Source organism: Epinephelus fuscoguttatus, linkage group LG23, assembly GCF_011397635.1.
Source record: "Epinephelus fuscoguttatus linkage group LG23, E.fuscoguttatus.final_Chr_v1".
NCBI lineage: Eukaryota > Metazoa > Chordata > Actinopteri > Perciformes > Serranidae > Epinephelus > Epinephelus fuscoguttatus.
The window spans coordinates 24485695-24629873 of NC_064774.1; the positions used below are offsets into that span (position 1 = coordinate 24485695).

Consider the following 144179-nt stretch of genomic DNA (forward strand, 5'->3'; position numbering starts at 1 on the left):
ACTTTTCTCCAAAAAAGACAGAACGGAGTTTTTTCGACGTCGCGTTTCCGAGACAGTGAACTGTTAGCTTGTAAAGAAAAGTTTAGCTAGCGGCAACGGGACAAGCTCGCGAATATTGCCAAAAAAGAGGCAAGAGGAAAGGGAGGACTGATAATGGACCTGGAGCCTGATAAATCCTTCCCAGGCTTATGCGAAACTCTTCCCCAGACCCCTCTCAACAGCCCCAACCCAAAGAAGATCCGCACCGAAGCTCATGAGGTGAGAGAGGAAGCTGGGTCTAATGCCGACATCTTAAAAGCTATTAATGGGCTGAATGATAGATTCATGAATTCATTCAATGAAGATGTCTTGTAAGGCCCCTCACAGAAAACAGCTCACGCCCCATCATCATGCAATTCACCATGCGCACCTTCCGACACAAAGTATGGAGGGCTTCCCTCAACTCTGATGTGATGAAGAAAAAGAATCTTAGGTTGGCAGAAGATCTCACCTACAGAGACAGTGCAGAAACAAACTCTGACCAATTGTCAAACAAGCCCGCGACGAAGGGAAAAAGACCAAATGGATTGGCCCAGTGGCCATTATCGACGGTGTAAGACACACTGCATAAGAGGACACTAATGGATCAATAAGGTGATCTAAATACCCTAAGTTCACTATGAAAGCTACCTAATATTAACAAGGTCTTTCAACTACCTCAGGCTTACGGTGTAACTGTTCACAATTGGTAATAACTAATTTAAGCTCACTGTGACACTTGTTTAAATTGAATAAGATGTTTGAAATACCTCAGGTTCATTGGGTAACATGTTTATAATCAATAATAATTTCTTTAAGTTTTCTATGAAACTTATCTTACTTAAAAAGGTATTCCTACTAAATCACCTATTGTCCACTGTATAACATAATTGCGATAATATAATGACTCATTTATGTTAAATTTAATGCAATTTACGAATTTACGTTGTGAGTAGTTAAACTGCCTACTTTTTATACAGTGGTACAACCACTTGCTTGCTGGAGCAATTGGCTCACTTCATTTAAAAAACCAAAGAAAAAAGAGTCTGAAGAATTTTACTTAAGGTACTCAATACTTAGTTTTCCCTTTTGAGAGTATCTTCCTTAAGCGTTTATATCTTAGCACTTTACAAGTTCCTAGTTATCTTAACAGACATCCAGTTCACTTTATTCTTTTTTTTCTTTCATGGCAGACTTACATTTTAGTTCCTTAAAAATAATATCCCTTAATGTCAGAGGTATCTGTGACAGCACCAAAAAAAAATCTGTTTTTATTTTCTGTAGACGGAAAAATGTTGACTTGATTCTTTTACAAGAGACTCATTCAAGTGATAAGGATGTGAAATTTTGGAAAGCACAGTGGGGTGATCAATGTTATTTTTGTCATGCCTCTCAACAGTCAGCAGGTGTAGCCATTCTCCTTAACAAATTTAAAGGCGACATTATTGAGTCATTATCTTCAGATGAGGGTAGATGGATTATTCTAGTTTTCAAATTGGATAACACCTTCTTTATAGTTTGTAATCTGTATAATCATAACAACACAACTCAGGCAAAAACTATGTGTACGCAATTATGTAAGAAACTTGAAGCTCTTAAATTGAAACACAAGGGAGCACACATGATTCTTGGAGGAGATTATAATGATGCTCCGATCTTATAGATAGAGTACCGGTAAGAACAATCCAACATTCAAGATTTAAAAGCACTGCATTTATCTGTGAACAACTTTCAGTTATAGATGTGTGGCGATACTTAAATTCTGATATAAAAGAGTTTACCTGGAGTAATGCAAATAGATCTTTGCAATCTAGAATTGACTTGTGGTTTATATCATCTTCATGTCTACAATTTGTTTCAGAATCCTCTCATGATCTTGCTCCATTATCTGATCACAAATTGATTACAATTCATTTAGTAGGCAATAAACAAAAACAAAGAAATTTACGTGGTTTCTGGAAGCTAAATAATGATTTATTAAATGATGGTACCTTTTGTAATACAGTGAAAAAAACAGCGGAACAGATATTTGGGGATACCAAAATGAATCACACACAGAAATGGGAATTTTTTAAATTCAAGGTAAAAGATGTAGCAATGAGACGGAGTAAAGAAATAAAAAAAAAAATAATGATACTAAAGAAATCAGTATCTTGAATGAATTAAACACATTAATGAAGAAAGTTAATCTATCAGAGGACGAAGAGGAGGAAATAGACAATGCATATATTAACAAGGCTAAAGGAGCTTTCATAAGGTCAAGAGCAAAATGGCTGGAACTAGGTGAAAGAAATTCTAGCTACTTTTTTGCTCTTGAGAAACGAAACCAAAAGAGAAATATCTCTGCACTTAAGATTGATGATAACATAATCACTAATCATTTGGACATCTCAAAATATGTTGGTTCATTCTACAGTAATACATACAAGTCAAATTCTAATATCAATGATTGTGATAGATTTATTGAGTCAGTAAAAAAATTTACACCCACTATCTCAGAACACTTTAAAACAAATTATGAACGACCCATCACAAAACCTGAAATTTCAGAGGCAATCCATTCAATGAAAAAAGGCAAATCCCCAGGCAACGATGGGCTCTTGGTAGAATTTTATTTACATTTTTGGGATATCATTGTAGATCCTTTATTGGAATTACTTAAGGAATTCCATGATAGAAAAGAAATGTCCACAAGCATGAAACAGGGTGTTATAACCCTAATTCCTAAACCTGACAAAGATCATCTACTAATAGAAAACTGGAGACCTATTACACTCTTAAATATAGATTATAAGATTATCTCATTGGTCTATGCTAAAAGGTTAAAAAAAGATCTTGAAGAGATCATAGGTGAAACACAAACTGGATTTATGGCCAACCGTCACATCAGTTCAAACATAAGACTTGTTCTTGATTTACTACTACTCTGACAATGTTGATAATGACTCCCTTATTGTTTTTCTTGATTTCTATAAAGCTTTCGATACGGTAGAACATTATTTTTTATTTAAAGCACTCCAAACTTTTGGTTTTGGTCCAAACTTTGTGTCAACTATCGAAATGTTTTATAAAGATATTGACAGTTGTGTATATCCAAACACTACCAAAAGATTTCCAGTCATGAGATCCGTCCATCAGGGTTGTCTGATTTCGCCTTTTTTATTTTTGATTGTGGTTGAACTACTTTCATTACATATCTTATATAACCCAGTAATTAAAGGTTTATCTTTTTGGCAGGGAAGTCAGACTGACCAAACTAGCGGATGATACAGCATTATTCTTAAAAGACAAAAACCAGATTGAAAATGCTATTTCATTAATAGATGAATTCTCAGCTGCCTCTGGGTTAAAACTAAATAAATCTAAATGTGAAATTTTATGTTTGTACCAAACGAATGTTAAAACTTTATATGATATTCCTGTCAAAAAGTGTGTTAGATATCTTGGTATTCATGTCTGTAGGAATGTTATGGAGGGTCAATAACTTAATTTCTCCTACAAAATGAAAAAAACAAAAACTATATTGAACTTATGACTTCAAAGAGACTTGTCAATTTTAGGAAGAGTCCATTTGACTAAAGCTGAAGGTGTTTCCAGATTTGTGTATCCAGCCCTTTCCCTCAATGTTTGTGATTCCACATGTAAGGATATTAATAACATGTTTGTTAACTTTGTATGGAAGAATAAGCACCATCATCTGAAGAAAACCCTGCTTTCTGGACCTAAAGATAAAGGTGGTTTTGATCTACTGGACTTCATGGACTTGAATTATACATTATACACTGCACCTTATAAAAATATGGGAATAAATATATGTTTTGTTTTATTTAGTTCTCTCTATTTAAGAGTAGTAGGAGTACAGTACTAGTTCTTTGGATTGCAGAGATTTTAGGAACACAAAAGCAATCATTTTAAATGTGTTGTTTACTATTAAAGCTATTCTGGATTTTTATCTTTTTAAAAGCTAACACAACTACAGATCTTACTAGTTAAATGCAGAGAGGGTAAAAGTAAGTAAGTAAGTAAACTTTTATTTATATAGCACCCTTCATAGTACGCCTACACAGAGTGCTTAACAGTACAAACAATAAGACCACAGTTCAATCAGTCACAATAAACATGCAACCGAAACATTCTAGAAAACATACACACAGGCATATGGCAATGTAAGGTCAGTGCATGTAGAAGCATGTAATAAAATACATAAATAAATAAAAATAATAATAGAACATGATCACATGGCACTGCAAAGCCAGAGGAATAAGGTAGACAAGCTGAGAGAACAACAGAAAGCGGCAAAAAGGGTGTAGAATGTTCACCATACATCTCTTTTACGTCTAGAAAATTACAGAATAAGGACCATCCACAAAATACATCCAGTCTTCACTGAAATAATGCTGATGATTCTAGGTTTACTAGCAGATGTAATATTTTTTGTTTATGGTTGATTAATTCTCTATGTTTTGTACTTATCATTGTTTAATAATATAAAAATGTGTGAATAATATATTGTAAGAATCTGAGTGTCACTTAACATGTAACAAACCTTCACATCTGGTAAATACCCAGTTACTAAAAGTAATACTAAATACTAAAAGTGTCAAAAGCCAAAATAGCAAAATAATCTTCACATATGAACACCACTTTTATGATTTTTAAAGCCTAAATGCAATCACCAGAGGTAAAAAGCTAACATTAGGCTCAACGTCACCCCCACAATGAGGCTGTAAAGCTGTGTTCAGTGTGATGACGTTCTGTAGTCTCATTTAGCCGCTTGTTAGCAACCGCCTATTTTAAGACACATAAAAGTTTCAGAATTCATGAGTGAGGTATTAAATGACGTATTTTATGTTGTAGAACAAAAGGAGAAAGTCTCTCAACCTTGTGTAAATCATAGACCCTATTTCAGGCATGGAACCAAAAACCCATTCAAAAGAGATAACAGAACCGGGAGCACAAAATGCTAACTAATTTCCGGGTTTTAGGACTCATTCCTTGGGCAATCATTTGCCTTTTTAAAATCCAAAGTCAACTTGGAATTATCTGCGCTCAGATCACACTCATGTTCTCGTTAGGATTTTAACAATTCCGATTCCTTACCGATTCCTTCTTAACGGTCCGATTCCTTACCGATTCCTCTTACCGATTCCTACATTATATTCATTATACTTGCTATACTTAAACAAGTATATAATAAACACAAATGCAATCATACAAATACAAAAACTTTACTCTAACTGTTGCACAGTACAATTAGATGAAAATACACATTTGTGTGTGGTGTGTATTTCAGATTTACAGCTTGTATCATCTCCCTGAGAATATATAACAACAAAAAGTGATTCTCTGGTTTCTACAGTAACACTATTACCTCAAATTAACCACAGCAATGTAATAAAAAATACTTATATGCATTAATGCTTGGCCACTGTTATTTACGTGACAACACCTGAACAGAACACATACACATTGGCTGTTTGTTTCTACCGCTCCCCTCGCTGGAAGTCTCGGACCTCCCGCTGTCCGCCTCCGCCTTGATTAAATGCTGAAAATAAAATAAAAGAGGGAGACAGGTTTTCCTATTTTATCTTATTTTGTTAAATTTCTACCTCTCCCCTCGCTGGAAGCGGACCTCCCGCTGCCCGCTCCCATCTCAAACACGGAGGTCTCCCTCTCCGCTGAGCACCCACGGCGCATGCCCGGCCTGTTAAAGCCTGTATCCATAACAACTGTGTCACACAAACTCAGTGCTTTGGTCATTAAATAATGTTGTGCTCAGTTGGGTTCAGACAGAAATATGCGGCCCGTGCCGCACTCTAATGGAAATGCACATGACATTGTTTTTTTTGTTTTTTTTACAATCTAGGAACCGTTTGCAGGAACCATTCCTCCAAATGTGATGGAACCAGTTACGGAACCGGAACTTTGGATCCGGTTCCAAAAAAGAACCGGATCCGGATCCCAACCCTACTCATCACACATTCATTTACTGTTTTATTCACAAAAACTGTATATGAAAACAACTATATGGGGGTGATGAGACAGGGCTGAAGTAATATTGCAAGGAATATGATGTGAGATTTGAGTTGGCTTATAATTTTTACAATTGAAAGGTGCTGATGGAAAAGTCATGGTTCACTTGCACAAGCACAAATAAAACAGCAGGACTTAATGTTTATGATAAAGTGGATGTGCAAGTAATGTGTGATATGAAGTGAAATTAAACTTGTGAAACATTTAATTTCTACAATCTAGCCCCAATTCATCAATTCAATACCCTTCACCATCTCACTCGCCAATTTTCCCTGTCTCCAAAATGGTGGTATGCAAATTGGAGTGTGAATACAATATGATTCCAATATGTTTCTATTGCTTAAACCTATGAAATAGAAGCCACATTTGTCAAAGGAGTTTTAAAAAAACTTACTTTAGGTAGTGCTCATCTTGAAAATATAGCCCACTTTACTCTGTGCATGCTGCAGCAACAGCACTCTCAATGTGATAGAGGAGCTGGTGGGGATTGGCTCTTACGCACCAAGCATCTAGCTCTACCCACTGGAATGCAAGCTGCTTGCCTCAGTTCCTCCTACTTAAAAGCATGTGCTGCATTGGCCGGGAATCGAACCCGGGCCTCCCGCGTGGCAGGCGAGAATTCTACCACTGAACCACCAATGCTGCATATAGTTATTGCTGTGCCATAATTTTTTTTTTTTTTCGAGTTTTGTGAGAAAAAAAAAGCAACACCCTAGGAACAACACTTGGTGTTTGTCCAATATACCTTCTTGTCTTCCTCATTCTGTGCTGTTGTCAACAAGCCATTCAACATGTGGCTTTTCTCCTCTTTTGTGTATACTGGAGGCAGGAAGCTTTGGAGCATCAAGCTCAGCAGCTCATAGTCTAACCCTGGACCACTGGAAGCTTTGGGCTCCTCAGCCACATGGGAAAGAGTGGACTCTGATTGCTCTGTTGAAATCACCACCTCACACACAAATGGACAGATATGGGAAAAAGGGTTTAACCACTGAAGCAAGGGGATACACACAAGTTTGGAATCAGCCTAAATCAAAAAGAGGCAGCAACACTGAACAGTCCTCACATTACATGACATCTGACTATCTGCTTTCAGAATATAAAGAGTACACATTTATGCTCAAAACTCAACACAATCTTAGCAATGGACTTAGGATTTCAAACAGGATACGTCTTTAGCTGGTTAATAATCAGTACTTAGATACATAGTTTTATAAATACACAACAACAAGGTAGTCCATCTGGAAAGCTGCCCCTTAAAGGGAAGTTTCGGTTTATTTCAACCTGTCTCCTATCGTCCTCAATTTGTTTCAAGTGACTAGTGACATAAAAATAATAGTTAGCATGTTAGCCGTTAGCCTAGATACAGCCGGGGCGCATAGTAGCGTCAGACCTGTTAAAACGTAAGTGAATGGGCAACCTTCAAGTGCAAAGTTAGTCCACTAAACAAGCTTTTTCTCCACAAAGACCGCCTCATATTGTTAGGATAAATGTCAGAGAACATATAGAAAACAACATGTAAACATGTTGTCTTACCTTACTGGTGTGCTTCCATGTTTGTTTACCATTTAGCTCTGCTTTCCAAAGCACGGCCGAAATATATCTCGCGAGCTCTAGATAAAGCCCAGCTGGATACTACTCCAGGTGGAGGTGTCTCGTCCTCGGTCACATCCAGACCTTGAAAATAAGGCTGCACCCGGTCCCATTTCTTGCAAAGGAGACATTCCTCTTGTGTGGGCACTGGGGCACAGCATTCACAGGTACACCACCAATCTCCAGAGCTACGCAGCCTCGCAGCAGCCATTCCCCCCTCTCGTCCTATACCTGTTGCGCCTCCCTCTCTCTCTCTCTCCTCCTCCGTTCTTCAATTTCACCTCAAATAAATAAGGGCGGCCATCAAACTCTGCAAAATCAAATTCCTCCTCCACAAAGTCGAAGTCTGGCAAAAAGTCAGCCATTATTCTATAAATCTTTCATAAAATAAATGAATGAACTTTTCAGGCTGCTGTCCGGTTTTGCCTTCCAGCTGTTGCTGCTTGTTCTTGCGAGATTTCAGGCACGGTATGAGATCACTGCTTGTTCTCGCGATATTTACGAGCCAGAATACACTGACGTAGAGCTTCGTGAAATTGAAGAGCGGAGGAGGAGGAGGAGAGAGAGAGAGAGAGAGAGAGAGAGAGAGAGAGGCGCAACAGGTAGAGGACGAGAGAGGAGGAATGGCTGCTGTGAGGCTGCGTAGCTCTGGAGATTGGTGGTGTACCTGTGAATGCTGTGCCCCAGTGCCCACAGAAGAGGAATGCCTCTGCTGCAAGGAATGGGACCGGTTGCAGCCTTATTTTCAAGGTCTGGATGTGACCGAGGACGAGACACCTCCACCTGGAGTAACGTTAGTATCCAGCTGGGCTTTATCTAGAGCTGGCGAGATATATTTCGGCCGCGCTTTGGAAAGCAGAGCTAAATGTTAAACAAACATGGCAGCACACCGGTAAGGTAAGACAACACGTTTACATGTCGTTTTCTATATGTTCTCTGACATTGATCAGCCGTTACAGTGACTGCCTCCAGCCTTTTTAGGTTAGAGTTCGTTTTTCACATCATTCTTCAGGCTGGTTTTGTTATTTTTGAAATGTGCAGATAAATTCTGAGACTGTAAACCATCTTGTGAGCCATTTCTAATTCACTATAGAGCAGGGGTGTCAACCTCATTTTCACCAAGGGCCACATCAGCATAATGGCTGCCCTCAAAGGGCCAGATGTAACTTATAAATGTAACTAAATGTAACCAAATCTAATGTAAAATAAATGTAACTACTCCTTAATGTTAAATAACTTTGAATTTATTACTTATTCAACTTACAAATATTACAGTTGCATAGAAAAAAATATGTTTGCTTGTTGCTCTGTTATAACATAAATCCTTTTAATTTGTCAGGTTATGAAACCCACATAACTCAGTCAATCAAGGATCAAACTATCCAAGTGAATAAAGAAAAATAACATCAAACACAAGTTATGACATTAACTTTGTTCAAAACGGGTTAGGATGTGGAAACACTGCCGTCTAGTGGCGGGAAGCCGTCACTTCGCAGGTAACATAATCGACATGCATTGTGGGAAATGTAGTTTTTGGTCAAATCACGCTTTTTACCTATTTATTTTTAGACAATCAGACCTTTTAAGCTCTCGTGGGCCACATAAAATGACGTGGCGGGCCACATTTGGCCCGCGGGCCTTGAGTTTGACACATATGCTATAGAGTGACAGTTATGTAAATTTACTCTATAGAGTTTCTCAAATATTCAAGATTAGCTGATGCTTACAATTTTGTCTACATACATATATCTTTATATATATATAAATAAAGAACTGTATCTGCAGTTGGACATGGGCATTAAATGGGGGGGGGTTAAAAAAAAAAATTATGGCAAAAACGTAGTTTCTTCCAACACTAGAATTCACAAACAAAAAAACACTATGTATGTGATAAGTAGTGTTTAACTTTTGATTGAACACTTAATTAAAACCCTCGGCGCATACTGCAGCACAATCAAACAGATGCGCAACTCAGAGCATCAGAAGTGTCTCTGACACCAGACTCAGAGCGGACCGGTGGAACTGGAAAATGCATATTTTACATCAATAACATCTATTTTATTATTATTTTGAGTCACATTGTTGAAAGAATTTAGTCGTCTGTGTTCAAGCAGGATAACAGCAGGTATCCATTGTACGTCGGGCTTTCTATTTCCTTGTCGGAGATTTTTTCTTTTTTAATTACTACTTACGTTTTTCAAGTGATTTCCCAAATTTGTTGTTGAGTTGTGATATGCCAGTTGCTTTTGGCAAATCTGGCACTCTGCTTTCTGGGGGTTGTTGGGGCATATTTTAAAGTGCAACCACACATCTGATGACCTCTTGGACACATCTGCCAGCTCTAAGTGCGCTCGTTGTCAGTATCGGACTGGTGGGGGTAAGTGTTGTTTTTAAGGCCTCCCTTGCCATCGAACGAAGCTTCGAAGCTTCGAATTTTTTGGGTCAGCCTTAATTGTCATTATCATGCATCATGCAAATCTGTAACTCCTTAGTCGCTTGTCCCCTGTAGAAATTATATATATATTTTTTAAATTATTAATTTTACTCATTTTCCCCTATACTTCTGTCTATCCAAAGACCAGAGACACACATGCACACACACACTCACACACACCCATCATAAAAAAGTGGCTGGATATTAAGTGTATTCTTAAAATGTCTATGTTTACTGTGCCAGGTTGTGCAGACCCCTCTCCCTCTGACTCCACACTCCAAAAAGAAATCAGTGCGGGACGAAAGTCAGCCACACCAAAGTAAGACCTTTCTCTTTAATCATGTAATTTTGGCATAATGCTTGTATATGTGTGTGTGTGGACATGCATTACTATAGCACCCTACTCGACCTGGTTCCCCCTGAAGCCTGCTCTGTGTCTCTAATCATGCACTGTTTGCTGGAACAGGTCTGTGTGCACATTGGTAGTGTGTGGTCAGAGCATGACATCAGCAGTTTATGTGAAACATAGAGTAGTGTTTTTGTGATTGACATAATGTCTAATAACCTTGAATTAAAACACACACTCCAAATGTGTACTCTTTATATTCTGAAAGTAGATAGTCAGATGTCATGTAATGTGAAGATTGTTCAGTGTTGCTGCCTGTTTTTGATTTAGGCTGACTTTAAAACTCATGTGTGTATTCCCTTGCTTCAGTGGTTAAACTCTTTTTCCCATATCTGTGCATTTGTGTGTGAGGTGGTGATTTCAACAGAGCAATCAGAGTCCACTCTGTCCCATGTGGCTGAGGAGTCCAAAGCTCCCAGTGGTCCAGGGTTAGACTATGAGCTGCTGAACTTGATGCTCCAAAGCTTCCTGCCTCTGGTATACACAAAAGAAGAGAAAAGCCACATGCTGAATGGCTTGCTGACTACAGCACAGAATGAGGAAGACAAGAAGGTATATTGGCCATACACCAACACACACATACATCTGAGTAATTTATCATCCAGCATGTGCTGTGTGTATCTTTGCTAACAGTCTTGATTCAAGTGTTGTTCGTAGAAAAAAAAAATTATGGCACAAGCACATTTATATGCAGCATTGGTGGTTCAGTGGTAGAATTCTCGCCTGCCACGCGGGAGGCCCGGGTTCGATTCCCGGCCAATGCAGCCCATGCTTTTAAGCAGAAGGGGCTGAAGCAAGCAGCTTGCATTTCAGTGGGTAGGGCTACATGCTTGGAGCACAAGAGCCAATCCCCACCAGCTCCTCCATCTCACTGAGAGTGCTGTTGCTGCAGCATGCACAGAGTAGGGTGGACTGAGACTGTGACGTGGCTGGGGCAGGGTGTGGCATTTACTCCCTGACTGCAGGGAACCCTTGTGGTATGGATTCAGACTCCATAGAAGTGCAGTATCCATGCCAGGACACTTTTTTTCTCTCCTTGATCTGATTGGTCAGTGGTCGGGGTGTTGACAGCTTGTGATCTCACAGTCTGAACACAACCTGCTGCGGAGCAGGTTAGCTGTTCAACATCAGTTGCCATGGTGATTTATCCCAGTAAATGAGAACCAGCTTTGTAGAACTGAAAACCCAGAGTTAATCCTTAAGTTACTTTGCTAACTCAAAATCCTGCTTCGTAGTACAGGCCTCAGGTAAGTCGAGCTTCATATGACATCAGTAAGCCATTAAAGTTGTGATTCACACAGCTCCTTTTAACTAAACATTCATTTGAACCTACCAAATTTCATTCAGAGACCTGATAACTATGTGATATTCATAGTCAGCTAAAATGGTGTATTAAAGGATAACTTAGGTATTTTTCAACCTGGGCCCTATTTCCCCATGTGTACGTGTGCGCCGCGAGGTAGATATGGGGGCAAATGTGTCCCGTATAAGTTTGCGCATTAAAAGTGCTTTTTTTCGCCACTGAGCAGTTCAGATCGCTAGTGCTATCTCTGTAAATAGCATACTAAGCGTTTCCCTGACCTGGCTGTGACGTCATCTCACGAGAGCTTTGCTTGTTGCCGCAAGAAAACAGGGTACGATATATACGAGGGCAAAGTATGCAACAGTAAATGTGCGTCTCGGAGACAATTCTAGGTATCAGTATTACATACATAAAGACATATTAGTTATACTTACTTGATGGACAGTTGACCATTTGGTACCTGTGGTTTTGGCCGCCTCCTCCAGTTTATTTTGGGCACATGAAAAAAGGTATCCAGCACTGCCCTGTTGATCAGAGGGGGGAAATCCTCTAATGTAGTTACACAGCATTTGGAAGTTTCTGTATCTTTTTTTTTTTTTTCCCTCTTTCTACCTGTCGGCATTGGTCTTCGTAGCTTAGTGCCACAAAAGGGTGTAAGCTTCTTATGAAGATTGATGCACTGTTAATCTTGCAGTCAAGTATTTTATACCCATACTGTGCGTGGTTGTGACCGTCACCCACCCTCCCTGGAGACTAGCCTATCAGCCTTTATTGGGAAAACTTCCTAATATGAGCCAGAGAGGGCTGTGATACACCAAAGTGTGTGAAGGGGAAAGTAAGGAACAAGCAGGGGGGATTGAGGGGCAGGTGCTTAAGTCCTGAGTTATATAGCGACAGTGCATGCAGAGAAGAAGGGGGAAACAAACAAACAAACAAACAAAAAAACAGAGGAGAAACAGGCAGTGTAGCTGATGTATTGTGGCCTTGAGGTGGTTGTGCTCCACACAGATTATCAAAAATAAACATATACATGTCTACTATACTGTACTGAAAAACAAAAACAAAAGAGAAGTCTATACTGAACACCAAAAATGTGAGAGTCCTGGTGGAGGAGGAAAGCCCGATTGTGGAGAAGAGTTGCCAGCACAGTGTGGTAGGTTCGAGAAGCAAGTGGGCCCCTTTTAAGTGATCCCATCGGTTCTTTGCGATGCGTCACGGAGCTGAAGTATCGAACATGCATGCGTGTATTTGAACCCTCCCAATGTGTTTATGAAAACCATCACCAGGGTCCAGGGCCAGCCCTGCGGGGGAAGGCGGGCGGTATGGCACCCCAAGACCGCAGGAGTGCCCAGACCCCACGCCTAGGGAGCCGCAGAGGCTGCAAGACACCACGCAGGCCCAAGGACCCGGGCGGCAATGGCCAGCACCCCCAGAGAGCCAGAGACACACCCCAGACCCACCGCCCGTCTGCTCGATGGCCCTCTCTCTCTCTATCCTCGTCTGCTCTCCAATTTGTAGGAGCTCCTCGTCCGTATACTCGGGTTCAAATAAGTACGGGCGGCTATCGTAATTAAAGGGCTCATCCTCATTTTCGAAATCGGGTAAATATGCAGCCATAATACCGATGCAGTAAAACTCTCAACTGTACTCCGGACAACCAGCGCCACATTGAGCGGCGCTCAGCATGGCTCCTCTGTTTTATTCCGGCGACAAACAAAGCTCTCGCGAGATGGCGTCACAGCTGGGAGGAGGTGAAGGGTCAGGGAAACGCTTAGTATGCTATTTACAGGGATAGCACTGGCGATCTGAACTGCTCAGTGGCGAAAAAAAGCACTTTTAATGTGCAAACTTATATGGGACGCATTTGCCTCCATATATACCTCATGGCTGCCGGCTGCATCCGCCTCCCTCAATACTGAACCAATTTTAAAACGAGTTGTACCTATGAATCATACACACCCATACACATGGGGAAATAGAGCCCAGGTTGAAAAATACAAAAGTTATCCTTTAATATGCAAATGAAAGACAATAGATCCGACTCTGAAACAGCTGATTATTATTGAGTCAACAAAGATACAGAGCCAATAGAAAATCTTTAGTTTCACAGAGAGAACACAAGCACACAGAGGAAAGAGTCATTAATGCCAACTGAGCTACCTTCCAGGCCATGGCAAAAAGTAGGTATAGATCTGTGTGAGTACAAGAAGCAGCCATATTTGGTAGAGTCAGATTACTACTCCAGGTACTTAAAGATCCTACAGATACAGCAAACTTAAACCAACTGTGCGTGGGTTATGGAGTTCAGAAAGCTTCATAAGTTCGAAAACACTAAATGCACAAGACATCTTTGACTGGGGACCACATACTGTTACAGTATATGCATGGAATTGTACTGTGTTTGTGTTCGTGTATAAAAGAGAGATGAGTTAGACATATGTTTGATTAATTCACTCTGTGTGTTACTTGTGTCTGCGCATAGATGATGAACCGCAGGATGGTCCTCAACACTACATCCTGCTGCTGGGCTTCTACCAGCCCCACCTGATTGTGGCACTCGATGCCATCGGTGTACATGTTCAGAGCACACACTAACTTCTGAGGAACAGCAAGTACAACAGCCCTGTGAGGACAATGAGGAGAGTCTGACAGCTTCTCCGGCATTGGATGCAGGTAAAGAGCTGTCAGTATACAGTATGTACTGAATAAGACACATCAAAACTATATAACAGCTTTTACATGGAATCAAACTCATCAGCATGCCCTTATTTTTTCTATTTATTGCATGTTGTTATTAACATTACATCATCCTTTTCTTTGTGTGTGCCAGAGGTTCATGGTAGTGTGGAGCTGGCTGCGCAGGTCAGGAAGTTGGATCTATTCTGGTCAGGTCTGAGGCCAGCTTTGGACAGCGGGCCACTGGATTCCAAGCTCAATGATGTAGTTCAGCTCAGCTACACTGTCCCAGATCTTTTGGCTCCCTTGCACGCACAGGTCCCCAAGGCTGAGGTAAGATGGCCCTGGCCCTCTTTGTTTCTTAGATCTGTTCTCATTGGAGCCTGCTCTGTGCCTCTAATCTTGCACTGTATGCTATAACATCCTTAAACTGTGTGTCCAGCTAGAGATGGGGATGGGAATCTTTGAGGGTGTGGCCAATCTCATCTGTGACTGTCTGGACTGGCGCAGGCAACATCAGCACTACCTTGACAGCCTCAAAGTCATCAGCGTAGCTACTGTCCCTGTGTTGGATCCACAGCCTGCAGAGGTACACATAAACATACACACACATTCATGTCAGTCAGTGTAACTACATGACAGGGCTGCAGCTCACATTTACTTTCATTACTGATGAATCTGTTTGTTGTTTTCTCAATGAATCGGCCTCATTTTTGTTGATAAAATAGTAGAGAAAGGATGAAAATTATGAACAATTCTCAGTTTTGCCTGGTAAGAGAACACATTGTAGCAGAGGATGGTTTCAATCCCTTGACCTCTGGGTTATGGGCCCAGCACGCTCCCGCTGCACCACTCTGCTGTGTCACAGGAAAAGAGAGCGTGAGGAGATGAGTGCCTCATCCATCAGGCCACTGATGCTGCTGCAGCTGCTGAGGAGCCACTGTACACAGTGCAGTCAGTGTTCAGTGGCAGTAACATTGACATTGTAACTGCATTTAGTTAGTTAATTTTTGGACCGTGATGGCAGCCTCTGTGTGAAGTTAATAAGGGAATCATGAAGATGGTCAGATCCTGCCTGATGTTCTTAACTGCAGCCTTCACCGCAGACTCATTGTTTGGTTCATAAAACGTCAGGAAAAGTAAGTCCCTTTACATTTGCCCAAAGTCCAAGGTGACGACTGACATCTTCAAATGTCTTGCTTTGTCCGACCAACAGTCCAAAACCCATAGACAATCAGATTACTGTCACAGAGAAGTTTAGTTAGAATTTACCCAGTGTTGGAAAGCCAGCAGTGACTCCTAGTGGACCAAAACAGAAGTGACACATTCTCAGTGCCTGTTATATCACTACTTGCTCAGAGACAGCAGCAGCACCAGAGGGTAGAGTGGACAATTAAGGGGGCAGTTTTCCATGTGACCTACCTTGTTGTTGTGCATTGATATAACTATGTATCTAAGTACTGATTATTAACCAGCTAAAGACATATCCTGTTTGAAATCCTAAGTCCATTGCTAAGATTGTGTTGAGTTTTGAGCATAAATGTGTACTCTTTATATTCTGAAAGCAGATAGTCAGATGTCATGTAATGTGAGGACTGTTCAGTGTTACTGCCTCTTTTTGATTTAGACTGACTTAAAAACTTGTGTGTATCCCCTTGCTTCGGTGGTTAAACTCTTTTTCCCATATCTGTGCATTTGTGTGTGAGGTGGTGATTTCAACAGAGCAATCAGAGTCCACTCTGTCCCATGTGGCTGAGGAGCCCAAAGCTCTCAGTGGTCCAGGGTTAGACTATGAGCTGCTGAGCTTGATGCTCCAAAGCTTCCTGCCTCTGGTATACACAAAAGAGGAGAAAAGCCACATGTTGAATGGCTTGCTGACAACAGCACAGAATGAGGAAGACAAGAAGGTATATTGGCCACACAACAACACACACATGTATCTGAGTCATTTATCATCCAGCATGTGCTGTGTGTATCTTTGCTAACAGGACTGAAAGATACAATTTTGATTCAAATATTATTCCCAGTGTTTTTCTCATAAAACATGAAAAAACTTTTTGATGGCTCAGCAGTTTTCATGAGTAGCATTGGTGGTTCAGTGGTAGAATTCTCGCCTGCCACGCGGGAGGCCCGGGTTCGATTCCCGGCCAATGCAGCACATTCTTTTAAGCAGGAGGAGCTGAGGCATGCAGCTTGCATTTCAGTGGGGAATGCTAGATGTATGGAGCACAAGAGCCAATCCCCACCAGCTCCTCTATCACATTGAGAGTGCTGTAGCTGCATCATGCACAGAGTAGGGTGGCCTTAGACTGTGATGTGGCTGGGGGAGGGTGTACCACTTACTCTCTGAGTGAAGGGAACCCTTGTGGTATGGATTCAGACTCTACAGCAGCGAAGTATCCATGTCAGGACACTTTTTTTCTCTCCTTGATCTGATTGGTCCGTGGTTTGGGTGTTGACAGCTTGTGATCCCACAGTCTGAACCCAACTTGCTGCGGAGCAGGTTAGCTGATCAACATTAGTTGTGATTTATCCCAGTAAATGAGAACCAGCTTTGTAGCACTGAAAACCCAGAGTTAACCCTTAAGTTACTTTGCTAACTCAAAATCCTGCTTCGTAGTACAGGCCTCAGGTAAGGTGAGCAAAATTCATACAACATCAGCAAGCCATAAAAGTTGTGATTTGAACAGCTCCTTTTAACTAAACATTCATTTGAACCTACCAAATTTCATTCAGAGACCTGATAACTATGTGCTATTAATAGTCAGCTAAAATGGTGTATTAATATGCAAATGAAAGACAACTGATCCAACTCTGAAACAGCTGATTATTATTGAGTCAACAAAGATATAGAAACAATGCAAAATCTACAGTTTCACAGAGAGAACACAAGCACACAGAGGTAGAGTCATTAATGCCAACTGAGCTACCTTCCAGGCCATGGCAAAAAGTAGGTATAGAGCCGTGTGAGTACAAGAAGCAGCCATATTTGGTAGAGTCTACTACTACTACTCCAGGTACTTAAAGATCCTACAGATACAGCAAACTTAAACCAACTGTGCGTGGGTTATGGAGTTCAGAAAGCTTCAAAAGTTCGAAAACACTGTAAATGCACAAGACATCTTTGACTGGGTACCACATACTGTTACAGTATATGCATGGAATTGTACTGTGTTTGTGTTCGTGTATAAAAGAGAGATGAGTTAGACATGTATTTAATGGATTCACTCTGTGTGTTATTTGTGTCTGCGCATAGATGATGAACCGCAGGATGGTCCTCAGCACTACATCCTGCTGCTGGGCTTCTACCAGCCCCACCTGATTGTGGCACTCGATGCCATCGGTGTACATGTAGCAAATGTCATTAAACTGTGTTCAGAGCACACACTAACTTCTGAGGGACGGCAAGAACAACAGCCCTGTGAGGACAATGAGGAGAGTCTGACAGCTTCTCCGGCATTGGATGCAGGTAAAGAGCTGTCAGTATACAGTATGTACTGAATAAGACACATCAAAACTATATAACAGCTTTTACATGGAATCAAACTCATCAGCATGCCCTTATTTTTTCTATTTATTGCATGTTGTTATTAACATTACATCATCCTTTTCTTTGTGTGTGCCAGAGGTTCATGGTAGTGTGGAGCTGGCTGCGCAGGTCAGGAAGTTGGATCTATTCTGGTCAGGTCTGAGACCAGCTTTGGACAGCGGGCCACTGGATTCCAAGCTCAATGATGTAGTTCAGCTCAGCTACACTGTCCCAGATCTTTTGGCTCCCTTGCACGCACAGGTCCCCGAGGCTGAGGTAAGATGGCCCTGGCCCTCTTTGTTTCTTAGATCTGTTCTCATTGGAGCCTGCTCTGTGCTTCTAATCTTGCACTGGAACAGGTCTGTGTGCGTATTGTGAGTGTGGATATGTGCAGTTTGGTCAGACCAATATTTTTAAGGCTTGAAATTTGGCCCTCACTATCTCATTGTTGATTTTCTTGTATAGAAAATGGAAGATTTGAACAAACCCTTGCTTTTCCCTCTTTGATTATTCCCAAGGTCCCTCTCTTTATTTCATATTCAGTTTTGCCTGTTAAAGTAGCTTCAGTATAGTAGAGGATGGTTTCGATCCATTGACTTCTGGGTTATGGGCCCAGCACACTTCAGCTGCGCCACTCCGCTGTGCCACAGGAAGATGAATTCACAAACAGAGCCTGATGAAATCAGAGCCTCATCCATCAGGTCACCAATGCTGCTGCAGCTGCTGAGGAGCCACTGTACACAGTGCAGTCAGTGTTCAGTGGCAATAACATTGACACTGTCATTGCTTTTAGTTATTTTTTTTTGGACCGTGATGGCAGCCTCTGTGTGAAGTAAAATAAGCTGCTTTCCATTTGGACTATCTTGTTGTTGTGCGTTTATAAAACAATGCAAGTACATGAAATGCAAGAAATCGGTGCGGGATGAAAGTCAGCCAGACCAATGACAAACTAACCTCCTTTGGTTTCTGTCCTCTCTTCTTTGTGGACGGCGACTGAGCAGCCTCCTCTCTCTACAGATGTGGACATGCGTTACTATAGCACCCTACTCGACCTGGTTCCCCCTGAAGCCTGCTCTGTGTCTCTAATCATGCACTGTTTGCTGGAACAGGTCTGTGTGCACATTGGTAGTGTGTGGTCAGAGCATGACATCAGCAGTTTATGTGAAACATAGAGTAGTGTTTTTGTGATTGACATAATGTCTGTCTAATAACCTTGAATTAAAACACACACTCCAAATGTGTGCTCTTTATATTCTGAAAGCAGATAGTCAGATGTCATGTAATGTGAAGATTGTTCAGTGTTGCTGCCTGTTTTTGATTTAGGCTGACTTTAAAACTCATGTGTGTATTCCCTTGCTTCAGTGGTTAAACTCTTTTTTCCCATATCTGTGCATTTGTGTGTGAGGTGGTGATTTCACCAGAGCAATCAAGAGTCCACTCCCAGTGGTCCAGGGTTAGACTATGAGCTGCTGAGCTTGATGCTCCAAAACTTCCTGCCTCTGGTGTACACAAAAGAGGAGAAAAGCACATAATAAGGAAGACAAGAAGGTATCTTGGCCATACACCAACACACACATCTGGTTAAAAGCATGTGCTGTGTGTATCTTTTTTAACAGACTGAAAGATACAATTTTGATTCAAGTGTTGTTCCCAGTGTTTTTCTCACAAAACTTGAAAAAAAAATTTTATGGCACAAAAAATTCCATGAGCAGCATTGGTGGTTCAGTGGTAGAATTCTCGCCTGCCACGCGGGAGGCCCGGGTTCGATTCCCGGCCAATGCAGCACACTCTTTTAAACAAGAGAGGCTGAACCAAGCAGCTTGCATTTCAGTGGGCAGGGCTACATGCTTGGAGCACAAGAGCCAATCCCCACCAGCTCCTCTGTCTCACTGAGGGTCCTGTTGCAGCAGCACGCACAGAGTAGGGTGGGCTAACACTGTGACGCAGCTGGGGGACCGTCTACCAGCTTGTGAGAGCTCATTGTTGTCCACTTGCTTTTGCTGTTTTTCTGTTTCATCATACACAGGACGGAATGCACTCCACCATAAAGAGCATGATCTTATATCATGAGACATGCTTGCGGGACACAAACAGAGGGTCAGAGAGATGCAATGCAAATGATCAGTGTTGTCAAAAGGTCTACTAGTAGCAGCACAGAAGTGGAGTCTGAATCCATACCATTTTACGCTCTTTTGTTGGATGTTGACGATACTACTTTGAATTGTCCCATCAAACACTTTAAAGTGATGCCAGACAGTTTCTGCTACCAAAGGAAAGCCCAGTTAATGAGTGATGAGGTCTATCTGAATCTAAATTATTTTTCTCATAAAATATAATCTTTTTTTCTAGTTCTCGTCACACAGATGTCTCATGTTATTTTTATCTGCAGTGATGAAATCAAAGTGTGAATATAGCAACACTGTCAGCTATCACTGCTGACTAAAACAAACTTGTTTGTAAGTTCAAATATTGCTAAAATCATGTGTTTAGTTTTGAAAACAATCTCTTGTTTCTTAGAGGCTCTGTTTTTAAACCAGTGGAAATAGAGCTCTGGAGCAATGAAATGATTCCACAGATCTTTAACAACATAAAGGCAGAGGTCTACTCTGTCTTACCTGTCACTTCAGACTTTTGACTTTTGTCAGACTTTATTTTCCAGTGATCTGATTGGTCAGTGGTCGGGTGTTGACAGGTTGTGATCCCACAGTCTGAACACAACTTGCTCCAGAGCAGGGTTAGCTGTTCAACATCAGTTGCCATGAAAAAAGCAGAGATGTGTTACCTGTTGAGTGTTAAAGTTGGGTGAGGAAAATTACTGTGTGACATACAGTAATGTTTCTGGACAGAATGGTAAAGGGGAACACCACCTAAATTAAGATTTCCAAAATGTTATTTCCATGGCCAAAGAAAGTTTGATCAGTATTTGTGAACCAGAAACCAAAGATGTAAGTGTCAAACTTGTGATGTCATAGGGTATCACGTCTGAAGCTGCTCCATAGACAATGAATACGAGACTAATTTTGAGAAGCGGTTTGGAGTCTCTCGAAAAAAGAGACCCCACTGCCATCATGTGGACAAAAGGAATACTGACATGAATGCACACATGAGTAAGGTCACTATTGGCACACGCTCTATGGTTAAGGGAAGTCCTTCATTTTGTCAAACTGGAAAGAATCAGGTGCATAATGAGGGGCTCCTTGAGGAAATTTTGCATGATGTGGGATCCCTTTTTTTGAGTGTGTACGAGAGCTGGACTTTCCAGATATTCCTGAATGAATGATCATCTGTTTTATAGACATTACATTGTGATGTGACAAGCAGATGTCCAACCAACAACCATTATATTATGTTTTGGTATTTAGTGTAATTGTTATCATTGTGCACATATTTTTATATTTTAATTTTACTACTATGTTGTTTTTGTTCTTTGTCTTGTTCTGGGTACTGATTTGGTTTGTAGTATTTGTCTGGCTTAGTCCTGTCTTGGTTTTATATTATTTTTATTTCATTTACTACTAACTTTTTTGTTGTGTCACTGTTGGATTGACCAAATATTATTGTGCTTTCTGTCTGCTCTATTTGGTAAATCTCAATAAACAGAAAATGCTTTTAATAATCATTTAAATTGTTGATAAGAAATATTCTGCACCAAAAAAAATGGGAAATATCTTTGCTACAGATGATTTTAAATGCGTGTTACTTGTTAACTTTGTTTTTTTCGATTGCTTTTTCAATTTGAAAACGGAAATGCTTTTGTTTTGAAAGGTTATGGGAAGTGTAATTTGGGCAACTTGACGCTGGTGTCGTTGCGGTTGCCGTGGGCAACCTCATTTATACAGTGTATGGGGGCAACAGACGCACCAGACGACACACACCGACGATTAACTTGCTGAACTTTTTAACTAGCTTAATTAGTAGTATGTTGCCCTGATAACTTGAAGACTCTTTTAACCGTTGTATGTTGTTCTTAATCCTAGATAATTGTCAGTGAGAGGAAATGGCACCAAAAGCAGGTAAAAAAGGCTCAGCCAAAAAGCCCAATGCTCGGGAAGCAGCAGTTGTGAACAAGAACTGGGAGGCTGGTATCACCAGCGCACAGTTTGAAGAGGTTTGTTATCTCACTGACTTCTTTCTTCGGTTTAACTTCACTCGTGTGTTGAAAACATGTCACTGCCATGTCACAAAGTCAAACGTGTAGCGGTCTTATTAGCTGGTTATACATGCTAACGTTGATAATTGCCAGTTAACAGCTGCTAGCTAACGTTACAGTGTTACGTGCGCGCGCGGGAGACGTTGACTTTTCATTTCAGGTAGAAGACAGGATTTAAAATGGGTTGTTATCCTGCTCATTGAGACAGTTTCAGTCATGTTAACAAGGTCACCAGTTTGTTCGGTGAAAAATGTGTTGCCTAACATACATCCTCTGGCACTTGCCTAATTGTTAGTCATTAAATGTGTCAAAAATGCAGTTAACAGTAACCGACGAGCTTTTATTTTGAAGGTAATACGTCCAAACCGGAAATTGTCATTATTTCTAGTGCTCGTTGAACACATGCCTGTTTTGGAGATTTCTCGAGAACCTCACATCCAAGCAACTTAACACTCAACATTGCACTTCTTTGGGTCCCAAGTATAGACTGTATTTACCTGGGCCCCAAACAGGTATAGATTTATGATAATGTTTACATATTATGTTGATATTCTAACTCATTGTACCCTAAAATAACTTCAGGGCCCAAAAGCAATTTTAAAAATACAGTGCAATGATATTCTACTTACTTACTGTGTACTTCTACATAGGAGGAAAACATTGTATCACTACATTTCCCTGACAGAGACATATTATTACTGGTTACTTTGCAGATTTAGATTTTACTGACATAATATAACAATCAAAATACGATGTATTATTATTCATTAAACTATCCAGCATTATATTAGAATTGAAAACTCCACCTTAAACAGACACTAAGTAAATTTAAGTATGTTGTGTCTTCATCACTTCATATAGTTTTCCTCCCACCCTGTGCTTCATGCATCCTTGAACACATGCATTTAATTTTTTTGAATGCCTGTATGACAGGCCTTGTTTTAAATCAGAAGATTATTACAACAATTACAATTATTGGACACTGCACATCCTTGGGTCCCAAAAAAACACCTGCCAAATGTGAACTTATTCAGATGAATGGTACTCAAGATATCTGGAGGGTTAACACACACATAGACACACGCACTCACTCACACACACAGATTCCTGCTTTACAGTTAGATTTTTTTTCTCTAGTAAAACTTTGTAGATTATGCTGTGGTGCTTTTTTTAACAGCACTTCTGTTAGCGATGTCTATCTTTCTTCTATGAGTATAAATCATGGTGCCCTGAAGCGTTTGTTTAGCCAGTGTAAATCCCACTTCAATGAACTGCAGTGGAACTAAAGAGAGACGTGATGTGAAATCAGTGTAACCTGTGGTTCTTGACCTGGATGTAGTGTATTAGTATATACATTATTCTGGTATTTCTGATGCACTTTCCAGGAGTCATGGCAAGCCTGTGTGTCTTTGGTGGTTGGGAGGAGTCCAGAAGAGGATGAACTTACCCGGGCTTTGTCTTTAGCCGTACAGAAACCACTACGCAGACTTTTCAGCTTGTTATCCTGGGACAGCACCCTTGCTAAGGTATTCTGGGTCATATTCTTTATATTAATATTGTGTCCTGTGTTTTTGAGAAGCTCTTATTGCTGTTGTACAGTACTTAAACTAAACAACGTGAAACAAGTGGTTACTATTTCACATTTTTAAAATCTTGTATAAATGGAAAGGTTACAGTTACTAGTTCTAAATTTGTAAACTAATTTTAAATCGTGTCTGTGCATATGAATATCTTGTATTTTGTCAAATGATTGTGTTCTCCTGACTGACCTCATTGCAGATCCATGAGCTGGGGAATCCCAAAACCAAAAGACCTGATGACGTCCCCACCTTCTATGAGGTACAGTAGGCTTGGGAATGAGGGTTTCTAATGCAGTATGTTGTATGTCAGTCTATCAGTGTCTTCTGGTTGTTGTGAAGGAACCTTGTGTATTTGTGTGCTTTATTCTTCATGTGCATGTGTGTACAGGTGTGTTGACTTTGTTGTGTCTCATGTAGGTTACAGAGCCTGCTAAGGTACTGCTGGATGCAGGAGAAGAGATTCCTTGTGACCTGATGGCAAAAATACTGAAGTTCCAGCTGCTACAGATCAAAGCCACTGATCAGCAGAGGAGGGAAGTTGAGCAAGTGAGTGTTTCTTATACAGTGGTGGAAAAAAGTTTTCGGACACCCTTAAAATTTTACACAATCTCAAACATTATCATGAAATATTTGTGGAAAAATCTTTTTTGTGTTTCAAAAGGTGTGGCTGCATTAGACAGATACAAACAAATACAAATTATATTTTTTTGTTTATTGTTTACAAGAAAAACTAACAAAACTAAATTCTTGACAGTTTCAATATGTCACTTCTCAACATTGCCGGTATCAAAGTCAACAAATAACAGAGAATGTGTTCAAAACTGAACAAAAAATAAATAAACCATCACATCATCAAATTAATATTTAGTAGTCCTGCCATTGGCACGTAGTAGAACTGGCATGTTCCCCACGAGCCTTTCACACTGTTGAAATCTTGTCCCATTCTTCTTGAATTACTGCTTTTAATTCTTCTAAATTCTTTGGTTTATGCTTTGAAACAGACCTTTTGATAATCCACCACAGATTTTCAATGGGGCTCATGTCCGGGGATGAGCTGGCCACTCTAAGACCTGGATACTGTGCTCCTGCAGCCAAGTTCTACTGGCCTTGGATGTGTGGCAAGGGGCATTATCTTGTTGAAACATCCAGTTTTACCTCGACGGAACAGTGCAGCGCAGAAGGGAGCATGTGGGTTTGAGAATGGTACAATACTTGGTAGAGTTCAATGTGCCATCACAGACAGTGAGATGACCAACACCAGCAGCACTCATGCATCCCCAAATCATGATACTGCCTCCACCATGCTTGACAGTAGGTACTGTACATGCTGGAGATAATGCTTCGCCTGGCCTTCTGCGTACCCTCACATTAGTAGGAGGAAGATGAAGCTGGAAACTGGACTCATCTGACCACAAAATCTTCTTCCAGTTCCTGGCTGTCCAGTTCTTGTGTGCCTGGGCTAACCTCTGTCTCTCATTGATCAGGGGCTTCTTGATAGCCTTGTAGGACCTTAAGCCATGATCTAAAAGTCGGCCACGTACAGTGCGGGTGGAACACTGGACACCAGTTTGGTTTGACCACTGCTGCTGAAGCTCCTGTGATGTCATTCGGCGGTTTTGCCTGCACATACAGATCAGGATGCGGTCATTTCTTGCTGAAGAAACCCTTGGACGCCCAGATCTTGGTTTGTCTTCCAAGCTGTTGGTTCGTCTGTATTTCTGCAGAGTGTATCCAACTGCTGAAGGACTGCATCTGCACTTCCTGGCTATCTGGTGGCAGCTGTACCCTTCCTGGCTGGGAATCTTTATCGTCAGGCGTGTTTCCTGCGTTAGGTTCCTTGTTTTAGCCATTTTTGTGTCTGAAGAACTTTCAAATGTGCTGGCTTTATGTAGACACGAAGCTTGGCAACAAAAATTGTGTCTTTTAATAAAAAGAACGACCTTCATCACTGGTACCAAAATGACCCAATACTCAAAATTTCTTATGTATTTTTATGGAACCAATCAATTTTAAGTTTTTAATGGCTTTTTTAGGATTTATTTGGTATTTTGGCTGTGACTGTACTAAAAGAAATTGCACTTGAAGACCTAAGAGTGATTCTTAATGCAATATTTCACAAATGCATGGGGTGTCCGAAAACTTTTTTCCACCGCTGTATGTGTGATTGCTTGTGTTAATTATTATAATTTAGTGACAGTGTTGAACTAGCGTGGATTTTCACGCAGGTTTTAGTATTGTTAGAAACATGATGTTTTTTGCATTGCAGTGAACTTTTGAATCAACAGAATATAAGCTATGCTGTAACTCAGAGTTGAATTGGGGACAAAATAATGTGATTTTTCTCTGGGTTTCTCTTTTTTGTCCTTTTTGTCCACATCTGTTAAAGGCTGGAGAGGAGAAGGCAAAAGTCGGTCCTCCCTCTGCCAGCAAGGACAAAGGAGGGGCCAAGGTCTCAGATAAAAAGGGAAAGAGTCCACATTCACCTGTGGGACCTTCCAAGGAGAAGACCAAGCTCAAACGGAGGGGTGATGTTGAGCCACCAAAGTTCATAGGTAAAAAGACAAATTTAAACCAACTGTGCTTGGGTTATGGAGTTCAGAAAGCTTCAACAGTGATAAACACTAAATGCACGAGACATCTTACAGTATATGCATGGAACTGTACAGTGTATGTGTTTGTGTATAAAAGTAAGAGGAGTTAGACATGTATTTCATAGTGTTGTCACGGTACCAAAATTGGGACCCACGTTACGATACCAGTGAAAGTATCATGATTCTGAGTAGTGTCACGATACCACAGCAAAAATGAGGCAGATGTGCCTTTTGTCATTTATAAAAAGATAAATCACTTTTCTATAACACATCAATGATATTTCAATGGAATATATTACTTATTGACTTATTCATACTTCAAAAACAGCATCAATAAGTGATGAACATAGGGGGGGATCAAAATAAAATAAATAAATAAAATAAAAATCAACCAGCCACCCTCCTCCTCTGATAAGTTAAGAACAGTTCCTTAAGTGCAGTGAGGTTTGTGGACCGTTACCTGCCACAAAGAGAGAAATGTGAACGTCTCGTTTCTCCTCTGACAACGTCACATACCTGTGTGCCGCTACTGCTCAACTGTTAAGGTATTTCTAGGCAATCATGACACTGACAAAGACTTACTGGACCTGGAACCTGGCTGTGTCTGTGACCCCCGTTCAACCCACAATCGGCAGGATTTGCCTTTCGTTTCTGCTGCTGGTTGAAATCTGTACTCGCACAGTGTGCTCCTGAATGATTTCTTTTGCTCGCACAAAACTATTTTTAGTTGTAAATGCAAGTAAAATGCTTGCACCGTAGAGCTCTGTAGTGGAAAACAAATCACTGTAGCATATATAAACAAATCTAGCCTACAAGTAAAACGAAATAAATAATAACTTTCACTGCTCAAAGATACACAATAGCTCAGCTAATACCTGACATGTCACTGGAAAACAAACCACTGCAGCGGCATATTGAGTGCCAGGTGGCCAGCGTGCGCCGTTATTGGACGGCGCACTCACCCTCTTGTGATTGGACTTTGAACTTATCCCACAATAGTGGTTCCGTGAGGTACCGTAGTACTATGGTACTCCAACATTATGGTATCATATGTACCGTGGTCTACCGTTGTTACCAGTATACCGTACAACACTAGTATTTGATGGATTCACTCTGTGTTATGTGTGTCTACGCATAGATGATGAACCGCAGGATGGTCCTCAACACTACATCCTGCTGCTGGGCTTCTACCAGCCCCACCTGATTATGGCACTCGATGCCATCGGTGTACATGTAGCCAATGTCATTAAACTGTGTTCAGAGCACACACTAACTTCTGAGGAACAGCAAGTACAACAGCCCTGTGAGGACAATGAGCAGAGTCTGACAGCTTCTCCGGCATTGGATGCAGGTAAAGAGCCGTCAGTATACAGTATGTACTAAATAAGACACATCAAAACTATATAACAGCTTTTACATGGAATCAAACTCATCAGCATGCCCTTATTTTTTCTATTTATTGCATGTTGTTATTAACATTACATCATCCTTTTCTTTGTGTGTGCCAGAGGTTCATGGTAGTGTGGAGCTGGCTGCGCAGGTCAGGAAGTTGGATCTATTCTGGTCAGGTCTGAGACCAGCTTTGGACAGCGGGCCACTGGATTCCAAGCTCAATGATGTAGTTCAGCTCAGCTACACTGTCCCAGATCTTTTGGCTCCCTTGCACGCACAGGTCCCCGAGGCTGAGGTAAGATGGCCCTGGCCCTCTTTGTTTCTTAGATCTGTTCTCATTGGAGCCTGCTCTGTGCCTCTAATCTTGCACTGTATGTTGGAACGTCCTTAAACTGTGTGTCCAGCTTGAGATGGGGATGGGAATCTTTGAGGGTGTGGCCAATCTCATCTATGACTGTCTGGACTGGCGCAGGCAACATCAGCACTACCTTGACAGCCTCAAAGTCATCAGCGTAGCTACTGTCCCTGGGTTGGATCCACAGCCTGCAGAGGTACACATAAACATACACACACATCCATGTCAGTCAGTATAACTACATGACAGGGCTGCAGCTCACATTTATTTTCATTATTGATGAATCTGTTAGTTGTTTTAATTTAGTTGTTTTAGTTGTGTAGAAAAATGCTGAAAATTCTGAATGATACTCAGTTTTGCCTGGTAAAAGAGTATGAATTTAGCAGAGGATGGTTTCGATCCATCGACCTCTGGGTTATGGGCCCAGCACGCTTCCGCTGCGCCACTCTGCTGTGTCACAGGAAGATAAATCCTCAAACAGAGTGTGAGGAGATGAGTGCCTCATCCATCAGGCCACTGATGCTGCTGCAGCTGCTGAGGAGCCACTGTACACAGTGCAGTCAGTGTTCAGTGGCAGTAACATTGACACTGTCATTGCTTTAGTTAGTTTTTCTGGACCATACATGCACACACACACTCACGCACACCCAAAATTAAAAAAAAAAAGGCTGGATATTAAGTGTATACTTAAAATGTCTATGTTTCCTGTGCCAGGTTGTGCAGACCCCTCTCCCCTTGACTCCACGCTCTAAAAAGAAATCAGTGCAGAATGAAAGTCAGTCACACCAAAGTAAGACCTTTCTCTTTAATCATGTATTTTTGGCATATGCTTGTGTATGTGTGTGTTTGAATTAAAAACTCAGACTAGGATGACAAACTAACCTCCATTGCTTTCTGTCCTCTCTTCTTTGTGGGCAGAGACTGAGCAGCCTCCTCTCTCTACAGATGTGGACATGCGTTACTATAGCACCCTACTCGACCTGGTTCCCCCTGAAGACTGCTCTGTGTCTCTAATGATGCACTGTTTGCTGGAACAGGTCTGTGTGCACATTGGTAGTGTGTGGTCAGAGCATGACATCAGCAGTTTATGTGAAATATACTGTTGTGTTTTTGTGATTGTGTGTTAGGTGGCGATTTCAACAGAGCAATCAGAGTCCACTCTGTCCCATGTGGCTGAGGAGTCCAAAGCTCCCAGTGGTCCAGGGTTAGACTATGAGGTGCTGAGCTTGATGCTCCAAAGCTTCCTGCCTCTGGTATACACAAAAGAGGAGAAAAGCCACATGTTGAATGGCTTGCTGACAACAGCACAGAATGAGGAAGACAAGAAGGTATATTGGCCACACAACAACACACACATACATCTGAGTCATTTATCATGCAGCATGTGCTGTGTGTATCTTTGCTAACAGGACTGAAAGACACAACTTTGATTCAAGTGTTGTTCTTATGTTTTTCTCTCACACATATTTAAAATATTTTTATGGCACAAAAATATCTAAGAGCAGCATTGGTGGTTCAGTGGTAGAATTCTCGCCTGCCACGCGGGAGGCCCGGGTTCGATTCCCGGCCAATGCAGCACACTCTTTTAAGCAGGAAGGGCTGAGGCAAGCGGCTTACATTTCAGTGGGCAGGGCTACATGCTTGGAGCACAAGAGCCAATCCCCACCAGCTCTTCTGTCACATTGAGAGTGCTGTAGCTGCAACACACAGAGAGTAGGGTGGGCTTGGACCGTGACGTAGTGGGGGAGGGTGCACTACAGACTTCCTGAGTGGAGGGAAAGCTTGTGAGAGCTTATCGGTTGCCGCTTGCTTTTGTTGTTCTTCTGTTTCATCATACACTCGTAGGAATGCTCTCCACTATAAAGAGCATGATCTTTTATCATGAGACGTTGTATATTTTAGTGATACAGTTCTTTACTAACATTAAGAGCTCATTTTGTGCTTTTTGCATTTTAATATGAGAGGTCCCAGTATGATTTATAGTCCAGCACAGATGCATCTACATGAACAGAGAGGTCAGAGGAGAACATAGAAAAAGGGGTAAAGAGATATGCACAGGGCTTGGACACTTGCATGCTTACACAAAGAGAGGGTTAGAGAGATGCAGTGCAAATGATCAGTGGTGTCAAAAGGTCCAGTAATAGAAGCACAGAATTGGAGTAGAAAAGCATTCATCACTTTGGCAAGCGCAGTTGCAGTGGAGTGACAGGTCCTGATAGAAGATTGAAAAGGTTGAAAAAAATTACCGTTAACTATGTTGGCCAGAAATTGCCGAAACACAACTCTAATACTGCAGTTTAGGCCGATTTGTTTTAATGAAAATCGAGTTTCTATTTAAAATCTGCCACTGTCGCTCCACGCTGGGCTCCGGTAGTTCAGAGTGGGCTCACCCCTCCCCCCCGCGCGCTTGATACACAAACAACATGGCAGCAAGCGGGGAAGAACTCCTTCTCAAGAAAGGGAACGAGTTCTTAAGCGCTTTTGTGTGCTCACCTGTGTCTGTGTCTGTGCTCACCTGTGTGTGTGTGTGTGTGTGTGTGTGTTTGTGTGTGTGTGTGTGTGTGCATGCGTGCGTGCGTGCACATTAGGGCCGAACTCTGCCGTGCGCGACACAGAGAGCAGAGGAGGATTTTAGATGTGCACCGTTTAGGGACATAAATGACATGCTGTTGTGTTACCAACGCCAAGCTCCTGACCCCTGAACCGTAGTAAAGGGACCTCCGAAGACCATTAGCTCCTTTAGCTTGTGTTAGCTTGTTGTGGCAACAACACATAAACAACGGGACTTCGTCTGCGTTAAAGAATGGGACTTTATTTTCAGCACTGCAGGGATGATGCACAGCCTCTCTCATCAGTGTCTGACTTTTACATAGAGGGAAATAACTCAAAAACAACACGTAGAACGGCGTAGGCTTCTTCACTGGGGCTGCTCGATGTAAACAACATAGCACATGCCTCACTTTCTTCCTGGGGCGCATCCGTCTGACGTCACACACCACACCTCCTACATCAACTACACACATACACAGCTCCACACACACACACACACACACACACACACAAGCCACACACATCAGGCTCAGCCTGTAACATAAGGCTATTTAGTTTGTTTAATAAAAGGACAAGATATAGACCTGTTCTATAGGAAAGGTAACCTTAAATGACTTCTGTTGTGATCCAATGTGATGGTAGGGGAAACACTGCCGTATGATAAGAAAGGGGTCCGGTGGAAAGCGATCACAGATGCAGTCGCAATATATATTGCAAGAGACATGGTGCCCATATATAGGCTACCGTGGAAAAGCTGGGGTTTATTCACATGCTGAAAGCTTTGGACCCCAGGTATGTGCTACCAGGCCACAAATATATATTTTTTTAACTAAGAGGGGAAAAAAATCGATATAAATCGTGCATCGGATTTTTTGTGAAAAAATCGGAATTTTTTTTTTTTAGGCCATATCGCCCAGCCCTAATCTTAAGGTTTGTGGACGTAGTGCCAGTTGTGACAGATTAATTATAATCAGCATTGTATGTCCCAGAAATGACAAGATATCTTTAAGAAGTTTAGCTTGTAAGGGGTCGAGTAGGCAGGTGGTAGGTTTAGTAGCTAAAACCAGCTTAGAGGATTTTTCAAGAGAGATACTCTCAACATTTGAAAGAATTTACAGACTACATTCAACATATGAATATTGCACAATTTATATTATGGAAGTAACTAGATATGAGAAACTAATTTTGTATCTAATCTCGTCTATTTTTCTACAGAAAAATCACAAGTTGCATGTAGATATTTTATTATTAAAAATGATCGGACATCACAAATGTTACAGGAGAAACAGTCAGAGCAGAAACCTCTATCCAAAGGGATAGTATCAAGTCAAGGATATATAATATATATGATACGGTTATCCATGCAGTCAGTGGGTTCATGCACAATGAGTGAAACCAAAAGTATAAAGAAGTGCCAGAAAGGTTTTACTTAGATGACTGAAGGCCTGACTCAGGTTAGGATAAAAATCTCATCAGAATATTTAAGTTAAGATCAAATTTTAGGGTCTGGTTTAGTCTCGAGCATCACAAGATAAAAAATTGTGTTGAATTCTTCAGATTTTCATTCTGGATCACTGCTGAAAACTGTACAAATTACTGTGGGTCTGGTGATTACCTTAGAAATGTTGTTTTCCAATGTGCATACAGAGACATTATGGTTTGGTTTGTAGAGTTAATATGATTTCTACCACATGAACTACAAAAAATGTAGAGCGTGGCTGGGCCACAAATATGTACGTCCAGCAGATGGTGCTATACTCACAGTAAAGTAGCTAACATACTAACAATGAGTGCAAACTACAGTGAAGTGCTACAAAATATTAAAAATGAAACTACAACAGATGCTGGAAAAGGAACCATGAGCTTACAGGAAACACTGGTGAATCACTGGATGAATCCCTGAATATAATATCTTTAAATATGTAATTTTCTGACAATAATTATGACAGAAAGATTAAACATTTACAGAACTGAAACCCTCTGACTGAGTCAACAGGGGTCACAGGGACAAGTTACATTCTGTAGTATATGTATATATATTTCTTTCTCTGGTCTCCAAACCCAGGTATAAAGGTGAAGTGTGTATGTGTGTGCACCCCATGACTTCAGAGTGTTCGGACTCACTCTGCAGAAAATGAAGTTATTCACTACTTTGTCTCTTTTATTCTCTTGTTTTATGTTTCATGTTTTAGAGGCTATTAGAGGAGTTTGGAGCAGAGGAGGAAGAAAGGAAGAAGTCTGAGCACCCTCTGGTTATGAGACACCATGATGAGAGGGCCCTGCGCTTGAGGGATATCAGTGCAAGTACACTTTATAATGCTTACAGTTACAGTTTTGTTGTCCATGTGGAGTTTGGCATTTAGGTTTAAAATAGACTAAAGTTTATGTAATCTTGACTCCATTCTGACCTTATTCTTAGAAATGTGTTTATATACTTTGTGTTTGTGTGCGCATGTGTTCCTCTTAGGTGGTTCAGGGTTTTGATCCAGCAGAGGTGGAGGTGTCCATGATGAAGCGGTCTCCAGTGTGGGAGCTGATCCAATCTGTGACTCAGCAGAGAGACAACAACTCCTGCTGGATGGCAATCAAACAGCAGCTACAACACTACTACACAGATGGTCAGAAGCCAGCTACATATCTTAGCTCAGTATATCCATGGCTATTGTTAATTAACTTGCAGCTGTATCAGAGTTTTTGGAAACTTGTTGTTATGTTTTGTGAACTTTTTTGATCCAAATAGGGAATTACTTACAGTCAGAGGTTGGTTTGTTAGCTTCAAAATGATATTATGTTGTTACGATATCCCACAGATGTTGTGTCGTGGCTGGAGGTGGAGCGTTTGATTCATCAGAGTGTGTTTGAGAGTATGCCACTGACCAGGCTGGACCAAAAGGATGTACTACTGACTGCTCCTGGTACACTAGGAACACTGGAACCAGCACAGCCACAGACACCCACAATAATCCCCTGGGATGACCCGCTAACATATGCTAAACAGCAGCTTGATAACCTACAGACTAAAGGTCTATTACTACTTTGGCTGATATATATTATAAGTTACAACTTACTTAAGGAACTTTATTGCTTCTCATAACTGTATGTAAGACACTGTTCTCAATTCTAGTGTCATTTCTCATGATTTATTTCAACTGTAGGTCCAACATTTCTCACTGAAGATCCTGATAACACAAAGGTATTGTTGCTGTGTACATACTACTTTAGATACTCAAAATTTGCATACTATAATAATAAAAAAAGAATGTGTATTTGTTCTGATATTCCTCCCAATGATGTTGCGTGTCGATTTTTTTCTCCAGCAGATCAGTGGGGGAGTTTGTAGCCAGCTGGACTTGGCTGACATTCAGAGACGCAGGCTGAGATCTCTGTTTGACTGGCACTATACTGAACACCACAGCGCCTCTATCTTCCCACAGGTGACCTTTCTTATCTTATCTTTCAAGCTTAAAACACAATGACAATCTTATTTCAGATAAAAGCGTGGATTGTTGAATTGATTCCTCTCACATATTTCATTTGGACACGTAGAAATGACATTTTCTTCATGCTTAGGTGCTCCAGTTAGCCTCAGAAGAGTACCGCTGCTTGGACACCTTCAGAGGAAGTCTTAACAACATCCTGTATATTTTTTGTCACAATCCAATGAGCCCTGATCGTCAGTGCAAGGAGTTCTGGGATGTAGCACTTCACACTGATGTCAAGTTTAGGTCAGAATGCAAATTTGAATAGTAATATGCCTTTTCCTATGTGAGAAAGAAACAGAGCAAGCTTCCCATAAACCACATCATTAGAATTGAACAAAATGAACATTCTCAGTGGCAGCTAACTAGAGTAGCTACCTGTCCCTGTCTCTTTTTATCAGTCAGTGGCATCTATAACCTGACTAGCAAGATAGTGTATATGTGGAGTGTTACATAGACTTTAGATGTTATTGTTTCTGCCTGATAGGAAATACCTGGAACATGTGGCAGATAGCATTTCGGATTGGACAAAAGAAGAGGAATTAAAGAGAGAGGAAATGCAGCCCAGAAATCTCAGTCCTGCTGAGTCTCCAAATGGTACGACTGCATGTCAGCATCAAACTCTAGCAATGGAAGTCTGTTTAACCACCATATAAATACCATGTTTGTTTTGTTCCTGGACTAGATGAAAAGGCTACAGATTCTGCAGAGGAGGAAGAGGTCACTCTGGAGCCACTCATCAGAAAAGGCTCCCTTAAAGTCAGTACCAACTAACACATGAACATTCACTTTCACAATTCTGGGACTGGTTACACAAAGCACCTTAGGTTAAGATTTTCCTTAAAGTCTGAGTTAAGTCAAACCACTAAATGTTTCCATCCGTTACCTACAATTTAACTGCTTATCCTTAGAAGGTCACAAGGGTTTCAAGCTGAGCCCAGCTGACATTGGGCGAAAGGCAGGGTATACCCCGCAATGGTACAGCAATAACTGCAGTGTATATTAATGTGTATATGATGTTACAGGCCTGGAAGTTGGAGCAGGAGCAGCTAAAGGAGGAGGAGATGGCCAAGAAATCAAAGAAGGAGAATGCACCAAAAGTCAAGCAGCAAAAGGAGGACAACAGGAAAAGTAGAATTCTGTCTAGTAGCAAGAAGAGCAGAGCACAGACAGCAGGCAGCTCAGCCAAGACTCCCACAGAGTCTATTACTACCATAGTGCCCCCTGTGGAGGAAGACAAAGAACTGCATCCAACAGCAGAGCCTTTTAATGTGAGAGATTTTACAGCAGTACAAGTCTCCATGGAGATTGTGTGTGTGTTTGTTTGGTTGTTTGTTTGTTTAGACTCACGCTTGTGACGCCTGGTACACACACAAAACCATTAATACACTGAATACATTAATATCTTCACATCCAATCAAAGAGGGATACTGAAAAATAATCATAGCTAGTAAAACTTTGTGTATCTGTGTGTGTTTGATGTGTAGGGTTTCACAGGCTACAGCATGGATGGAAAGTTGATCCATGTGTCAGGTAGTTGCCAATACCTTTTCCCCTCAGATGGAGGACATATCACTGTGGAGAACATCAGCTATATTGAAGGTAATGAGACAAAGTTGAGGTTAAAGAAAATGCTTCAAACCTGCTTGTGCTTCTAAAGCCCAGCATTTATTTGTTGGGCTGCATAATTGGGGAAAAGTCAGTCATTTTAAGTGTAAGTCATAAGTCCATGAAAAGCAAAGTGCAAATAAGCTATTCCTGAGAGACACTGGTTCTTTGGGTGATTTTCCACAGCACCCATGTATTTTGTACTATTACCACTGCAGGGTGCAGCCTAATGAAACTGGCTGTGAAGAAGGATGGACATCATTTCTACACACACATCAACCACATTGTTGATTGGGCAAAACCTCTCCCTCTGGCCCAAGACAAAGAAACAAATGGCAGAAAAGAAGATTTTAAAGGTAAAGATGTTGACCATACTACAGATGAAGCAGTGTTCAAAGGGCGTGCTTTGTAATTTTAGGATTCTTTATATCTGTAATGTAATTGATTATTATTAGTATGTTTCTGTGTGTGTGTGTCCTTTTCAGTGTCAGAGCCTGTGGAGATGAACAGAGTGAAGCAGGGCTCCCTCACAGCAGTGTTAGACAGTGGAATTCACCTCTCATACAGTTTCTATGGTCCCACGGGAGAACACAGAGGTGTTATACTGAAAACACACAAGATTTTTAGCCTTTGAGAAGTTTTAATTTGTATTTAAATATTTCAATCTTTATTTCAATTTGAAAACAGTTTGAATATGCTTATAGACTAGTCCATAATCTCAGTGCTCTGGATATTGTTATTAATATGTCTGGACTAAACAGGGTTATAATGTCTTCACAGTGCAGGCAGTATTAACTGATTTCCTGTTTGCTGATACTCTAGTGAGTCCCCAGGAAACAGAGACATCCACCTTTGTCCCCATTCCTCTCTTCTCTGACACCCACCAGTCCAAGGGGACAGACCTGGATTCAGTTGCCTCCAAGACAAACAGCCCAGCCAGCAACACCAGGCCTCCAGAGTCCCAGGTTCCACATACAAATGCACATGAATGCATAACCTTAAAAAAAAATGTTAAATTGCTCTCAAACCTCAATATGAATGTAGTTTTGAGCTTATTATATATATATTGGGATGTTAATATTATTGCTATTGGTGTATTGCTCTTGCAATATGTAGCCTACATGGTCATTTTTCTGTGTATAATTGTGTTTAGGTGTGTGGGGGCCAGCCAGCATTGCCATCAAGTCCATTCAACAGTCTGAACCTGTCAGTTCCTAATGGCCTGCTGCTGCAATTCCTGCGAGAGGATACACAAGGTCAGTGATGCACTTTTTTCTGCCATGTATGTGTACACACTCATATACAGGTGTGTGTATCCTCACAAGTGTAGCATTATGAAACTGCATATGTTATGATGAAGTGACTCATTTGTACATCTCTCACACTTAGTGTGTGATCCTGCTCACACACACAAGTATTGTCAAATTTTTAATTCATAATTTGTGTGTGTTTGTGTGTCCAGGAGTGTCCTCGGAGCAGCAGGGTATGTTGGTGAAACAGAGCTTTCCCCTTCATGGTAGAGGAGTTGTAGGGCAGCTTCAGGACCCTTCCCTCTCTAAAGAACTGTCCCGCATAGTCACCAACCAGGGAGCTGTGATCCAGTACATGAGAGACGGGTCCACACAGGTAAACATACTGAACACACATGTTCATATATAGAGGCATGCATACAAATGTATGGCATCTTATGCAAAAATGGGAACTAACTTTTATGACACATGAGCACAGAAATCATTTGTGTACTGCAGGTTCTGTTTGCAGATGGCTCAGTCAGTTTCAGCCAGGATTCTGGTCCAGTGTGGGTTCCTGATGCTGAGGTTGAGGAGGAAAACACCACTCAAGAAACTGAGGACAACAAGAAAGGTCAGAGCAGGGTCTTTGAATATCAAAACACCTAATGAACCCAATGGGCACCCTGCTGTGAGAACTGTTAACCTCTTCTACTCCAACCCTCCTTACAATACATCCACTGTGTCTTTTTTAGTCGGGGACAAGGGATCTTTGGGGGGGATAGCAGGTCAACAGTATATGGCCCCTTTCTCACTGCACAAAAAACACATCAACACCCGCAAACATCTGGCTTTTGAATGTCAAGGCTCTGGCACCCCAAGCCAAAAGTAGACTGCCGGTCAAAGTTGAGCTGTTTGTGAGCGCCTGATGCTTTTTTGGTTGATACCATTTTTTACACAGTTTTGGTTCAATATTTATTAATTTTTGACCACTCAAGAATTGAAAAAAAGGGTCAAAAATCCCTCAAAAATACCACATTAGGAAACCAAGACCTTAAGGGACACCATAGAAAACACTGTGCTGTGATTTGGTAACAAAAACTTTTTTGCATTGGGAGATTTATGTAAGAATTGCATTTTTCGCTGATTGATGTCAAGCACTTCTGTTCTGGAAACTATGGAAGAATGCTCCAGGTCTCTAGTTTGTGGTTGTTAAGTTTCATGAGGCTATGATTACCTCAGAGGTCACAATAAGTCATTTTATACAGTGAGATTAAGTTAAAAAAAAAAAATTGGTCTTACTACAATGAAAAGGCAACTCTGGGGACCAGCTTCACCACGCCTTAATACAATTAGACTCTTTAAAGTCACAAGAGTCACAGCTTTCCAGTAATACCTATTTTATGCAATTTCAAGACTGTTTATGGACCTCGGTATGCAGAAATATTCAAATACAATAGGCACAAATAACACATATATACTGCATGCAAAGCTAAATGGTTTTTACCCAGAAACCTGAGACAAGCATAATGTGGGCATGTCAAGGGGAGGCTTGTGTGTGCCCATGGAGTCCATTTTAATTCAGATATCTTGGTCCCTTGTGCCAGTTTTTCCCTCACCAAAATTTAGCCAAACGATGTTGTGTTTTTTGATCCTCTCTCCAACAAGCTTGCATGACACAGGGTTACCAGTGGATTTGTTAGGGCTTCTAGTTTCATATAACACCAGTATCATCACAGCAGCATCACCCTAGCAGGCGTCTCTGCAAAGTGGAAGAGGTTGAGTATCACTTTAAGTGACTCACAGTGTCAAACTGTATATTTTTCTTTGTCTATACAGAGCAGAGCTCAGAGAAGGATGCTGATGCTCAGAGAGGCTGCTGGTTAACTACGACTCCATCTGGAACTCGCATCCACACTGTTGGGACCACACACAAACACATACCCACCACGCCTCTTCTTGCCTTCAAAGCGACAGACCCCATCACCCATGAGGTAGGGGGGCAGGATTACACGCGACACAATAGTGTTCTTCAGTTTCACAGTTATTTTGAAAATCATATTTTGATGTTTATATTTCAATATTCTGTCATTGTCTGAGCATCTTAAAGTTTGTGATGGAGTCTCAAAAATTAGAGAGTTGGTCCCATCCTGAAAATGCTTGCTATTGCTGTCAGTAACCTCTCTAGCTTTGTATGTGTCGTTGTGTCAGGTGATGCTGAGCCGGGAGGATCTAGTGGTGTCTGTCCAGCACCGAGACAGATCCCTGAGTGTAGAACATGCAGATGGAACCAGGATCACCAGTCTCTACCAAGACAGACCACCAAGCACACCGCAAAACATACTGCTGCAGAAAGGTAACCAGCATACAGTGCATACACACTGGAAAATACTTGGCTCACATGCACACACAGCAACCAGACAGATCTGTACTGACACTTAATGTTTAGTTTACGTTGATTATTCTATCTGACCTGAGTCCTTGTGTCTGTAAACTTTCCAGGGGAGCAACCTGAAAGTGTGACCCTATCAACTTCTGAATGTGCATGCAGCTGCACTGAGTGTGTGTGTGTCACACGCTGTGCCGACAGCATTAATGAGGACATGCACGTGCAGGACACTTCTGACAATCAAGAGGAGATTAGCAGGGACAGTGCGGGGAAAGCAAGTAGTGAAAGGGAAAGTAGTGTGTATAAGAATGGCGAGGAGAGCGTATCTGCAGAAGATGCTGGGGCTGAGGATAGTAAGAGGATCGCATATGAGAGCGATAAGGGGAGTGTGTCAACCAAGGAGCGGGTGGTGTTGGTGGAGAAGGAAGGCTGTGCCACAGTGGTGATGTACCCAGAGCGACACATGGCTCACGTCATTTTAGCAGACGGAACTGTTATCACTGGCAACAACCAAGGAGCCTATCAGGTGCGAGTTTACATTGTTTTAAGATATAAAGCGTAGGGCTTTATATGATTACAGCATCTTTAGTCTGCTGGCATACATTTTTGTTTAGAGATGAGAAAATCCTGATGGAAAAACATGCTTGCTAACACAGTGTAAGTCTTGATGTGACCAGCAGATGGCACTAAAGTTAGACTCTTGTGCACAGAACAACATTCATACACACTTAAACATTTCCTTATGTGTGTTTGTTTGTGTGTGTATGCTTGTGCACCCAAGGTGTTTCCATCCAGTGTGGGCCTCCTGCAGATCCAAAGTGATGGGAAGTGCGTGTACTCGTCCGACCCACTTGTAACGCCAAGTCCAAAGGGCAGCACTCCCACAAACCAACCAGGAAGCTACACCATGAGTCACACAGACAGAGTGGCCTGTGATGTTACAGACTCCGATGGGAACCACTTCCAGGTTAGGATGATATAAGAAGATGGGTTAGTACCATCGTGCAAGTGTTTGTGGCGAGCCCGCACAAGCAGACAGTGAGAATTTCTAACTAAGAGATGGTCCTTTATAGTCTCAAAGAAGCATCCCTTTCAAGACTGTACAGCAATGACCAAAGCAAAGACTAAACCTACACTGACATAACAGACTCTTTTGTATTATAGCACAGTAATACCTTGTGTGTATGTGTTAAAGGTGATGGAAGATGGACAGTTGTCAGTGTTGAACTGTAGCCCCTCTCCAAGCACACTTAAACATGATGACGAAGAGGCAGAGGAGGAGGAGGAGGACAAAGAAATGGCCAGGATTAATGCAAAACACAGAGAACATTGTCCCAGGTGGGCCTGTTCCTATGAGCACTGCACTGTATATTTGTGTGGTTGAATTTTTTATGTTACTGTATTTGGAAAATAAAGTTTGTTCAGCAATGTGACAATACTTAAACATTAACATTGCACTGCTGTTGTTGATGGCGACGTCACAGAAACTCTGTAAACATCATATTGTGTTCCAGGCTGTTTCTGGTGCATGAGGATGGCTCGGGAACTGAACTACTGAGTTCTCAAACTGTAGAGGAACTGCTCTACCAGGCGTACTCTGACCCTACCATAGCACTGCTGAAGGAACCACTGCCAGACACACAAGGTGTTGAATATCTTCAAAATCAAGAAATGTAATACTTGTAAAATAGATTTTTAGGGAGTGATTCAGTTTCAACTGTATCATAATTTAATCTAGTCCCATAATATTGTTCTATTATGTGTAGTTAATTAACATACTCTTAGACTGAGTGCACTTGTCTTATTCTGTTATCCATCAAAAGAGGAACAAAGGCATCTAAACCTCCAGATAATATCAGTTTTTGTGTGTTTGTGACTGTTTCAGATGAGTTTGGCATTACCATCCTAAAGCCCACCCACCAAAATGTGTGGTCCCAGTGGTTGCTAGGGAAACAGAACCCTGACATCACCCCTCCCAACCTCAGAAACCGTAGCTGGCATGACTTCCCCAGAACAGAGGTACAGTTGTGAACATGTACACACAGTCAAACAACAAACTCAGGAGCTTAACCTAAGCCCCTCCCCAACCTTTCTCTCTACTCCAGAAGAAGAGCCCAGGTCCTGCATTTGGTACTGACATGGGACGAGGTTTGACTTTGAGAAATCGGTCTGGTGGTTCTGCAGCACAGCGTCAACTTGTCAGGAGCTGCCCTAAAGCTCTGGAGATGAGGCAACTGTACCAGCACCGACCTTTCACCACACCACTCAAAAATACCTTAGATACACGACTGAAGGTAAATGTCTGCGGTCATATGTTTCACTGTGTTGTTCATCTTTATTAAGCTCTGTTTTTACAGACTTAGGCAGACTTATAAAAACATGTCTCTAAACCAGCACCACACCAATCTGATACAAGTGCAGTGTAACTAGGAAATTGGCACAGTGAAGCCAGGCATTGAAACAACTTGCTGTGTTACTAAGGTTTTGAAGGTTTGATACGGTGTTGAGTATTCCGCTTCGAGCCTAACATCACATTTTGCAGGGTCCTGACAAATGTTGGAATGTTGCTTTGACTGCAGGAATACATTGAGAGTTTGATGGAGAGGGAGCAGCGATCAGAGGAGACCAAAGTTAAAGACCCCCGCACTGACGAGGAGCGTCATAGTGCTAGTGATCTGCTCAATCTGGTCTTGGTCGGTATACACACACACACACACACACACACACACACACACACACACACACACACACACACACACACGGCATAATGCACATTAAGAATACTTCCACTTCTCTTTACTTAGACTGATAAGAGTGTAACAGATAAGATGATATCATGAGGCTCTTTCCCCACTGCATACTGAAACAGAGAATTCTGCAAATGATGAATACAATAATGTTAGACAATATTAATGGAAGTATTCACTATGTGTGTTATAGTCTTTTGCAGAAGAAGATGGTGCAAGTCACACCTTTGACAAGAGAACTTCAAGTAGGTGACCATTTTTGCAGTTTTGTAGGCTGTGTTTGAACAATGTATTTTGTTACGACGAGTGCACTGTTCCATTTGCAGTTAAGTGTTTTATGTTTGATTTTAACTAACCAAACATCCCTTTTTTCTAATTTTAATTATTTTTAATTCATCAAATTAAAATGTAATCAAACTGTGTGTGAATGTTTCCAGTCACTTTTTGTTGGAAAAGAGGCTTGTAATAATGAACGAAACTGAGAAAAATCAAGACGTGATGGTGCATTGGAGGGCTGGATGAGGCTGTTTTCAGAGGACCAAAATATTGCTTGAATAACAATGTATCAGATACAAAAAACAAATGCAATGAATTGTTTAATTTCTGCTCAGTTGAAGTGAAGATAATAGTGGAAGTTTCAAGGTTAAAGGAATACTTCACCACCCAGATGACCATTTGTAGATCAATTACTCATCTCAGGTTATGTTGAACTTGTGAGAAGTTTTTCTCACTTACCTCCGTGTTAAACAACAGTAAGACTATCAAAACATCTGTGTACAAACGCTCACAGAACTCGTGCAATATAATCCAAGACCCATTTATTCAGTCGTATGTTCAGCACCTCCCAAACAGACTGCCTTTACAGCGGGAAACTGAACTAAAGCGAATTTTAATGTAGGCTCTTTTAAATGCCAGACTCCATTGACAAATCAAGTAATTTTACCTCTATGAACACGGGAGCTGCTGGTCTACCACTGCCTCAATCTGTAGTTTCTTTGTGTGATTGTGTTAGTTTGCTGAATCTGAACTAACCCTTTAAAACACCAAAGTCAAACAAATGAAGTGATTCCGGATACTTCTTTTACCTTGGAGGCATGCAAGAACAGCAAAGTATTCTTAATGAATTAAACATAACAAGGGTGAGTAACTGATACAAATGGTAATTTGGTGGGGTGTAGTGCTCCTTTAAGTATTCAGTTGTTAGAGTTAAGTACAGTAGTACATTTAATTTAATTTTAGTTTGGTGTTTAGGGCTCAGAACACAGTGGCATATGTACACCTTTTCTAATTCCTTCTGTGTGTATCCGCAGCAGACATAGCCAATTTGTACAGCCAAGAAGTCGGGGACTCAATTGAGCACTCGGATGATTCAGAAGACACAGTGACAGTAGCTAGTGACAGGTTGGAGAGATTAAAATGGCATGCATGAATGGATAATTTAACACTCTGTTAAGTGCCATATATTTAAATGCATTGCATTAATGTCGTCTTAAACTCATTCTGCTATCCAGTTTTACTCACGGAGAGGACTCAAAATGGACTGAAAGGCTTGCACAGCACAGGTAAATAAAGGTTTCTTTATGATTGTTAGTAAAGAACTAAGCACCACCTTGACATGAATTAGCTTCATCAAATTAAGTTTTTCTGTGCCAACATTCACTGATACATTTGCCAAATTGGTGTGTATGTTGTGGAAGTGGCTTTTAGCTTGTCAGTTTCTGTATGGCTGCTGTAGTGATTCTCCTTTGAACGCAATTATTTGGACCCAAACTACACAATCTACTGCAGTACAACTAGAGGATGAGTGTAGGATAAATAGAAGACGTTAGATGGGACATGAAGGTACTACAGTGGCTACAAGTACATTGTGTTTGCACTAGTAACCACCATCTCGTCAGTAATTTTCTCTGTGTGCATGTGTGTGTCAGACAGGAGATGTATGAGGAGCAGGCTTACAGAGAGGCTCTGAGGAAGAAGAACATTGTTCCTTTTTTCCACCCAGAAAATACTCCACTGTACCAGGTACTGTATGCGTTCACTTCAATATACTATACATATGTTTTAATATTTTTTTTTCAGTTACTGAATTAGCATTATTGTCAAACAACCTCAAGTCCAAACATAAATTGATTCACCTTTTCGGACTTTTTATAGAGAAATTTGCATTGTGCAGCAAGAGACACAGCACTGTTGTGTGTTTTCCAGAATCTACGACAGCCCCAAACACCAGACATGAGGAGTCTATCCTTGGAACTCCCTCCGATCCCAAGGTCAGACAGTGCTGAGGACTTCATGAAAGATGCTCCACAAGAGAACAGTGAGTTATTATGCTGTCAGTATTTACAAGGAACTATGATGACACTAATTTTAAGGAGTGTCCTGCTGGGAATCAATACAGAGAAACTAAGGGTAAACTATTTTTTTTATTTTATTTGAAACAACTGTAGAAGTGCATAAAAGCTGTTAACTGTTGATTCAATAACATGCATACTTTATAATATATCGTGTTTGTATTTCTAACTGCAGCCCCACGACCTTTAAACCCAACACCCTCTCAGTCTGCAAGGTAATGCATTTGATTTTGCTCTTAATTTGTTGTGATTCACAAAACATCTGTTAACGTAAAATGCTTGTCTTAAGATTTGCTGTTGTGACACATTTTAACCTCTCCTTGTGTTTTGCTCTTAGTCATGCAGGAGGAAGTGACAGGATGCTTGAAAAAAGACCCACCAACCCCACGCCTCAGACTGCTGGTTTGTTCTCCACCTTCCTCTGATGTTTTAAATTAAAATGAAATCCCCAATCAGTGACTTCATCAGCAACGTGTCAAATGCCAGCACAGAGCAGAATGAACACAAATCGCTATTTTCAGATTAGCAAGAAGCTCAGGAACAGCATAATCAATCAGGAACTACACTGAATACTGCAGGGACATTTTGAGAGCAGAGTCTGAATTCTATTTAAAGCACCATCAGGCAAGAAAGTAGATTAACCTGTCCCATTTCTTGGTGGTGTGGTGAAAGACTCACAATACTAGCAAAATCTATTTTTCTAGTCTGTTGTAGGGTGTTGGTCGTGATCCACAAGAATGTATAGGATTCACAGTCATTGATTTGCAGATCATTTCCAGGATGGTTGTTATGCAGATTGAGGGGACTGAGCACTATAAATGCTGTGAGGGATGGATGACTCTGTGTGTGTGTGTGTGTGTGTGTGTGTGTGTGTGTGTGTGTGTGTGTGTGTGTGTATGCCAGGTGAAAGCAGTCTGAGGGGTTCATCTGGGCGGTGTAAGTCAGTCCAGGTAGATGTGACTGGAAAGCTCAGGAGGACTAAAGTCAGACTACCAACCTGTATCCTCAGCTCTAAACCCCGCAGCATTCCAAATCAACAGGTACCCAACCACTGTCATGACAAAATGTATTCTGCAGTACATATTTTTAACATTTAAAATGTCTATTATTTTTGCAATAAAAGACTTAAGACCAATCAATAGTGTGGTTACCATAGAGATATATTCATCTCCAAACAGCCACTTTTAATTCACTCCCAGGTTTGACATGTAATATATGATTATTAAATATATCCTAAAGTGACATCTAGAGGTGGTGATATGCCGCTTTAGAACATGTTGGAATAATACAGACACATCACTGTGTCTACTGTGCAGCCCACAATCAGTGATGTGACCTATTTTTCCTTGTATATCCTGTACCTGTGCAATTTTTGAAAAAATATGGGTTCCTTTTCCACATGCGCACCTATCTTCACACATGCTTCTCCCTCTATCACTGTGTTACACACACACTGTTCACATAAGCATTCACGTCTGTGAATGCTGTGTCTGCGTCCCCTGTTGCAGTTCCTGTCAGTGGAAGAGCCTGTGAGGAGGAAGTGTCGAACTGTCTCTCTGACCGATCCGAATGTCATAGCGAGGGGATTCCAGCTGCTTCCGCCCAGTGTTGACTTTGGCACACTGCAGGAGGGTACCTCCTCGGCCATTACTGTTGTGATGAAGAATGTGGGTGTTGACACCTGCAGGTAAAACACCAGGTTATAGATAGATGGGAAGTGTGGATAAATAGATGCAAATATAGACTTTGATTTCAGGAAATGATGAAAAGAATTAGTAGTTTAGTTGCAGCCTCACAACTTCAAATGTCCTTCAGTATGTCAGACAGAAGTGAGTGCTGTGAATAGGTGCAGGCGATTTGTGGGTCACCCTCGACTCCAAAGGGAAAACTTTGACCTTCTATTTGTGGTTTGTTTCAATCTATCTCTCTGCAAGGTTCCATGTGAAACAGCCTCCTCCTGCGACAGGCCTGCGGGTCATCTACAATCCTGGGCCTGTAAGTTCCCAGCTGGATTTAATGATTATGTTAATGTTTGAATTAGCCTGTTTCTATGAGTTAACATCTGTTTCATCCATACATGTTTAGCATTGTTTCTAAAGATAAATATTTAACTCAAGAAAGCCATCATCTCCCTCTTAGCTGTTGAGAACTACACATGCAGTGTAATGTGTGTCTGTCCAGGTGGCTGCAGGTTTGCATGTTAACCTGCAGGTTCAGCTGTTTGCCATGTGTGCAGTCCAAGCAGGAGAGGCAGAGCCAAAGAGGTACATCTCCCAGGATATCATCATCCACACTGAGACAGACATCCTCTACCTGCCTGTCACTGCTAATATCCTTTATACACCGCAAGAAGTGTTCATAGCTTTAGTTTATAGAAGCGGAAAGAGGAAACACACACTGATGTTGGTCCTTATATCATTTCACCCATCCTTCCTGAGAGATTATACGACATGTGGCTCAAGGAACACAACAAGAAAGGCTCCAGGGTCCGTCACCTGTCCATGCAGCCCCACAGACGATCTGGTACATACCTGACCAGTCCTGCAGCAAACACTGGTCAGTATCCTGTACTACTGAGATGTGGATAGGAAGCATGTCACAATCTCTGATACAGTTTTTGTTTGTAAATTTCAGGACACCTTCTGTGAGGAATACACATCACCAGTCTCTTCAGATTTCACATCATTAAAGTCTTCATCTCATTATCATCTTCCTACCACATTCCTCTATTTTATTCCACAAAAGTTAAATATTGTAATGCATTTTTACATTTTCTCTGACACAATAAAATCACTGAAAAAGTTGTAGCAAGTGAATTTCAGGCTTTCTGTATTGTATATGTGTATGTGTCCCTACATCAAACTAGACATCATGTGATGTGGCAGCCGTGCCATGCGTGCCTCTTTGCGCCTGTCTATCTCCACAGGGGAAACTCGCCCGTGTGCGTGCGTGCGTGCTCAGGTGTATAGATGGGGGGTGGGGATGTTGGTATATGACGTCAACGGAGACCCAACGCGAGGTGCAGCCATGGCCAGACAAAGTTAAATAATGACAGCCATGCTCACTGTCGTTGCTGTATTTCTATACATTGTGTTTATCCAAACCTAACACCATGCGTCTCACGAGCGTCTTCCTTCATTAGTGCAGCTGGTGATATCCTTGGCCCCGGCTGGCTCTCCTGCGCTGTCGGTCACGCGCGCACACGTGCACATACGCACACTCGGAGCTGAGCGTCACTAGAGGTAGAAGCGGCGGCAGCGACAGCTAAAACGGTTTCGGCAGGAAGGGGCGACGGGCTGTGACTGGATGCTTAGTCACATTTGGCTTTGACCAGGGAGGCGAAGGATGGAGCGGGTGAAGGAGAAACACTGAGGCGGGTCGGCGGGTGAAGATACAGGAAGAAAGCAGGGGGGCATCGCTAAATCCGGAGTAGATGATGCTTATTTGCCGCAGGCCCCGCCATCGTGAAATTGGATACCGACTTGCGGCGGATGGGGTGACCGAGCTCGCTGCTCCGCCGGGGAGGTCCCTGCCTTCGGACGTTACCGGGGTGGGAGCTGCCTGTGCCCGGTTCTAAGGAAGGAAGGAGTGGCAAGAGGGAAAATGCAGACGGAGGAGGAGACGGCCACCGCAGAAGAGCCCATTTTGGAGGAAGGGTCAGGACGGGAGCAGGTAAGGAAGGACATTTTCTACCTTTTATCTGTCTCTCTTTACGAGTACATGTTGTTTCTGCTTGGATAGAACGGGTCCGGTTCATAATAAGCTGCGCATATTCACCCCCTGCAAGAACCTGCTTCTGTTTTCATGTCATTGCTGCTCGTCCCTGAACAACCCATGACTTCTACAGTACATCATGTATGACATCCTGCACACTGCCTCGTCTCCTCTTTCATTGACAAAAAAATGTCCTTGCTATTGTTCGCTTGAAGAAGTCACGTTTTTTCTGTGAAGTCCTTCATGCTTTGCACAAGAGCAAGGACACGGGACAGGACCTTGGCTTTAATATGAATGAAGATGAGACTGTGGTTTAGGTAAACAGAGAGGGGAGGGAACTCTAAATCCCTGTCTAGAAATAAAGCCACAGTATTGATGTGATGTGTCTCTCAACGCTGTGTGATGTATTACTCCTGGGAGAGATGGTCTTTGTCAGGATAGTAAGAGCATAATGTCCATTTACCAGCTGACACCACTGAAATACACTAGAGGGTGACATCACAGTTTAGCCACACACCCACCTTTCAACCAAAATAACACTGGCAGTGTGAATGGTAAGCTTATTTCTTTCCACCAAACACTGTTTTGCAGGGCTTTGCTGTTTACAGTAGTCAGATATAACCACTCAGCAGTGTGTTCTCCTTTATGTTTGGCACACTTCTTGATAATTACACCAAACTTCTCTGTTTCCTGAAAGTCCTTCCTTGGGGGAAATGACAACTTGTCCAAAGATTCATATTTACATACAGTGTGGTGCCATGAATCTGACTCTCTGTTTGAAAGACAGCTTTCAATACAACACCTTGCTTCCCCACCATCACACTTACAAACACGTCTTTAACATTAACCTCTCCTTCTTAGCAAGTCTCCACTTCTGCTACTACTACTCCAGTACTTGGGAAGTGGCATCATTTATTTGTAAATGCCATGTTTATAATGAAAAACCTAGAGAACTAGAGTAGGCACATTACAAAACATTACGTAAGTCAGTTGCCAGGAAAAAATAACCGTGAATAACTAAGGATGTAGGCACGCTGTGCCCTCACCACCATTCCCAGTTTTGCTACTTAACATGAAGATGCCAGTCTACCCTTAGAGAAAGCAGAGTTCTGTATGCATGTGGTGTAATGGTATATAAGGACAGGGCTGTACTGCTAAAGAGGAAATGACTGTTATCTATACCAGAGGAGTTTACACGGTTAGTTTGAGCAGAAAGGTGGGGTGTGTTGTGACTTTAATATTAGGGGTGATGGGTTGGTATCACACTACCTGCTCTGTAGGCCAGGAGCTTGGTCACACCTTAACATCTTCTACACGTGAGCTTAACGGCTGCAACTTCCTGTTATTTTTATTGTTGTTAAATAAATTTCTTCTCTATAAAAATGTCTGAAAAAAATGTCAAGAAAAGACAGTTATTTCCCTGAGCTGCAAAAAAGCAGATCCTCAAATCTGAAAATGTGGAACCAGCACACCATTTGTATTTTATTCTGGCAGCCATTAATTCTCTGGCGATTGAATTGTCGATTCATTGGCCAATAGTTTTAGGTCTAATGATCTTTAAATATCTTGCCCACATGGCTTCAAGGCATGAAACACCCATTTTATTTCATTATAAGTGGCAAGAGGAGTTTTGTATCTTTATAGTCCAACTGCTTTTTTATTTATAAGACATAAGGCTGTCCCAACCAAGAAACGGCCAATAAAACTGACAGAATTAAGCATTTGGCAATTGGCTACTGGTAATTTAAAGCCACAGGCACACAGTAAGTTTCTAAGCTATGCTTTTCATTTTATTCCACCACTCTCATCTGTCTTTATCCATGCCTGCAGTGCAGACAGTGCAATATAATGCAATGAATTCAGTCATCTGTTCTCTGCCTCCATTACTCACTCTCATATCAGTCTACTTCCTGTTTTAGATTTGCTTGTCATGGAGACTACAGCTTCATCCTCCTCACTTTCTCTCTCTCTCTCTCATACATTTGCACACTCATGTCTCACTTAACTTTATTCACTCTCTGGCCCACATGGGTACGCATGTGCAGTACACTCCCACAAGCATTATTACAAATGAAGTAGAGCCACTTGATTAATATTAAAATTGCATTTATGATTCTTACATAACCTCTATGCACGGATTTTCTATTAGCAGACAGGTCTGTTGCAGATTCTATTTTTTAATTATTATTATTATTATTATTTTTTTTTGCACGTTTCTTTTACAATGACCCCCTCTGCACAGGCAAAAAAAAAATCTAATTTGAGTGAGAGAGAGCCTTCTCTTCAAAAGAATATCAAGAACAAAATCAAAAAATAAGCGTGTCCATCCCCCATTCTGACAGAAATGTTACGCTTGCACTTCCACTGTTTAACATCAGAGTAAAAAGCAATATGACAAATGTTTAAATGCCTTAAAACACCAGACAAAAAAATGGTTTCCCAAAGATTCAGTGACAGAAAAGCCCATTTCTGATTGAGAAATCCTAACTGTCATTTTCTATAGAATTGTGCAAACCTAAAATGAAGGTACACATAGACACAAAATTGAACACATTGACAGTGTTAATGGGGAATGGCTATTAAATTCAATGTGGAGGCAGGCTGCAATAAAAAATGATAAGCATCCATAACAGCAGCCTGGCTGCCATCATGAAGCTGGCTGACAATGTGCAGAACAGCTGTTAGGTTTACTAAAAGAGGATTTGTGTACCATGAGATAAATAAGAATTCAATTGCTAAAAAGGCAAAGGTGATATGAGACACAAAGCATTACGGAACAGCCGACATGTTATGTAAACCACTGGTGAAAATGTTCAAATGTTATTCAAAGCTAAAACACTTGAAATGTAACACTCACCTGTTGTAAATCTTTTTTCCTGCTGACTCTAACACACAAAGCAAAATGTCTATAAAGAAAGTTGAATTGGATGGCAGATATTTCACAAGTGCTGATATTCAGAACAACACTAATTAGATGCTGCAGTTAATACATTATTCCGCTTCACAGATGTTCTGGATTAATTGTTGATTACATTAAATTTAAACTAGATTTCCATCTGCCCTTAATAAGGCAGCAGATTGCACCTTTGCTGTGGCGTCAAATGCATATACACCTGAAAGTAAAATTTAACATCAGAATGAGATTTTCTGAAACCTGCACTGCGATACTTTTGTTTCCCCCATCTGGCAGTGACAGTAGTTACACAAATACTGTCGAGTTGTGCTCATGACGTATGCCTGCAGGTGAGCTCGCTGCATCTCCCCTGCTCCCAGGAGTGCCCTTTTCAAGTCCTGCCATGCAAGTAAGGGCAGACTTTAATCTTTCATCTAGACACTGAGATTCTTTTTTATCAGGAGCATCCATTTCAGAAACTTCTTTTGGGTGGATTTTTTGCTCCTTCCTGTCCCCTTTAACTCTAACTGGTTGATATAAAACGCATCACTTCCAGTGCACCAGCGTAGGAACGTTGCCACAGACACCACAACTCTTGTATATTGAGGATTACAGAGAGTTTTCCTGGTGGCAACAGGCTAAGACCTCAATCACACTGAACAAGCACAACTGCTTCCAAAATGCCTTGAAAGCACAGCTGACAGAAAAGCGCGGCTGTGTGTGCAAGTGGGCAGTCAAATAGGATTAACTGAAAATCACACTCAAACACATTTCCTGTAATCTTCCCCATGCCCTCCATACATGTGATTGTTCTTTCTTAAAGACAGTAGCCTACATGAACTATCACGACATGAGATATGAATTCCCCCTTCCCTCTCACATACTCCGTAACTATCTTACAGTCAAAAAGCTAACTAGCTAGCTAGCCTATAAATCAGCATAGTAAATGGTGTTATACTCACCAGAGAGGTTCATCTGGTTGCTCATGCAACTTAATGCATGAGTTTGCATATTAGTGTTTAAATGATAAGTTGAGTTTCATTGTGATTAAATACTGCTAATATAAACCTTCGTTGTTTCTATCTACTAGCATCAAAACAGTAGTAACACCCACCTCTCGCTTGATAGTCTCGCCACCAGACAATCAGAGATCTCCGCCTTCTGATAGTCTGGGGACACTCCTTTCTAAAGTGTGTTTAACACACCGGAGAAAACGGCCGGCAACAAAGCAACGCCTCTTGCATTTTTTAAAAGGACACGCCCTCCCGGAAATGTGCGCTCCCCCTTTTCTCTTCCGCAAGGAAACAAACACACAGAGAGCTTGAAAATGGATGCCGAGAGATTTAACTCTTACAGCGACTTTGTTTAAAACTTTTAACGCAGTCGGACTATGTTTACGAGCACAAGAGTTCAGCGAGCCACCGAAGGACCGCCCTGCGGATTTACTATTGGTTCTGCAACGTAGGGAGTTTTTTTAAACTCTGAAATTGTGTCCGCCCATCTAAACACAAAATCAGGTAGAAAGACATCAGTCTTTAGTTAAGCAAAGCGTCTAAAGACTGACTTGTGAGTCTATGCGCTTGATTTGATTGGCTGCCTGGGTCAAGTGTGACATTGACAAGTGGCAAAGATATGAATGTTTTAACTTTTATGCTCATGTAAAAACTGCTAGGAAAACACAACTTGCGGCGTAAGAGAGAAGTGTATGCCTGGCATGCCATACCATAGGAAAACAATGGTTCTTCTGGCACTTCGTTTTGAGAATCTTGGTGTGATCAGGCCTTTAATCTGCATTGTGTGAACTCGTTTGGCAAGGGCTTGAATGTAACAGACATTCATTAATAAGTCTGAAACTACTGAACTAATTGTAGCTCTTTATTTGCTCTTGGTTTTTTCCGTCTCGCTCTTACGGTGCAGTTTTTACCATCAGATGTAAGTCAGATATAAAAATGTACTCAACAGTGAGACTTTTTGCCATTTATTGGCAAAACAATGACAGTTTGGAAAATTCTGAGCATACAGATGGACAGTAGACTAGTAGGTTGTACTGCAGGAGTTGTTTGAGAGGTTTCAGTAGATGCTTGGTACTTTATTCCACTTGTCACCATTGGCATCTATAGTAATGTAACTGGCATCAATTCAAGCTGGCATGTAGACGGACTGCCTCTGTCAGTGATATTTCATTAATAAATGAGGGACCCACACCTAACCTGCTGATAATTGGTGATGTTGGATTATTATTCTCAGTTGAACACACTCAAACAAATTATTTGTAATAGCGGAATAACGAGTAGTAGAAACCTGACTTCCTAAATGATTCCCTCGAATTGTGTTGAAATGACACATCATTTTTAACAGTGTACTGCAGGCATCAACAGCACATTTTCCTGTCCTCAGTTCCTCACTTCATTTGCCACCCACTTGCTTGGATTGCTAATTATAGCTGCTCCAGTCACACCTAACCAGCTGAATCAGTATGGGCAGAGACACAGAGGGAGAGAGAGGAGCACACGTTTTCTGCTAGACACCTTAGTACATAAAAAAAAAAACCCATCTCGGTACAGTGTGCAAATGTAGAACTTTACGATGTAATTTTCTTTTATTAGAAAGTGTTAATGTGCAGGCAAGACAGGAGGGGCGTTCAGCTACAGTAGAGAGACAAAGTGTGTGCACATCCAGGCAAAAATACTCAAGTGTAAGACAAAGAATACATCACAGCATGTCACAAAAGAGGTCTGCACATTGTAGTCTCTAAATAAATAGTTTATTTCTCCTTTCTTTTAAGGCAGCGTTTCAATCTGCAAGCTTGAGGAAGATCTTGCAGATCAAAAGATTGCCTCAAAAGAAAAGAGAAATAAACTTTTTATTTGGAGTCGACAGTGTACAGACCTCCATAGTGACCTGCAGACACATGGGTAGCACTATAGACAGAATGAAGCCCTACATAGCTCTACTATTAAAGCTCAACATTTACCCTAAGTCGAGTGTAAGAGTTATAAAGATTCAAGTTTGACCTGTGCACATAAAAACAAAGACAGTAACTATGTGTGTGGCAGAATTGCACAGTTACAGCACCATATTACAGCAATTGCTACAAGACTAGATTATAGAGCAGTGGTTGAATTCAGAGACATTTACTGGCAAAGAAGATCCTATTAATGAAAAAAACTCTGTCAATTGCACTTTGAGTAGAGGCAGGAAATAGCTACAGTATGCAGAGCATCTGCAGAATCCAGTGCTCTGAAATGCCTCTTTGAAAACAATGGTGTGTGATACATGTCCAAAAAAACAAAACCTATGGTCGAGAATCCATGCCAGCTTCTGTGGGCTCTTCTTCAGACAGCTGTCTCTAGTGGCTGTGGATTCTAAGGAGTCTATATAGAACATGGAGACAGTATGTCAAACTAGCAGCATATTCAGCCCAGCAAAATCTTTCCGGATAAATGATGTGTTTTATGCGAATGCAGGCACTGACTTTAAGTTATTAATGAAACATTAATGAAGAATTTGTCATGTAAGTACCACCCTGTATCAGCCCTCTTCAAAAGAGCTTACAAGAGAGGCGGTCCAAACTTCAAGTATGACAAAAATGAAAGCTGACACCCTCCAGACTAGGCTGTATAGATTTCTTTTCATAATGATTTCAAGGGGAGTGAGCTTTGCCTTTGATCTGTTACAGCCTGACGCAAGTGCCAAAGTGCACTAGAGGCAGCTGAGACGGAAAGAGGATCATGACACAACCTAAAAGCTGCACAGTTTTGCACCAGGAGGTGTTGTGTTCACTAGAAACGACTTACTCTGCCCACAGTGCGTCCCTGTTGGACACTAATTGTGGTCACGCCTTAAAGAGGCATTGTGATCAGAGCAAAGGTTGTATGGCGTTAGGGCTGGGCGATATTAAATCGACCCCCCCCCCCACACACACACTTAAAATCAATTTGCAGATGACAAAGAAATTGTTCAAAACAAGTGTTAACAGTTAACACGTACCTGGAGACCAAAACTTTCAGCATGTGAATAAACCCCGGCTTTTCCACAATATATATGGGCACCATATCTCTTGCAATATACATCGTGACTGCATCCCTGATCGCTTTCCACCGGGCCCCTTTCTTATCATACAGGATACAGTTTGTAAATATTTCCTAGACAGTAGGTTGGTTTTTGGCGGTGGTGCTGGGGCTGCTGTGGTCTTGTATATTTCGTAGGGAGCAACATCTCTCCCACTCGACAGCATGCCTCTGTTTGAGGTGTTGCAGTAAATTGGTAGTACTGCTACCTTGGGTAGCAACTAGGGTTGGGACTCGTTAGGATTTTAACGATTCCGATTCCTTACCGATTCCTTCTTAACGGTCCGATTCCTTACCGATTCCTCTTACCGATTCCTACATTATATTCATTATACTTGCTATACTTGAACAAGTATATAATAAACACAAATGCAATCATACAAATACAAGAACTTTACTCTAACTGTTGCACAGTACAATTAGATGAAAATACACATTTGTGTGTGGTGTGTATTTCAGATTTACAGCTTGTATCATCTCCCTGAGAATATATAACAACAAAAAGTGATTCTCTGGTTTCTACAGTAACACTATTACCTCAAATTAACCACAGCAATGTAATAAAAAATACTTATATGCATTAATGCTTGGCCACTGTTATTTACGTGACAACACTTGAACATAACACACACAGACACACATTGGCTGTTTGTTTCTACTGCTCCCCTCGCTGGAAGTCTCAGACCTCCCGCCACCCGCTCCCATCTCAAACACAGAGGTCTCCCTCTCCGCTGAGCCCCCACGGCGCATGCCCAGCCTGTTAAAGCCTGTAACCATAACAACTGTGTGACACAAACTCAGTGCTTTAGGAATTAAATAATGTCGGGCTCGGTTGGGTTCGGACAGAAATATGTGGCCCGTGCCGCACTCTAATGGAAATGCACGTGACATGGGTTTTCTTTCTTTTTTTTTTTTTTTACAATCTAGGAACCGTTTGCAGGAACTGTTACTCCAAATGTGATGGAACTGGTTCCGGAACCGCAACTTTGGACCCGGTTCCAAAAAAGAACCAGATCCGGATCCCAACCGTAGTAGCAAGAGCTTTCAAACACACTTTGCAGCGGGGTGTTGTGTGTTCTGTGTCTGATGCTGCAAAACCGAACCAATTCCAAATAACTAAAGACACGTTCCCTTTCTTGGGAACGAGTTCTTCCCCGTTTGCTGCCATGTTGTTTGTCTATCAAGCATGCGGGGGGGAGGGGTGAACCCACTCTGAACTACGGGAGCCCAGTGGGGAGCGTCGGTGGCTGATGATAAAGAGAAACTCGATTTTCATTAAAACAAATCGATCTAAACTACAAATTCAAATTAATCGATAAAATCGATTTATCGGCCAGCCCTAACTGGCGCTCATTATTCCAGATGCTGAGCTTGAGGTAGAGACAAGAGAGTCAAGAGCAAGGTACTGACACTAGTGGGGCATTCTCGGAACCCATCGGCTGTATTCGGCGTCTGACTTCTGGCAGACGGTGATACAGCCTTTGGGGGCAGACCCCACATTTTTTTGGCATTCCAGTTTGATATGGGCGGAGGAGGCAAATTTCCGTTTCCGACTTCCGTTTATATATAAGTAAATATGCTGAACCATTGCGATGGATTCAGAGTTTGCAGTGACAACAACTGCAGCCGGCTCAAATGTGATTGGTCAATATCACGCGGACTACAAACAGCCTACAACCGGAAACCAGAGCTCTTCCGCTCTTCTTCCGGAGGCAAGATCTCCGGGGTTTGTCTACAGACTCTACATTCAGTGAATGTAGAGTCTGTATATAGAGACAACTAATGGGGTAACCTGACCAAAAGAAGTTTCTAATGATTCGTTCACATGAAGCTCAGTTGTGGCCCCCTGTTGATGCTTCAGAACTCACCTAAATTAAAAGTGTTAAGACCAGGGACAGGGTCATTTCTCAAAAAAAAGTCATGTATTACACATTACTTGCATTACTTATTTACTACTTGTTACATTACATTTGCGTTACTTCACAACACTGCCTGAGACGCAGTGTCATATAATTGCAATCTAAAAATAATATAACATTAAACAGAACAGAACAAGGCACAATAGCAAATAGGGTTGCAGCAATATTACTTGTTTCAAGGTATACCGTGATATCAAACTTGACAGTTATCATACTGTGTACATTTGCTTGTCTACAATATTGAAAAGAAACCAGACGGAGAATCTCCCCTTTATTTTAGTTATTTTTAAAGAGGAGACGTTTTACACATACTTCCATTAACAAAGTGATTTCAAGGTTCATTTATAGTTAGGAAACGTCAGGTTTACCAAAAATAACCCTTTCATTTTCATTCCTTTAAGGGTTATTCTGACTGATAATAATAATTCTGTAATACTATGATACCATGAAACTGTGATATTTTCGTGCCATGGAAATCTTATACTGTTGTATCCCTAATAGCGCATCAAGACGGCACTGCAGTAGGCTACAACTGCCTCATAATGAAGCTATATAAAATCTATATAGAATAAGGTTGGTCTTTCTAACACTGCATAGTACAAATATTAATTGCCGAAATAATGTATCAATAGGCCTGAATAAAATGATATAAAAAAAACAGACCTTCCTAACACCATTAAATGGTGTCAGACTTAAGAAGCAAAAAGAAAAAACCTTCTTGGAGTCAGCACAAGATTGGACGGCGTTGCTTTATGGTTATCTGCTCATTATGCAGATAACTGATGAACTTGTGTAACACAAGTAAGGACATAATGGTTTTAGTTACTGTGATTACTGAATTTATAACAGTCCTGTGTTACAGACAACTCAGTATTGCAGTTACCCTGAGTTGAAGTATCGGAATTGCTATCTGGATGAAAAAAATTGAATCAGCGCATCCATAAGAGAGAAGGTGTTGTTGGGATTTGCTTCTGCAACATAATAGAGATTCAATCTCTTGAACACAGCAGCACAGTCTGTTGTTGACTATACCCTTTGACTAAGCTGCATGTGTTTATTGCTACTGGATTTTGAACTTGACCGTCTATTAGCTACTGTGCAATTATCAGAATCCCCCTTCAGTCTCTCTCATCTAGCAAAGTAGTGTTAAGTGCCAGCATTATGTAGGGTAGGCGTCAGACAGAAAGCTACTATTACTCAAACCTTTTTCATCAGGAAGACAGTTCAGCCTGGACTTTACTTTATGTGGCATCTCTGCTCACTAGTTCATGAGCATCTGCGGGGTCTGTCTCTCAGTGCCACAACATTTTAGCAGGCCTGTGGGAGAGAGAGCTGCTTGTATTGACAAATAGTGATTGGCATAAGTGCAAACAGCAATAATTTAACTCCTGTCTTGGGGCTGATTTTGCTCTCACTGGGCACACACTGGCTGCAGAGACTTGATGGAAATGTCAGCGGAGACCTATGCATTTCTTTTTTTTTTATTGCTAGAATATCCTTTTTTTTTGGCAGCATTTATTTGCACAAGGTAAGAGGGAAAGGGACAGGAGAGAACTGGAGCCAGGAAGACAAAATGAGACAGACGGAGAGGAAGGGCAGGAGAGGAGCAAGCAGGATGGATTTTGGCAGCGGAGTCCCCTGGAGAAAGGTGCAGTCTGTCACTGCTGCCTTCTCTTTAGTCTCTCTCTCCCTCTCTCTTTTTGCTTCCCTTCATACTTGCATTCATGAAAAGTTCATGACCGTTTCTCCGTCTCTCTCACGCTCCTCATCCCCTCTCTCTCCCTCTCTCGCTCTACACTACACTTTTAGCCCAATCAATCCACTTAGAGACAGCCTTTCAGAGAGGATGTAACAGAGGAGATGTGGGGGTGAGGACGCAGGGAAGGGAGTGAGGTTGGGATTGGAGAGTAAATGCTTAGGAGGTGGGAGGGAAGATTCCGGGAAGGAGGAAGAAGATTACATAAGGAAAGGAGGGAGGATGTGGAAAGGAAAGGCAAACAAAGCACAAAAAGAAATTTGGATGTTGTGTGCACTTGGATGCTTTTGCAGAGAGATGATGGACTGGTAAAGTGTTGGTGCCCTTCACGCTGCCTTTCACAACTCGCCCTTGACGTACAGTAGTAAAAAAAAAAATGAACGGCTGTGTGTGTGTGTGTGTGTGTCGCAGCAAGCCAAATATGCTAGTGGGTAGCAAATTGTGGCTGCACTGAAGGAGTGAGAGATAAAGGGGGGGGGGCAATGTGCTGACAGGACAGGCAGACTTGGCTGAGAGGAGGAGAGGACACTGGTGTCATCCCATCTTTTTTTTTTGTCATCTGCTTTGTTGCTCTTTCGCCTTGTCACATTCAGTACGAGCAACATAACACGCAGAGGGCACATGCAAGTATTGACACAAATGAACAGTAAAGATTTACTGTGTTCCCTTTCTGTTTTTATGTTTCCGTGATATACAACATACATAATACACAAGCTCTTTTTTCCTTTTGGCACAAGCCTTCCATCTCTCCCTGCTCTCTGTCCCTCCCTCATTCACACACACATGCACGAATTGAAGCAGCAGTGTTATGCTGCTGATGTTGGAGTGGAGTCAGTTAGCTAGAGAACAGTCTCGAAGTATCGCTCTCATCTAAATTATTCACATACTCTCCGCTGGCTGCATTACAATGCTGAGAACGCGCATGGTGGCGTGTGCGTGGATAGAGAGAGACGACGAGAGAGGAAGAGGGGGCGCATTAGAGCATCTGCGTCTGTGTATCTAATGCACATGTGTATGTTTGAGTGCACTGTAATATGATGTCTTCACAGTGCCAGTGAGGCTGAGTCAAAGTGTGCACTTAGAGGGAGTGTGTGTGTGTGTGTGTGTGTGTGTGCGTGTGTCTAATATGCAGCACTTATCCTATGATGGTAAGGGGTGGTTTAATGCACTCCTTTGTTCAGGACCTAAGCCTGCACACTTGCTATGAAACACAGCAATGTTTACCAAATGGAAAGATCATGATTATTAAAACCTCATTTGGGGGTGGGAGGGGGGGGGTCACCAGGTAGTCAAAATTTTGTTGCTTTCTTGGCAGACATTTTCTATTATCACTGGAGGTGGGAAAAATAGGGACTTGTAAGAAATTAATTATGTATGTCTCATACTTTGCATACATCAAATGACGGTGGGGTCAGTAGCATCTAAACATCTACTCTCCTCTCCCTTTGTCTCCACAGCAAAGGCCAGTCCAGCAGTCTCTGGCCTCCTCCCTGTGTCGGGAGTCCCATTGGAAGTGCCTCCTCCTGACCCTCCTCATGTACGGCTGCTTTGCCACACTGGCCTGGTGCGCTCTCTGTCGCGTGCCCGTCCTCGGCTCCTCCATTCCTCTTGGTGCTGATGACGAAGCCACCTCGGCGGCCTACTACAATGGCATTCTGCCCCTGGACAGTCCTTGCTCCAGCGGCTACGTCTACATCCCCCTGGCCTTCCTGGCAATGCTGTATGTGGTTTACTTGGTGGAGTGCTGGCACTGCTTCTCCAAGACAGCACTGTTGGCTCACGCTGAATTCCAGGTCTGTGTGAAAAGCAGTTTTAGTATTGAATTTAGCAACGAGCAAGGGGGTCTAGTAGCTTGTAAAAACACCTAAGCCCAACACCCAGCAGAGTGGTGTGTACTGCAGCAATAGGAGTCTGAAAATAGGTATGTGACCTTGAGCTGAGCAGCAGAATCTGTTTACTCACTGAAACGTATTCAGCATGTTGGTGTCAGCAAAATGCTTTTAAATAAAGAGGTTAAATGAATAAAAAGATTGAGATGCATTAAATGTGCACAGGCAGTTGCTGTTGAGTAGAAATACAGGATAAGTTTCTTGCAGTTTGGTCAGAAATTTTAACATCTCACAAGGAGAGATCACTTCGTCTCTCAATTTCCTGCTTTCCTAAAATAACTCTTGCCCACTCATATGGAAATGAGCTGACCTGGGGCCATCAGTCTATCTTTTGTCTATTCTGGTCCGCTCTGTCTGTTATCAGGAACTCCAGGAGCACATTGCTCATTGGTTACTGTTCATCTTTGCTACGTGTCACTGCCAAAAACAAAATATTTTTTTACATTAGTCCAGACGGTCCAGGGCACATTAAGACAGCTCGAAACAGAGATTAAAAAAACACATTGTAACACCATAAACAAACCTTGGCTGGGCCTGACATGCACCAGATTGCACAGACTTAACTATGCTGTGTGCAGATAATAGGAACTTAATTGTTCTGCTTGTACTGCTATTTAAAAACTGCTTAGGCAGGGTTGTATCTTTGTGTTTTAGATTGTTCATCCTCATTTTTAACAGGTTTGCTTAGAAATAAATCTTCCCAGACGTAGCTACGGAATATGTTTTTCAAATAATCTAAGCAGGATTTCAGTGGTGATGGAAAACCTGGAAAATTCATGGAATTTTGTTGTGTGTAATGACATTGTTGCGGTATTTTTCCATAGATATCCTTCCACGTAATGTAACCAAGGCAAATTTATTTTCTATGACTGTCGACGTGACTTAGCTCAAATATGTGTCGATGTGTTATGATTGTCTACCATCACGTACATGTCTCCATTTTCTCTCCACATTCCTACTCACTGAAATTATGTTTGAACATAGTTTGAATCTGATGTGTTTGGGCAAGTAGAGCAAGAAAATAGAAGTTATTTTAGGCCCTTGAAAAGTCATTTATAATTCTTTGAAATGTGCCCATAACCCTGTCTAAGTTAGGTATAGGTAGGAACATGTGACGCCAATGAATTGATTTCATTATTCCATCTTTTTTGGCACAGGAAGTGTACGAGCGTGTGCAGAGGCTTCAGCAAGCCACGCCCTGCATTTGGTGGAAGGCCATCAGCTATCACTACGTGAGGAGGACCAGACAGGTGACAAGATACCGCAACGGAGATGCATATACAACCACACAGGTGAAGGGAACTCCTTTTGACAGACATACCAAAACCTTGTCTCACGTTCACTTGTTTCTTTTTATATTGTGCATAGCAACACTGTAAACTTTATGATTTTGTAAACTTTTAAAGTAACTGCTATGCAAATCTTAATTTCTCCTAGAGAAATATTGCGGGGCTGTGTGCAAACAGCTGTGTGCAGTAAGAACAATATTCTATTTAGTAACCATGCTTTATTGATGATGAACATATATGAAATGTCTTAAAATGTGAAGTCTTCTTAGTAACTTGATTCCCATCTGTCCTCCTCCCTCCTCTCCCACTTCCCCCTCATCACACCCGTCCCCTCCATCTATGCTCTGCTCCTTACTTCCTCAGGTCTACCATGAGCGGGTGAACACTCACGCTTCCAGTTCAGAGTTTGACTACGCCCGCTACGGTGTCAAAGACGTATCAAAGGAGCTGTTGGACCTGCAACTGCACCCTGCTGTCCGCCTTCGTTTCACCAAATGTTTCAGGTTGGGCACCCATCGCTTACTACTACTGGTCAAAAGACATGTTGGTGAAGGTTATTATTTTGGGGGTAAGCAAGTAATTAACTAATTTTTGTGCTTTGTAGCTTTTCCAGTGCACGTGCTGAAGCTGCCTACCTCACCCAGGTAAGATTTGATATAAGGAAATAACATATTTGATATAGTTAATTCTCTTCTGTTCTATTAATGTAATCAATTAAATGCCTTATCTATAAAATATAAATGTAAGGACAGACGCCCAAACCAAGTTCCCAGAGCAAAAGATGCTGACTTCCAGTAGCATCTTTGCATATGATGTCAAACATTGCTGTGCTGTCTAGATGGAGGGCTGCTGTAAACAGTTGACCTAGTATGAAAAATAGTAGCCAAAGTAAGCTAATGTTAGCTAGTAACATTAGCCTGACAGTAGTGAATCCATGTACAAAGCTGAAATATAAAAGACAGTTAAACTAAAGCACATTTACTCCTCAAAAACAAGTTGCCAGTCCTTCAGTCATGGACCCAACCACACGCAATATAGTTGTGAGTCCACCAGGCTCTTGCACGCCATGTAATATTTGGAGTTCTGGAGGACGAGGTCATTTAAAATGACAATCGTGTCCACACCGAGCACATCAGTCAAGTTGTGGGAAAAATTACTTTTCTTTGTTTTGTATGGATCACATATCCAGTGATACCTGCTGCCTAGAGGTTCAGCAAACCCTTTCACGTAGTCACTTTCCTCCCTCTATTTCCAGTTCACACAGTACATGTATATAAAATTATCACTTCCTGCTCTCCATCTGGATTTCACGTGATTGCAAACAAGCCATTGATTGTTTACCCCCTTCTCTATATTGTCAAGATTTCCAGTAAGTGCACCTCTGTGGTTTGTAATGATAACAATGGCAGATTTTCCACTCAGATTTCTTAGTGATTTTTTAAACAATCAGTCCTTGGTTTTAGACAGAGATACCAGCCACCACTGATTTTGCCATACACTGTATAAATTAATGGACGAAGCCGCCATGGCGTCACCCATTGGTTTGTGGACTCCCATTCTGAAGACTGAAGTTTGGCATTTTGGCTGTCACCATCCTGGATTGTTGGAGCCAGAACTGACTATAGTTACCTGTGATAGTGCTAATGCTAATTTTCGATAGAAAAAACAGCCTGAAAACCATTAAAACTAAATGTACTTAACTGAAAAACTGAATATTTGACTCCTTAAGGGGTGTTTTAGTACAAAAATGCTGAAAAAGACTCCTTTGAGGCAACCAAAATTTTATAATCTAAAATCACTTTAAAATGACGACAGCTATGGCTACACCTATACTCTGTGAATCTTGGGTTACATCATGCTTATGTTACCAAACTAACTTTGTCGCTGTAGTAGTGACTTGTCACCAAACGGCACCCATCTAGCTATGCCTGTATTTATGCATAACTTTAAGCATTAATGAAATTCAAATAGTTGAGTTACAGAAAAATTCAGTCCCTGCACAGTTGTCATGAACAGGGATATAAGCTATAGTGACCAAAACTGTTTTTGTGTCAGGCTGTGAACATATTTATTTCTGCGGTAAAGTTGGGCATTTTGGGGACTGACTTGCTTTTGGAGCCAGCCTCAAGTGGCCATTCAATGAACTGCAGTTTTTGGCATTCCACCTCATAAATTTGTTTCTGTCTCCAGCTGACGTTTTATATTACAGACAACTATTGTTTATGTCAACTCTCTAAAAGGGTCCTTAAATGTATACTTGATAGCAGGTTAACCTCCTCATCAACTAATAATCCATTTAGTAGACACTGAGGAAAGAAGCAGCATTGCTATCGCTGTTCAGGTCCCGACTCCACAGTGTAGGGCAAAAAAACACTGGATGTGCTGGTTCTCAAAGGCATTTCAACATTAACTCTTACCCCATAAACTAATGTAGTTAGCTGGTGCTAATTCTTATATGTTCTCTATTATTCCAAGCGAGCGCGCTTCTTCGGGGAGAACGAGGGGCTTGACGACTACATGGAGGCCAGGGAGGGAATGCACCTTAAGAACGTGGATTTCCGCGAACACATCCTGGCGTTCCCAGATCCTGCTCACCAGCCCTGGTTTTCCAGGCACAGGGTGTTCTGGCTGGCTTCTGCTTTCCTCCTGTCGTGGCCGCTGCGGGTTGTGTCAGAATATCGCACAGCATATGTCCACTACCATGTGGAGAAGCTGTTTGGGGAGGATGAGGATAGTGGCGGAGGAGGCGGTGGAGGCGGGCCGGGTGGAGGAAGAGGGGATGGGGTTGGGGGAGGGACCGAGAATGGAATCCACCCCGGAGGAATCGGGATTGGAATTGGTCTAAATGGGACAAGTTACAGAGCCATCTCTCGGGTCAACACGGTGGACATGACAGAATTGGAGTGGCACATCCGCTGTAACCAACAGATGGTCCCAAGCTACTCTGAGGCCCTCCTTATGGACTTGGACATGAGTGGGGGGACAAACCCTACCGCCTCTACGCCCATCTCTGGGCCTACAGTCTCCACCCCCAGCCAGGGGCCCAACCCACCTCCTTTAGCTCTGCCTGTTGTGTTTAACTCGGCTTACCTCCTCCAGAGCTGCCCCCGATGCCGAAGGACCACGTCAAGTTCCAGTCTTCCTTCCAGGCTAAGGGCCCCCATGGGAACCACAGCCCTCCTGAATGCTACAGTGGCAGGGATCAGAGCAGCGGGGCAGGGAGGTGGGGGTATAGGAGGAAGGTTGGTGCTCAGTCGGAGCGGATTCTCCCTGGGGAGACTTGGAGCTGGGCGCCAGAACAGCCTGTTTCATTCAAGGAGCATGGGAGGAGGGCTGGGAGGAAGTAGGGAAGATGGAGGAGGAGGAGGAGGAGGAGGAGGAGGAGGGGGAGGTAGTGGAGGAGGAAGCGGAGGAGGAGGAGGAGGAGGAGGAGGAGGAGGTGGTGGATTCCTTGGATTAGGTTCAAGACAGGACAACGAGGAGACCAGAGGAGTGCTGGAAGGAGAAGGGGACGACGATGAGGAAGAAGAGCAGCAGGAGGAGGAGGAGGAGGTGAGGAGAAGGGAACAGGGAAGAGGAGGCAGAGAGAGGGATGAAGAAGCAGAGCAAGAGAGTGGAGGGGGTGGCGAGTTAAGAGATGGTGAGGTGGTAGGGAGGGATCGTCCTCCATCCTACCAGGACGCATTCTTCTTTCCTGTCCTCATCATACACGGAGAGGAGAGCTGCCATGCTGGAGACGACATGTGACAATTCGGAAAAAAAAAACATATTAAGAGCAAGAAAGTCTGGGCAGAGGCCGAGGGAGATGAAAGAATGCACTGAACAAAGAAAAGGTTGGATCAGTGAGAAGTGGATGAGGGAAAATGAGATGATAGACCTGAGGAATGAATGGAATGAGAACAGAATGAGGTCGAAAGAAAAGAGTTGGTTGACAGCATACCAACCGCAGAAAGAAGAAAGGATGCAGGCAGAACAAAGCGTAAGAGGTAAGAACAGCTGTATGACAGACATATTGCCACAGAAAGAGGGAAAGGGGGAAAGATGAAAAGAAGGATGGTTAGAGAATGTAATGTACGAGGGGAGGAGGACAAACAGAGCAAGTGGACTGCTGCAGGAGTTTTGAACAGATATAGTGCCTACTGTAAAATGGCAGGAAACACTGATTCAGACGGTGATGAGAGCCGATAGGGAGTGCAGCAGCAAGATGGTGTGGAGTCTGAGAACATGAGTGAAGGCAAGAGAATGCTCGCAGTCCTAGACTTTGCTACTCAGAGATTGTATGAGAGATGGGATACTTGGGAGGAACGGAAGACTGAAAACACGGGGAAGTCTATTTCCAGATATATCTATGCAAGGACAGGAGTGGGTGGAGTAACAGGTCTAAAGATAGCAGATTGGAGAGCAGTGGAGAGACTCCAAACCAGCTGAGTGGCAGTGGGTATTTTTTCAAAAAGAAAGAAAAGTGGAGGAACTGCAAAAGGATATTTTGAGGGCTTGAAGCTTCGGTTTTGCTAAAATCAAAATATCTGGAGGCAGACTAAAAATCTGACTCATGAAAGGGATGGATGGAGTTTTTGAAGAGGGGTTGTATGAGGGACTTATTTATAGTTAGGTCAGCAGCCTCAGTTAGGAGAAGCGGGAGTACCTACACAGACGCTATAGCAATGTAACTTCCTGATGTGGAAAAAGGGTAACAGCAAAATGTATTTTAGTCTTCTAAAAAAATCAGTTTAAGTGTATGCTATATTGATAAAATTTTCACTACTTAAAGTTGCCATCAGACAGCCCTTTCCAATGGGGAACTGAAGCAGTTATTAATACTCTCCTCAAAGCTACCAGACGTCTTTGACAAGAACAGTAATTGTACCTCACAGAACACGGGAGCTGCTGGTTTACTGCTATATTAATTGGCAGGTGTGTGTTTGTGTAGGGCGTGGCGATATAATGACTGTGTACGATAAATCAATATATTTTAAAGCAATATATAGAATTAGACAGTACCATTTATATCGATATAGAATTGTTTCAAACTACAGTGGATTTCGGCCTACTTTTACACTTGCGTTATAGTTTTGTGGCCTGTGCTGCAAACCTTTAAACCTCTAGCTCCACTGCTATGTGCAAAAAGTTAACGTAAAGCGCTACTATTCATTTTATATCATTTTTCATTCACGTTGCGCAGCTGTATATTTTCAAACAGTGAAAAAAATCCTCGTCTTTGCATTTTATTTTTATCACAGTCTGTTTTTTAGAAACGTGCTTGTGACATCTCAAATGTAGCTTTGACTACAAATTGAATTTTTGTCCATATAACCCAGCCCTATGTTATTGTGTGACATTGGTCTTCCAAAGGGTTAGTTCAGATATACCAAGGTCACACAAAAACATGAACAAACTAAGCGATCAAGGCAGCAGTAGACCAAAAACTTCTTTCTTCTGCAAGGTAATCTCTATAAACAGATTTCTGTATATGCATGCATTTCAGTAGTATTGACAAGTCAGGTTTGAATGGTAGGTAAACAGTCTGTGTGGAGAGGCAGAACACATTTGCCGAACAGCAAACATGGAAACTGTCGGCGACCATCTGACGACTAGTAGCTTCTTTTCTTTTTATTTATCTGTTTTGAAATACGGGTATCTATTTATAAAGATTAGCTGAAATGACCAGCACACGAAAGAGTAAGTCTTGTCCTTGACCAATATCTGCGGACTATACCAGTTCAGCCTGAAATATTTCCCTCACCCCCAGAGGCTAGACGATAGCTGATGGGTTCTGATTTTGTCTGCAAAGTACTGTCTTTGTGAAATGAGTGTGGTGGCTTTGAGCATAAATAGAACAGCTTCAGTTCTCCATTGGAAAGTGTTATCAGACAGCGATGTTAAGTTTTGATTTTTTTTATAGTCTAAACTAAACTAAACTAAACTAAACTAAACTGGTAGTGACTTTTCTTAGGTGGCTAGAATACATTTTGCTGATGACCCTGTCCACAGCAGTACAGCAGTGCCTACTTCTCTAAACTAGGGCAGGTCGATCGACAACCAAGGTAGATACACTGACTATGGAGAAGTGCCTTACACAACCCCACTTCAAAAAATACAAATTATCCCTCCAACAATATCAAACACAGAAAAAGGAAATAATTCTTAAATAACTCAGAAGAAGGAGGAAACAGATGAGCTCACAAATGATTACAAAATTCAATGCAGAGAAGTAAAGTAAAGGGAGAGAAACAGTGAAATGCTTTTGCCGAGGTAAAATGTGGAGAGAAAAAAGGCAAGGGAGGAGAGAACAAAATCCAAGGGTAACGGAGCGCAACACATAAACAATATACAAAGACAAACTGACCATGACAGACCAGATTACCCTCAATCTTGTTTTCCATTTGACAGATAATTCATGCATCCTAATAAAAAAAAACAGTTATCAAAAAGATCAACTCAAGAGGAGGAGAGATAAAAAGGAAACCCAGGATCTATCACAAAGACAAAACACCTTCTGAGCAGCAACCCTGACCTTGAATCTAATCAAACATTCAAATAGTTCTCCAAGTAACTTTTTCAAACAGGTCCCTACGATAAATTAGGTCATCTATAAGTCACTGTACAACTTCACACAGCATCTGGCTAGCAACCGTAGCAATAATTAAAGAAAAGAAGCATTGATTTCCTCCCTTCTCTCCTCCATCTCTTCATGCATCCTCTTACTCCTCACTTCCCCATTAGCTTCCGCTCTACTCTCTATCCATTACTGAAAGAGAGCTGATAGAAAAAAACTTCTCAGCTCCTCTTCTCTCATGCTGCTGTTCTCCCTCCATTTTGTCACCTACCCTGTTCACCTTCCTCCTTCCTCACCCCTATATGCACTGAATATCATACGTTACAAATGCAGAGGTGTAATTTTGAGTAGCAACACTTACCGCCTTTATTAAAACACAACGATTTAGGTGCTAGGGTTGTTGTTTTGTTTTTTGCAATTATCACATTCTGTGTTATAAGTGAAGCGAGGGCGTTGTACCAGAATAGATTCGCTGCATCCATCCGTCTCCCTCCTTTCTTCCTCTGGCATCTTCTCTCTTCCACTCCTCTTTTTAAAGCGGTGGTTGTGTGATACACCTCGCTCTGCTCCTCAGATCAGATTTCATCTCGACTCACTCCACATATCACGTGTCCTCTCGGCAGATTTCTCCTCCAGGATCAGATTCTATAAACCAGATATTTCCCACCTTATATGAAGTTTGTTTGTGACCTCTCGCTATATTGTCAAAGATACAGAATGATCAAATGACGTATGTACTTTGATCAGTGAATAAAGTAAAAGAAAGGGACAAATTTGGCCTTAAAAGATTTTTGAAAGGTCGCAAACACACGGTGTGATTCTCACAAAACGATGTTTAGCTAATTTCCACCAGTTATGCCTGTGTAGTTGTGCTCTAGTTTTAAACATTTGTACCCAAAGATAGGCGCAAGATAAAGAAAAATATAACAATAACCAGTTCCTCCATACCAGTATACTATATATCACAATACTGTATGTGTTTAGGCATGAAAAACCACCTCTTTATCTCATTTATGTCTGTAATATTGGACTGCATGGGAAGTTGAGCTGTCAAGCTCAGCAGGCATTCTCCAAATAATAAAAAAAACATACAAGATAAAATCACAGTTTTGATTGCTTTGAGCAGACAACAAAATCGCTGATGAGAATTTACAATGTTAAAATAAAACCAACGATACCATCACAATGATCAATAATGCCCAGCCCTGTGATAGCATACGTCTGGCCAGACTGTGGCGTGCTGCTACCTCCTCCTCTTGAAGAATCACCTGCAAATAAGTAACAGCTCTCTGAAACATCGCCTCACTATAAGATGTGTAAAAGGTAGCTGGCATAGAGATGCATGTCACTTAATAACAGCTGTTGTGCAGGAGCTGCTAATAGCTATGTAGCAAATATGTTTGCCATTGCAAAAATGCAGTGCCAAAAAGCAGTGATCCATGATCAATCAACACAAATTTCAATACATGTAGACGAGGGCACAGACAAGAATCCACAGGGGTTAACTCTCTGTCCCACTTTGTGAGTTGGTATGTTCTCACGGAAAATCAGTCCAGGGAGAAACAATTGGCACAGACAACACAACCATGAGTACATATATTTTACAAAGCACACTAAACCTGCTACAGTAGCAAAAAGCAGTTAGAGTAGTTAGCTGAACATTTCTTAACCTTTCCTGCGTGGTGCCCCTCAGAGGTCACTCCAGCCACTTTGTCATGTCGGAAGGGTCTCCCTCGTTCTCTATCTGCTTACTCTGGACACGATACTGAAAAGCACATTTAAAGAGTGACGCTGGAGAGAAATCTCTGTCATGAGGAGTTTCCTGAAAAAACAGCAACCATGATATACTTCATATACAATAGAGATAACGGACATGTTAATGAACGTACACACAGGCACACAAATACTGTAACATCAAACATCCAACCTGGATTCAGCAGAGACAGCAGGGAACGTTCTTTCAGTGAAACTTTCTGGAAGGATAAAGTAGAGCACGAGTGCTGACCTGGTTTGGTGTATGAGATACACACACATACACACGTTCTGACACACATTCGCACGCACCAATTCTGGCTCATGGATCTTCAGTAGCTTTTGGGGGACATCAAGCTGAAAGTGGGCGCAAGGAAAGAAATGGACGGAGTAATTAAAGGAGGAAAACTGACGGAGAGAATAAACAGCCACAAGGATGAGTGTTTCTGTATGACTGGAGAACTGGAACAAAGATTTGCTTAAACAACTGTGGAAAGGAAGAAAATGTGAGATTAAAAGACAATTATTTTTACAGCTATTTATCATTATTCTCAGTCTCTTGACTTGTGGATAAAACTGTCTCCATTATTGTCCCTTAACGAAAAGAAGCACTAAAAAGCACTGACCACACTTCTGTGTTAATTTGATTGAGTTGCTTTCACTAATTTGCAGTCACTCAGATTATTTGTATGTATTTTCAGTCATACAGCCAGTTAGCCACTTAAATTTGAAATTACATTAAGTGAACTCTGATTTAAAATGAGGTTGCTTTTACATTTCTATCTAAATGTTTTGTCACCAAATGTGACAAAACAAGAAAATACAATTGTCTGTAATTTGCTACTTTTATATCATCTGCATACTTGAGTAGACATTATTTCAGGTTGTTTAAGTGATGTCTAAAATTCAATTGCCTTTGTAAGCTGTAAATTTCTCATGTTTTAGGTGTTTGTTTGTTTTTTTTAATTTTGTTTTTTATTTTTGTAAAACAGATGATGCTCTTGGCCTCCCAATGAGCTTCGATCGCAGAGCCTCCGGCTCTAAATTGTGTAGGGTGCTTGGACCCAGTTATACTTGCTTGCAAGTCTAGTTTGTTTATTTATTTATTTATTTTGAACAGACAAGTATATTTCACTCATATGTGTTGTAACTGGATATTTATACTGTGTTTTATTATCTCAGAGTGTGTCAAAAGTGTGTCCTCTGCCGCTTCAGGTGTGCCAAGAGAACTTTGTGCCCATGATGTCTTATACAAACACACACTCATGCGTGCTTGCATGTTTAGTCACAGCAGTAAAGCAGCATTTATAACAGCTTATTTTAGACTAGAGTGACATTAATCCAATACCATAATATCCCCCATACATGCAGTCTGAACACAAAATGTGCACACACATACACACACACACACACACACACACACACACACACACACACACACACACTGAAAGCATGGAACTGTCCTGCTGTGTTGCCTTTATGTCCGACGTTGCCAACTTTTTTGCTCAGGATTTCAGTTCATGCTGCATTCCTGTGTCAACACAAGCTGTCTTTATTCACACATAAACATCCGTCATGCCAAAGCAAGCACAAAAAAAAAAACAAAAAAAAAAAACAAGCATCACAGACAGAATGCCTGAGCTAACACACATGTACATAGACGATAGCAGCTGGTACCGGTGGTCCACACAATGTGCAATTGCACATGATCTGTGCTGGTGGACTTCTACAGCACCAAACATTTACACGAGGTGACAAAAGGGTGGATTTACTCAGGAGCAAAAAATAATGGATGCCTATTAAGTGATCTTTATTTGCAAAGTGCACAGGTGCAGCTCATGTGTTAATCCGCCCAGAATGTGTCTTGTATGTTGAGGTGTGTTTGGTTAAACCAGGCAAGCTGGGTTTTTGTCCACTAGGTGGCAGCAAAGCCTTATATATTGTTATAACGCAGAGATGTGTGGTACTGTTTATTGAGGGTAAACCAACAGTGAATCAAACAGGGTAGAAAACTGCTGCTGACCTGCTCTCTGTGGGTTAAAGGGAGACATATGTATTTTTCAACCTGGGCCCTATTTCCCCATATTTTATGTCTCTGTTACTGATGAAGGCAACAATTTTTGAAAATGATCCAGTTTTAAGTGTGAGGGGTGCAGCCAGCAGCTGTATAACAGGCTGCAGTGTAACCACTTGGGGGCATTTGTGCAGCATCACTTTACATCCACTAAAAGTGCTTGCTTTTGGCACTGATGGGTTCACATTTTTAATGTAAGTGTCTTACAGCATTATGGAAAGGATCCTCTTACAGCATTATGGAAAGGATCCCTACAGAGATAGACCTTTTTGTCGAAAATGCCATCGCTAAACTCACCAAACTTCATTTAAAAAAACTGTAATTTTATCATCATAAAACACACTTCAGCCGAACTTGACAAAATGAAAAAATAAAAGTCACAAAAAGTCTTGATTCGTCTTTTTACTGTTCCAACAACCACCAACTCTGTCTTGGTTGAAATTAACCCTGAATTGACCCGGTTAGATGTGAAAATATGTTGGCTCTATACATGCTAAAATTAGTGTTTATTTAAATGGAGTCTGGTGGGTTTGGTGATTGTGATTTCGGGGCTGTTTCTGATTAAACAAAAAGGATCTTACTCTTTAACATAAAGGTCTGTTTCTGTAGGGATCCTTTACATAATGTTGTCACATACTTAGTACAACAATATGAGCCTGTCAGTGGCAAAAACAAGGACTCGTAGTGGACATAAATTGACGGTGCACAAGTGCCTCGAGTGGTTATACTGCTGCTTCATCTTGCTCAAAAACAGACCAATTTCAAAAATTGTTTTCTCCATCAGTTACTTGGACAGGAAAACACTGGAAGATAGGGTCTAGGTTGAAAAATACTGAACTTCAGTCAGTGATGTCAAACCAGGTAATTTGTCTTTAGCAGCTGATAAAAAGCACCTGCTATGACGTCACTGATGGAGATCTGGGTGTAGGTGCAACAAACCCGAACGTTGAAACCTACAGAGAGCAGTGCAGTCCTATGTGATTGTGCATTTATCTTCACTGATCGTATTATTTTCCTTTAACTGTGACTGAATGTGTTGCAAAGCAATATTGCCCATATCCCTGCTTCGTGGCTGGACGTGTAGATATTGCTAAGCGTCTTTGTGAACTTATAACCACTAGCAATGGGAGCTTCAGTCACTGAAATAACAGCACTGTTAGATACATTAGCATCATGTGACTGAGCCTCCATTTCCACTGCATAAGTCATTATCTGGCTTTGTCGCTCGATATAACACAAACCCCAAATAAGACGATAGAAGGGAAGGTGGTTTGGTTTGTGATCAACATTTTGTATTTCCAAAAGACCACTCTGAAATACACATCTGTACTCTTGCGCCCACATATAGTTTCTTTGTTTTGCATGGGAGCAAATCTCCACTCTTGCTTCCCACCTTTTAATCAACTTCACTTGACTATCTTATAAAATGCTCTAGCAATTATGACCGATGTATTGTTGTCAATACTGTAACTGTTTCTCTTGTGGTCATGGGAGGAGTCGAGTAGTCATACCCAGTTTGTCAAACACTGTAAAAAACATGTTAAGATTGGTTTGACTCGAGATCACATGAATTCCAGCTGCATTTTCCGTTGTGATTTTCACTTGGTTAGTCTAATGTGGATACGACAAACTATCAGGTAACAAATAGAAACTTGTGATCCATCGACTGTTTCACACACGGTTAATGTTATTTATACAGAGTAAAAATTGACCAAAAATAGACTTCAGGGTAATCTTTTGACCTCTGACCTCAGACATTTTAATGTGGATTTGCGTGCATTAACAAGTCTCCCTCAGAATAGAAGCAGCAGCTCAGTCTATTATTATCCACAGACACACTTGTGCTGCTCTTTTAATGACAAATAATAGCAGTTTTCCATTGTGCAAAAACTGAATTGTAGCTATACTGAGCCTTGTATCTGTGTGATACATGTATCACCGCCCTTTGTTTTTGCACTGGAATAATGAGCAGCTGTGTATTGTTGCGTATCTCTGATGCAACAACTTGACCACTGCATGTAAAAACTCCAATGCTGAGAATCACATTATTAGATATGACTGTAATGTGTCAGTAAGAACTCGTCTGAGTTTAAAGAGACAGATCAACTCCAAATTAAAAATACATAACTTTCTTCTTTACTTTAGTGCAATTTATCAATCTAGATTGTTTTGGTGTGAGTTGCAGAGTGTTAGATTTATCGGCCGTAGAGACGTCTGCCTTTTCTCTAATATAATGGAACTCGATGGTACTCGGCTTGTAGTGCTCAAAGCGCCAAAAAAATAGATTTGAAAAACTCAACAGCAATGTCTCTTTCCAGAAATCATGACCCAATTACTGAATGTAATCCACAGAGCTTGTTGTGAACAGTTTCATGTAGGAACTATTTTCTTGTTACCAAACTACACCCACTTACTGTATCACTGTGCAGAAGGAAGTGTGCAGCTACTGCTAGCTCACCTAGCACCACTGAGCTAGCTAACGTTACAGCTCAGCTAAGGAGGACACCATTAATGTTTACATCTCGCACTGTCATGTTACGAGCATTGTTGGTGGGTGTAGTTTGGTAGAAAGAAAAGGGTTCCTACATGAAACTGCTCACAACAGCATCTTTGGATTATCTTGAGTAGCTGGGTCATGATTTCTGCAAAGAGACATTGCTGTTGAGTTTTTCAAATGTATTTTTTGCCACTTTGAGCACCTCAAGCTGAGTGCTATCTAGTTTTATTATGTTCGAGAGAAGGCAGACATCTCTACAGCCGATATTTCCAGCACTTAGCAACTCACACCAAAACAATTTAGACTTAAAAATAGCACTTTGAGTAAGAGGGAAAATATGTATGTTTGATTTGGGGTGAACTGTCCCTTTAAGGCAATGCATTAGTGTCAGTATAATTAGCCGACTGATATTCAGTGTCTGGGTCAAGGCAAATTTTAAGATCAGATTATACTCAGTGTCGATTTTTTAAAATGTGGTCGCGATTAGAGTTAGAGATGCAGTAACTTAAGAAGTAACACCTCGCTTAAATATGTGCTGTGTCACCTGATTGTTAGTTGAGTATCATCATTGGATAATGAAGCTACAAAAAGCTGTATTCATGTTAAAGCCTAGACTCTAAATGCGACATGGCTTGTCAATGCGGCACAAGCCCCAGCTCTCTCGGAGATGATCACGTCACATGGCATTCCAAGATGCTCATTTACTTTCCCGCTAAATATTTAATGCTGCTGGATTACCTGTGAGCTGTCAAACAAATGAACTGTTACCACAATGTAGTTGTTATGTACATGCAGCCTCTGTGGAGTTCAAACAATAATGTCACATACAATGCATTATTGTGTTACACAGTGATGTGTAAAGCCAGGAATGGGCTTTCTGTTCAAGCACCGTCAAGCAAAATGTCCTCAGTATTTAAGCTAATTAATATGTAACTGATAATGAGATTGTCAATATCACACCAGATTGTAGCCGTTGTCACTGGCCTGTTTAAGATAATGTAATTATTTCATTTGAGTGGATGATGACAGTGAAGGTAATGGAGCTGGTGGCAATAACACTGTTAACTGATGCGGTCCTGGCGATGATGATGACAATTAATTATCATGGAAGATACAAATAAAGTCAATCTGCTTGGTATACCACGGGTTGGTCTTGTGGGATTTTTTTACCCAATGCTATCTTTACACTTTTAAAGATATTATTGGGTATATAATGAATGTACTGTTACAAAATGCTTACAGGAGATACATATTTTTTGTTTATCTGACCTCTCCAGCCCTTCTAATATTGTGGTTAACCCTCTGATTTGCGATACATTAGTTGCTTGCCGAAGCAGTTTATGTTTGCTTTTATTTTTTTTTAGAAAACAGGACATGTATAAAAGAGATTGAATACAAAACTAATTTGCTTTTTTAACCCTGAAATTTGCTCTAATGAGTAGCTGGAACATTTTCTCTAGATTAAAATAATGCAAGCCTACTGTTCGAGACATTGCAGATTTAAAGAGTATTACATGTATTCGGTCTTTCTGCTAATTTCAGGCTCCCTTAACCTCCTGAGACCCGAACTTTTGTTTGGTATGCATTTTTAATTTCTCCGAGCTATTTGGGGTCAGTAGGACCCGATAAGTATAAAAAAATAAGCGTTGTCAACAACAATAAAGTTCTGAAGTCCTCAAACAAGACAATAATAAAGTCCTAATGTCTTTGAACGAGCACTTCCGAATTCAGTGTCTTAGCTTGTTGCTGTTGCTAAAATTGGTCAAATTTGTTGCCATATTAAACTACAAACACTATTAATCATAACTGAACACGTTTCAACCATAAGATTTGTTCAGGTTTTGGACCTTGTCCATTTTTGTGCCGTGATCGGCTGCAGACTGACATGGCAGAGATGGCTGCCATCGTGTTTTTACATGGATTACTGTATTGTGCTCTTAATACCACTAGATGGCACAAAAAGTGTCCACGAATGAGGACAACAGGTCTAAGTTTAAAGTAGAATGAAGTTTAAGGTCAAGTAAACCCAAAATGTGATGACCTCATACAAGGACATGGTCTCAGGGAGTTAAAGGGCACTCCACTGATTTTACACATCAAAACCTGTACTCATCATGTGGAGTATTACGAGTACTACTAGGCCCATGAAATCAGTTGTATAAAGTCTTCTTTGGCTCCCCAGTGATTGATAAAAATGACCCTAGTGATGTCACCTCGACTTGGACGTGGAGGCTTCAGTTTTTTAATGGAAAGCCTGTGTTACAAAGTGATGAAGAATATGGTCATTAAGTGGGCAGGCTTATTATTGCCCATGTCAGGAGTTTAAACATATCTGGTAGAGTTAAGTAACTGACAGTGAGCTTTAAACACTTTGAATTCTTAGAGTCAATTTCTGACATGAGTAAAATCTTAAAGTCTATAGTAGTGTAATTTACACTGATCAGCCATGACATTAAAACCACTCACAGATGAAGTGAGTAACAATGATCATCTTGTTATATGAAACACTCTGCTGGGAAACCTTGGGTCCTGCCATTTGTAAAGGCAATTGACCCCCCCCCCGCCTCATGATAATGCACTTTGCCACACTGCAAACACTGCTTAAGAGTAGCCTTCAGAATGTGACAAAGAGCTCAAGATGTCAACTTGGCCTCCAATTCCCCCAGATTAAAATCCTATTGAGCATTCATGGGACATGCTGGTACCCCACCTCTCAACCCACAGGACTCCAAGGATGCGCCGCCAACGCCCTGGTGCCAAACACTGAGGGACACCCCCAGATCTCCTGTACCCATGCCTGCTTGCAGCATGACATCATGCCATATCCTCCTTCTGGTGGGGCCACTGTTGTTGCCATGAGGGAGGGTACTTGGTCTGCAACAGTGTTTGGGTGGGTGGTGCATGTCAACTGGCAACCACATGAATGCCACAACCCCAAGTTGTCCCCACAGACCATTGAATTGTAACGATGTTCATTGTTATTTACTTCCTGTCAGTGGATGTAATGTTGTGGCTGATCATTGCATGTTTATCAATTGAATTTACAGCCAGCATTGACATCTTTGATTTAATTTGTCATTAAGCAACAACAAAGGACATTAGAGCTGCATCATGGGAAGTGTAGGATCCAGGATTTTTTGGAGCTTGACTTCATCTTGACTTGGATCATGGGAAGTGTAGGATCCAGGATTTTTTGGAGCTTGACTTCATTGTAGGGAGTCACTCAGTCAGTTTTGAGAATGAATCAGCATTATTAGGTGCTGCAGTTCAACCCAGCTCAAGGTCATCTACCACATAATAGATCATCTGAAAGGATGTCATATTTGTGCCTCTGATGAGCCTGGCCCAGAAGTGTGCCATCAGTGTGTCCTTGTGTTGGCAGTTTTTGGTGTCTCGTATATTGTCAAGCATCAATTTCGGATTGGTCTGCTGCACATACAAAATTCATAAAGGTTATTACGATTCCTGCGCCATTCACAGGCTGAGCGTGACAGGCTGTAATATATGTCGTTTATGTTTTTGTAATGACATGTCTGCCGTTTTGTTTTCCTCTCTTTGTCCTCTATATGTCTGTTTAGGGAGCTCTTCCATCATGTTAAACTGATTTGAGGTGAAGTTTGTCTCGTTACACAAGCTTCTCTGTATTTGTTTGTCCCCTTTATCATCTTCATAGCATTGCTCACACTACTCTGAACGGTAACTCAGGAGGGAGATGGAGTTCAAAGCACTATTCAGCTGCATTTAAAGGATCTGTTTACCCTTCGTACTGTATATCCGAGCTCCTGTCATGCATCTGTCATCTGATTTGTATTCTATAGGTACTGACAACAAAGAGCCTCCAACAAAAGCGTATGTGAACTCAGTTAGGTAAGGAGTCAGGAGGTAAGTATTGTTTTATGACATTTTACTCTTCCCCATGGGACTGTCTACAAGATACACTTCACTGTTCATCCCTTTTTTTCCCCCCATAGAAATAATCAAAACAATAAACCTGCTCATTTCCTGCTGCCATACTGTAAAGTGGGACTGTTGCAGGGGAACTGGGGTGCATCTAACCTCACAGTGCAGGCTAGCAGGTTAGACACCAGAGGGCAGCTGAGCGTTTGCATCACAGGACTTGCTACATCCTCTCCTCCATTCAAAAATGTGTTACTTCACTTAAATGTTGGAGCTTCACTGTGCAGAATAATGTATGTGACATCAAGACCAATTAGAAAGCCAATCATGGACCAGTATGCAACTTGGAAACTTCCACATTACATATACTGAGAAATCAAAAGTACATGTTTTTCCTCGTACCTGTAGTGCTATTTAACAGTATGGATTGTTTTGGTGTAAGCTGCCGAGTGTTGGAGGTATCAGCTGTATAGATGTCTGCCTTCTCTTTAATATAATGGAACTAGATGGCACTTGGCTCGCGGTACTGAAAGCGCCAAATAAGTACATTTGAAAAACTCATCAGCAGTGTCTCTTTTCAGAAATCATGACGCAGTTACTCAAGATAATCCACAGATCGTGTTGTGAGCAGCTTCATGGAGGAACTATTTTCTTTCTACCAAACTACACCAACTGTATCACTGCACCCAAGGAAGAAGAAGTGCATCTATTCATGGATGAGAGCCTCATGCTTGTGTTGTAAACATTGATCAACAAACATTGATGGCATCCTCCTTGGCTGAGTTGTAACATTAGCTAACTCAGTGGTGCTAGGTGAGCTAGCAGTAGATGGACTCTTTGTTGTGTGCGGTGATACAGTAAGTGGGTGTAGTTTGGTGGAAAGAAAATAGTTCCCACATGAAACTGTTCATGACAAGGTTTGTGGATTATCTTGAGTAACCAGGTCATGATTTCTGTAAAGAGATAATGCTGTTGAGTTTTTCAAATCTATTTTTTTGCCACTTTGAGCAACAAAAGCAGAGTGCCATCTAGTTCCATTATATTGAAGGAAGGTAGACCTCTCTACAGCCGATATCTCCAAAGCTCGGCAACTCATACCAAAACAATCTAGACTGATAAATAGCACTACAGGTAAGATGAAAAATATGTATCTTTGATTTTAGGGTGAACTGTACCTTTAAGTAGAAAACATCTTGCATTAAGCAGTTAAAACATTTGAAATGAAACACATTTGGATATTCAGAGATTCTGGATCATTCAAAGAGGGAGAGGGAGTAGATGTGCTGTTAAAAAAGTAAGTTCAAATGACTATTTAATAACAGATGAATTAGGATTCAAAGCAGAGACTTTTATATGTCATAAAACATGCCTGGAGGATTAGTTTTATCCTATAAAGCCCTTTAATTATGTTCTGGTAATAAAATAAATGTGTCATGAGATTTCCTGCTGCAGATAAATCCTAATTGGATTGATGTGTTTTCAGGCCACAGCTGGACCAGCAGCTCACTATACAGAATGTATGTCCTTTGAGTGCTGTTGGTACTAAAGTCGGCTAAGCCTGTGACTTATCTGCAGTTAAATCATAATTGGTTGTATAAATAATGCTGTTATTCCAGGGTATACTTAGCCTGGGTGCACCTCATTTAGTGTAGATGTGGTCCTGTTCAAAGTAAATGCAGTAAAACCTGTCTTTTATATCAAGCTTTTCACTGTGACATTCAAATTGTGCAAATAGATCCAACGTCAAGCCAGCTATGAACTGAGGATAACAAATGGAAGCACATTATACAGCTGCTCTGGCAGGCTACCTGTCCAACAGTGACATGGCAGCTGCTAAAATAAGAATGAAGTCATTTATTTGATCAGAATATTACCGCAGCGGTCCCCCTACATGTTCAGTTTCAACAGTGGCAGATCTGTCTCCCTACCATCCGACATGGCAGCAGCATAAACAACCTCCACTCTTTTCTCTGGCTGGGTTGGCACTGATATCAGGGTCTGTTTGCAGACGTCGGTTTCCCCCTCCTTTCACTGCTATCAGCTGCTGGTGTTGACAGTCTTTCCTGATGCTTGATGTTCCTCCACAGATCTGTCTTTGTTGTCTCTGTCTCGCTGAGCTCCTGGCTGCACCTGCGGCTGTTTGCCCGTGCTTCTTCTCCTGGACTGAGAGGAACAGTGGGGGGATACACAGAGGAAACACACTTACTGTTGGAAACAGGTGGAGGTAAATACTTCTGGAGGGGACTGGATGTGAAAACATAGTGCTAGTGAGGAAAAGCATGGTTTTTTGACACAATTCTACTGATCTAACCCTGTAAAACACTAAGTTACATTTTAATTGTTGCCATTTGAATAGTGATGCATTTCTAGTAGGTGAATGAGCAGTCTATCAATGAACTTTGCATGCTGCCCTTTTGTTTTTACCAGCCTGGACCACTTGATGGCACAATAGTTCCACATCTTTAAACAACAAAAAAAAAAACTCCTGACACTCAGTTTAAATCAGACCTGAGACAAAAACAAAACCACCGGAGCTCCACATCAAGGCTACAGCTCTTGATTTCTCAGAAATACCCAAAAGACAAAACGGATTAGCAGACATTTGGAAAAGTTTATTTGAATAAAGCTCACTTATAATTGGTAAAATTAAGCCCCGTTTTACAGGCCTGGATCCATAACAGTACTCAGAAAATGAGGGGGAAAAATGTGTGTGTTCCTATGTGTGTGTGAAAATCTCACCTAGAGTATCCTCTGTGAATAAAGTAATTTATAGAATTTGGCAGGCGGGGATCAGAATATATGTCTGAAATTTATAGCGCAGCGCCTGAGAGGGCTTTTAATGAAAATAGGAATTAATTGCACTAAATCTCTCAGCGGTGAATGTTAAGCAGAGCATTTAGAGTTTGGGGAATGTTCTTCAATTTCCAGAGGGGGACTTTCAACTTTGATGAGGAAAAAAAAAAGTAATTGACACATATGGGTCGTGGATTTAAAGCCATGTTAAAAAATACAGTCAAACCGACACACACTGACAACTCACATTTTTTTGCTACTTTCTTCGCTCTGAACTTTTATTCAAAATGCATTCAATGCATTAGGTAGTGGTAGAATTAGTGCGGAGTCACAGAACAGCAGTCAATTCTGGAAGGAGGAGAGAAACGAAGGGAGGCAATGGAGAGGAAAAAAGGGGTTGGATGGAGAAACACACACACGCACAGACTGGCAGTAGCAGCCTGCTGTGGAGTCTCTTGCTGAGTGGGGCTGAAGTCAGTGGAGCGAAGGATGAGGTGGAAGGAAGGAGGGAAGGACCGAGGAGCAAGGGAGTGAAAAAAAGTGAGGAATACATAACAAATCTGAAGTGGCATAACTGGACATGCTTTGACTCGCCCTGAAATAACACACTGGTCTCTCCCTCCTTTTTAGCTCATCTGTCTGTTGCTTACTTTGCTCCTCTGGTTTGCTTACAAGGTTGTTTTTTTTCCTGAACCCCCTCCTCACTATCATCCCTGTCTTCCTCCTAAAGTTTCCTTTCCTACTTCTTCCCCTCTCCTTTCCTTTCCCACCTCATAAAAATTCATTCTTTCCTTTATTGTATCACTCCATCGAATAGAAGTTTGTATGTATTCATGCAGGCATTCATGCATTTATTCTCATCCCCAAGCTTGGTGGTACTACCCCCCAATTCTCTCCTCTCCCCCTCACTCCTCCTCTCTCTGTTCCTCCCGCAGGCCCCCCCGTTCTACCTCGCCTCTCTGTCTAATAATAGCCATAATGTGTTATGAGTATGCAGTCTGTCTCACTCGCAGCAGCTCTGCGCTCCCCTCCCTCCTTCTCTTTCTCTTTCTCCCTCTCCCCCCTTTTTCACTCCTGCAGCTGGTATGTTGTCTTTCTCACCTCCCCTCCATCTCCCACTTCCCTTTCTCACATTTCCTCTTCCCTTGTCTTTCCATATGATCTTTGCTGTCATTGTGCTCCGTTGGTGTTTTCTCACCCCCTTTCTCGTCATTTCCCCCGTTCCTTCACTCGCTCCTTCCTCTCGTTTACGTATGAAGCATGAACATGGTGTGAACATATGTCTTCCTCCTCACCCTTCCCACTCTTTGGCATCTTGTACCCCCTTTCACTCTTTCATCCCGACTCCTCTTCTTCTCTCCTGTGTTTGCTCTCCTGCTTGGCTGGCTCTTTTCCCCGTGCAAGTATGTGGTTCACGATTCCACACCTAAACCTCTACCCCTTTCTTTTCTCTCTCTGTCGTTCGGTCTCCATCACACACACCTCCCCTCCGACTCTGCACACCCCCCACCCCCCCTCCCTTTCTTTTGTGATTTTCTGCAGGAGTGTGAACTATGCAGGCTGTCTGCCTCTTCCCCCCTCTCATCCTCCCTCGTTCTGGCTGTCTTACTCTCAGAACTTTGCAAGCTGTCTCATTATATTTCTGCACATGTTGTATTTGTGTCCATGCATGTATCTGCTGATGTGTGCATTCTTTTTTTTTTGGAAATGTGTGTGTGCACATTTACCTTGCTAACTCACCTGTCTGGTTTTGTATTTCTGAAATGTTATCTTAATTGCACTGTTGAACACTGATGAACAAACACACAGTCAGTATGATTAAGTATTAAACCAAAGGCCAGGGCAGAAATGTCTTCTTTTTCTTCCTCTTACCTATAATCAGCTACTCCAGAGCGCCACTTCCTCTTTTACACACACACACGCACACGCAGGTAGACACACAGATGAAAGCAAAGACATTTTCTGGTTAAATTCTCAGTGTTACCGTGTGAACCTTATTACCGCACCCAGATAGAATATGAAAGAACGGAGCAGACCGACAACAACAGGAAGGGAGGCTGGATGTCTTCCTTTTCACACAATTAGACAGGCATGCAGACAGACAAATGGGCTCCCAGACAGAAACAGACGTGCTGTGACAATCATGACAGACTTGAACCCCAAAATGAAAATAGACAGAGTTGAAGCCACCGCCTGTGATCCTGTCTCACATCTTTAAAATTTATTTTGCTAACATCGTTTTTGTACTTGATCAGTGAACTTTGAGAATACGAAGCTGCTACTCGTCAGTGAATGATGAAATTATGCTTCACTATTGATCTATTTCTTGATATAAGATGATATTTGTGAGACTATGCTTTTGGCAACATCACCTCCTGACATTTGGAGATGCAGGTCCAACACCAGATAGCAGACTATTTATTCAGCTGAACACACTTGTACTCAAAATAGCCTTTGAAATGAGTCTAATTAGGGGTTGCCAAACCTTAGTGGCTGTTAAAATTGCTTGACAGACATATTAATCTTTAATTAACCCCCAATACGACCCTGTCTTACAATTTATGCTGATTATGGATCAGAACAATTGAGCTAACCTTGATTTAATGATTAAAAAAATTATAATCTCCCTTTAGTTGACTCTCATTAAAAAAACACACCTGTAGCTCAGGATCTATTAATATCCTACCCCCAATTATGAAATTAGAACTAGAATTTTCACCAAACGACCAAAACATTAAAACCACTGACAGGTGAAGTGAATAACTTTGATAATTTTGTTCCAATGCATTGTTCTGCTGGGAAACCTTTGGGCCTGCCATTCATGTGGATACCACCTGACATGTTCTGCCCACTCAAACACCGTTGCAGACCAAGTACCCCCCCTCATGGCAACAGTACTCCCCAGTGGCAGTGGCTCCCCAGCAGGACAATGCACCATGCCACACTGCAAACATCGCTCTGGAATGGAGCAAGGAATGTGACAACGACCTCAAAGTGTCAACCTGGCCTCCAAATTCCCCAGATCCCAATCTGAATGAGCATCTGTGGCACGTGCCATTAACCAACCTCACAACCCACCAGACTAAATGGATCTGCCGCCAACGCACTGGTGCCAGACACCACAGGACACTCCCAGAGATCCTGTGTCCATGCCTCAACAGGTCAGAGCCAAGTCCGATCCAAGGAGGCCCCACCTTGGATTAGGGGTACATCTGGGGTACGGGCACATCACAAGAATCCTTGAGCAGATTGGGACCTGGGAAATTTAGAGGCCAGGTCGACACCTTCTTTGTTCTACATAAAATATGCCAATAAATACCAACTTGTGAATTTTAAGGCTTTTATGTGAGGGGGTGCTAACAAGCGGCTAAATGAGACTACAGAACGCCATCACACTGAACATGGCTCGACAGCCTTGTTGTTATGGTGAACTTAAAAGTCATGTGACCATGGTGTTGTTTGTTTAGTTCGCTTTTTACTGTGGGCGATTGCATTTACACTTCAAAAATCAAAAATGTGGTGTTAAGATTCTCTTGCAAACAAAACAAGTATCACTACCACAGACATTATTTTGTGCTATGATCTTGACACCATAATGTTAGAAGGGTAGAAACTGCAAAATTTGAAAGTGAATTTCTCTAATCTTGTTAGAGATACAGTATTTGAAGATTTGAAGGGGCAAAGCCAGGCTGACCAGGGCCGTTAATGTCCAGGCTGTCCTACAAATAGAGCGCTCCACGGATTACGTTTTTCTGTAGGCTGACGCAGAAGTTAGCATCACCCTTCTTCCCTCATCAGAAAGCCTATGGGATTTTATCATTGGATTTTGTCTCATTGCAGAAAATGAGCTCTGTGGCAAACAAATGCTTATGATAATCTTCATAAATGAACAACACTTTCATGATCTTGGAAGCCTAAATGCCATTAAAAAAAACTCTGAGCAATGAAGGGGCAGAAACTTTTACCTTAGTGAGGAGGTGTGACCCTGTTGTAGGTCTGATGCTTGCTTTTAACAGATGTGATTGGTTGTCAGAGACAGGCCCTGTTGTGACCCTGCAAGGTGTGGACACCCAGTGGAAATGAAATTAACTGCTGACTGTGAAAATGTTGTCATTGTTAGTGTGATCAGTTTGCTGATGGAAGGTTGAGACAGACCCAAGTCACTGCTGCACTGTTGCTATTTTCCTGTTTTCCAATTATCTTAGTGTTAATGATATTGCCAGGAGAGAGGCGTACACACCCTTAAATAGATCGACTACAAATATTATCCCTGCACCATCTAATCTGTAGCATTTCATTAAGTCACTGTCATCCAACGTTTGGAGAATACTTCTCTGACCTGTTTGTATTTCCACCATTTTGTCCTCTCATTAAATTTTTTTAAGCCTCTGAAAAATGTCCTCCCTGCTCCGAACAGTTTTTCACCTTAGGACCTCTTTTAAGGGCTAAGACACTTCGGGGGTAACTTTTATCTTTACAGGGGGGGAATACACTTGACAAACCCCTCCCTCCTGTAATACATATCGAGCGCACCCTTTGAAACAAGGGAGTTCATTTAAATCACCCCACACACCTGTACACTGTAATCACGACTTAGCCCCTCCTGCAGGTGTTGCTGTAGCATTTTAGCTAACTTTAGCGTCGTACAGAAGTTTAATAACATGTCTTCAAGACGAATTTGACTTCGATAAAGAAATTGTATATTTTTTTTTCCATATTTACGGTGCTGCTCCAGGAGTTTCGTGACCATGTTTGTGTCTTATTTTTGGGGTGAGGCAGTGCCAATGGTGACGTCTTTTTTCCTCCGTCGACGAGTCGTTGCTTCACTTCAGCCAAGGTAAGGGCTGCTAACATGCTAACATGCTATGTTAAGTGGTGTTTTGGCTGTGATTTTAGGGTGCTGCCTGTTTGAGAAATATGTCTCTTATATTTTCCCATATGGTGCAATAGCCATGTGGTGCTTTCATTGCTATTAGTGGTGAAGTTATATGCGGCTGCTGTTATCATGCTGTGCGTCATTATGATTTCATGCTTTTGAGATAGCCTATGCAGTGTTTGAAATATGTTTGTTAAATGTAATTCATATGCAATGTGCTGAATGTTGAGTTATACAGTGTTCCTCTGCTTCTGCTGATGCTCTGGTATGTGCATGGTTTGTTTTGGGCCTTAACTGCATACACAGTATTGGCTTGAAGGATGACAACATGTCTGGCACAGTTACTTTCCCAGTAATACTGGCTTAATGAGGAGCTCAGTGGCTTTGTCACATACAGCAGGTAGTAACATTAACATTTTCTCCAGAAAACATCATATTCAGATAAACATTACACTCTATTTCAGTGTGAAGTAATGTGTTTTATATCTGGCTGTATGCTTTATGGTGATCCTATATGTTTAGCTCCACTCATCTATGTGTTGATGGTCGTCTGCTTTTGTGATTTAAAGACATTTTCTGCTACAAGGTACACATTTATTCCTTTGAGTACTTGTTTTGTACGTATTACTGCTGCATAGCTGATGTCCCTGTGCACATACACATAAAGTGGATTATTGTCACTCCCAGATCTCTGCTATGTTAAACTCGGTGTATCCTTGAGACGAGTGATGAGTCTAGAGTGTGCATGAGTGGCTAAATTAGTTATAAATTCTGAACATTTTCTGCATGACCTACTTTGACCTGGTTCAGGCAGTCAACTTGTGCGCACTGCTACATGCATTTATGATGTACTGTATATCCAATGCACCCTGTAGTCTAGTCCTCTGTGCTCTTCTCACTCTTTTTTCTCTATAATGCTTGCTGCTGCACTGCTCACCTGAAATCTTTGCAGGGCTTGTGAAATTTCATAAACTCCACCCCACACCTGAAGGCTTCAAGCACCTGCCTGCAAGATCTGGTATTAGTTTCCCTTGGGGGGGAGAGGTTATTATCGTCAGTCTCCAGTCTTTGCTTTGCTGTGCTGTGCGTGGTGTATTCTCGCAGGGGAGTGCTGAGGTCACTGAGAAGACGACTGGCTCAGTTAAGGAAGCACTCATTGCTTTATCCTTGTCTTTGTGCATGAATGAACACGATGTAGGTTGTTTATTAATGTAATGTTAGCAGTGCGCTCAGCAGTTATGATCCCTATGTTTACTTGAACCTTGTTCTGCATGACTGTTTCATTGTTAATTGGTTGTTATTAATCAGTTAATTAGCATACTGTGCTCTGCACGGAGGCTGTATTTGTGTTTGTAATGTGGTCAAGTCAGTGTGTTGTAATTGCACTCTGCTGTGTGTGCAGGTCAGTGAGTATAAGCTCAATTATTGATACAGTATTTGCACAAAAGAGTTAGTCATGAGGTTATATAATGTATCTTTTGGTCACTATTTACATTGAGACATAGTGTTTAAGTGCGGTTTGTCATGGGAGGGAGGAGGGGGGTTGCAGACGTGTATTTGTATGCATCTGAATAGTCTGAATGGGCGGAAGTTTGCTGCATAGATCAGCCTCTCATTGGGCAGAACGAGCCACCTGCTGAAGTCCCGCCCTACCACCTCTGGTTGCAGTTTTCAATACGTCCTTTACTAACTTTTGCGATGTTTGATCTTGTGGGGATGTAGCCATTTTTCTGCCATGGTTCGCGTCCTGTAGGTGATATTTTTGTGGGCGTGTTACACCAAAACCTGTTTCCCCCCGGCAATATTTTTGCAAGTGCACCGTTGCTGTGGCACCGCCCAGAACGATTGTGATTGGTTGAAAGAAATACAAGCAGCCGGGGCGTTTTTTTCTCCAATCTTAAAATGAGAGTTGGCCCAGCCAGACCTTTCTTTTCGTGAGAAAGGTCTGGTGAACGAGACTAGCATCTAAATAATAATGTCTGTGTCTGTGAAGATACGTGAAGTGACTTATTTTGTCAAAATTAGGAGTAAAAGCAACCCAATTGCCAAAAAAATGTTGACATTGTCATTTCTGCAAACCATGCATATGTTGCTTTAATAAGTGGTTACACTAAAAATTACTTTTCAGCAACACTGTGGTTAATCATAAATGCTATATTGTAGGCAACAGGACTTGCTTGCGTTTCTTGAAGACATTTCACCTGTCATCCAAGAAAGTTAGAAGCGAAATGTCTTCAAGAAATGCAAGCAAGTCCAGCTGCCTACGATATGGCACTTATGATTACCATGACCTGAATGACTAAGAATCTTCATGGACAGTGTGGTTAATGTGTGGTTAGGTTTAGGCACAAAACCCACAAAGTTATGGTTAGAAAAAAAATAACGTTTTGGCTTAAAATACCCAGTTTGGGGGCACAATCTGACACAACTGCATTAGAGTCAACGGAGCACAGCTGTGTTGTTGTTGGACCCTCGCCTGAGCTGGCCCAATGCTGCGTTATGATGGGCCAGTCTGCGTCTGGGGGCAGGACTTAGGGAAAAGGTCAGTTCCTGCTGTAAAAGCAGCAATGTCTGTGTGAAAATCAACTGCCTTTTATGGCACTATCCCTGTCTATCCCTAAAAACACCTCTGGCTTAAAAAGCCTATGGAAAAACAGCCAGATGTTGCTAAAAACACCCATGTTTGGTGCCTAAAAATGAGCTGGTAACACACCAATGACTTGCAGAATCACTAGCAGTTTTGTTGTTTGTTGGTCTTGAACAGTGTCTTTAGCTTGGCAGGTGTCTCACCTGGGTGACAGACAATCCACCGTCCCCTCCACCTCCTGATGACAAAGTTAGCTCATATATTACATCACATTAGAAACGTTGATATGATGCATATAATACCTGCAAATGTAACGTATTCTTGGTTTGTAGAAATGTACAATGCCATTTTCTTCTGGCAACTGGGCTGAGTAAAAGATAAGTGGTAGTGTTCTTTTTTGTAGTTTAACCACTGCCCATCATGATGTCTGTGGGCATCCCTGTTTGGTTGTAACACTTGTAGAACTACAGGCAATTGGACTGAGAAGCAGACTCAGCAGAAAAGGCACTTAAAGGTAAAACAGCCTTTGCTTTGTTGGTAATCAGGGTTAGTCAGCTACAGGATGGCAGACAGATCCAGCAAGCACAGCTAAAGGGCACAGGTAGGCAGGCAGCGAGTAATAAGGAGGCAAAGGGTCATCAAAGCTAAGGCAGGAAGGTGAGACAGGAACAAGACAGGAGAGACGAGTTAACTTCCAACAGTCTGGCAAAGGGAGCACATACTGCTGTTTTGGGACCAGAGGAGAACAGGAGCGTAGGCAGATAACTGTTAAGTCAAAGTCATACAGCATTGAATGCATGGCTGCCTAGAGGTATTTTGTTTTATTTATTCAAGGTTCATATGCCGCAGTAAATTACTTATACTTATTTTGCTTTTTAAGAATGCATTTGTCCAGTCACAAGGGAACCGAGTGGTACTGCTTATCCATTTACAGTGTATCAATATTTTAACAGCTGCAAAGGCCATAACCACCTCTCACTCTTGAGCTAATTCAGAAGCAGGCCCAGAACATGTATACATTCATGTAGTTATGTAGATAAATCTCTGAAGTGCTGCATTAGTACGTCTCCTCTGTTGATGAGCATTTTCAGCAGGTGCCTGCTGGTCTGAGATTGACCCTGTGAGGCCTGCTGGTACCGGTGTTTGATTTTGGCTCTCTGTATTCATTAGTGTTTCCCTTAATGGTTGTGATGCAACCCAAGTCTGGACTTATAATGACCCTCTGATGCTGATGAGGTCTTTATAAATGCCTGTTGTGCTCTATTTTAAATCAGCATTTCTGGAGCTTGCTAAAAGCTTTCTCTGTGCTTAGTGAAAGAATCTACCTCCACTGTTTTTGTAGGGAAGATCTCTGATTTTCCGTTTCCATTGTATTATAGAGATCAGCCAGTTTGAATAGCTTCCGTCCTACCATCTAAAGATATAGAAATCTCAGACAAGCATGGAGCTTATCTGTCCCTTACTGCTTGACAGATACGGCATCTTTAAGCTGAGCAACATGAGGTACTGCATAGTATTGATTTTATTCAGAGTGAATGCCTAATTGGAAATTGGGCAGATTAAACACTCCTTTGTCTTTGCAGTGTTTGCAGTGCTGTTAAACATCCAATTATGTATGGGATCATTCACTATCTTATAGAAATTTCCAGGCATTGGGACTGGCAGCACGAAGCACATAAAACAGCTCTGGAATGGACATCATTTTTATAGAAGCTGTTTCCCCCAGAGGAAGACCTTGAGTCCTTTCCACCTTTCAAACAGACTTTTCATTTTCTCAAGGATAGAGCCAAAGTTTGCTTTCAATATGGTCTTTCTAATGGGGGGGGGGGGACGTGATGTCGAGGAAATGCCGTGCTGTGGAAATATAAATACACACTGATTGCACACAGATCAGAAAGAAGGGCTGATGTGGATTTCAACAATTTGCCTGAAATATTTTTTAAGGTGAACCCGGTTCTGTAGCTTAATGTGCCTCACTGGAGTCTGCTGTTCTTCTTGGCAATGTTTACACAACATTTTAGGATAATGCAGGGTTGACATGCTTCTCTGTCGTTCCCTTGCTGCATGTATTACACTGATTTGCATTGCAATCTGTCTGCTGAAAGGTCACAGATTTTTGAGCGAAATCAGAGGTTTGCAGCCATCTAATGTCGTGTTGTCAGCATCTAATCTTTCGCAATTTCTATGCGTCTGTTAACTCACAGTGAAAATGGCACAGAATACATCTACCATATTGAATACGTGTGTGCAAACACCACGAACCCTTGACTGTACTACAGGCGCAGCATGAATATGTCACTGAGTGTAAGTGTTGTTGTGAGTTAAGTGTCAGAATTCAGCAGCTTTCCTGTTGGCATAATGGACCAGCAGGGGTTAAGATACCCAAGGGTCCCAGTGGAGGGGAAGAATACTTTCAAGATTTAGATGGCGTCACAACTTTTCAACCAATACAACAGTAAAAGAAGGAGTATGAGGATAAAGTCAAGCAGAACTGGATATTTTTTTTTTTTTTTTTATTTCCAGGAATGCCGATTATATGACTGCGATGGGTCTGGCAGATTAAAGCTTTAACTCTAAGGGCTCTAGTTTCGCAGACTGGGCGAGGCGGGGGCGCAGCGCACCTGCGCATCGCCAACTGGGTGTGGCCAGGTGGATTTTGCAAGTTTGGCACACCGTGCGCCTGGCGCAGCTACTCCTCTTTCCCACCTCTGTCCCTCCTACCTGCGCAAGTCGGAAAAAGGGAGGAGAGAAGGCGTGGAGTGGGTTTTACACACATCACGCCAATCAAATGAGCCCCTCTCCTCGCCTTTAAATGCGCCGCGCGAAGGCGTAATGAGAGTTTACTCAATTCGCCATGGCAGAAGAGAGCAGCAGCGTCAGACGGCCAAACTTCTCCCAGGAGGAAACTGATGTTTTGGTCCAGGAGGTCCAAGCTCGCAGTGTCCGTATATACAGAACTGCGAGCTTGGACCTCCACGGGCTGATGATGCAAAGGTAGCCTGGGAGGAGGTCACCACAATTGTAAATCAATGTTGCGTTTCTCTCGTGCGCACGCGTGCTCTCTCTTTCTCTCTCGCAGTCTCACTCTGTTTCTTTTCTTTTGACTTTTCTAAGATGACAGATGCTGAATATATACTCCCTATCTGATGCTGTGGCTGTTTGTGGTTGGCTGAGAGGGATGTGAACTCATTAGTTTGCAGCTGTGTTAATCAAATCAGATTGGGTTTCCATTATGCGTGCCAAACGTGCCAGACGGTGCCAATCCCCTTTGATCTGACATCAGATGTGACAGGACAGTTGATACAGAGATACATTTATGTGCTGATTGCAGATAGTTGCATTGAATAGTGTTTTTTTGGCTATTTATTGCATCGTTAATGTGCCTGATATTCTGGAAACCTGCCTGTGAGGTTTTGGTGACGTGTGCGCACTGTCTGCTGGTCAGCCAAACTTTGGCTTACACTGGCTGTGCTCCGCCTGCGCTGACAGTAGACCTGGTTTCAGCTGGCGAGCTTTTAGCGCATCTTCGGCGAAGTCTTTTGGCACAAAACTGTCACTGCGCCAAGCTGGATCTGTCGACACCTCCCCCTGCTGTGCCGCCACACCCGTCTCAGCGCATCTCGGTCTGCCAAACTACCAAACTGAGCGCGCCTCGGGTTGCGCTGCTTGAAACTAGCTCTGCGCGGGGTTCGCCACCCTGCGCTGTGCCGAGAAACTAGAGCCCTAAATGTGAAAAGACAAAATTAAACTTGTCAGATTTTTATGACTGCATAGGATTTAAAAAAAAAAACAAAACTATATAGTAAATACCAATGCACCGATCTCATACTGACTTAAATTGCTGAATTCGGTAATGCTGACAGTGGGGCAGATCTATTTAATTCAATGCTATACTTACGTCTGATTACACGTACTACATCATGTGTCAGCAGTGTGCTGTCAGACCACATAGCTGATGAATCTAACGACAAAAAAGTCAGCTGTTCAGAGGTATTTTCAACTTGTATATATGTATCTATTAGTTACATATTGTTTTACAAAGTAAGACAAGCAATGTTTAAGTCAAGCCAGTTTGCCTTCAAATATTTAGCTTGTAAACAATAACAGTAACTCAAAGTGAGATTCAGGTTCAGGTTCAATATTGATAGCTCAACAAAATAAAATCTACCACAAATGACACATTTAAACAGTTCCCAAATATAAAAAAAAAGGTACCCCGGGATTTATGTATATCTATAATATAATATATAGCCTAACTAGATCTATAAATCAACAGGTGATTTCCTTCTCTTTAAGCAAAATCATGATTGAGTTGGGTTTTTTTCCACCTGGACCTTTATGCATATATGTAGTTTTGTGTTTACCGCGGGCGTCATGTAAATAGGGATGTCCCGATCCAGCTTTTTCACTTCCGATCCGATACCAGTATTACAGCCTTGAGTTTTGGCCGATACCGATCTGATCCAAGCGCATATTATACATATTCACTTATTTTGTTGTCAGTCATGTTAGAAAAGGTTTGATCAAGCGATATTACTCTAACAAGAACAACTACTTAATCGGGTAAGTTAGAATGATCCACAACAGTTGGTATGAGAAACTGACCCGTTTATTGTTCATTCATTCATCTTCTAACCGCTTCATCCTCTTGAGGGTTGCGGGGGGGCTGGAGCCTATCCCAGCTGACATTTGGCGAGAGGCGGGGTACACCCAGGACAGGTCACCAGACTATCGCAGGGCTGACACATAGAGTCAAACAACCATTCACGCTCACATTCACACCTACGGACAATTTAGAGTTACCAATTAACCTAGTCCCCAATCTGCATGTCTTTGGACTGTGGGAGGAAGCCGGAGTGCCCGGAGAGAACCCACGCTGAGAGAAGGGCTCCCACGCCCGGGATCGAACCGGCAACCCTCTTGCTGTGAGGAGAGAGTGCTAACCACCATACCACCGTGCCGCCCCCATTTATTGTTAACAGGGTTAAATAAACAAACTTTAAACTTGAACATTAACTTAGCTGGTTTGCTTTGGCTGCTTTGCCCCCTTAATAAATAGAAAATGAATCAACACAAGAAATCTTTAAAATGTCTAACATTGAAATTAAAATAGCAGCAAGACTCCACACACTTAACCTAATAAATAAAAAATAGATTAACACCACAAAACATTGTTGACATTTAACAAACAATGCAGCCTTTCCTTTTCAGTTATTTTAGTAGTGTCAGTGCCAGCCTGGTGCTGCTGTTTCCCGGGACCAACAGAGGGGACAAAAAACCACACACAATATTGTACAACTGTTTAAACAAGCAATAGTCCATCCATGGCTCCAATTTCACTAATTGTGCCCAAAACAATGCCATCAGTGCTCTTTACTTAAACAGTAAGAGTGTAAACCAAATAAAAATATCACTCTCAAAAAACCAGAGCGGAAAACAAATAGTCAGTTAACTAAATTGACCGCTACTCTTCCTACCCTTCCCTCCATGTGTGTCTGCATGCTGGCCTGGTGGATTGATAGTAAGTGCTGGAGCGGATCATTGGAATGGACTGCTTGAATCGGTGCTGGGCTGGCCGGAAAACCTGGATTGGACTATGTGGAAAAACTGGATCGGAGTCCTGGGATCAGCATTTTTCCATGCAGTCTGATCCGATGCTGATGCACGTTTTTTGCTAATATTGGTGGGCGATTCGGATCGGGACATCCCTACATGTAAGTTTACATTACCAAAGTATTATGACAAAATCAATGTACGACACCGACTTCTATGTGTGCACATTGAGAGAGGAGAGGTAGAGATGCTGTGCTGCTGCCAGAGGAGCCGCTGAATGAGTTCCCTCTGAGCGCTAACTTGCTAAAAGAGTCAAAGAAGCCGGGGGCTGGTTATAAAACATTCAGGATGCCCGGGCTAAACAACACCACAGTTTATTCCACACTTCTGAAACTGCTCCTCTTTTTATGGTTCCAGTCACCTCCACACAGTGAGGCATACAGCTCATTAATTAATTAAATACTTGTTTTGGATAATTGTTCACTATCAGCTGATACCCAGAGCCCAGGTATTAGTATTTACAAGAGATGCACCGATACAACTTTTTTAGTCCTGGTACAATACCGACTACATATTCTTCTGTCCTTTTATTAGCTGCATGTTTAGGTTAAACCAGCAATGAGTTTTATTCAAGCAGTTTTCTTCAGTTTCTCCTGGGGGATCTGCAGGTGCTCCCAGTTAGCTGGAAGGCCTGCTGTAACCTGCTGAATATGGAACTGTCTGTCTACTATTGCTGATTATTCTGAGAAAGTACAGCATGTTTTATACATAATGCTGTTCGCGGACTCTTGTGGTGACTGAGTAAATGAGGAATTGACAGAGAGTCAATAACTGACTTAATCATTGTTAGAGCTCTGGAGCGACATTTATGCTTACAGTCGTTTGCAATTACCATGTTTGCACTCTTTCTGCTGTTTGCTGATGTTTGTGTGATGGGTTCGACACTTTGTAATTCACACTGACTGCATCAGTGTTCATGCATAGAAAATAAGAGAGACTCATGAAGTAGAAAAGGATGCACTAGCCAAGCCGAGTGACAGAGGCACCATATTATTTTCTTTTAAAAAGCAACATGGCACAAAGCAAGGATGAGCTGTAAATTCAGCTATAGAAATTTAATTAAGGAGGAGATGCCACATCTTTATTACTCAGTCCTATTTCTTGTATGGCGATCTATCAGAAATGTGTAGCTGCTGTCTGCTTGGTGGCATTTCACCAAGACAGAATGCAGCATATTCAACCGCAGCTTAAAATGAGTCAGAGACAAGCAATCATGACGATTATTAGAGCTTTAGTGCTCTTCGCATGTGAATTTTCATTTTCCTAATCTTTCAAGATTCTAATTTGATTGAAACACATTAGGTCTGTTCTCCGTTTTAATTCATGCAGCTGTCAAATCATATTAAATCCAAGATGGCAAGCAACCAAAGTAAACTATAACACCATTGCTAGTAAAGTTGGAGAAACGATAGGCCTACATATTACAAACTTTATACTCACTATCATGTGTTACCAGCAGTCAAAACCAAAAAAGTATTTCATAAACAGCAATGAGAAGAAAACAGAGCAAACTGTCACATTAAAGAGGCAGGAATCACTAAAAGCAATGTAGTCCTCATCAAGGTGTTGCTTCCTGCTATGCCTGCTATATTAATTGATTTGATTATATATGCAGGTGGCTGATGGTAATGATAGCTAACAAATATTAAGTCATAGCCTGGGAGAGTATTCGATCCAGTCTGATTCAAACCTCTGATGTTTTTGGAAGGTTTTAGAAATCCTCTGTAGCAGGGGATGAATATCAATCTTTGTCTGCTTGATCCTCAGAGAAAAAGCAGTGCAAACACAGCAACAGAGCGCAATACCAAACAGCATCAGTGCATCCTTGGAGTCCAGTGTCTGTGTATTTCATATGAAGTTACTTTTCAGAGCAGATGAATGATTATAAATTCTGTCTTCCCTGCTCAACACAATTGCATCATTCTCAGCTACTCCTAGCAGACACCAGGAGAAAACAATATTGACAGTGTTTTGGGGCCAGAGTAATAGAAAGCTGTCTTCGATGCATTTCCATTATGCAGTTGCAATATAGGTTTTGCTTATTTGCTTACGTGGCCAATCAGATGCTGCTCTGATGCATATTCAGGTGGATTTTATGTTGTTTTTCTTGTTTATCTGCAATTGGTGTAAATGTTCTACATTTTAAGATCCCACTACTGGAAATCTGTCTTTATTGGTTTTTGAAGAACCATCACATTGTATAAGACTCTCATATTGATCCTGGGATGAGAAGAAGGTAATACAGTCAAAAGTAGTCTTGGCAAAAGATATTGCTTTGTTGCTTTATGTCAGACGTCTGCATTTGTCTTCTCCTCTTCCTGTTTGTTTGATAAGTGAAAACGGATCATCGCTTTGAATCACTGAACACACACCTTATACACAACGGACACATGTTTATTCATTAAAATACCACCACATCTTGAGGTGCTTGTTGTGTTATTTTGTAAAGTAACACCTGCTGCAGCAGCGTGTCTTCAAGCACAGCCTTGCAGGGGAAAAAAGACACATGGAAAGTGATTAAAAAAACAGGCGAGAGGTGAGCAGAGAGACATGGATAACAAGAGAGGGGACAGGATAACAAACAGAAAGAGAGTGTTAGAGAGCAAGAGAGACCATGTGTCACCTTAGCTATTCAGAGGATTACACAGAGTAGCCAGAGAGGACACGAATACACTGTATGGAAGCCTTGTCTCTGAGACTTTGGACTTTCTGTGTGACATTATATGTGTATTGTATTGAAGCTAAAGCTAGTCCAGAGCCAGATTTGGACCCTTGAATCTCTGTATAAACAACACACACGCCCCAGCCTCATCTAGCAGGGCACTTCACCTCTCTTGTACCTGCTCCTCACCTGCCTCCTTTGTCCTAACTCATTTCCTGACCTCAGGTTTGCTGCAGCTTCCCCTCTTTCTCTCCCCATTTTCATTGCTCAACAAGGCCGACCCTCCTACGCACTCTGTATTTGCAAATGAAAACACCCTGCATTTGCCCTTCGGAGAGCTGTACACACAATATGGAGGACAGGTTAACAAGAAAAATGTAGAATCCTATATTGTTTGTACGATTTAGTTATTTTATCTCGAAATACATTTTCCATTTTAGAAAGGGTAACTACGTTACCTTGAACATTTAAATGTTTTTTGAGGGAGAGGGGAGCAAGTGGGATAGACTGTAGACACTATTTTGTAATCAGATTTTATCTGTAATGTTCACCTGAAGAGATTTTGATAGACACAGTTTCACTATTTGTCACGTCTCCCCCCCTCTTTCTCTGAGTGTTTGCAGATGTTCTTTTCAGCTTTTTAATTTCATCATCCATGGGCCCCCAAAAATCAACTTTCATCCAACCTCAGCCTCTCCTGCTAATATTTGTTTTTCTCACCGCCGCAATCATTATTTTATTCTTCTCCTACCCTCGCTGCTCCCTTCTTCCCCAAGATGAAAAATGGTAAATAAAGGCAAGATTTCATCATTTCTCAGCAAAGACATACTGATACGTTGGAGAATATGTCTGTGTGTTTATGTATGTGTGCACGTCCTCCAAATGGGACCACGCAGCGCTTGTATCATCGTTATAGTTAGTTATGGATTAAATGTGTTTCATTAGGTGTGAGCGTAAATACAAAACTATGACTAACTGTGAATAAATGTGAGCTTTATATGTGATTACAGAGGATACGTAGGTGGCACATGTATTTTAAGTTTGATGTTTTGTGTGTGTATGTGTGTGTGTGCAAGCGTGTTACGGTGTGTTTGCATGAGCTCTGTGAGCACTAACCAAGTGGAAATGACAGTAATTAACTAAACGAGCTACATCTGCACCTGAGGCGGATAGAGAGAGAGAGAGAGAGAGAGAGAGACGGAGATGTACAAAATGTGAAGCTGCTTCTGTAAGAGAAGGAAAGGGAAGTGAAAGGATGTATGAAGAGAAGAGGGGTATGAGAAGGATGGTTTTCAAGGAAGGCTATGAGAAGGGTGTAGGTGAAGAGCCATAAAAATGAGACAGAGGGAGCTGGGAAGCTGCGACATAAACATTAAAAACAGCAGAAAATATATGCTGTTTTTACTTCTCTCCCATTTACCAGCTTTCCTCCTCTCCCTTCGTCTCTCCATGCCCTCACAGGTGAGGAGAGGAGTACTGCAGGCCCTATAACTCAGAGGGAGTCAGCCCAGGTAAACAGCACTACAGGAGCCTCTAGCTCAGACTCCAGTTCCCATTGATTCAGAAAAGCTTAATGTATCACAGCCTTAAGTGACCTAGAAAAAAAGACTTATCAAATGGAAATAAATCCTCCTACAGTGCTGTAATTTCATGTTTCCTTTCATGGCAGTCTTTGGACTCAAGTGGAGACATCAGTGTTGGAATGCAGCGTGCATTTCTTTTTAATGTTAAACTGAGCAGACACCCCTTGTATGTCAGGTTACACCATGCATCTTCAAAGGCCAATGTTGAGAGTTCAGCTGTTTCTTCCTTTTGATGAGCTGCACTGCTGATACAGTTGAGATTATACTTTGTTTATGATACGCACAATTAAAAGTTTTTCATAGACAATAAGAAACTAACATGCTGTTATGCAAAACACCCTTGAGTACTGAAATTAGTATCAGAATATTTGCAACATGCGCAGAAAAGATGACTTCTCCATGATGCACCCAGTCTCACGTACAGTATGCATCTGTGCTTTAGTTTGCCCCGTGTAGCTCCAGAGGTGAGTGCTGAGCTTCTGCAGTTTTTTTTAATCTTGGTAATCTTTGCTGCTGATACATTTGAGATTAAGCTTACTTTGTGAAACTGGGGGTTCAGCACAAGAGGTGAGGTGAAATAACTAGAGCTCTAATGAATAACTGACCTTGCAGCAATATTCAATCATGATGGTGCAACATAATGTAACAGTGAAGGGGAGGAAATGACTTCACCTTTCTGTTTGCACCGTGTCTACATGGGAGGCATAGCATAAGCAGAACGCTAGCAAAGCAGCAGCTCCATCTGTGTCTATGCAGGATGCATTCAGGCACAGTGTAGGTCACCCACTTTTTGGCAGTGAAAACACACAATCACTGTAATTACACGCATAAAATGGAGGAAATTGACTTGAAGTGTAAAAGTAGGCTGTGGGTTGTGTTTATGCGAGCTGTGACATAGCCTTTGTAGACAGTTGGACTGAAACAGAAGCATTTTAATCAATGTGTTTCATCGGACTCATGAGAGACGGACGACTGAATAATGCAGCTGCAATGCTGCTGTTCCAACTTTCATGAGTGTAAAGGTGTGTTAACATGACTACTGGTGTATCCAAAATCAATCCCTTCAACAGATGTGGACATAATTGACAGTGATGCTGTGGAAGTAAAGTACAGAAGTGGTGCATGCAGGTGTTCGTCAATACCTTTCTTAGTTTTTGGTCAACTCAAATAGATTTATTCTCCATTTTTGGAGAATGTTAGTGATTTCCTGGATACACTCTGAGCATTAACATTGACTAAATTAAAGATGACGATTGGTACAAATCATTATCTTTTCTCTCTCTTCTAAATTCCATCAGTGTAGTGCGCTTGTAAAGGTGGTGAGGTCTAGTGAAGCAGATTAATGGTGAGGTATGAATAATGCCAACACATTCCAGAAAAGATGCTGGTTCTGCTCCGTAAAAGTAAGAGACAGAAGCAATAATTGAGCTCATTATTCTAAAACAAACTCCCACTCATGCTGTCTTACATGTTTCAATACTAACTTTTCAAAGTGGATCTCCTAAATTGGTGAAATAGTATGAAAAAAAGCAATACATGTTGGCAGATGGTGGTGTAATTGCTTGTCAGGTGCCAAAAGAGTGTGTATTTGTGTGTTTAAGAAGATGAGTGAATAGTATGTGTGCTTGGAGATGGACTAATTTAAAGGATGTCTTTTTAAAGGGGCTATAACTGATATTTTACACTAACCTTGAAACACATGACAGCCAAAGTGGCTGAAAACACAGTTATTGCACGTTATAAGAGAGCAAATTGTTACAGATGTTTATTGTTGGTTAAAGAAACAGTGTTTGCATATGCTAATATAATGTGTGCCAGGATAGCGTGGGACTCAGACAGTTAAGATTCACCTCCTGTGAGAATATGCAGCTTTCCCGTGTGTGTGTGTGTGTGTGTGTGTGTGTGTGTGTGTGTGTGTGTGTGTGGTATGCGTTTGAACAGCTGCAGCTACTGTTTGGACTGCTATCAGATATATTTGTAAAGTTGTAAGATTAACTGGGACATTTGGAAATGACGATGCAGTGATAACTTCAGCCCTCAGCTTGATGAGGAGGCATGTCTGTCATGTCTGTGATTAGTCAGACTACAGTAGCAATCCTAAACACAAGCTTGTTAAACTACAGAATGTCCATCTGTATTTTATCAGAGATGCCAAGCAACCAATTTTATGTGATTAATTAGTTAAATAATTTTATATAATCATAGTTTAATTACACTTTTGTTCTCCCTGAGAACACCTACATAAAAGGAAATGAATGTAAATCAAACGTAGCTCCTACACAAACAAAGCATTTGAATATTATGAATATTAATATTCTATGCCTAGGATTATTTTACTTGTCTGCTGTAGAGCTTATGTTATTAGCCGCTTAGATCGCACATAAAAATATAAATGATTAAACATCTGTCAATATGGACATGCTACACATTGTTTACTCTGTTAGATTCTCCTCATTTAAATTCTTCAGTAGATTTTACTGAAAACATGAGCACCAGAGTATAATTCAGTCATTCATTTACCGGTGTGGTACACAAGAGAGATGGAAATAGTGATTCCCTACCTCTGAAGTGATCATTAAATCTGAACATGAGTACATTCCTCCAGTGTATTTTCCTTTAGTCTGTAAGGGTTCCACCAATCAAGGAATCAAAACATTTTTTAATGACTAACAGTAAATACTTTTCCCCTCACCTGATATGAAGTGTGTGCTTCACATTTTTGATGATCGCCTCCACCCAGTTCTTTCATCTTATCGTATTTAACCATAGTTGTCATTTTTGTTGATGGGTAGTGGCCGCTGGTATGTGCTAAAATGTAAGGTTTGAGCCATGACTCCTTCTATTCTGGCTCCCAATAACACAACAAGACAACATTTGAAGATTCCTACGTAGCCTACAGCCGTGTGGTGGCGAGTCGTGTTCTGGCTCCAGCTAATGAAATGACGTCATTGTGACATCGGCCCAAAAACGGTCTATTAACTGAAGCTTTACATTTAACCATTTTATTTCGGCCTATTCATATACATATAATTGTGAAGCAGTTGATATTTATACTATGCAGTGTTGGGAAGGCTCATCTCTTTCACTGTGAGGCGGTTATATCCCTCTGCCAGTGCAGTCTTGAGTCTTCTGATCCTTGTTTTGTTCTTGTAGGTGGACATTTGTAAAGTGGCAATGTTGCAAAGTAACGCGGAAGTAATGTAACAAGTAGTGTAATGAATTACTTTCTACCGGAGTAATTAAGTAAAGTAATGCATTGCTTTATATAACTTTTTTCAGTAACGACCCCAACACTGACAAATATACGCTACTATACTCCATGTGCATGTGTGGTAACAGTGGTAGTTCAGAGTACTTTAATGTGACCGTGTCTCTGCTAAAAACCCAGAAAGGTACTTTGGTCCACCTGACAGCCAGCTTGATGAAAGAATTTAGGGCCTGGCCCCCGAGCTGAACCTCTCAGGCAGCACCTCCTTTCAGGTTGTGTATAAATTCCACCTTGTTTGCAGGGAACCAACAGTGTAGTGGGAGTAGACATGGCCTCAGTGGCACAATACAGAGCAAGAAAGTCCTTTATAAACTTGACTAGGACCACGTTGGTGGATGTGTGACTTTGCACTCTGTTATGTTATTCTCTTTTTCGATTTCCAACCAGCATGTGAGTGACTGCGCCGAGAGCAAAGTGTCGCAGGAGGTGAGGAAATGCAAACAGACCAAACCAAACTTTACTTTTTTTCTTTGCTGTCCGTTTGTCAGCCTCAAGTAAATGACTCGCTTGGATTTTGTCTTTATTCTTCGGTCATGTGATCCATTTGGCCCGCTGAGTGGTTGAGTCAGGCATCCAGTTGTAGTATAGTCAGTGAAGTGTGAACATAAAGTGGATTTTTACTGTTGATTCATGTTATCTTATGCTTGTCGTGCCCAAAAAGCTGAGGAGGGTGAAGAGATGTAGGTCAGGGCAGAGTGGGAGAAGTCTGGCACCTGATAAGTGTGTATTGAAATAATCTCCCTTTGTAGTGTGTGTATGTGTGTGTATGAGGCAGTTCATAGTGCTAGATGAGGCTTGCGTGTGAAGCCACATGGGTGATTGCCAGTTAAAATGTCTTACAATAAATAGACAGTTTAATGTGAGTAACGCACATTCACACACTTCAATCTACAGTTACTTCAAATACACATAAACAGAAAACACCAGTAAACACTGTCTCGTTATGGTATTGCCGACAGACATAGCTGAGGCAACGCGTACCTACAACATCATAGAAGTACATTACAGACACGCAGAGAAATCCACTGACATGCACATAAATTAGCATCTGCATACACACAGCTACTCTCTCACTGAGATATGCACACACATTCCCTCACAGCACCACAGACGCACACTAACACACACTGACACACACATACCCTGCAGCTGACTGCACAGTAATACACATGCCAGCAAGCTGATGGGAGTGCAATGGCCTTACTCCATGTTTTATGTGTTGGATTTCAGCCCACTAGTTCACTTTGATTTGACCCGGCAGCTGAAACATATTGAGAATTTATTCGTACACATTTTGAAAATTCATCTTGAGACTTTATTCCTCAGAAGGCCGCCTTGGATTCTGTCTGATCAGTGCCATGTTAGCTTGCACTGTGCAGCAAGATTAATGTTGAATATTTCATAGAGTAGCTGCGTATTGTGTTTCAACTCCTCCACAGGTACACCTGTATTAAGGCTGACTGTCTTAGGAGACATGCAAAATGTACATGGTGTGGCTTTAATTACCTGCTGGGGCAGAAGCAAGGGTAATTAGTAGCTTTTTGTTATTCTCAAAAATAAAACCACATTTGCCATACACCACATTTTTGTCTGTAACTGTTAGAATTGTATTACTTGATCCATGACCTTGACTTGAAAAGATGAAGTACTTATGGTTGTACCTTTTCTGGATAATAGATGTTGATGGCAGGAAAGCTAACTGAGCTAAAGTGACTTGGGGAACAATTATTTGAATGTGAAATAGGGTGAGTCAAAGTTTGGGTCATGACAGGTAATTTCTTCACACGTTTGTCTAGGCAGCAGTTAGGTCAGCAACTAACATTTATGTTCATTATGATTAATCTGTCTTTTCTTGGATTAATTGATTAATTTAGTCCATGAAATGTCAGAATGGTGAGCAATACTCATTACATGTTCCCAGGGACAAAGATGACGTCTTTACATTACTTCTTTTGTCCAAGTAAAAGGCCTGACATTCAATTTACAATATGAAACATGGAAAAGCAGCAAATCTGAGCAACTGAAAAACTTAAAATAGTCAAAGGTTGGCATTTTTCCTCAATGAATGACTTGAACAATTAATGGATCATCGAAATTGTTAAATTTCTATGGACTAATCGATGAATTAACTCACCTAAATCATAATAATTGTATGCTTGGTGGCTCTGTTCATTCCTTCATACCTTCCTGGAAATTTCACTGATGTTAACAGTATGTGGCCGTATTTGTGTGCGGTATGACCAACCCCCAACATCGCTACATTCTGCAAGCTCTATTCAGATTTCCTAAAAGATAAGCACAAAAAGCTCACAAAATGTTTGGACAGATAACATTCTTATATTCTCATGAATACAACCAAACACAACTATCCAGCTTCTGACCTCATGTTTCCCTCGTTCACCAAAGTAAGACTAGTTTAATTGTCTCGTTAACTCATTGTAAAACACATTTTATTCAAAGTTGAAAGAAACTAAATAATGCTCACCTAAACTGTCTTGGCTAGTCTTATTAGTCGTTAAGTTAGTCCACTGTTCCAACAGTCTCTAACTCTGGTTTGGTCGAAATAAACCCTTAATTCACCAAGATAAATAAACTGTGCTGGCTGTTAACAGTTTGTCCAGCAACGTTATCCCCACCACTGGCAGTCAGCTGCCTGTTGCATGACACTGGTTGCACCTCTGGTGGGGCGTAATGTGCACTGCATGCAAAACATCTGTATTACCGTCTCTCTAGTGTGAGGTTGATAGAAAGATGAGTGTCTGTATTTTTTACATCATTTTCTAAATACCCTGGTATGCCGTTACACTATGATACCGCCCAAGCCTAATGAATCGTCTCAGCAGCGTATTAAACATGACAGTGTCCTGTTGATGAAAAAAATGCCAAGTATAGAAACTTTAATAGGATGTAAGGAATAATATTGGTATGGGAAAATGTAAAAGAATTTCAGCTTTGTAAGAAGTGCATGTGGGAAAGGAATAAGGACAAGATAAACACAAATGACCAAAGCTCAGGCAGAATAGTATGACACAGGCATGAATAAAAAAGTCAACAACAAAGATGTGTTATGCTATAGTGCATGTCAGGGGAAGAATTCAGAAAGAAAGATGTGACTGACACTGCTCTTTTCTGTCCTTTTGAGTGTTGACACCCAAATGATCCCTCCTCGTCTTATAGTGCAAACACATTTGAAACATGAAATGTGACCCTCTGTCTTTGGCTGTCAGTGGACAGCTCTGTGCGACTTGCTTATGAGAGAGACTCACTCGTAACTACATTTAAACCACGCTGCTTCAAGGTCATAAGAAAATCATTCATGCACTTTGCCTCGTTTTCTTCACAAAAGCATCAATGTTGAACCGAGCAGCTCTCGGTATATCTCTCTTCATCGACCCAGCCTGGCCTCTCCTCACTCAAATTATTTCGCCATCTACCTCTGTATTAATCTTGCTGTCTTTCCTATCTCTCCTTATCGTCTCACTCTATCCGTCTGTCGCCTCTCTGCATCCCTCCCTCTTGATCTATCTGTCTGTCAAGGCGACCCTTCCTCTGCTGCATCTCTGTCTCTATCCATCTATCTGAATCTCTCTCTCTCTTCAGGGGACATGGGCCCAGTCAAATCGATCACATCACCCCATCCGTGTCCCCCCTCGTAACACACAGATCTCTCTCTCTCTCTCCCCCTCCTCCTTGTACACCTCTGGCTGTATAGACAAGACCATCCATCAGTCTCTTTGTCTCTCGCACACATACACACAGACCTCTATTTTGACATACAAAGGTGCTCTGCACTGCTTCTGTCTACTTGTCTCTTGTATCTGTCTTTTGCATCATGTACTTCTCTTTTTTCTCTGTCTATCCAACTATCTGTCCATCCATCTGTCTCTGTCTGCTTCAGTCCAAACACACCCCTGTCTACTGTTTGTGTTTCCAAGACCATGCCCTAATACAGTTATGTTCCATCTCTGTTGTCGTGCATGGCAACGCTCCACTGCTTCATTACCACGGCAACAGAAAACTGTCCCCTTTCATTACAGAGCTTATTAATGCGGCATGCACGTATGAGCATGCATGCACGCGCACACACACTCACGCACACACACAGAGCTAAAATGGCAGAAACAACATATATGATTAGGCACGCACACAAACACACACAGCCATGGTTATTTGCAGAGGAGGAGAATAGATCATTGGACACACACACACACACACACACACACACACACACACACACACACACACACCAAAATTAAACACAAACAAAAGAGAGATGCTTACACTCAAGCATGGATATTAACTTGCTCTATAATTGCCTTGCCATATCAAACTTGGAGCTCCTCCTCCAGTATGTCCGACATTCAACATACTGCAGGACACGCACTACTGGGTGCAACTTAACAGCATTAAGTGCACTTCACTGCCTAGCTAGGGCCTCAGCAAACGATACACACTGCATGCACTGCTGAGTCTAAACTAAAGGCACAATCCGGTGCCTAACCACAAGCTAAAGCAGCTCTCACACAGCAGGCAAAACACACAAGGGCACTAGACACTTTTTCTGTTCCTAACAGAAGAGATCTTCTTTTTTAAAAAATACAAAACCCATTATGATTGTTGAGAAAGTTCTGAATACAGAGGATGCAATGTGTGAAAATTTAATTTATCAATCAAATACAACCAAGGAGAGTCACTTTAGTTTGCTGTAATTCCGAGTAGTCAATTTTATTATTGCTTTGTGTGAAATATCTTAGAAATTAATTTCCGACAGCAGACGCGACAAACCTAATGTGATGATGTTTTTTTTTGCTCCAGTGCAGATTAATTAGCTTATACTATCTAACAAAACTAAAGGAAAATAAGCCACAAATAACTGATGCAAGTCATGTTGCCTTGAACTGACAGACGTGTTTTTCTGGGCGAGGTGAAACTACTTCAGGGTGTGTATTAAGTTGATGATACCACTTTTATACAACTCAGTGGTCAAGTCAGTTGTCACTTTTCCCTTCCTTGCGTGGCTGGGCAGTATGAGCCCTGCCAGCGGAAATTGGCTGAAAACCGGAGCAAGCGAGATTACAGGTGTCAAACTACCTCAGCTGGCTGACAACTGTAACAAGCAGGCTGACAGGGGAGCTAAGGCTGCCTTAAATCCCCGCATCTCATTTATGAAGGGTTAGAGTGACTCCCCTTAAGGCTCAGATTGTAAAATGCCAGGTCCAACTGGAGAACAAACAGACGGAGGAGGCTGTACTACATGTGCAACACACAGATGGTTGACAAAATCAAGTAACAGAGTTATCAAAAAAGAGCGGAATGGAAAAATATAATGAACGCACATGCATCCACACAGGGCACAAGGGGCCATTGAATAGTTAATTGCCTATGAAAATGAAGTGAGTCATATGTTATGGCTACTAAAGACTTTTAGAGTCTGTGCGTCTGGTTTGGAGGCAAGTTTCTCAGTAACTTCAGTCCGCTGCAGGTTCAAGTTTAGTTCAGTTCATTATGAAACTAGGTCTATACAGGCACCATTTATAAGGTTAAGAGCTCAGCAGCCACGCGTTTGCAACTGAGTCATCACATTATGAATCTTTCAGTGGCTTTTAGTATGTATTTTAATGAGAGAGAAATGCTTATCACATCTGAAATGACAACAGTGCTCCAAGGTTTATTTAAACATTCAGTGCTAAGATGTGTTTAACACCTCTATATTACAGTGTTGGGGTCCAGTTTCAGGTTCCATTTTGGTTCCCTCTCCTTGCTGGCAAAATACTGAGATTCCCTTAATTAGACACAAACCACACACAACAAATCTCCTCCCTCTTTTCATGCTTCTGCACTGGCAACAGCCAGCTTAACTGCAACATCATAATGACACTTATCTGGCCATCATTCAACTCAACTCAACACCTGAGGAACAGAAGGGAAGGAATATGGTTGGGTACTGAATTGGAGACACTAATCTTGGGTGTCCATTTTGAATCTGTGGTGATTGTTTAGATCATCTGTGCTTCGGGGTTGAAGATGTGTGTGAAGCACTCACGTTTCAGAATATGTAGCTTATTTGCAGAAACATTCATAATTGAAGCACTGCCAACTGTCATGACTACATGTGAGTCTGGACAGACATGGATGTAAACTGTGACTGCAACTTGACTGGCTCTCGGAGGCACACAACCGCAAAGAGGTACTTCTAGTTTTAATCAACAAAGAGCAATATAGAAAACATTAGTTTTAGGCAGCTGGCTTTTTATCTGTAGCAGGCATCGACCATTATTGTTGTGGGTTAAATAGACAAACATTACATGAGGCAAATTACTAACTAACGCTGATTCCTTAACGGCTGTCTGGTTACTGTGCTCTCTCATGCAAAGATCATTTGAAGGAAAAAGAAGCATTATAGGCTAATCCACAACCGCGAGTGACTGTGCTTCTGCACGTCTGCAAGACCAACAGTGATCTGACTATAATCTGATGATATGAGCATTTCAGCAGAATCTTCTAGTTAAATTTAATCAATGCTTTAAGCTTATCACCTTAATAATCCTGCATTCAGAAAAATAAGATGTTAAAGTTAGTTGATAAAATCTGTTATTCCAGTGTGTTGGCTGCACATCTCATTTAAGTGTTGTAGCCACAGGTTGTGAACATTAATTAGGCTGCCACTAAAAACTGTGTCTCCAACTTCTCAGCCAAAAAAAGGTAATTACAGATCTAAATTGAATCTTTTGACTTTCTGTTATTTATAATTGTATTAACTGTACTTGCAAATGTTGAAAGCCAAACCTAATTAGATTCAATAAGGAGTTCAAAAGGATTTGGATTAGAGGAAATGATTAGATACTGGATTATGTAGCTACTACTGGATTCAGATTCCATAAAATGCTATTTTCATTCCTACCTCATGGATTTTCACGCCGCACTGGTGTTTTGTTTTAGGCAGGAGCTGTTTTCTGTGCACCTGGCTGCCAATAGACCTGCACATCAGGGACAAGCTGTTCAAACAGGCCCTGATACAAAGGATAACAGCATGTGGTTAAAGATGCTCTCATTCCTTTTCAAAATGGGTGACAGGCAGAAATAAATGTTTCTATGGTATAATCAGTTACTCGATCCATAGTACAACCTTGAGCTAAAGCATGGCATTTGAGACTGTCAAGATAAGACATTTTCCTTCCTGAAATAAATTGTAATCGATACTGACACAGACTGACAGAACCTGCCTGCAAAAAAAAATGAATCTGTTTACGTGACATCTCCTGGTTTTTAAGCAGTGATTAGTAACCACTCAGAAAACAGCTAACTGGCCAACAGCAGCAGTATGGTCTAATGAATCTGAGACCCACTGCAGGGCAGGAGACTTTCCAGGTCGCCGGATGAAGAATCTGGGTCACGAGCTTAAAACATTTAAGTACCCATGTCAAGAAAAATCCCAGACTGAAGCTTTAATAGTAGCTTTAGTATCACTTCCACCCCAGTGGCTGACCGGGGCTTCATGCCTGCTTCCATTCTAACTGGATGTATTCTGCATCAGTGGATTGCCTTCATTGAGATACATCTAATATGGCTGCTGCATGGTTCCAGCCTGGATTTCAGGAGGTTTATCTCACATTCTCTTTGCTGTTCTCCTGCTCACTCCGTGGTTGAGAAGGGACTCGTGTTCTGTTTGTTTTCCAGCTGGGTGTAATTCAACATCGATAGCACTTATCTGTGCTCTGCTGATATTTCCTGGCACTGGGAAGCCAACGGGATAACCCCTCTCGTGTGGCACTTCTGGCAGGCGAACCTCAACAGTGGCTATGGCTGATCTCAGGAAGAAGTTTGCAAAGTTTGGGTACAGACCAGAAAAAAAAGTGGCAGGGGAAGATTAGTCCCAGTCCCCAAGTTAATCCAGTGAAAATGAAGAAAAGTTTCAGCTGTGTTATTGTTCAAGTATTCCCGAGGCAATGTAACACATGGCAGAGTGCATGTTTTTGGGTTAGTGGGCTCAAAAGATGAGATTTCTGTTAGATAAGCGTAAACTGCCTGACCAATCACTTCTGCCAGGCAAGAAAATTAAGAGTCCCAGCGCTAAATATTGGAAAACAACAAATTCTACAGTACAGTGCCTTCTTATTTGTAGCTCCAGTCAAATGAAAGTTGTTTTTTTTTTTGTTTGTTTGTTTTTTTTTGGCTGAGAAGCTGACATTTACAGCTGCACTGCTTTATACCTGCTGTTGTTAATATTATATGGCAGGTGTGGAAAAAATCCATGTTAGCCATGAGCTAAAATCAAAATAAAATATAATAGTGTCATTGCAGAATTATGTCTCAGGTATAAAGCACAGAGCTACTAGCTTTATGATATTCATGAATAATGTTTATTATCCTGTAACAACCCATATCCTTAAATTATTTTTTGGAATGTTTTCTCTTTTAAACACACATACACACACCTCTGTCCTTGTTGTGCTTTTGATGCCTTTGGTGGTTGTGTTATGCGAATGGACATCTGGCTATAGGAAGGCATTTCAGGACAGTGAAGAGGGAAAGTGTGTGTGTGTGTGTGTGTGTGTGTGTGTGTGTGTGTGTGTGTGTCTGAGAGATGGGGCTGGTAGGTTGAGGCGTGGGTGCAATGTGCTAGCAGTGGCCTTGCTAGTTACCAAGGAACAGCTGGCCATGAAAAAGCATTTTAGGAAGAAAATCAAGGTGTGCCTTTGTAGGTGTGTATTTGTGTGTGTTTCTATTAACAGTGAGGGAGAGCATTTTGACTGTGCATTATTAAGCAAGTGTATGTGTGTGTGTGTGTGCACACGCTAGACTTGCTAAAATTTTCACGGTACATAATCATCTCAGAAAATATTGCGGTTTCAAAGTATATGGAATTGCGCTTTAATATTATTAAAACGTGAAACTTTTTTTTTTAAAGGAAGTATGCGTAAAAAGTCTCCCTTAGATAATTAAAATAAAGGTCAGATTCTCTTGCATTTCTCTTTCACTTCTATCCATAAGCAAATGTACACAATATGATTACTGTCAATTTTCATACCAGGGCATACCTTGAAATCAACATACTGCAGCAATCCTTGTGTGTGTATTTTTGTGTGAGAGGTGAGACTTGGTCATAGGGCTGCACAATATGGCTGAAATATATAATATAATATTACAATAAAATGTCCATATCAGTTGATATCAATAATAATTATGGTAAATGCCGAATCATTCTTTCTTTCAAGTTTGAAGGCTGATTTTTGCTCCTGAAGTCAAAATTGAAGAAACCATATGATTAATTGTGGTTTAAACTATTTATTATGAAAACATGACAAACATTTGTCACAGCTGAACATTTCACAAATCTGAGGTAGATTCAAAACAATTATTTTGAAAATAATGTCCATGAATTATTCTGGTCAGCAACTTGTCATACCCTCTGTGCACACAGTTTAAAACATTTTCTAAGTGTTTTAGCTGACAGTTAAGTATGTAATGTTTGCCGTCTCTCAACCCCAAACAGTAACAAGAGACTAACTTTGATGAAATTGTGAAGCAGCATGGGATCCTTCATTGTCGATGCAAATCTATCTGACGTGATTAAGGCAGAAATCTTGTTCACAGAGGAGTTAATGTATTGCAAATTTAGTCATGTTACGTCATACCATTTTGATGAATAGCTGTGAGTCAGTTACGTTAACTTACGATTAGCATTAGATGAGTCAACTACACATACAGCTACTGTAGCTAATGCTATGTGGCTAGTTCGACTGAGCAGTAGCCCTGCTGCTGTCCGTGGTCAAAAATAGTCATAATTAAAATAACCTAATGAGCGTGTTGAATGTTGTTGTGACGTTAATGTTGCTGTGCGCTTCAGCTTGGTGCTACTTCTTCTGGTTAATGGCGGGTGGCAGCTGGTGTTTAAGGTGCATTTAACAAACATGTATATCTCTTTTCAGAAAAATTCTATCAAGAAAATTGTTTATTGTTTTATCACCCAGCCCTTCTTGATAGCCTACACAGGACAGCCTCACCAAAGGGGGAGCCCTCTGCATCTCCTCCTGTCTCTCTCCTCTCTTTCTCGCGCACACACACACACACACACACACACACACACACACACAAGATGGCCTCATCACCTCTCCTCCTCCCACCGCTCATCAATCACACGATTCATCCATCACTCCCGACTCCTCACATTGTAGTCTCTTTCCCCTCTTTCTCCCTCTTACACTTCCCTTATCCAGTCCCAGCTCTCTTCTCCACTTTCATGAAAGCACTGACTCTCACACCTATATATCTTCTGTTGTCTGGTGAGAGGAGTTGAGAGCATTGTATCCAATAAAGACATGAGCTGCAGATAAAAAAAACAGACCAAACAATGTAAAGAAAATACGTGTGGGTGGATAGCGAGATGAGCAGAGGTTAGAGGAGACCAGATTTCAGTAGTGATGTACTGTAGATATAATTAAAAACAAAGATTAAATATATATTGTCAATAAATGAAAACAGTGTTTTTCTTGTTCAGGAATCTATTTTTGTCAACATATGAACAAATAAGTACAGAATGTCGGAAAGATTATGAACTGACATTAGAGGTCTCTGTAACAGTACTGACAAACTTCAGTGAATCCCAGAGAGAAACAGAAAATACTTGTGCTTGTGAGACTGAGGAAGCACTTCAATAATTCGTTAGACATTAGCAGGGTATGTTTTGTTTTGGGTAAGTGCCAGACTCCCTGAGGAACGCTAGCAATCAAATATGAACATGGCAATGCAACACTGCTTCAATATTGATGCTGTTTTCTACAAGCCTTCTCGATTAAATAGCAAAATAATAAATGGGTTTACTACAAAATTTGAATGTAATCCTCTAAAATATAAAAGGTTTGCAACACTGAGGAAAATCAAGTGTTGTGGAGGTGTTTGGTTTAATGTTTTTAAGCACCATGGAAGCCCAGTAAAACACTGCAAAAATAGGACCATGAAAACACAGCCTCCGTCATCGTCTCAGTCCGTGGTATCATTTTCCAAAAAACTTTCTCCCATGTTCACTTTCAGAGCAGTTATTTCCCTGAAGTGTTAGACTGAGCTCGTTGGCTCAAGTGTCACTGTAAATGCTTCTGAATACAGCCTTTACTTTTCTTTACTTGTCTTCAATAGTAATGAATGTCAGGTTTTTATGACTCAGTTCGGTGCTTTAATGTTTGTGGCCTCTTGCAGAGCGATTGTTTTGTTTTGATGGTGTCTGCATTTAACAGATGGGATCTCTTTTTCTGAATTATATGAGCGATTTAGCTGAGCCTTCGGTTCAAGAGGAGTCCATGAACCCAGAGAGACGTATTAATAAATGTTTTGATTGGTCTGCCATTTCTAAGAAGCAATATCTGTCACTCTTCCCACAGGTGGAGGTCAGACAGCTAAAGAGTGCTTTTAATGCTCTGAATATTGCATTGAATACATGTCTTGTAAATTGTATACTCTAGAAGAGTTTTGTCGAACATTTCTGATATCTGCTGTATAACAGTATACCAGGGTATTTAGAAAGTCAGACGTTATCCTTTTGAAAAATACAGACACTCCTCTTTCTATTAAACTGATATGGAAATGCTGTATTGAGGCGATGTAGTGCACAGCTGGCACCACCAGAGGTCAGTCTCTACTAGTGGAACAGGCAGCTGAGCTGAGAATATGGCAACTGCAAGTGCTGGGGATAAGGTTACAGGACTACAGTGATGGCAGAGAGAGACACCAGGGAAAAACAATGTGTACAGCCAGCATATTATCACATTGAAATCTGTGAATTATGGGTTTATTTTGACCAAACCAGAATCGGTGATGGAACACATGAAAGGCTAACCACAGCTGTTTTGGTGAGTTTTGTTTTGCTTCTGTCAAGTTTAAATGAATTACATTTACAATGAATTAACAACACAAGCTAGTCTTAGTCTGGTGAAAGAGAGAATGTTGAATTCAGAAGGTGTACTCTTTTATGTGTGTGTTTAAATAAGGACAGGCATAAATGGGGTTTCTGCCAACATTTTTTTTACACAAAGACTCATATACCCAAGTGAAATGTGAGGAAGGTATGAAAAAACAGATACTCCCCAAGCATATTCTGATGGCATAAATTCAGTCTAATACCCACATTTGGCTACAGTATTAACTATTTTCTCCTGGTCTACTCTGTTATTTTATTACACCATTGAGAGAATTACCTTTATTATGTCATACTGATGTCATATGTATATGTATACAGAAATCCTGCAATACTTACTGGGGCATGGAATTTGAAAGATGTGGGCATTTACCAAGAATGACAGGCTGAACAAAAAGATGTGGGTTGTATTATGGGAAATGTAGGATTTTGAGAGCTTTTAGACCATAACAGGGAAAGTCAGGATATCTGAGCTGCCTTGATTTTGACCATTCTTTTTAAAACCTCTCTCTTGTAAATCCCCCAATTTTATGGAAATGCAGTACTAAATTGCTGACATGGCCCTTAAAAGCTTTGTGTTGTGTCATAATAATTTTATTATGAGTCCAAAATGTGCTACAAAAAAAAGGTAATGCTCTTGCTTGTGGGCATCGGCAAATTACTTAAGGAATGAAGTGATGAAATTAGGACAATCCACTCTCTGGTCATAGATTATTCCTTATTTTAGGAACATGTAAGTTTAAATTGACAGGAAAGGTAAAGAGAAGCTTTAAAGGCAACAATCTTGATCTGCTTTTGTTGCATCAACAGACACAGAAACATGTAATATAATTTGGCATACAAATTGAACCATCCTCAGAAATATAACATTTCAATATGTTTTTTTTAATTTCTTAAGAGAAACTTTACTGTGAGTAAATGGTTGAATAAGAGATTAGAGTGCAAAAATATCTATTCTAAACATTATTCCAGACATTACATTAGCAGAACTCTATTAAGAAGAAGTTATATCTCCAAGCATTCTTCAGAGCAGAAAACACTTGAAGGTTTAATCAGCGCTGCTGAGACCTTGAGTGGTTTCACTGCATAAAATGTCCTTCAAGTGTCAGTAATCCTCTCACTACAAAGGAATCATTGTTAAAATGGATATTTTGATCTGTTTTTTCCTGTTAATTATTTAACATGACAAGTTTCAATGTTTATGTTTTTTCTTCACTTGGCTTGTTGGGTAAATGAGTCAGAAATATACTTGCCCGAAGTTAATTTTTACTTGGCCCCTATACAAATTGTTTTATTTATCAGTGGTTATCAATTAACGACGAAGGTGTAAAGTTGGTAGTCATGAAAAATGACCCTGTTTGTCTGCTTCACCTGGCCTCTATTTTCTCGTAAGTTCCTGGTCAGCATTATGCATATGCAACTCTGAATACAGATGAGAAGGAAGCGAGATGGCTCACCTGTTTGCTATTTTCATCATCGGCTTCATCATGAGCCTTCCATGAGCCTGGGGGGAAAAATCCCTCCCATTTTACTTAATCTTGCTAATTTGGATGGCATTTTATATCCAAAAATCCAGAGATGTGGCTGAATGAATTGCTCAGTGGGTCGTGATTGTGTGCACTCATAGATGATTCTGAGTGGGAGTGTATGAGGAGGAGATCAGACACAGTGAGACAATGGCACAAAAAAATTAAACACACACATACAGCTTATGATGTGCAGTAAAAGGAACTACCTGCTTTGTAATTTTGACCAGGGGCTTTAAGCATCATCTTTCTAAGCACACAGCGGCACAGAAAGCAAGAACAGAAAATTGTTTGCAATAACCTTTTGTCAAAATAAATCAAAAAATACAGGTGTTTTTTTATTTGACTTCATCTTCAAATTTATTTTCACACAAGGTTTTTTTTTTTTTTTTTTTTTTGCAATTCAAGTAGTTATGGTTTGTCAGCACAGCAGCAGGTTGAGGCCTTTTACTGTCAGGCACAGTGACATCTGGTCATTCAACCAGAAGAAGACCGTTTCTGCGTCAGTCGTCAAAAACCTATAAGTCAGACAGTCATTTACCTTTGAGGCTGTCCTTTCAAGAAAAATGACAGCAGCTCTTTTTTCAGGAAATGCCCCAAAACAACATATGTTTACATTCAAGTGACAAAGCCCTGTAGTCACTGTAGAAAATCTGGCTCTTCCAGAGCAATCTAGGAAACAGTATGAGGATGTTATGGATCAGAAAATGCTTGTGTGTGTCATCTGAAGGGGAGTTATAAACAATTCATGAGTTTACAGTTTAACAAATGTCAATAGGAGTAACTGTTAACTTCAAAATAATTTGCCTTTAGCTGCGTTTAGCAATCTCTGACATGATGGGTGGCAAAAATAAAACCCCTCCAAGAAACACAGTCCTCAGATTCTGTTAAGTTGTTATGACATTTTGTGCTGGAAATGTCTGCTAATGATTTTATCTACAGGGTTGGTGAGAACTCCACCATATGGTCTATGTACCAGCCAGAAATTCACACAATGGGCTACATGAGGCTAAAAGCTGAATATGGCTGCAGCTGAGTAGAATTTTAATCCTCAGTGAAAGTGACCCTTTCACATTACAGAAAGCCATTTTAGTCATTGTTAATATCAAAAATGTTGCATAATACAGTTTTAATGTAGTCAGCTACTCATTTAAGTTTTAGTTAGAATGAGGTTTTTTGTCTCAGAGTGGGAGTAAACAAGACTGTCACAGGGATGTCTCTGTGCAGCACACTCGAATGAACATGGGCACACACACTAACGACCTGCACCCTACACCTTTATTCGCTGGGTCATGAGGTTATCTTAATGAGGGCGTTTAATTTACCAGAGTCGATAATAGCCTGCAACCACTCGTGTATATGTGCTGTTGCCAGTAATTGAACACGTGAGCTCACAACATGTGTGTGCAGGCATGTGTGTGAGATTCACAGTTAAGTACAAACAGAGGGGACTGGCATTTGTTGGCATTCCAGACCCCAAATTATCTTGAGCTAATGCAGGTACTGTAAGACCTGATGGGTTTTTCACATTCAGCTGGCAAATAAAATAATTAGAGTTTGCTCTCAATATTTCAGCACAGACAATACCTGAAGCGAGCCTATGAAAGAGGAATCTACCTGAATTATGCCAAGGTCTTTGGCAACAGACTCCTTTTCAGCTTCCCACCAAATACTTGGCCACCATGGCCACATATTTTAACATTTTACATTTGTAGGCATTTAGCCAGCGCAGCAGTAGAAAAAGACTGATAGCAGAGAGCACAGGGGGCAAAATGTTCTGAAAATATGACCATTACTTTTGAATGTGTGAAAGAAATGCCAAAAAAAGAACTAAAATAAGAATTATTTAGAGGAGTTTAAAAAAGAATGAGAGTAATGTAGTGTACAAAGACAGAGAACATGATTACACAGAGAAAAGGTGATAAATCAACACAGTTTGCAGTCTGTAAAAGAAAATGGAGTGATGCTTGTGTTCGAACAGTAGAAACAGGAGGGAGAATCTGTCAGGTGGTAGTAGATGAAGTAGTACTCAGACCATCACCCCGTGGTACAGTGTCTTTCATTTCTTCTTCCAATCATTTCATTAATAAACTTGTTTTTTCTTAGCAGTTTACTTTTGAGATGTTCTCAAGATGTTCCTCAACAAAGTACAGATGAATTAGTTCCAATAATTAAAACTAAAATAAATTATATCTTAATTACTCACCAGACAGACAAGACAGCATAGTAAAAAGCAGGCAACTAGTCAGTAAAACAAACATACAAGGTCATTACAAAACACTCAACACATTAGATAAGCTCATTGTCTGTGCGATGTAAAACTCATCAGTCAGTTTTCTGAGTTAAATATATTGATGGCACTTGGGATGAAGGACTTCTTAAATACATTTCTAGTTGCCAGAGAGACTCCTCTTGGAACTCAAGAGCTCGAACTGGCTAAAGAGAGGATGGGAGCTATCTGATAAAATATCTGCTTTTTTCCCTATCCTTTCTGTAAAGAGCTGGGTCAAGGGCTTGCCAACCTGCCATAGTCGCAGTCCCAGAGAGTTTATTCTTGGATGTACAGTTAAGTTGATCGTACCAGGCAGGGAGGTGAAAAGTTAAAACACTCTCAACCATTGTTTTGTACACTAATTCTAGAATCTTCTGACCAACATCGAGGCCATTAAGTTTCCCAAGAAGATAGAGTGGCTGTGAGCATCTCTTGAAAATATACGCAGTATCTCCAGAGAAGCTCACGGAGGAGTCCAGAACTGTACCAAAGAATTTAAATTTTTTTTTCAACATGTTGGTCATTGAGTTAGACTGGCTCTGTCTTCAAACCTTTTTGTGCAAATAATCAATTCTTTAGTCTTGGCCACATTAATTTCTAACTTGCTGATGTGAAACCATGTTTGAAGGGCCTTAGTGTGGGCCACGTCAGTAAAACAAAAAGAAATAGAAAGAAATGGGGTAAAAATACAGACACTGCCTGGTAAATGACTTGGTTTATTCTTTGGCATTGATCAGCCAAACTGCCTGACACATTTTGTGTCTTCCAGCTTTTGGGAGTTTTTTTACTTTCAAGTTTAAAGGGTTGTGCAAAATGGTTTAAAAATTGTTTGCCCCTGTCTCGCTCACAAGCTTTGTCCTTGCTCAGTGTGGAGCAGGACAGGTTGTGTGTGGTGTCAGATTTGGCCCTCTCTGGTTTGTTAGTGTTAGAGCTGATTTTACAGATTATTCTGAGGGTGCTACATGCTTTGGCCCCTAGCTACATTTCTAACCTTCTAACCCCCTTCAAGCCAGACAGCACCCTGAGGTCTTTGGGCAGAGCCCTTCTGTCTGATCCACAGGCATGACTAAAGACCAAAGGAGACCCATGTGAGCCAATGTGCTGTGTGTGGAACAACCTGTACAAGCAGCTGAAGCTAGAAATAACAATTCACTTGGTTTTCTCTAAAGCCTGTTCCTATGAGATTGATTACTTATTCAGTCTTTCTGAAAGTTATCCTCTCCACTTCACAGGCAGGTTGTATCTTAGTCAGCTAACATATTATGAAAAAAACCCAAACTCAAATCCTTTCATATCATTTGTAAAACTAGTGCAGCACCTGTTCAACATGTGCCTGTTGGGAACAGGCAGATTACTTGGCAGCTTTCTCAAGACCCGCTCACCCAAACAACTTCATAGTCGACATTGGGCTTCCTTGGGTCATGAGCAATACACCTGCCATGACATAGTCGTGTCTGCTAGCAGAGCAGGAGTATATGTGTCATTTGCAAATGGCTAGAGCTTGTGACCAGGCTCTTACCAGGAGCAAAAGCGTTTATCCCGACAGTTTCATTGCTGAGGCCTGAGATGTTTGAGTTTGCCACAATGAAACATTTCCGGTCTGTCTTTAATCATCAGTTGTTGAATGCACTGCATGGGTTTATTAAGAGTCCTAGATGCAGCATTGGAGGGGAGGCTCCGTTTATTTCTATTAGGTTGCTTAATGGCACATAAAGACATAAATGCGTAATTTCCATTGCATGAAATTACCGGCACATTCTGCATTGTGGGGCCAATAGAGCAAGCGCTCTAGAGACTTACAACGGCCAAGCACAGGCGAGACTTCCGTTGGCTGAGTGGCAGACTTCGAGTTTAGTGCTCCGCTAAATGAAATGGGGATAAAAAGAAAGCGAGCTGTACTCAGCGTGCTGTTCTGAGGTGTGATAGTCAATAGTGTTATTTATAGCCTTAGCAGACAACGGTGTCATCTCCCATGTGACATTGTCACTCCTTGGGTCCTTAGCAAAACATCTGCCAAGTGTGGCGTTGACTGTATGAAAAACAGAGGACAGACAGACAGACAAGTGTGTGTGTGTGTGTGTGTGTGTGTGTGTGTGTGTGTGTGTGTGTGTGTTGTGTCATGTTAATGCCATGTTATATATTTTTAGTGCCTGTGTGTGCCTGCACTGAAGGCACTGGTATGTTGTAGCTGCTAATAGGAGTCAGTGTTGGGAGATAATGAGTCACGTACTTTACCAGTTTGAGCAGCAACTTTTTCCTCTACAGACAGTGATACCTGGCATTGAACCTGCTGATCAGAGCTGTCATGGTTTTCCTTTAAATTAGTGCAACCTACTGAGCTATCCCTGTGGTATTATTTATCACCTGTCTTGATACAAGCAGTCACAATATTATTTCCACAGTGCACCACTGTCAGGGAAACGAAAACAAATTATGCAAAACAAGAACATTTTAATTATATTCCCAGAAAGTCGGGGGGAGTATCAGTTTCCACTAATTCAGAATTTCATTATAAATCTTAAAGCGCTAATTCACAGGGGGATGAATCAATATGTTTTATTGATTAGTATTGTTTGATAGATACGTCACAGCTCCAAGCATGCACATTGTGTGGTTACATCATCAGATATTGAGTCTGTGCATGCTGCAGCCTGAGATATACTGTTGCTACAAATTCTGAATAATCACAGCAGACACCAGTGGCCATACTGTACAGGTAATTAATGAAATACACTGCAAACAGTTATTTGTGAGTCACTGTACCCAAGTCTTCATTTCTTCTTGATCAGGTGAGATAACCAGAACTGTATAGATCTCTTGTATTAGATTTTACTGATCAAGATGTATGAAAATTCATCATGACATAGATTTAGGCTGGGCAGTACATTTGTATTATATCGACAGTCATATGAGACTACATATGTCTTAGATTTTGGATATCCTAGTACTGTAAGTGTTGTCTTTTCCTGGATTTAAAGGCTGTTTTACAGTAAAGTGATGTAATTTTCTGAACTTACCAGACAGCTCTGGCTGTTGTATTATTAGTCTTTACCCACTTAATCATTGTGTCCACACTGCTGATAAGTATTTATCAACAAATTCATTGTGTAAATAATTTGTGAATGCATCAATAGTTAACCCTACACAATTGTTGCAATATCAATATCAACATGTTTGGTCAAAAATATTGTGATTCTCTCTAAAATCATGTCTCCAAGCCCAGAGATCAGCCACACTGACTGACGCTATGTTTGTACCAGAGCTATGCAGCATTGCTTATGCCAGTCTTTTGAGCCCAATTAAAACTTCCACCTTCCTTTAAACATAGCAGAATGCAACATAAAACAATCATGTGTAAAGGGCAGACAGATTAATTACTGCATTGTCCCATAAAGGGAAATGTGTCATAGTCAGACAATAACAGAGCAGCCAGGCTGCCATTTAGATGAAACTCCCAGTTAAAATTAAGATGTCTTAATAAAGTTAGACTGTCTTCATTTCCAGTCCTTTCTAAAGGAGAGGTAAGGCTGGAGCCAAACATTACACGCAGTAGCAATAACAACCAACCATTGCAGTCTGATACCACTTCTCTGAAAACACGAGTGACCTTTTTTTTGCCGGTGTATCTGTCCTCATGGAGAGTTCTTTCAGCGAAATGCTATAAATCATCAATCTGTGGAGATGATGATGATGATGCCTTCGAGGAGTTATTTGGTGATGAAGTCTTGTCGTTTCCAGTTATTTTTGGATCCACTTGAGCCTCACCTGCTTCTCCTTAAGTTGTTGATTTCCCGGGATGACTTCTGACAGCTCTCAGAGAACAGTTGTGAACTTCCTCTATCCAGCTGTGGATGAATAGTACAGTGATAGCTCAAGAGTTTTTCCGGTCTAACTAAAAAAGTTGCAGCCATCATAACACAACTTGTCTTGTGGCTGCTTTACATCCTGGTGTACAGACACTCTTGATTATTGAATATCAGTGTAGAAAGACGACTATAAATATAAGGCTGTGTGCACTGATTGTCAGATATTGAAACCAAGCATTTACTGTTAATGTCTTTCATAGCTGAAAAATGTTCTGGTGAGAAAAACAATTTTAACTGAATATGTGGACATATCATACGGTCATTAAGAGGGCAGTCAACCACACCTGGTATTCTTTAGTAACAGTGTGTCAGTGTGGACTTTAAATTTACATTATGGTTTTAAGAGAGTGCTTCAGACATAACCATGCTCTCAAAGGTCACATTAAAAATCAAATAAAATAGTTTTTCTGTTGTTAGTTTGAGTCGTCATCACTACCTCCTCCTGTCTCAACGTCTTCTCTGTTTTGGCATTGTTACCAACAAATATGGAGTGTTAGTCCTCAGACACTTTTTTCAGAGTTATCACTCTATTAAGTAAGCGTCAGTAGTGGTTATCAGTGTTAAAAATATAGGTAAGGGCTCCAGCTCAGCTACATTTGTTCTAATTAGGCTCTTATGTCTGTTTTGCAAGTCTTGGTGGCATGTGGCCTCAAGTCATAGATCAGGCTGAGGAAATTTAACTCACCAGTTTGTAAACTCTCCTCGTGTAAGACCAAATTACAGTGTTTAAGTTAAAAATAGGATGACATTTCACTGCAATTGAACCTTGTATAATTTCCATGTGACGCATAAATGGCTGATTGATTGATTGATTGATTGATTGATTGACTGGTATGCTTATAATGCCATTATGCGCTATTAAATGGCACTTGGCAAAATGTACGTTTCTTTTTGTTTCAACAACATTGTGGTTAATGTGTGGTTGTGTTTAGGCACAAAAACCACTTAGTTATGGTTAAACAAATATAATGTTTCGGCTTTAAGCCACAGGAAACACAGTGATGACTCGCTAAAAAAAACACCCACATTTGGTGGCAGGACGCTGTTGGAATCGCAGCAAGGATTGCTATAAAAACACCCGTGTTTGGGGGCAGACGTGCAGCTTGAAATGCAATGACGACTTGCTAAAAAAAAAAAAAACCCACCCGTTTGCGGGGTGCAAGCTTAACAAGAATGTAACAGAACTACAAGGCTTATGCAAGGAAACATGGGTGAGAATTCTCCAAACAAGAATTAAACAACTGGCATACCCACTAAGCCACTGGGTACGCCAGTTGTATATAATACATATAAAGGCAATTTCCTTGCTGCTTAGCTATTCACAGTACACAGAGTCATGACCAGGGGGTCCCCAAACGTTTGCACGCCACTGTACATGTTTCTGCATAACAAGAAGCATGGCTGTTTAATGGCTGATAACAGCATTCTAAGCATACTAGTTGATGTAACAGGAACCTTATCTATCACGCTGATAACCATTTCCAACCCCTATTTAATGGACTGATAATGTTGGAACTGGGCATCTGAGATGCAGGGCCAGGAGGACAGGAGGCATGTTGTTTGAACCTGATAGCTTTGTTCAGTCAGCAGTCCAACACCTAAAGATATTCATTACATTTTTACACAGGATGCCAAAAAGTCAGTAAAGCCTCACAAACATTTTAGTTCAAATAAAGTGTCAGAAAAAAAGAATACATTTATTAAAACCGTTTTGATAATAATTTGTTGCACCATTACTTTATTGTTTCAGCTTTAATTACAGTTACCATCTTAAGAGCTGTGATAGGCTGGTTACATGGTGTTAGTGTCAGCAATTTACACCTCTGTTCCGTCACCACCTACCCTCTATAATGACTATCACTATAGCTCAACTCGCACTTTAGTTCTCATTGTAGTTTGGTTTGTGTTGTCCGGTAAGTCACACATATAAAACGGTGTTGTATGGTGTCTGTTATGGGCAATGGGCTACCTGGACCCAAAACATTCCCATTAGGAGCGTGTGTCCAGTGTTGGTTAATTTTTCTGCAGAGAGGGTTAAGTGTTAGCTAGGCTGTCAGCGGCTCTGGATGGTGGAGTGTGAGGTGAGCCCTCATGTTTGTGGTATTCCTGTAATATTCTCATATGACAGTGCCTGCAAATTCCTTCTTTCCTTCCACGTTAAAGGGAAATTTCGGTTTATTTCAACCTGTCTCCTATCGTCCTAAATTTGTTTCAAGCGACTAGTGACAGAAATTATAGTTAGCATGTTAGCCGTTAGCCTAGATACAGCCATAGCGTCAGACCTGTTAAAACGTAATTGAACGGGCAACCTTCAAGTTCAAAGTTAGTCCACTAAACAAGGTTTTTCTCCACAAAGACCGCCTCATATCGTTAATAGATAGATGTCAGAGAACATATAGAAAACGACATGTAAACGTGTTGTCTTACCTTACCAGTGTGCTGCCATGTTTGTTGTTTACCATTTAGCTAAGGCTGCAACAGGTCCCATTCCTTGCAACAGAGGTATTCCTCTTCTGTGGGCACTGGGGTACAGCATTCACAGGTAACGTTACACCACTGATCTCCAGAGCTAAAGCCTTCCAGCAGCCATTCCTCCTCTGTCGTCCTCTAACGTTTCCTGTTGTGCCTCTCTCTCTCCTCCTCCATTCTTCAGTTTCATGAAGCTCTTCGTCAGTGTATTCTGGCTCAAATAAATAAGGGCGTTTTCTATATGTTCTCTGACATTTATCCTAACGATATGAGGCGGTCTTTGTGGAGAAAAAGCTTGTTCAGTGGACTTGAAGGTTGCCCATTCACTTACGTTTTAACAGGTCTGACGCTACGGCTTTATCTAGGCTAACGGCTAACATGCTAACTATTATTTCTATGTCACTAGTGACTTGAAACAAATTTAGGATGATAGAGACGGGTTGACATAAACCAAAATTTCCCTTTAAAAAGCCAAAATAAGTCCAGACTTTTGATTTAAACGCCCAAGGCACATTTCCTTTGCCTCACCTCACCAGGAAAAAAACATGAGCACCATCTAGTGGACCAAAAAAGCAATTGATTTTATAATTCTCATACCAAAAGTTGTATTAAAATGTGTATTTGCAAAAATGAATGATGTATATAATAAAATTTTGATACTTAGTGTACGTGTATCGATATAATATCGCCACGCAAAATATTGTGATATTATGCTGTATCGATTTTTTGCCCCACCCCTTGTCACAAACTGGCTCAGAGTATGTGACAATTAGGGAGTCCACACAAAAGATTTACTTAAAACAAGCCAAATTTATTAAACTAAAATTAACTTAATAATCAATGGAGTGTGTAGATCAGCAAAGTCAGTCATGAAAGCCATGCATGGGTGAGTGTCAAGTGTTCTGTGGAGGTGTTGAAGGTGCAAACCAAAACCAAAGATGCTCAGTGGATGTAAGCTGAAAGGAAGGGAGAGACCAAGTGAACAGATTAGGCAGCTTTTATAGCTTGGAAGCCCAGGTGAGCCTAATCAAGGTAACGACCCTCCCATGTCAGCCAGCTGCCTGATGAGACTGGCTGAAACATTCTCAAATACAGTGGGAGGGGCGTCACACCCTTGTAAACACATACAAACACATTCACCCTTGTTGGTCGCTGTAGATTTATTTGCAGCTAAACAATGAATGAACATGAAGATGTAATTTAAGATATATTAATATAAAGCTAAATGTAGCACAGGATGAGTCTGGGAAGGTGAAGGCAGCTAAATTGGTCAAAGCAGTCAGTGGAGTTGCACTGTTGTATATGTAGACAGAATAAGCACCAAACTTCTAAATTGACATGTCAAACATTTGAATACAAAATGCTCTCCATGTCTGCCTGAGCTCCACGAGGCTCCATTCATTCAAAAAGCAGCATTTTTGGCTGTGAATAGCACCAGCTAAATGAAGTGTTTTCAGGTGTAGCTTCCAGGCCCCGGGTCTGATCTTGTGGAGCCGTGATTGTAAAAGCTGATATTTGCCACAGGTGGAGCTCTCAGGCTGCCAGCACAAGTGTGACTTCTCACATGCTCAGCCTGGATTACCAGGTGTGACTCAAAGCTACTGTGCATCACTTATTTTAACGCTGATAAAGACGACGTCTGTGCTCAACTTTAGTAATCACATACACAAATGACTTTCAACCTTGGACCAGTTCCTGTTTTTCTCTGTCAGAGACAGAAGATGCATCGACGTGTTTGTGCATGAGCCGAGAGTTATAAAGAGTACGCTCGGACTGTTTGTTCTTTTGAACAACGTACTCCTTAGCCCTGAACACGACTGTTGCCACGGTAACAGTGCAACGTTCCGACACCAAGGTGGAGAGTGTATGTGCGTGAAAACACATCTGGTGATTGGCACTGTGTCTCTGACGCACGTGAATAAAAAATTTTAAAAAAAAAGGTGATTTTGCTCTCCGTCTTTGATCCTCTCCCTCTCTTTGCTTTCTAATTCCTTAATTCCTGTCGTGGCTGTGTGTCGCAGTCTGAGCCGCTCTCCTCTCCTCTCCTCTCCTCTCGCTCGCTCTGCCTCTGTCGCATTGAATCCTCCCTGTCTGACTGTGAATGTGTCTCTGTTTCTGCTCTTCAGCTTCCCTCTTGTATTTGCTGCAGTGCTTTGATTCGAGCTGGAACGCTTTAAGCTCACAGTGGCAAAGAGAGGTCACACTTTCAGACACGCACATGCACGCACTCAAACACACAAGAACACACACTTAAAAGCTTCTGTGTGTTAAAAGGAGGAACAAAAAGCATCAGCTGTGTACGTATGTGTGTGTTTTTGCCCTTTCTGACACCCGGGGCTAAACCAGTTTTGTGGAGCAGTTTCAGCGCTTAATGAGATGTCTCATCACATACACACATGCAGTATAAACACTCTTTATTTCTCCTTTCTTTGGCAGTCTTTTTCTCACACACTGACACACATAGATGCATGAATGTAGAGTGTCAGTAGCTGTAGCATCAAAGGGCTTGAGACTGACTCTGGAGGGGTGATAGGAAATGATCCATGTCCTGGCTAGCTACTGGCCATCATTTGATGCATCCATTAGAAATTGAATTTGTCAGTGTGGTCAGCACGCAGCATTGATCTGTCCTGTTAATTGATGTGTGAATTGTTAACTCGTCACTCTTAAGGTTGCCCATGGCTTTGTGACGCTCCGCTGTGCCGCTGATAGCGTTTAATGATGAAGTTGAGTCGGGAGGAGGGAAGCGCAGGCAGATGGTTTCCTGTTTCCCGCTTCTTGTCATTTAACCGTGTTCATAACTGGAACACTCAGCATCCCAAACGTTCAGCAGCATGCACCCCTGCAAGTTATGGGATCATCACATCAAGAAATTGAGCAGGGCCAAATGTCTGCGTTACAGGAGATGTGCCGTCAGGGTCGTTTCTGTGTGGACATGCAGGGTGGGAGGTTTTACTGCCCTGCAAGCCCCTGGCCTCTGATTCTCAGACAGGTGGAAAATTGTCCCCACAAGCAATCTTTGAACAGGGAGTAATGGAAAAGGAATGGATACGGCAGTGGACCACACCTGCAGAGCGAGTGCTCAAAATCCCTCATTTGAAAGTGATGTGTGTTTGATGCCGTGCTGCTGCTGTTTCACTGGGTGTTTTGACATCACAGCGTTTCATTTCATCCTGCTTTTACACCATGATTATCAGTTTTTATTCATGCTTTCTAAACATCTGACTGCTGCATCTGCTTAGTGCTGTTTAGTATCAATTTCATGTCTCTGGCTTATTTTCAATGATTAGAGTCATTCAGTTTGATATCTTCAGCATTTCTTGTGGAGAGTCCAGAAAAAGCAGTGAATGGGCAGCGCCTGTGTCTGGATGGATCAGATGCTGGTTGTGCTGATTGACAGAAAGCTTAGAGAGCGTCAGTGTCGTCCATCCCGCCTGTCTGAGACACTATGTAGCCCGTCCTCCTCCTCTATTCTCTCTTTATTCAGGCAGGAGGATTACAGCAAAGAAAGCAGCAAAGCAAGCAGTGAAGGGATTATCGAACAGCAGCAAAGGGATTAGAGGGGAAAGTTGCACCTCAACGGAGCAGCGGACCCCTGTGGCCCATGTAAGAGACTCATGCATGGGTTAGAAAAAGTTGGCTCGTCGGCCAGCTGCTGCCGCAGCGCTCTGCCAGACTTGTACAGAGCTCCTTCAGTAGGTGTTTGACACGCAGAGTTGCCAAGACTTCACGGCTCTCCCCAGTGGGTATTTGGTGTTCATTTGGACAGCGGCAAAGCGGACGAAAGGATGAGCAAAGAGAAAGCCACAAAAGGGATTTGAACTCTGGCACTCATTTATGGATTAGAGGCAGGAGTTATTAAGTAGTTTCAGTCTGGGATCCAAATGAGAAATTTGGTCTGTGACCTCAGGACCCAGGGAAATGAAAACGTGTGCTTCTCTTGTGATGTTTAGACTCCATCAAAGCAGGTCCCTGACCTATTTCGAGCCAGTGTCAGTTGAAGGAGGCAAACGCTACAAGTCATGGTTTTTATCTGTCAGTGGCCAAATGTTGACACAAAACACTGCAGCTTTTCTTTAAGTAGCTGACTGGATGACTTTTACTGTAGCTCAGTAATCTAAAGCTCACGCTAGCTTTGGCTGTGATATGACATAAGTAATGTATGTTAATTGATGTGTCTATTTTTGCAGCTGCAAACGGCAATGTAATGTTGGTTTATGTTTAATCAGTTATTAAAGTTGTTGTTTAGTTTGTTGTTTATCAAACAAAAAGGCCACATTTATCTTTTAGAATGGTTCAAGATATTGCTTTTCTCTGAACTCAGTTTAAAATTGGATTAAACAAACAATTGAGAGATTAGTTGATTGACAGCAAAAATAGTTGCAGGCTTGTTTTTTTTTTCTAAGTCAGACACCCTCAATTTCCAGTTCGTCAGGTGTAGAAATGTGCTGTCTTTCTTTGTCGAATGTGAAAGTGTACTAAACTTGTTGTAAATGAGCAATTAAATAACATCAACCTGAGTTTTAGGAAATTCGGAGGGGCATTTTGTCTAATATATAATAGACCAAATGCAAAATGGATTGATGGAGAAAACAATCTCCACATTAGTCGATAAATTGCAGACCTGAATTGAGCATTTTGGTTTGACTGTTAGTCGGACAAAACAAGCAATCTAAAGACATCACTGTGGGCTGTAGGAAATTGTGATGTTTATTTTTAATATCAAATATAATCAGTCTGTCTTTCTAAAAAAAAAAAACGTTGTTAAAACCTTGTTTCGAGGTTGAAAATGCATTCAAGCTATTTGTAAGGCCTTAAGGATACACAGTGTGTGAGAAATGTTGAATTAAACAACACAGTTTGTTTACAATAAAGACTCTACAGGGTACCTTTAACAAGAGCAGGCGCCGTCATTAAGCTGCTAAGCACCAGATTATGTACAGCAAAAGGTGATTACTGACATCCATAGTGGACCAAACGCGATGCAGCTACAGTACATAATAGCTTAGCCTTGTTTTGAAAGCCAGCTCCAGTTTTTGTTACTTTAAGATCTTGAAAAGTGTCACTTTCTTTGAAGTTTTGTCTCACACATCAAATGATGGAATTAAACGTTGACAACAAGCCCATTTTCTCTCAATGTGACACGCTTTCTATCTCCATCGCCATGGGAACAGACTAATCTGTTTTTGTAGATTAGTAGGCTTCCATTAATGTGATCATTATTACAGCATAAATATTCAGCCGAAACAAAATTATTGCTTTGACCACAAGGAAACCCACCAGAGGCCTCATTAACAGAGAACTTAGGACTCTCTTGTTGTTGGAAGTGTGTGTTTAATGCACACCAATCATCGATAGGCTGCATCTTGCACACAGCGTGACAGCATGTGAAAGCCACAGGAAGCCATTCAGAAATGTGTGCTCGGATTTAATATTTCACTTGACTTTTAAACAATACTTGAAGCAAGGGCACCACAATAAGTGCACCAACATTATTTTTCATAAAACTGTGTGGTTCAGGCACACAGAACAGGAAACTCTGTGACATTTGCTGTCTTCTTGTGAAAATTCTGACGTTCGATATTGTGATTGAAAGCACAAAGTGAAAAACACTTCAAGTGGATGATTTGTGGAATAGCTCCGATAGTCTCCACCACAGTGTTATCTTTTTGATAAAATTTCCACTCGAACAAAATCCTTTCTTGCTTTTTAAACTTGTGATTTTAGTGACATGTACTCGCATCAGTTTTGTTTTTAGTAAGATCAGCAAACCAATCAAGGTCGTAGCAGGCACACTGATCTTCCACTTCTCTATTCACGTATGCAAATTTGATTATGTTGTTATTAATCAAAGCTGTCACTCAAGTCAGCTGACAAGTGGGTCATAACATCCATTGTGCCACACCGTTGCCCCTGTGATTTTATCTGATGACAATTAAGTATCAAGCTATATTTTCATCATGGCACTGTAGCAACATTTCCTCTCTGAACACTACCAGTTGACCCACTTTACACAGTGGTGACAAGCCAGCCGTGCATAGGTGCTGCATTGGTATTGTTACTCACCTAATCCATACATGAGCTAGAGAATGTCAACCATCCCCTGCTGCCAGCACGATCAATCTGCCCACCGATCACACACCAAAGTGGTGGCTGATCAATAATGCCAGTTGAGCGGCAGACTTGATTGATTCAGCGAGGTTAATCAGTATTTGATCAGCTCTAAAGAACCGGTTTAAAGACAGCAGGGTGCGGAGGTAGATCCACATCCAGGATACAGGATTTACCTTGTTTGGCTGTTTGAGGTTTTTTTGTTTGGTGCTTTCCCGGATACAAACTGAATTCTGATGTGCAGAGAGGATGGATGGACGGAATAAAATTAGCATACTTTATGTAGAATAACTCAAAGACAGTCTGACTCCAACAATCCAGCATATCCCTGAAACATTATGGTACAAAACGTGATGAAATTGTACAGTCTAATTAAATGACTTGCATTGATTTGCCAAGGTTTTGGCCTGTGACAACAGCCTTTTCACTTCAATTCCTCACATCTATTGTTGAAATTTAATTACTAGTTGGACATTATTCTGAAAGAGCTGCGATTTGACAGGCTGATATGAAATGCAAGGCTCAAGCTTTCAGAGATTTAATATATATATTACTGTGGCCAGCATGAGCTAATCAGTCTGCTTTGTAGTGAGACCTTGACAGGCAGGATCATACAAGGTCGTGATATTTATATAACAATATTTGTTCTTGAAAACCGTTAACTAAAGGTGGCCTTCACTCTGTCTTCTGCCCTTAGTCTTCCAGTGCTTTGACTACTGCTGTGTAGAATACACAATGCACACCAACACAATACAGATTCAGCTAGTTAACTTTATTTGTAAGTACAGAGAGCAAGAACTATCATTGCTTTTATATTATTTGTTTCCCTTTTGTGCGCTCCAGCTCAAAGACTTTCGTAAGACTTTAACATACTTAGATCTTTAAAGAGACAGTTCACCCCATAATCAAAACCACATTTTTCCCCCTCTTACCTGTAGTGCTATTTATCAGTCTAAATTGTTTTGATGTGAATTGGGGGTGTTTGACATATCAGCCGTAAAGACGTCTGCCTTCTCTCCAATATAACGGAACTACATGGCACTCAGCTTATGGTGCTCAAAGTGCCCAAAAAAATACATATGAAAAACTCAACAGCAATGTCTCTTTCCAGAAATCATGGCTCTGTTGCTTAAGATAATCCACAGACCTTGTTGGGAGCACTTTTATACAAGCACTATTTTTTTCTTCTGCACTACACCTGCCAACTGTATCACTGCGCAGAAGGAAGTGTGCATTTACTCATAGATGAGATATATGTGAGAGCCCGAGATATAAACATTGAGGAAGGTGAAAGGTTAAGCTGTGACATTAGCTAGCTCAGTGGTGCTAAGTGAGCTAGCAGTAGATGCACGCTTCCTTCTGCGCTGTTATATGGTTGGCGGGTGTCATTTAGTAGAAAGAAAATAGTTCCTACATGAAACTGCTCACAACAAGGTCTGTGGATTACCTTGAGTAACTGAGTCATGATTTCTGGAAAGACACACTGCTGTTGTTGTTTTTTTTTGTTTTTTGTTTTTTTTTTTTGGTGCTCTGAGCACCGCAAGCCGAGTACCATGTAGTTCCATTATACTGGATAGAAGACAGAGCCGATATCTCTGGTATGATTTTGAGGTGAACTGTCCCTTAAAATGTAAACTACTTCAGTAAATGAAAATGTAGATTTCATAAGTAGGATCATTTAGAAACAAGAAAATGAAAGAAAACTTGACAACTGAAACATTGATAGAAATTGCATTGAGACACTTTGAATCTGCAGGCTGTCATTATCTTAGAGTAAATAAACAGTTTGCTTGGTTCCCAAAAAAAACCCCCACATAATGGAAAGCACCAGAAAGGAAAAAAAAAAAGGAATATCACAGACCGTATTTTCATACTCTCTGCGACAGTTCACCTCTTGATAGTGTGAGCTCAAGAATAGGTCATGTTATATCCCCCTTACTGAAACAAATAATATTTTCCAGCTGTGTCTACTTTTTCTCCAATTTATTCTGTTTTTTTTTTTTTCCCACCCCTCAAACATTGAACAGTAGTACATTGTCAGAAGCACGGTTGTTAGAACCACTGCTGGCTTAGACAGAGAAACACTGCGATACAGTTTACATTATTGCATGAGTTGTAGCCATCATCTTACATGTGCAAATTCACACTGTTGAGAGAAAGGGAGAGGGGGATGGAGAGGAAACATGATGAAAAGGTGGATGGATAATTGGATAGATGGCTGAGGCAGGAAAAGTGGATAAACAAGGAGAGCCAGTAAGGAGAGGAGGAGGGAACTTTACATTATTGTGCGACAGCTTGTCAAAAACACTCATTCATACAATTCCACCACTTCATCTCTTTCAAATTATTTCAAATACAGATAAAACCAGGATGTACAGTGAGGCATGGGAGTGGGCTGGGGAGAGTGAGGAGACATATCAGTGGTCTAATTAACAACAGCATCGCTGCTCAGTATTGATGCATAGATCAGAAGGGGACTTGTTCTCAGAGGTAAGGGAGCAAAAATCCTGGAAACGATTCAGCCAAGTACAAACTTCAGTTTTGTGTTATGATCGATGTTTCCTGTCGAGGCTGCGTGGATGTTTTAGGAAAATAAGCTGTTGTAGTGCGTCTATTCTGGCTCGCTGTCCCAAACACGTCATGCTTCACTGTATTACAAGGAGTTTGTGACACTGCTTTCTTACTGTAACTGATATGTCATCTTATTTGATTTCCTGATGGTTCACTGTCGACTTCCCCTGGTCAGCATAGCTTAACATTCAGTTCGGCATAGATCACTTTCAGGTTCTGATATAGGTGGAAAACTGAGTAAAGACACAGTTGAATCTTGTGAGAGTTTTAACTCCCATCATCTGTTGCTGCTTTGCTGTTAAATGTTTTGGATACAGTGTGGAGGTGTAGCCACAGTACCGTGAGGTGCATTTGATTTTCTTTTGATGCAGGCAGCACTTGAGGACTGGGAGTATTTTTGCATCACTGTGTGTGTACGTGTATGAATATTTGATTTAATCTAGAATGTGTTTTCTGCTCTGGAGGTGCAGCATAATGGGGACTGATTGACTGTCTTCAAATATGCTTTGCACTGACACACGAACATACATACTTACATACAGACTCATTTATGCAAACACACACACACGTACATGCACGCACGCACGCACACATTAGAAATATAAAGCCGAGTGTTGCTACTGGGAGTCTCTAGAGTCTCTTATTAGTCCGGCTAATTTCACGTCATTTGACAGAGAATTAATTCATAAATTAATCAGCAGAGCCTCAGAAAATAACACCACATGCCTCCATTACACCACCATGTAATCCCATTTACACCTAGCATTAAAATCCCCATGCAGTCAGGAGACTATTCACCATAATCTGCCCGGTTCTGAACAGACAGGCTGGAACTGCTCCTCTGACAACTTTTCCAACATCACACTCACTGTTAAACTAGAAAAGGCTCAAATGCCACCTTAAGACTCTGTGACTTTACACCTCTAAAATGATCCAGCAGATAGAGCTCAGTTGGTTTTAGTGGGCCACTGTAGAGCTGGCTTTGGATTAAGAAAGCTGCATTTAAATCAACTATAACAGAGGGACTTTGTAAAAATCACATCTGTAATCCTTCCAACATGGCCTACAGCTTCATTTCAACAATGTCTCTACAATGTGCTTATGGCTTTGGGATTTAACAGACAGGTGTGAATGGGAAAACATTTAACACCAGTGCAGATCTTTCAAAAAATAAACCATCTACTGTTACTGATACAGCAACAGAACACATTTTTTACTTTGGTGCAACACTGGGTGTTTCTGGCATATACATCTGTGCCCCTGTTAAACCTTAAACTGTGCCACCTGCTTTGTTGTGCTTCTCTTTCTGTGAAAATATAGATTTTTTTGTGGCAACATATGTAAAGCAGGTTGGGGAAAATATTGTGGTTTCTTTCTTTCTGCCCCTGTGTACTTTGTCTTTCAAAAAAAACTGATCATTTTTTTACATATGAAAAAGAAAGTGTCTAAATGCTGTCAGTGATTACACATTCTGAAAATGCACCGTGACTAATGTCAAAGATTGATAATGTCTTGCAATGGCAAGCCAGCAAAACAATGAAAAACATTGTTCCCGTATGAAAAAGTGATTTGATAATACATCCTCAAGTCTATCCTTGTCAGTCTGAGCCCTCTGATTAAAAGGAAAAACATTTAGTAGTCATTAATATAAAGTTTCACCTAGTCACTTTGAATATATTAGGCAACACCAACAGCATAGAAATGGAAATTGTGGCATTTAATGCAAGTAGATGTTACAACCCTGTTAGTCTTACACATCATGGTTAGCTCATTTTGTTATACATTACATTTAAAACATTTAAGTAATGGAATGTATCATAATTCAAATATATAATGTTTTTCTAAACTGTTTTTCACAAGTTCCACAGAACATTAAGAGATAGACTGTTTTTGACCTAATCACTACACATAGGGAATAATTTAGTTTCATTAGTGGTATAATTCAATAAGGAATTCCCACTTAATTAAGATACTTAAGGATTGTCATATCTACTATGTACGCCCTTTAGGTGTCTGTATATGTGTAGAGCTGTGCTTCATTTTGTATCCCCAGTGTAACCAAACGAAATATGTACAAATTGGGGGCCAAAATGTCTCATAGTACTGCCACAGATAAGAGCTGTCTTTAAACAAAGGAATTCCTGTTTTTCCTCTTCTTTTTTTTTTCTCAATCTCCCCCTGTTCCTCAACCTCGCCATTTCCAGAATCAAATGATCTAACTCCCTTCTACTACTACTCCCCTTCCCTCCCTCTCTCCGCCCTCTCACTCTATTCCTCGATTTCCAGTATCAGGTCATCTCCCTCCAGGGAGGAGTCGGGCGTGACATGGACAGCCTTAACGGTACCGGCCATCGGGGAGTTGACCACGGTCTCCATCTTCATGGCCGAGAGGACACACAGCGGCTGACCCTTCTCCACCTTTTATGATTGTAAGGACAGTTCACAGAGCATTAAAAACATGAGTCAAACGTACAGATCACTGAACAAGCACTGTAGTCGAAGGTTAACAAGAACAGAATAAGAAAAATCTTAGAACACATAGGCCACTCTTCTGTCTGAACTTTGACATATTGTCAGAGTTGCTAATACAGTCAATTAAACTTGTGAATGTGAGTTTGAATTTAATGGAATACTTCACCCAAATTACAAACAACATAGTTACTTATGCAGGGAGTTGAGGTGCTACTTTTCCAGGTTTTGACATACATCTGAGATTTCAGCCTCCACCTTTTGACTATGGAGAATGAACATTCATTTGTGGTGCTCAAAGTAGGGATGGGGCCGATCCGATCCAGTATTGGTATCGGGTTCCAATACCAAAGTAATTCATGGATCAGAAATTTCCGATCCACCTGTGGAAATTTCCGATCCACGAGCCGCGTCTGTGCTTTCACGTTGTCTGCTGGAATGATGATTGCTACATAGTAGTGTTGCACTGACCGCGGTACTAAAACACGGTAGGTATGATACCATAATGTTGGAGTACTGTAGTACTATGGTACCTCAGGTATCACTACTGTGGGATAAGATCAAAGTCCAATCGCAAGAGCGTGAGTGTCCATGTGGCGTTTAATAACAGCGCGCGCTGGCCACCTGGCACTCAATATGCTGCTGCAGTGGTTTGTATCCAGTGACATTTCAGGTATGAACTGAGCTATTGAGTATCTTTAAGCAGTGAAAGTTATTATTAATTTATTTTTACTTGTAAGTTCGATTTGTTTATATATGCTACAGTGATTTGTTTTCCACTACAGAGCTCTACGGTGTGAGCATTTTACTCGCATTTGCGACTAAAAATAGTTTTGTGCGCGCAAAATAAATCATTCAGCACGCTGTGTGTGTACAGATTTCAACCAGCAGCAGAAACTAAAGGCAAATCCTGCTGGTTGTCGGTTGAACGGGGGTCACAGACACAGACGGGAATGTATTCCTGTCAAATACGGCGGAGGCTCATAGTGCTGCGCGGCGCAAGAATGGCTTACCGGTGATAGAGAAGTCTGACTCCAGGTCCACTAATGTCCTCTTCTTGGTGTCATGACTGCCCAAAAGTACCTGAACAGCTGAACTGTATGTATGTATGTATGTATGTGGCGTGTCAGAGGAGAAACAAGCCGTTCATATTTCTCTCTTTGTGGCAGTAACGGCCCACAAACCTCACCGCACTTTAGGGACTGTTCTTTACTTATGAAGGGACTGTCAGGGGAGGAGGGTGGCTGGTTGATTTTTATTTTATTTATTTATTTTATTTTGATCCCCCCCTATGTTAATCACTTATTGATGCTGTTTTTGAAGTATGAATAAGTCAATAAGTAATTTATTCCATTGAAATATCACTGATGTATTATAGAAAAGTGATTTATCTTTTTATAAATGACAAAAGGCACATTTTTCACATTTCTCATTTTCGGTGTCATGATACTACTCAGAATCGTGATACTTTCACTGGTATCGTACCGTGGGTCCCAATTTTGGTACCGTGACAACACTACTACATAGTGTCTACTTGATTTGTATCTGTGCTGTTCAGATTAATATGACAGGTACTTTTTGTTTTTTGATAGTGTATATTGCACTAGTAGTTTAACACTGTCTTGGAATTTAATAAATATTGACAATCAATTTGAAACCCTTACAGTTGCATATTTGTTTTCAGGACGGGATTTTTCCTGTGAACAAGATTTCCTGCTTTTCTGACCTTACACTTACCTCAAGTTGCCTTTTGGGACATACATGCATACATACGTACATATCATACTTGCCTGTAGAGAGGAGTTTATTACAGCTTCATATAAAGTCAACAATAATGATAATAATATTAAAGCAAACAGAGCTCTGGTATCGGAATAGTCTCGGTATTGGCAGATATCCAAATTCAGGTATCAGGATCAGACTGGAAGTGAAAAAATGTGGATTGGTGCATCCCTAGCTCAAAGCACTGAAAAATTACAGTGTCCCTGTTAAACTTTCAAAAATGTATTTTTCAGTGTTGTGAACACCACAAACAAATATTCAGTTCATCTTTTTGGAGCTGGGTACTGAACCTCAGTACTTAGAGTAAAACTTCAATTAACAGCCCGGGCTTTCATTTGTTTCAATCGCTGAACTGAACCGGTGGATATTTGGGACAGGCTTTTATTTCCTTTTGCACAAAACTCTTGCTCATCAAAGATGGCAAATTATGCCACTTTGTTTATATAAACCAGTATGAATATGATCTGTATAAAAATCATAACATGTTAATTAGAAATAATTGATTTGATCTTGCTCAGAGAGACAGCGCATTTACGCCAACCTCATGCACTGAGAGTGAGTGGGTAGGTTGTCAGAGACAGAGAGGGAGCTAGAGAAGACAAATAGAGGGAGACAGACACACCGGTTCACCCTGGTGACAGTTGAGGACACTTGTTTTACGGCACCTGGCATACTGACACAACAGCACTCTCTTTATCTTATAAAACACACCTGCCCAAGGGACTGACGGACTAAAGGAGTATAAATAATCTGAATGGACACGTTTGGACAATATGACCGCTGCCGAGAATCAACACTTTTTTTTCGTCTCTCTCGCTTGCCTTGCCTGTAAATGCTTACGGTTTTCTTAAATTGAACTGAATGACTGAACTATTGGGAATTTAGCTGAGCTAACAATGTGTAGTATGTCCATACTGACAAATATTTCAACATTTTGTATGATCTAAGCAGCCTAGAGCTTAGGGCTGGGGCAACGCGTATGAAATCGATGACATCATTGACTACATAAATACGTCAACGCGTCGGTTCAAACTAAACAATGGCGGCGTGCATCAGCAGCAGCGGTGCTGTGCTATTGTGCTATAGGCTATTCAAGTGCTGGAATTTGTTATTTACGTGACAACGCCTGAACGGAACACAGGCTCCGCTTCATTGACTGTGTACACAGTGCTGTGCTGCGGGTTCAGGCCGGGCTTGGTTATAATTGTCTCACTCGGGTCACGTTTGGTGAGGAAAATGCAGCCCGAACCGCACTCTGGTGTGCTCACGTGTGTGCACGTGTGCATCGGGGCTGAACTCTGCCGTGTGTGTTATAGAGAGCAGAGAATTGTAAACATGTGACCATGTAGAGACACAAATGACATAAGATAAATAACATAAGGCTATTTAGTTTGTAAGGACAAGGTATAGACATGTTCTATAGGAAAGGTAACCTTAAATGACTTCTGTCGTGATCTGGCGCTATATAGAAAATAAAATTAAATAAGATTAACTTGACCTTCAAGGGGGGCGAGGGGGGCGAGGGGGGCGGGGGGGGGGGCAGCCCTAATTTTATTTTCTATATAGCACCAGATCACAACAGAAGTCATTTAAGGTTACCTTTCCTATAGAACCGGTCTATACCTTGGCCTTTTATTAAACAAATTACCGTAAATAGCCTTATGTTATTTATCTTATGCCATTTGTCTCTACATGGTCACACGTTTACAATTCTCCTCTGTGTCTGTTACGCACACAGCGGAGTTTGGCCCCAATGCGCGAACAAACAGGCACGCACAGACACACACAGGTGAGCACACCAGAGGGCGGTTCGGACTGCATTTACCTACCCAAATCCAAAAGCTAGGGTGCTACAACTCAAATTTGTGATGTCATAGGGAAAGTCTGGAGCTGCTTCGTAAACCAGTGAAAGATGGTCCAGATGACGCTAAGAGCACCTGGGGGAATGTTCTGAGTACATGGGAACATGATCTGTTTTAAAACAGAGAACACTACAATAGAATAAAGCTCATTTGAGACAGAGGTATAAAAGAGAAAACAAACAAATCAGTCTCCCATTCACTGTCTATAGAGCAGCTCCAGACTTACTATACCTATGACATCACAAGTTTGACACTTACTTCTGTGGTTTCTGGCTTTGAGAAAGAGAGAGTAGCTCATGTTCACAAATATCTATTGAACTTTTCCAGGCCATGGAAATAACATACTGGAATTCTTAATTTGGGTGGTGTTTCCCTTTAAGAGGCTTTATATCCATTGAACTTCTCTAGAAATGAACTGCTTTCCAAGGTCAATGGAAACCAGACCTGTTGTGTAATTGAGACCGGTATTTATTCTTTAAAATGTGTAGCCACATCCAGCTAGTAAAAGTTAATTGAAGTTTTACAGTAGTGGTACTGACCAAAATGTATGTTGAGTATTGAAAACTGTTAAATACTGGAAGTTTGTATCTAGTCAGATTCATGCTCTTCCCTACTTTGCTCAGAGTTTCAGAGTGTTTTGTTGAGGCGGAGTTCTTGTGTAACTGCCTGTGTTTTGACAAAATACAATTTGTCTTTTTGTTGAATTTTGTTGAAAAGGGATTTTATCAATACTGAAATAAGCATTGCATCTGTAGTACTGAAATGTTTTAAACAATAGTCAACCCCGCACCTCCGTTGTATTGGTGTAGTAATCTTTCTGTTTCAGTGCTAATTGGATGCTGGCACTGATGCCACAGTGATATTTTCCTTTCTGAAATGTAACATTTTTTTGCTAAATAGAAACAAAAGAAGCACTTTCCAAATGTTAAATGTTGTCGTAAGTATACAAGAACTTTGCATGCATAAAATACATTTTAAAATTCTGATTTGAATGAGAAACTCTGATCAAAGAATAGAGATTAAAAACCAAAACTATCTGCAGTGGTAGATACCACCACAGTTGAGGATATGAAATCTGATAAAGAGGATAAGTAGATTAAGCACAAACTAACCTTGGATCCCACTTCCACTTTGACCTCCAGGACCTTTCCAGGCATGGGTGCTCCCACCTGACCCTTGATTGACTTCTGTGCCTTGGGATGGAACTTCATTTCCTGGGTGGAGGGACAAAAAAAGATTTCATGCATCCATCTGTCCAGTCGATCATCCATCCAAGTACCCACACTTGCCTGCCTCCATTTATCCACTCATCCAGCCAACAAGCCGTCCATATAGTCATTCAGCCCCCCACTGAAACATTCCTCCTCAGTGAGCTTCCATCTCCCCCTCACTGCCATTTGTTTCTATGAATAAAAATCACCTGTGACAAGTGCACTGTCATAAAATCTTTTTTTGATCCAAACTGAATAAATAAAACATCAGCTTTTTAAAGAACCTTCCCTTCCTCTCTCTCTCTATCTATCTATTTATAATTTACCTGCAGACATACAGTACATCCATCCATCATTTATCCATCTACCAACCCATACCTCCCTCCATCCCTTCTGTGTACCTTCATGGCGACAGTGTCTTTAACCAGCACAGATCTCAGCTGTCCGTTGAGCTCAAAGAAGACTTCTCTCTGGCCGGCTTTGTTCAGGTCACCCAGTGCCAGCGCCTTGATGTGGAGGATCTTCCCTCTCTCCAGCTCCACCTGAGATGAAACAAGACCAGAGAGGAGAGGAGGATTATTGGAATAAGTGGGGAGGACAGGGGGGAGAGAACAGAATAGGAGAGAGAGTGTGAAGGAGGAAAGGACAGGAATTACATTATATTAGAAGATTGAAATTAATACATGGGTGCCTAGCTCACAAGTCCAGCTAAAGCAATAAAAGAGACTGCAGAGCTTGGTGAAATTAAAAAAGTGAAGGTAGTGGAGCAAGACAGGCACAATGTTTCCCTCTCTTCCTTATTTCTTTTTACCCTCATGCTGGGCTGGAGTGTTTCCCAGCATGCACTTGGTGGAGGGCAGAGAAACACGGACAGATTCATGGTCGGGGACTCATTAAGCCTAACTGTAATTAAACTGCTAAATGTAGTGTAATATGTATTTTATACTAATGTGCAACTTTTTTATTGCACTCCATTAAATGAGTGACTGTTAGCTCTTGTCAGCTGCCCATTTGTGTTTAACAGTTTGCAAATCTAATCTTATCGGAGTGTTAGGTACTGGTTTAATGAAAGAGGTGGAGCTCAAAAGGCCTTTTTAACAGCAGACATTTTGACTTAGAATAGGAAAAGCACAGATGTGATGACTATGGTCGGGTGATATGATGGTATATATCATGGGAGGGCAGAAATGTGTCCACCAGTACAGAGTTGGCATTACCATTTGAACCGTGGGAGCTACTCAGGGCAGGCTATGTATGCAATTGGGGCAGTATTCTCGCATGATCTCGCAAACCAGCTGCCTGGCAAGGAAATGTGATTCTGGCAGACATGGAGGCTTCCATTTTGAAACATTTTAATTGTTTTCAGTCTTGTTTTTAAGTCAAGTGTTGTTTTGTACATAGGAAGCTCCAATAAAAGACGATAATAATCAAATGTGATGAAATACATATGGCGCACCATTTCTTAATTTAATTTACGGAGTGATTATTGTGAAGTATACCGTTAATGTGATATAAAATGACATATCCAGTGTTTAAAGATTTTGGCCACATTGCCCACCCCTAAATGTTCTTACAACATTAGCAAGCTGTGACAGTGGTTCCATGCCACGGTTATGTCGGCCAAACATTCAGAAACCCCATTAGTCCAAAACATGTCCCATTGGACCAAAAGCCTATTTCTGCGACAGCCGCTTATCCCAAGAACAAATGCCCATTGCTCTGAAGTCCTGTTTTGTTTTGTTTTTTTCAAAAGACATACTCACTGCAGTTAGTTTCAGTTTACAAGGGTGTCCAAGGGCTTTTCCAGCAACTTTTGTGCCACCAAACGTGGGTGTTCTAAGCCAAAACATGATATTGTCCCAACCATAACCAAGTGGTTTATGTGCCTACACCTAACCACACTGTCACTAAAGCATTGTTGACAAATGTAACGTATCCTTGCTTTAAAGAAACATACAATGCCAACATTTGTTTCTGGCAATAGGGTTGTGACTGCAGGGAGTGTGTATTTTTGGTGAAATAGGACCTAGGAGCAATGGGTGTTTGTTTCTGGGATAACAAGCTGTCAGAGGGACATTTTTTGGATTAATAGGGCTTAGAATTTTAGACTGTGGAAACAATGGGCAGTCCTTGTGACAGTGATGCTGCTTTCACATCTTATGAGATGGATTGCAGAGAAGGGATGGATTCATCGTGCACTGACAATATATCACCACATCTATTAAATTTGGGTGTAATTACACTGAACAACAGTGTTTGGCTGGCACATGGCTTTGACATTTGTTTGGTTCAGGCACTTTTGTATTATGAAGTGCCAAGATGATTATTATGAATGCGGCACAAGCCAGCATGCACAGCACCAGGATCCTGAATTGGAAGCAGCTGAAGGGAATTCAGCCATCATTAATTTTATTATTTACAAATGTGCCCTTTCTGCTGTGACGTCAAAATGGCTTCCATAAAAAAGGCCTGTTATAAAATGCCTGTCATGAAAGAACCAACTTTATTTATATATTTGGTCCTAAAAACATTTAGTCATTTAATTAATAGCTGAATTGACTATAGTCTTTATAACTGATTGCATTATTCTCACTATAATTCACTTACTTTTTATAAAGGAGCTGCCATAATGCACAGAGTACAGTAGCAGAAAAAGCATCATAACAGTTTTACCAGACACAAGCCTAAGATTTTTAAAGACACAACTTAGGTGTCTGCAAAGTTCAGCTAAATGGGCATTTAACATTTACTTTGTGTTGACTAAGAATTGATTTTGAGGGAGGAGATGAAAACAGAGAGAAGTCTGTAAAGACTTGTGATAAATACTCTGTCGTCTTTGTGTAGGCACTGAGCTGGTAAAAAATAAAGACTTGGTAACACTTTACAATAAGGTACACAAAATTAGAGTAGTTACTGAGGAACTGATGAGGAACTAATGAGTAGTTACTGAGGAACTAAGGTACATAAAATTAGAGTAGTTACTGAGGAACTAACTATTAGTTAAGGGTCAGTTCTTCATTATCTCATGATCAAATTTCATAGAGGAGTTAATCACGACTTAATAATTAGTGAACTAGTTACTTCATCAGTACAGAATCATTATTCAGTAACCTGTCCATTAGTTAACCTTTTTATGTCCTAAAGTAAAGTGACACATAATGATTAGTCTTTCATTACTTCATCATCATCTTTACAATTAGCTCCTTAACAAACAAAATCACAGACAGCAGGATTCTTGAGAAGAGTTTAATTCATTACTTTCAGACCACATACACATTAATATGACCCATATGACCATGTTATTCTGTACAATGTGCTGACACACCAAACCTACATCAAAGAACTAGCAGCAACGAAAGCCAACTGTTGCGTCGTCTACGTCGCCTCACGTTACCCTGTGTCAGTTGCATTTGAACACACTACAAAGACTACATCCAATGCTTGAAACTGTTACTCATTTATTTTGGCACTGCCCCATTGTCAAAAGACTCTGGAGCGATATTTGTAATTTTATTGCGAACAATATTGAAAAAGAATTTAAGCTGTTTTGGAGGGATGTGCTGTTTGGACTTTTTGACTTTAACCGAAATACGGAAAAACCCAATGAAAGATTTATTATTAATCTCATCTTACTTTTGGCAAGATTTCACATTCACAAATGTAAGTTTACACACAGAAAACCTTCTTTTGTTGCTTTCGTTACATCAATTCCATTACGTTTTCCCTCAATCAAAAGGCAATCAAAACCATTAATATTTGTGATCATTTTAATATTTTCTTGTACACTCTTATCCCCCCTGGCATATGTGATACATGACATATATGTGTAATGTTGAAGATCTGCATTCTGTAATCTTCTTTAATAAAGTTGTGAAAACGGCCAAGTAACACGTACGTTCTGCGCCCGCGTGAAAGGAAATTACGCAAAAAGAAAACCCGGAAGTCCGTTGAATGCATGAGATCAACAAAGTAGCGCGGAGTGACAGAGTGATACATCCTGTCAGCTGACAGGTTTCCTATCTGTGCAGCCGAGC

The 144179-nt window shown here is 41.1% G+C and overlaps 3 protein-coding genes and 6 non-coding genes across 14 annotated transcripts in view; 6 read left to right on the forward strand and 3 right to left on the reverse strand.

The window, feature by feature from the left end:
• Window positions 1-6622: 6622 nt before the first annotated feature.
• On the reverse strand, window positions 6623-6693 carry trnag-gcc (transfer RNA glycine (anticodon GCC)). Its single transcript has one exon. It is a non-coding gene; the product is annotated as a tRNA-Gly (tRNA).
• Window positions 6694-10527: 3834 nt separating this feature from the next.
• Window positions 10528-47183, forward strand: spag17 (sperm associated antigen 17). Of its 6 annotated transcripts, XM_049568188.1 has the most exons (53): window positions 16230-16367; window positions 17717-17929; window positions 18087-18265; window positions 19395-19537; window positions 21967-22097; window positions 23525-23665; window positions 23919-23978; window positions 24137-24265; window positions 26106-26271; window positions 27449-27661; window positions 27819-27997; window positions 28107-28253; window positions 28772-28847; window positions 28976-29094; window positions 29185-29385; window positions 32800-32907; window positions 33075-33225; window positions 33418-33630; window positions 33763-33800; window positions 33925-34041; window positions 34178-34332; window positions 34574-34683; window positions 34772-34845; window positions 35112-35357; window positions 35574-35688; window positions 35913-36050; window positions 36180-36290; window positions 36517-36659; window positions 36848-36950; window positions 37157-37320; window positions 37443-37557; window positions 38763-38917; window positions 39135-39279; window positions 39426-39838; window positions 40094-40279; window positions 40508-40650; window positions 40827-40957; window positions 41198-41331; window positions 41418-41606; window positions 41892-42005; window positions 42253-42304; window positions 43370-43460; window positions 43571-43621; window positions 43988-44081; window positions 44265-44376; window positions 44586-44625; window positions 44748-44812; window positions 45314-45450; window positions 45919-46097; window positions 46345-46405; window positions 46592-46739; window positions 46835-46966; window positions 47045-47183. In XM_049568188.1, the coding sequence occupies exons 5-53, from the start codon at window positions 21987-21989 to the stop codon at window positions 47056-47058; spliced, it is 6429 nt and encodes a 2142-aa protein (XP_049424145.1). In that variant the 5' UTR covers window positions 16230-16367; window positions 17717-17929; window positions 18087-18265; window positions 19395-19537; window positions 21967-21986; the 3' UTR covers window positions 47059-47183. The 6 variants fall into 6 exon arrangements, with proteins under 6 accessions (XP_049424146.1, XP_049424144.1, XP_049424149.1 ...); XM_049568187.1 differs by lacking the exons at window positions 16230-16367; window positions 17717-17929; window positions 19395-19537 and adding exons at window positions 10897-11033; window positions 14267-14457; XM_049568189.1 differs by lacking the exons at window positions 16230-16367; window positions 17717-17929; window positions 18087-18265 and adding an exon at window positions 10528-10541.
• On the forward strand, window positions 11175-11245 carry trnag-gcc (transfer RNA glycine (anticodon GCC)). Its single transcript has one exon. It is a non-coding gene; the product is annotated as a tRNA-Gly (tRNA).
• trnag-gcc (transfer RNA glycine (anticodon GCC)) lies at window positions 16545-16615 on the forward strand. The gene has a single exon. It is a non-coding gene; the product is annotated as a tRNA-Gly (tRNA).
• trnag-gcc (transfer RNA glycine (anticodon GCC)) lies at window positions 19701-19771 on the forward strand. The gene has a single exon. It is a non-coding gene; the product is annotated as a tRNA-Gly (tRNA).
• Window positions 28438-28509, reverse strand: trnam-cau (transfer RNA methionine (anticodon CAU)). Its single transcript has one exon. It is a non-coding gene; the product is annotated as a tRNA-Met (tRNA).
• trnag-gcc (transfer RNA glycine (anticodon GCC)) lies at window positions 29562-29632 on the forward strand. Its single transcript has one exon. It is a non-coding gene; the product is annotated as a tRNA-Gly (tRNA).
• Window positions 47184-47495: 312 nt separating the features above from the next.
• LOC125883713 (transmembrane protein 151A) lies at window positions 47496-75955 on the forward strand. The gene is made up of 7 exons (XM_049568194.1): window positions 47496-48082; window positions 60220-60555; window positions 61809-61943; window positions 62304-62443; window positions 62545-62584; window positions 64416-65283; window positions 65356-75955. Exons 1-7 carry the CDS (start codon window positions 48014-48016, stop codon window positions 65685-65687), a joined length of 1920 nt encoding a protein of 639 aa, XP_049424151.1. The 5' UTR covers window positions 47496-48013; the 3' UTR covers window positions 65688-75955.
• A 55052-nt stretch (window positions 75956-131007) lies between these two features.
• pcxb (pyruvate carboxylase b) overlaps window positions 131008-144179 on the reverse strand; it is a 348589-nt gene continuing 335417 nt past the window's right edge. The window contains exons 25-27 of the mRNA XM_049567509.1: window positions 140547-140687; window positions 140047-140148; window positions 131008-135239 (exon numbers count right to left, since the gene is read on the reverse strand). Coding sequence (XP_049423466.1) covers window positions 135090-135239; window positions 140047-140148; window positions 140547-140687 — 393 coding nt within the window. The 3' untranslated portion in view covers window positions 131008-135089. The remainder of the gene's footprint in view (window positions 135240-140046; window positions 140149-140546; window positions 140688-144179) is intronic.

Coding starts and splice junctions, on each gene's coding strand:
- spag17 (XM_049568189.1), top strand. CDS start 21,987: ATGGCACCAAAAGCAGGTAAAAAAGGCTCAGCCAAAAAGCCCAATGCT. Junction 26,272..27,448: donor TGAGCCACCAAAGTTCATAG/GTAAAAAGACAA, acceptor GTCTACGCATAG/ATGATGAACCGCAGGATGGT. Junction 29,095..29,184: donor TGCACTGTTTGCTGGAACAG/GTCTGTGTGCAC, acceptor ATTGTGTGTTAG/GTGGCGATTTCAACAGAGCA.
- LOC125883713 (XM_049568194.1), top strand. CDS start 48,014: ATGCAGACGGAGGAGGAGACGGCCACCGCAGAAGAGCCCATTTTGGAG. Junction 62,444..62,544: donor CGTTTCACCAAATGTTTCAG/GTTGGGCACCCA, acceptor TGTGCTTTGTAG/CTTTTCCAGTGCACGTGCTG. Junction 62,585..64,415: donor AAGCTGCCTACCTCACCCAG/GTAAGATTTGAT, acceptor TATTATTCCAAG/CGAGCGCGCTTCTTCGGGGA.